The sequence below is a fragment of the Pelobates fuscus genome, chromosome 2 (assembly GCF_036172605.1).
Source record: "Pelobates fuscus isolate aPelFus1 chromosome 2, aPelFus1.pri, whole genome shotgun sequence".
Classification (NCBI taxonomy): domain Eukaryota; kingdom Metazoa; phylum Chordata; class Amphibia; order Anura; family Pelobatidae; genus Pelobates; species Pelobates fuscus.
Window position 1 is genome coordinate 129707901 of NC_086318.1, and position 144179 is coordinate 129852079.

Genomic DNA, 144179 nt, shown 5'->3' on the forward strand with positions numbered 1-144179 from the left:
GAATATAATGTTCTACCTCTAATGATGCAAATTAATAAACAACTAAAGGACTTGAGAACAGCAGAGATATCATGGACAGGTAGAATTAACATTGTAAAGTCTTATTTGGTTCCTAGATGGAGTTATATATTCCGTATGTTACCATTGAAAATGCCTAAACCATGGCTCATGATGATTCAAGCTGCTTTAGACAAATATATATGGCTGGGGAAAAAACCCAGAGTTAATAAAAAAATTCTGAATTTAAAGCCTAAATTGGGAGGGATGGGAATCCCTGATATTATGGACATATATGAAGCTTGTTCATTTGCGCATGTTATTTCCTCTATGAAAGAGAGTTCTTGTGGTGAAACATGGGAAAAAATTGAGGCTAGGAAAGCGGCAGTTCCGGACTTAACGACTTTATTCTGGAGTATAGATAAGTTTGAGAAAGATGATATGGGTATAATCCTAGCTAACCTATTGGGCCAATGGAGAATCTGGAAAAAAAGACTCAAGATTGAAGATAAAATTATCATTGATTTACCACTGCATGTATTGGCCAGTAATATGGAGGATTTAAATCTAGAGCCATGGTTAAGCAAAGGTATTAATAGAATAGATCAGCTATTCCAACAGCAACAAATTAGACCTTTTGAGGAGATTAAACAAATTTTTTTGCTTTCTTATAGAGAAAGTTTTGCGTATTTAAGGATAAAACATTTTCTAATGAGACACAGAATAACTGAGATTTCCGAGGGATTACAACTTTTTGTAGACTTGATAAACATCAGACATAATAAAAATTTAGTTTCTAAAAGCTCAAAACTTTTTAGTAAGTATAAGGCAATCCCTGAATTTCCAGCCCTAAAAGCATGGGAAAGAGACTTACAAATTACAATTACGAGAAAGGAATGGCTTAAGGCCAATAAAGCGGTACTGAAAGCTTCACATTGCCTAAACCTAACGGAAAGTCATTATAAAGTCATCAATAGATGGCATTATGTTCCAACTAAATTAACAAAAATATATCCAGGATCTCAATATCTCTGCTGGCGTTGCGCTTCATTGAGAGCAGACTACGTCCATATATGGTGGTCATGCCCGATTATATCTTCATTGTGGCAAAAGGTAGCGAAATTCTGCAGGGAAGTAATAGAGGTAGATCTTGATTACACCTGTAGTTCAATGATATTACTCTTGGGCTGGCCTATAATTCCAAAGGATAAAAAAGAGTTAATAATCCACATTCTCATTGAAACTAAAGCTACTCTTGCAAGATTCTGGAAAAACCCAGACTCCCCGACTTGGGAGCTGATAAAACAGCAGGTCTTGAATAACTGTAAAATGGAAATAGGGATATTAAGACAAGAACACTACTTTAATCCGAGAATTGAACAATGGCAGAAATGGATTATAAAATTAGGTAGAAGAAATGATTCTTAATTTACACTAAGATGTATATGCTATGGATCTGTGGCTGGGGGTGAACCCTGTGCATTCACCTTTAAGATACTCGTGGTTATGAGAAACCTGATTAGTAGTTAGAAGGATGTGTGTTGCCCTTCGGGTTCTTAAGACTGACTCGGGATTGACCCTCGGCGGGAGTGTGATTTTTTTTTTTTTTTTTTTTTTTTCTCCCCCTAGGTTTTGTTAACAGAGGGCCAGGGCAATAGGGAAATCTAGGGCAAGGTAGAAACATCTAAGAAAGGGACTTATAACCAAGAGGAAGGAGGAAAGGGGAATTAGAAAAGGAAAGGGCCTTAACAAATTATTACACATACTTAATACCATCTTCTTCAGAATGAAAATTGCCAAATTATGACTGAAACGTAATACGTTTCAGAGAGTCTTCCCCAGTCCTCCTCTCCATGACTCTTGCAACAACACATGATGTGGGTCTTAAGGTTATGGGAAAATAAGAACGATAGACCGATAGGTATACAAATATAAGGCTCTGTAGTATAAAAGGACGGTTGGAGACAAGCATCTCTTGAACCCTGGTTATTGTGCTTTATAGCGCCTGAAAAAGTTTGTTCCCCCTAACCCTCTCCCCCTCGAATCTTGGTATAGCGAAAGGTGTGTGTGTGTGTATTGTTGTTTTATTGGGAAAAATTGACATAGAGAGCTTGGTGCTTCTTAGTACAGGCAGATGGAGTCTGACCACCTCATTAAGATAGGCTGTGCAAGTTTACAGAAAATAATTTTTATTCTTATAAACTGGACATTTGGGGATGGGGAATGATGGTAGAAAACGGAACCGAATACCCAAAAATCCATATGTAATGTCAACATCGGAGAATAAATGTATTGATTTTCTGTATTTGTTTGTTGCATGATATGGAATTAGTGTTAGAAAAGAAGGGGAAAACACAAAAAGACTGGTTCTGAATAATAGAATTTGTACTGCAATTGAAAGAACTTTAATATGCAATTTTTGTACCATATCTCTTTGTAAAATGACAATGTCTTTGTATGAATGATTATATATATCTATGTTAAAAACTTAATAAAATATTATAAATGGAAAAAAATAAATATACAGACAATTTGGGTTACCTGTGTAAAACTTCGGTGTCCTCTCCTGTGACCTGCTCTGTAGTTACTTTTTCTGCTGACTTCCAACATAATGCGTTTCACCCCTACTCCTAGGGATTTCTGATAGGCTTACAGCAGACATATAAGAAACTTTCTTTCTGTATTCCCCTTTTTTTTCTTCTATCCTGAGCTGTTGTCAGATAGATATTTTATTTCTAATCTCCAAAAATTAGCATTTGGTGTTCAGCCCCTCCCTGTCTGAAAAACCTGTCGACAGCATATTATTTCTTGTTTACAGAATTTCCAAGGTGAAGGAAGCAGCAAAAATGCAATCCATAGACAAATTACAGACAGGTCATCGTGGAAGTACCAAAAGAAAAAGAGCAGTCAGTAATTTATTCCACTGTATTCATGTCTCCAAAACCAAACAAATGATATTTAGTTTTAGAACTAAAAAGAAAAAAGAAATAAATAAATACTGGAAAGTAAGATCCTTCAAGGTGGAATACATGAATTTTTTTTAGCCTAGGCTACTAGATCCATAGACCTCAGGGATGCAAATTATTATATCCCAATTTATTTGTCTCACCAGACATTTTGGAGGTTTTGTGCGATTAGGAAACACTATCAGTTCAGAGAGATACCATTCAGGCTCTGTGTAGCTTTAAGAACATTCTCCAAAATCATTATCTCTAGTGTAATGCATCCCTGTTTGGAAGCTTCTGGTAAAAATACTTGATTTGTGTGTATCGGAATGTTTGCATGCTTGATGGCGGGTTGCCTTCGATCAGCTCCAGCAGAGGTGTCAAGGATGTCCCATGACAATGGTGGTAATCCACCCCCTGTGTGGGGATTGTATGGTATCCGGATCAACGGGCTCGGTGTTGGAGATAAATGATGCTGTCCCAGGTCTTCAGGCTTTTGGGCCACTGTAGAGGTGGGGTCAAGATCCGCTTGTGCTGGCCTTTTTGAATTCCACATTACCATGAGGAGGGAAGGGCGCAGGTGACCTTTATCTAGTTCAACCCATTGTTTGTGTGTCGGGTGGGTATGCCATTCCAATATCCACTGTAGGACGGTCGCCTAGTGATATTTGCTTAGTTCAGTTCAGTATAACTATAAGATAAGGCCAGGGACTAATGAAAGTATTTAGAAAATTGGGCAGACTAGATGGCCCGAATGGTTCTTGTATGCCGTCACATTCTAAGTTTCTAGAATTCACCATTTTTTTCTGGGTCTTTCTTTGGTTTAAGAATAGGAATAATATCGACCCTTAGGAACTTTTCCGGAGAGTGTCCCCTGTCGCCCATCTCGTTGAATGCCAATGCCAGATATCCACTGATATTCTCCTTCATAATTTATAAAACATTCCACTATACCCATCAGGGCCAGGTGCTTTTTGTTTTGTTTTTTTATTTTCAATAGCCCATTCTACCTCCTCCTGTCTTATAGGGTTATTTACTTCTTTATTTAGTATGTTAGACATTTTGGGTGTCTTTTGGTTGTCTTGATATTTCTTTATTTCCACAGGGACTGTGTTTATAGAACCGTTCTATAGTTGATTATAGTATTTATTAAACACTGCACCTATGTCTTTTGGTGACATATAGATACGGCCTTCTTCATCAGTTATTTTATATATGCATTATTTGCCTTTTTTTGTTTGTTTTTTAATTGATTGGTTCATATTTTATCTGCTTTATTGTTTTTATGGTACCACGTTGGTTTTAAGTTTTCTAATTTCCAACTCATCATCTTAATTTCAAGTTCTTTAATCTGTTAATAATTTTGTTGGATCTGATTGCAGTTGGGGTCATCTTGTTTTATTTTTGTAAATTATAAAGTTGGGTATATAACATGTTATCACTTCTTCTTTGTTTATTCTCTATTGCACCCATTATTTTTTTTTGCAATTTTCAAGGATTTTCAAAACAGACACGGTACATACATCAATCGCTTTTTGGTACAGTCCACTGTTGCATTGCACACTATAATCCAATAAACAATATAATTATACAATATAATATATGTTACATTACATTGGGGTGCTTAGCATCGGGGTCTGCATTAGTCATGTGGATAGTGGGTGTTGGCCCTATCTTACAGTATAATACATTGCTCTACCATATAGTAAAGTGGAGTGGAATATAGCAAGCATAAGGTATCGCTCTTCTCAGTCCACGATGGCTTGCGTGGTGTTTATCTGTCTCTTGCATGTAGCGATTTGTTATCGTGCATATGTCCTACATGCTCTATATGCATAAGCCCTTCTTTAGTTTTAAATGCTCACTGTACTCTGTTCCCCGAGGGTCTCCTATGCCAGAATTATTGTGGACTATTCAGCATGTTCATACCTACGTGGTTATTGGTGATGTACCTGTGGGGGGGGGGGGGGGTTAAGAACTGGGTTGTATCAATTAGTGGGGTTTACCCAGAAGTGGAGTGGGGGGGGAGGGGGTCCCAAGTGTCTTACCTGGCTCCCTGGCCTATGCGGAAAGCTTGCTGACCCGCTGTTTTCTTACAATAATCTGCTGAGGATGTGTAATGTTAGTTTTTTGCCTGTAGTGTTGCATCTCAGATTGAGGTTGAGGTACTCGGAGTCCTCGAGTTCAAATTGTGATATGAGTCCCATTTCTCCCATGCAGCCTTCCAAAATCTTAGTGGAGGCTGGTTTGATCTGGCCATTATTTCGTATTTTTTAGTGTTGTCTATTTTTTGTATACAGTCACGTGGGGAAGGCTGTTTCAGACAGTGTTTGCTTATTTCAAGGAGTACCGATGAGGTAATGTGATATATTAAGTATCTTTCTGTTTTTGTGAGGTGAGTTGGCACATATTGTAGGAGGTAATTTTCGGGAAATAGTAGTAGGACCTTCCCCATTACTTTTTGAATTAGTGTTTGTGTTTCTGTCCATAGTGGTTTTAGGGCTGGGCATGCCCACCACATATGGAGCATAGTGCCTTGCAAGTTTTTGCACCTCCAACAGTTTCCAGATTGTGCATGTTTGATGTGTTTCATGCGAGCTGGGACCAGGTACCAACGATACAATATTTTTCTCGCTGTCTCTAGGTGGGTCGTGTTCAGTGTGAGTGTTTTGTTGGCCCATAGTATTTGTGCCCATTGCTCGTTCGTCAGGGGCCTGCCTATTTCAGCTTCCCATGTGCGGACATATGTGAGGTCATGTGGGTCTGGAGTGATGTAGTGGTTGTTGTACAGTGTTGATAGGATTACGGTGTTGATTAGGTTACGGTGTCCTTCTATTATGTGCTAACTGTGGTGTCAGCTCATTTATACTTCCAGTCTTTATCGGGTCTGTTTCGCAGCAGGGCTTTTGCTCCATTCTAGTTGAATGCGGCCAGGTGGTAAAGCGCCGGATCCAGGTTGGTGGTCAGTGAATCCCCAAGATTGCAGTCTGCAAAGGCCCTCCTCTGGCGATGTGATGACTTGGATGGCTCATCCCCATCTGAATCTGAGGCCAGTAGTGCATCGGCAACTTGCAAGAAATCTTTTCTCTGCTTCAAGGTGGAGTCAGATTAGTCCGCAAATAATTTTATAGTGGGGTAGTCATCTGGTGGTTTGCTTCTAGTCATCTGGTGGTCTGCTTGTTCGCAGGATGAGCTACTTGATGTGATAATAGTGGGCTCGCATCAGCACATCTCGTGGGGCTGTATCAGGTCAGAACCATGATGGTGGCAGCCGGTGCACCCGATTGATGAGGAGCATATCTGCTGGTATTTCAGGGGCATGTGCCTGAAGGAGGCCTCTAACATAAGCCTGCAGGTTTTTGGGCACTACAGTCTCCGGAATCCCTCTGATGCGCAGTTTGTTTCTGCGTGCCCTGTCCTCAAGGTCCGCCAGCTTCATCTCCATTTCGGTAAGTTTCTGCTCAATGTGTTCCACAGGTGTGGCTAGGTCATTGTGCGCAGAGGAAAAATCCTCAATTTTTGACTCCACATGGGAGGTCCTTTTACTGAGTTCTTGTACATCTTTACGTAGCGAGTCCATCAAATGCTGCCATGAAGTAATCAGTTTCTGTGATAAGGTGTCCAGTGCTTGTTGTAGATGGCTCTTGGTAAGCCTTTCAGGGTCTGGATCCCCTTCTGTTGTTCCGGCAAAATCAACACATTTCTTTGGACACATTCTTTTATCCTCTCTGTTGTGCCATGTTGCGTTAGATGGCGTTGTAGGTGCCCAGTTAGGCGAGCTGGAGGCAGATTGTTGACCCGTGGCGCCGGAGCTGGGAATCAAGCGTCCATTCCTCTTGGCGGTTAGTCAAGCCCCCGCCTTCTCTGGAATTTAGACCACTGACTCTATTGCACCCATTTTTATCAGATAGCCTCTACAGACACTCTTGTAGGCAAACCATAGAGCTGCTTTCGATTTAACTAAATTTGCATTTTCAATAAAATATAAGTCAGTCATTTTTTTTTTTTTTAATATACATTAAATTATCTTCTTTGGTAAGAAGTTTCTCGTTTAACCTCCATTGTCTTTGTTATATATACTATCATCTTTAATCACCCAAAATAGTGCGTTATGGTCTCACCACATAATTACTTTAATAAATAAAACTTATTTATTCTGCTTGTCAGCGTGTGGTCAGTCCACACAATATCTATCCTGACGTAAGAAAAATGTACAGAAGAGAAATATTTATAGTCTCTTGCCTGTGGATTTTTAATCATCCGTATATCGTAGAATATTTTTTTTTTGCAATCATTTCTGAGGCATGTGACGACTTTTTAAGTTTTGTTTTATCTTGAGATATCCTTTTTATTCAACTCGCTATCCATAATAGAATTACATTCTCCTGCTATAATAACAGATCCTTTACATATTTATTTTTTTTTAAATAAAACAGACCGTATTTTTTTTTTGGTGCATATATATTTTTAAAAGTATATAATTTCATCTCTACCCTATATATCAGTATTATAAACCTGTCCTCTGGATCACACTCTTGATATATTACATCTGGATGTAATTTGTTTGAAATTAGATTAGCTACCCCTTTATTTTATTTTCTTCAGAGGAGGCAACTATAACCCTATAGAAGTGGCATCCTATCTGGCAGTGGCATCCTATTTTCTTTTTCTTTTTTTTAACCAATTGGTCTCCTGCAGGAAACATATATTTACTTTTTCGTTTTTAAACATTTTGATCAGAGAGGGTCTGTTATATGGTGAATTTATACCTTGGGCGTTAATTGACATGAACCGAACCATAAAAAATATATCTCATGCATTGGTCCCTGAGCAAGAAGTTCACAAAAAATATACATAAAAACACATTTGAAGAACATAATTCATTCTTCTGTAATCTCAAACACCTCTTGTTGCCCGTTTCCCCCTCCCATAACAACCCTAAATGTTAGAGATAAATTGTCAGAGTAATAAATCAGATTCTATCTTGAACTTTGACATTTGGAGCGTATTCTTTTTAATTTCCGATTACTTCCAAAAAACATACATAATCATCTTTAATTATTTAATTCCCATTTCCTTATGTATCTTATATTATTCCTCCTAATTTAATATCGTATTTCCCTTTTGTGTCTGTATTTCCAGAAGTATTTTGGTTTTTTTTTTACCTCCCTTTTTCCTTCCCCTTTCCGGTTCTTGCCCTTCCCTTTTTTCTTATTTAAATAACTTAAGTGGAATAGTACTCTTCGTGACCCTAATAATAAGTGTGATTATGTGAATCATTTTAATATTTTATCACCTTATCTTTTATAATTTGTGAATAAGTTTTGTATAAATTTCCTCCATTTACGATCTGAACCTCATTAAAGTTAAGTTTGAAATTTATTATGTTTAATCTTACCATAACCTTATTTATACATCTAAAGATTACAGTATTAGAGGAAATAAAGTGAATAATTATTTTCCCCATGTAATTTATGTATACTTTTTAATGTAAAATTAGTATCTTTAAGCTTTTACTTAATATCTAGTCTTAAATAGGAGGCCAATAAATATATATATATATTAGACTATATCTAAACCATAATATATACAGAAGCAAATATATATATATATATATATATATATATATATATATATATGAGATTTATTATTAATTTTTATTAAGCCATTCATCTAGCGTAACTGGATTCTTAAAAAGACTAATCTCTGCCCATCATTTATCATTAGCACACTTATCCCTTTTTCTCTTAGTTTGATTGCACCATTTCTATATTTCGGTCTTGCCCTTCTTGTATAGATAGATCTTGAAATACAATAAATTTTTGATAATTTTCTGGGTTCACATTTTGTCCACTTTTTCTTCCATCTCTTGTACTTTCTTGCCTAGTTTGCTGATCTCTTCTCTTAAGTTTCGGGTATTAGTTTGTAGTTCTTCCTTGATTTGTTCTCGCTATTCCTTTAGGCATAATCTTAAGATATCTTATATTACGGATGTATCTAAATCGAATGATCCATCTTGCTGAGCTTCATCTTCTTTTTTGTTGTATCCAGATGCAGCTGACTTTTCTAGTTCTATTATCTGTGGTCTTTAATGTCCCTTCCTTAGTTTTCTGTGACACCGTTTAAAAAAAAAAAAAAAAAAAAAAAAAGATAATCTTGATTCTTTTTCCGCTTCTGCAATTTTTTTTTCGCTTTTCTTTTGCATAGGTTTTCCATCTTATTTATTAGCAGTCTCAGTTAGTAGGCACATTGTCCTGTTTGCTGTCTTCTTGTTGTTCAATTAGTAGCCAACAGGTTTGTTTTTGTTTTTTTTCCCTTTCCTTTCCCTTTTTCTTTCCCGTTAACTGATTTTCAAGGTTAGATTTGTCAATTTCCCAATTGTTGGCTAGCTGAAATTATAATGAATAGATGCTATAATTTTAAGCAAAGTTTTCCCTTTTATTTTGCAGTTGTTATGGTGTAATCTGCTTCCAATTTTCAGCACCCCTTTGTTACTTAGATAAGTGGTATGTACAAGAGGAGTCACGGGGTATATGAATTTTGTTTTTGAATCAAAGATCCATAATCTCGCTCTCTCTATTAATAAAAATTATATATATATATATTTTTTTTTAATTATTTTTTTTTTTTTACCTGCAAATTACTTCACAATTGTTCTAGTTCTAAGCAATGTTCATCGCTTTCTTTTTACAGTTGCTTAGTGCTTTATAGTATGTTAAATATTTTTCTTACAGTTTCAGCCAGAGTTTTATTACTTGGGTAATTGAACTATTTACAAAGGGAAACACAGGGTATCTGACCTCTTATTTTGCATTAAAGAGTTATAATACAAATCTGGTATTTCATTAGCAATTGTACAATATGAAATACTATTATCAGCTATATATAGCTATTGTTTAGTTGTTATGCAAACTTGCTTGCTTCTGAAGAACAGCTCCGACCTTCGTATATTCCAGCTGGTCTTTGGCTTATGAGGTTTTCACAGTTTCTCTTCGGTGGCATTTCGCCTTCGGTAAACCTCGTCACGCAGTTTCTTCACCCTTTTCTAGCATGTCCGTTATAAAATACACCGCCCGAGTATGTTAATCCGATTTCCCGGCTCCCCTTCTTGTATCTCATTTCTCCCCTCTATGGAAATGTGGCACAAGCTCTAGAAGTTAAACTCTGAGTAGTTGAATATCCAATACTGATAGACTCCGTATCTAGCAGCTTAGTTTTTTCAGCCGCATACTCTGCACGTAGCATCCTCACGTCATCGCACCCGCCCCCCTCCAAAAATTATTTCAATTTTTAATACAATGGACAATGGATCCAAAGGATGACAGGTGTAAGCAAAGAAGAATATAGTGCATACCTAGGGAAGATCCAAGCATAAAGATTATAATAAAGGGAAGAAAAGTATCCCCTCAAAAGTATTAGAGTATATCACGGTATTCAGAGACCTTCTTCACTTCTAACATATGATAGAGAAAAAGTGGGTACTCATTTACACGGACAGAGCAGTGGCATCCTACATCTCATCTAAATGTTATGCTTGGTTAGAAAAAGCACCAATATTCAGGAGAAACGTGAGAGCAGCATAAGAGATCTACAATCAGTATAACAGTAGTTTAGCAGAACAGCATTTACAAAAAGAAAGGGCACAATACCCTCAATTTAAAAGGTATCATTTTTAGAAAATCCACTAAAAAGAACAATATCAGATGGAGAAAAGATAGAATACTCTAGAATCATCTGACATTATTTAGAAGAAAATGAATAGCAAAAAAAAACAAAATTGCAAAATAAATATTTTAAATATAACCAGATAGATATTTAATGGATTTATATTGTGGCTAACCAAGATCATTATGAATACTCAAAAATAATCTTAAACAAAAGAAGAAATGTAAAAAAATAAAAATCAAAACAAAAATCCAGACAATATAATATCAAAATATATTTTATTCTGGACCTCTTTCAGATCTGATTCAAATTACAGTTGTCAGAGAAATAACAATGCAATGGGTAAATGCAACAAAAAAAAAAGTAAAAAACTGGAAAATATGGTTTGGGGAAACCAGGGTAAATTATGATGTAGAACCAAAATACATCATAAAGTGTAATTAGCATTGTCCAGGACAGTACAGAACACCAAAAAAGTAATCTGTTAGACAAGTTATCATGAAAACCAAACAATAATAGTATTTAACATGTACAAAAACGGCTGAGGGCTGGTTCAGATCTTTACAACATTGGTTATATAGAATTGAATAATAGAAGAAACGATGCAGACAAGTGAATCCAGTGCTGTTGATGGGCTCACAGAATTAGACTTAAAGGGATTTGTAGATTCAGAAAGAAAAATAGAAAGATCAATAATATATTGTGAAACTAAAGTTATTTCACAGATATTCTGCAGTGTCACAATGGAAACTCATGTATAACTTATGTCATATCCAATGGCGGTTGTACAGAAAACATTACATTGTGAAGTGTGGGTAATTATTAGCCGATAATACAGAACACCATTGCCTGAATTCTTAATTGCCTTGATTTGTATGTTGGCAAATTAAAAGCACCATTACCGGATGAAGAAATTCAGAAAATGCATTTCTTACATTGAATAAAAGATGGAAAAAAAGAAAAAGAAAAGGAAAAACAAAAACTATTTTTGGGTGATATCTGGAATAACTCAAGTATAAAAGTAAGGGAAGAGGGGGGGGGGAAGCAACATTTTTGGGGTGTAGCAGAAGTAATTAGCAGACTGTGTTTCATAGATTTGTGTATTTTTTTTTTTTTTTTAAATTTTACACTTTTATATATATATATTTTTTTTTACATTAGATAGAATTAAACCGTTTTATATCCGGTGCCTAAATATATAAAAACAGTCTCTCTTTTATTATATATAAAAAAAAAAAAATTTTAAAAAAAAATCTCCTTATTCAGAATAAGGGGCTACTAAATATGACCTACTCAACCTCTTAATTTCAGCACACAATCAAAACATTTGTGTCTATTCCTGGGAGCACATTTTTCTTGGTGGTTATTGCACAGATTTATTTTCCATTTACATCAGCCACATACATGGTTAACAAGGTCAAATGCTAGGTATTCTGAACAATTAACTTTTTTTAATATCTATTTTTTATTTTAAAACGGGGGGGGGGGGGGGGGGGGGAATCCTAGACTGGTAACAAAACATTAAAAAGAAAACATTAGAAAGGTGTCAAAGTCATGATGAAGAGTGAATGAAGTACACAAAAGGGGAGGTGGTAGATTCATATGTAATTTGGAAACTATGGACTTTGTGACCAGGAATTAGGCAAAAATCTTTATATCATGACAGTTCTGGCAAATAAAATGCCATGAAGGGGAGGATAGCCAAAGCCACAAAAGAATGCTAGAGAAAAGAAAGAAGGAAAAAAAAAAAAAAGTTGCCTGTGTTGCATAACAGGAAATAAAATATACATGGTAAGCCATGGATGCACTGTGGCTTAAGCTAGATTTTCTATAAAAAATAAAAATAAAAGGTGCTTGCTTGTAGTAGGGATACTAGAACTAAGTAACAATAAAGCTTTTTGTTAAAGCTGACCTGTATTGTAGCTTGAAGTGCAGATCTTGCGAATTCAATCAATTATAAAACCCCAAGTTATACTTTAAATCCTTGCCCAGCTCAATGTAAATTTCTCTCAGTGTAAATGATTTAATGTTAAAAAGGGAATTAGAACTAAAATGTGTCAATGCTTTTCCACATTCCTGGAAGTGATCAGAAACTATGCCTACGCTTCCTGTATGTCAGAAAGGAAGCACCACCATGTCCTTTTCACTTCAACAAATGTGAAGAAATCAATATAGTACAGGCAGGCTTGGATGCTAACCTATTGGTAGATGTTATTTTTGGTGAACTAAACCTCACACATACAACCAGCTGTAAAATGCAAGTTATGTTTATTCATTGAAAAGAAAAGAAAAATATGCACAATGTTACTGAATTAAGAATTATTTTAGATTTCTTCACAGAGCATCTCTCTCAATGGTGGCATTTGTAATATTCACAAAATCGAGGGGGGAATTTCAGTTTTGTTAAAACTCATTGTTGCAGAATTCCATTTGGCTTATTTCACAGTCAAACATCAGCGACTCCTAATCCAATAGTAACTCCTATTTCAAGTTAGAAGCTCATCACTCATTTCCTGAATGAGGTATCTGCAGTTTTCTGTTTCACTATTTAAAATAAAGGGAGAAAACAAACACACTATTATGGTATGAGGGATTACTTATGCCTTTTTGTTTTACTCTAAAACCATTCTTGTTACCACAAATACTGTTAGACATCTGTTCTAAGGCATAATTAATGGACCTGGCAAGTATAGTCAAAAATAAAACTTAAAGAGACACTGTAAGGACCAGATTGAAGTGCTTATGATGCATGGAATCCACAGGTTCCAGGTACCACTTCACTACTTAACATAGTTGTTCATAGTTTAGTAGAGATTCTCAGTCCCAAGCAGTCTGAAGGTAGGTTTTCAATGACAATGTGTTGCCATTTAGTGGCTATGTTTCCACTTCAATCCATACCAATTCATGCCAGGGATTTAGGAATCGAGTTGCAGAGAACAATTACCCCTGGTATTGCATGAAATGGAGCACTACCTCGGCTATATTATCATCAGGCTCCAAGATGGAGTGGAACAACAATTTCTACTAAAAGGTGAGTAATCAGTTTTGAGGCAATGTGGGACACAGTGCACCATAACATCTTCAATAAGTGGTTAAAGTAGTTGTGGTGCCTACAGTGTTCCTTTAAGCACAACAACAGTTTGAATGTTTTTTGTGTATATATCATTTCACACCAGGGTTAATGTGAATAGTCTGTGTGCTTGATTTCCTCTCTTAAAACCAACCTTAAAACAAGTCCACCCGCAGACAATATAACAAAGGGCAACACAAGTAAGCGCTATGGAGCTTGAATCACAATGGTGGGAAGGATTTTTTTTTTTTTTTATTTCCAAAAATATTTATAAAACTTTAAGGAAAAAAGGCATTGATACAAATCTGAATAGCAGCATAGAACGTTTACAGTTTAAAAGAAAGACAAAGACAAAAAGAAAAAGTATTGCTGAAAACTCAACAAACTTTACAAATGATTTGTGCTGCCTGCAGGAGTATACATAGTAGAAGGCTAAAAGAACTGATTAAAATGAAAGTTTGAGGTCTTAAAATTGCTACAAAGACGGGTTCAATCTAGATTGGTGAACAGCATGGTATATCATCTACATTAATCAATAGGGGCAAATACTGGGATGTTCTTCTGCGATAGGAGACCATGTTAAAAGATACTTTTGAACACTGTAATTTGGTTACACTCAGTTTCCAAGAGAAAGTGGACTTGCTCCATATTTAAATGATATGGATAATAAGTATTTCACCAGTAATCCTTTAAAAGGATCACTCCAATGGCAAAGATTAAAAAGTCTCTTCTAAGTATTGAGGAAAAAAAACAAACAAAAAAAAGCCCCCCTGCCCCTCCCCCAAAAATATATTAAAAATTGTATTTTGCTCCTATTACAGTAGTGCACAAGTAAACCATAATAGGTTTATGGTCTAAGTGAAACAAAGACACTAGTGTCTGCTGTCTGATCTTCCTTTGTGTGCCCTTCAGGTTTGACAGAATTATGTCCCAAATAAACATTCAGCTATAAAACAGCAGTTTATCTAGAACGTTTTTTGTTGCTTTTTTTCCTTTTTGAATGTGCCCTTAAACTACTACAAGCAACTTAAGCGACACACAACTGTGTACCAAATCAATGCCATTTCTCTTTTTCTGTTCAAAGACTGAATTACGGTTTTCTTAAGAAAATAAAGTTACAAATGAGAAGGGTAAAGGGGTAATTCTATGCAGTCATCAGATAATTCTCTCCACACCCACAAAACATGTTTTAAAGCCAAGAACATACTATTGCTCAAGTAAAATAGCCCATGTTCTCTGTACAGGCGAAATGGTTGATAAAAAGGGAAAAAAATAAAATAAAATCTATAAAAACACCACCATGAAGACTGGAATTCAGGATGGAAATAAAAATGTTGATTGTGTTTTTGACCACCATCTTCCAATTTGGTACATTTAAGTTCTCTGCCTGTGCGTGTCCAATCCTTTATTTCTGTCTTTTCAGATATCCGTCAGAAGAAAGGATTCCAAGTGCACAGATATTTACCAGTCGTGACATAAAACCTTTGTCCTCTTTGAGGTGCAACATTTTGCAGGGATTTCTTTCCAATTTTAAATATGAATGTATAATGGTTAATTTCGGTTTGGCTGTAGTGGACTGGCCATGGTTAAGTGGGACTATAGCAGTACATGGGTCAGGGACAGTCATTTTGGCTATGTACACATTCATAGTCGGTCCATGGCTTCCAACCAGTAGCGCTATTTTCGTAGGTCTAATACACAAACCTGTATAAAACAGGGAAAAAAAATTGAAAAGAAGTTACTTTGATGGTAGCATCTTAATACATTCAGTGCTCTAGAACAAATAGTTTTGTTTTTTATTTACACAACAGCAATTTTTTAACCACAAAAAATACATTTCACATACCATAGTCTTCAAATATAATATACGATTACATATCAATTCAATTATATATTAGTATCAACATTCAAAGGATGAAAAGATGTGCTGATCTTGGAAATTGCAAAGCTCACAAGAGAAACTGTGCTGAGCTACAGAGAGTGCAACGAGTAGAATTTTATAAAACAAAGTCTGCTTTTTATTTGCTAATAAATATCCCTATTAAAAAATTGCATGTGCATGTGGTTTCTTACGCAGCCATATTTCTCAAAATCTGGGGGGGAAATTGGGTCACTCATTATCAGAGGATTTTAAATATATATATTTATTGTGCTTGTTAGCACAGCCACAGAAAAACAAACGTGCAAGAATTGGAAAAACACACTTTATTCATGAGGATAAACAGGAAGTTTAAAAGGCAGGTTACTATATGCTTGACAACCATTGGCGTTATTTAAAATTTCCCTTCAGGATGCATTTAAAAATCTGCAAAGCAGCCAGAGTCAAACGTGGTGCTTGGGATTTTTTACTAGACACTAGTTTGCATGACAAATTATTTATGGAATTGAAACAAATCTGGCTTCCCACAATTATGTTTGGCTCAACAAAACAAGGCTCAACAAAACAAGAAATTAAGAGCCTTTCAATATAGAATTTAAATATATGACGTGCAAATTAATAATCAGAATGTATAATATGGCACCAGCAGTCTCCAGGCCAAGAATTTTTTAAATTTATACAGTTCATAAAAACTCCAACCTCTGAGTGTCATATATAATATAATACAGAAATATACTAGGGAAGAGTACGAGATAGCTAAACCCTAAAACGAAAAAGCACAAAACTCAGAGAAGAGGTTAAAAACCACTAGTAACACTTTGCTTACACAAGCCAAATTATTTTTATTTGTTTTTTACTTAAAGGGACACTATAGTCACCTGAACAACTTTAGCTTAATGAAGCAGTTTTGGTGTATAGAACATGCCCCTGCCGCCTCACTGCTCAATCCTCTGCCATTTAGGAGTTAAATCCCTTTGTTTATGAACCCTAGTCACACCTCCCTGCATGTGACTTGCACAGCCTTCCATAAACACTTCCTGTAAAGAGAGACCTATTTAGGCTTTTTTTATTGCAAGTTCTGTTTAATTTAGGTTTTCTTATCCCCTGCTATGTTAATAGCTTGCTAGACCCTGCAATAGCCTCCTGTATGTGATTAAAGTTCAATTTAGAGATTGAGAGACAATAATTTAAGTTAAATTACATCTGTTTGAAAGTGAAACCAGTTTTTTTTCCATGCATGCTCTGTCAATTATAGCCAGGGGAGGTGTGGCTAGGGCTGCATAAACAGAAACAATGTGATTTAACTCCTAAATGACAGTGAATTGAGCAGTGAAATTGCAGGGGAATGATTTATACACTAAAACTGCTTTATTTAGCTAAAGTAATTTAGGTGACTATAGTGTTCCTTTAAATGTGCTGTAAACACATTTATTTAAAATAAAAGGTTTTACTTACTGAACCATCTGACGCACTTGCTCCAACTTTGTCACCCGCTGCATTCCAACAAACCTCAAATATTCCACCTGTACCTCGATAGCTGTGAACTAATGCACCCGTCTAGGAAAGGAGAAATAAACGAAACCGCAAAAAAATGACTCCACAAGTGAAAGTTCAATTTGAAAACTTTGATATATTTTTTTAATATTAAACACAGCAGAGACTAATCTAAACACAACTACTAGTAGAAAAATGACACAGAAAATGTGCAAAAGTATGTTTAGATATTCCCTCAGCCAAGTTCACGCGTCCACCCTAGCTGGAAGAATTCAATAAGGATGCAGCCTACTTTTAACATGTGTGACTTATTTCTTACTGCGCCTCAGTGGGGACAATAATCAAGAGGCCTTTTCAAACATTTTCAGTTATTCACTTAACATTGAATTAAATCTGAATTTTAGAAGTAGTCAATCAGTAACTTTAACCAAGTTTGAATGTTATTCCCAAATCTGCTAATTCTAGCCTGAATTTTGCCACTCTGACTTAATTCACAAAATGTAATGTTTAGTGAAAAAAAACTGTATGAGGGACGTAAAGTCCTGCTCTCTAGCCACTAAGGAACACTATGGAAAATACTGCACATGGTCTGTTAATGTTTTTAGGTCATCTGCAACATAACCTACACCTAAGACTGCAGGTGGCATGGCAAAACTTATTACTGTAGTTAGGTCAGAGGTGACTGGGAGAAGCCCAACACATATCACGCAAGTCATCATTATAACCACCAAAACAAATAGGTGCCCAACACGACAATTTATGGTGCTCCTATACATAATACCAATGTATAACTAAATAAACAGCAATATTTGCCCATGACAATAAACTAGCCTAACGTGGGTATAGAATACCAGTGTTCAAATGTCACACAAGTGTCAGGACCCACTGCTAGGAGTACCACTGCTAGTAAGACTGTACCCTTATTGGAAATTAACTAAATCATACCTGTGTATTCCAGATGTGTACACATTTGTCAAATGAACCACTGGCGAGGTATCGGCCATCAGGGCTAAAGGCTACACTGTACACAGGCTCCTGATGTTTAGTCAGCGTGTGAATGCAGATTCCTCTGTCTACATCCCACAATCTAACAGTAGAATCAAATGACGCACTGCAATATAAAAACAGAACCCAGATTATTACAGGGGAAAAAAGGTTACTGTGACTTTACCGTTCAGCAGTGGGGAACAGGTTAAACTTAATAAAGAGATATTTTGGCATGAAGCACCAACATATGTTAAGTAGTACCAAATATAAACTGCTGCTAGAGTATAGTCGTCCCTAACAAAACAGACTACATAATATAAAGGAGGAAAGCATATTTAAAATAGTGAGATGAAAGAACTGTACTTACAAAACAAACATACAGTGCTTCACTAAAAGGGTGGAGATAATAAGGAAGGTTAATACAGTGAAGAACATCATACAAGGGCCAGATTAAAGCTTAAAAAAAAAACTGGACATAACTGGACAAGTCCAAGTGTAAAATAAAAGTAGATGTTGAAAGAGGTAAGGGAATTGAAGGCCTAAATGATTGCACTTCTGTCTAATTCTATGTTTTTACAGCACACAGTAAAACTTGTTTGTAAATATGCTGAAAAAGGCACAGCTTCAATAAGCTTCACTCAAGAATACAAGACTAAAAGTAGATGCCTACTCAGACACTGTGAGCAAACTGAGCGATAATGAAATTAATTTTGAGTAAATCAACACTGGTAATACATAAACTGAAACTAGTTACCTTGCTAACATGAGATTAGCATTTGGATTATTTGTTCCCGGCCCAGTGGGGCTCCATTTAATGGTGTAAATTTCTTTGTTGTGTGCTTGCAAATCGTGAACACAACTGTCTTGCTTCATACTCCAGATCTATAGTGGAATATATTACATTTATACATATAGTTTTATACAGATCATCTAAAAACTTACAATAACAAAAAGTTCATAACCAAAACATATGAAATTGTTATCGGACACATCTGTACTAAAGCACAACAGAATAATGTAATTTAAATTTGACAACTCATCTGAATACAATTTCCATGCTTTTATCCATCTGCATTAGTTGGTTCTCAAATAGTCTGAATGTGGAACTTGGTATTACAAACTCAATGTTTTTTATAATGATTTACTCATTGCCATGAACACAATGACACTATATTACATTTAAAATGTATTCAGAAGACAAACAATTTCAATGGGATCTAAATGCAATAGTAAAATTTTGTTTTAGAATCTTTGTTACATAAGGAGACCTATAAAATGTGTTGTGAAATCCGACTCAATATTATCAGACCCCTTCTCATAACCCACATCTTTTCCTTTGTTTTCCCCATTAATGCATATTCTCAATTTAAACATACTACTCAAGCAATGAATTTCTTATCATATGAAATCAGCCACCTTCCTAAGACCAACCATCGCCAATGAATCTGTCCTTTTTCTCTCTCTCTCTCTTCAACCTATCACTAATTTATAAGAATTCCGCAGTTCTTTTGCAAACTAAATAGTTAATAAATAAATCAGCAAATAAACAGTGGTTTGGTTTTATCATAGGTGGGAATTTCAGTAGCATTATTGAAGGGAAGCTAATGACATTCCTCCAAAAATGAAGTACTGATAATTTTTGTTTTAATAAAAGTCTTGAACATTTGTCGGAACTGGAACATGTACCTTTAATGTCATATCATCAGAACAGGATGCAAGAAGGTTGCCAGTAGGATCCCATTTTATTGCATTCACTTCATTCTAAAAAGGCATAAGAAAATTACACCAATGAGTCAAATTGTGTATATTGCTTTTAAACAGAAATCATTTCTTAATATACTTGCTATATGGCACTTTAAGAGGGGAAGATTGTCTGGGTTTAAGCAAGCACATTCATCTTTGGATTTACAAATACAAGGCAGGTCTAGGAGTTTTATATACAAAAAAATATAAACACAATACAGAATTTAGATCACATTGCACTATACTGTTCTATATTATCTATTATACATATACATAAGTACTTACAGTGTGTCCCTGGAATGTCTTTATCGGCCTATCCTGCCCCAATTTACAGACATGGATGCACATATCTGTACTGCATGATGCAAATGTATTGTTACTTTGCCAGTCCACATCTAATGCAGGTGCTAGAGGGAAAAAAAATAATATATAACTTTAGACACAAAGACAGAACATCAACACAAATAAATAAATATATCCAGGATGAATTTCCGTAATTCAATAAAGAATAAATAATTTGCCGAAAACAGCTCTCCAAAATTAACTCCAAGCAGCTGCAGTATGAATGATTAAGAATATCAAGATACACATCACCAAAACAATAAAATCTGAATGCTGATAAATCACTGAAATATGTTATTATGCATAATGAACATTGCCATTATCTGGGTCTTAAACGTGATTATATTTCATATTAAATATCATACTCACATAGCACCAGCACTACTGCTCATGCTAAATCAAGTTTTCTTCGGTCTATGTGTATTTAACACATAATCCTTAAGGTGTTTAATCAATGCTCAACAATTCTAGAAGAAAACATTGCACTTGTATTTTTTTTATTTGGGGGGGGGGGGGGCAGTTGGTATCTAAGCAATTTTGCAAATCATGAAATCACCAATACAGATCAAACTACACCAGTGTTTGATACATCCATTTGAAACAAAAAACATGTTTCTTTTTTCAAATGAAATCTAAACATTTACCAGAATGAAAGGGAAACTGCTGCTTTGCCTCCCCAGTGTGTGCATCCCAGATAATTGTGGTCTGCAATGAAAGCACATAAAAACAAATACTCATTACAAAACATGAAATCATTTATTCTCTAATGGTCACTTTATTCCATCCCTACAGTTATGCGTTTCACGAGCAAGTTGCAAAAACTAACATTGTTAATTAAGGCTATTCACAATAAAGTTGCATACTAAAATGTTTAGGAAGGCCATTCAAATTTTTTGCTTGCACAGGCTACCAAAAGTTAAAAGAAAGATGAACTAAGCTGCACAGAAAACGCTAAATTGCCCATATTAATTTATTTCAACTTGAAAAAACAGAACAGTCTCTAAAATTTGATTCATTTACTAAATCAATCCAAATTGTAACCCTTTAAGTGATCAATAAATTTGGGTACGCTAATGTTCTGGGATTAGTAGTTATATTTTAAATGTCTCTTGAGTTACTTTGATATTCTTTGGGTACAAATTCTTGTTATCAGCTTGTCCAAATAGTAGGAAATCACAGAGCTAGATCACAAATTCAGTTTTTGTTTATGCTTAAATGTAGAAGTTGTCAGTGCAAAGTATGCATAACTCTAAATGTCAATGACTGATTTACAGCAATAGACTGATATACAGAAATAGAAGGAACTACATTTGCTATAGACGAGGTTTTAACACATTTCAATATTTTTTTTTAGCCATCTATAAAGAGTTTGATGGACAAAAAAACTATATTAGTAAGTACATTTGCTTTACTAATGTAACAAAAATAGTAAACATGAAAAAGTATTAAATATTAAAAGACTTTCCGAGATCTTCTATTAAACTTCCATGATGTCAGTCTGTGTGACATTAAAAGTGGAAAAAGAGTTTACCTTGTCTACTCCTGCACTTAGAATGAAATTTCCTTTCTTGTTCCATTTCAAGGCAAATATGGGTCCCTTGTGTTGCCCCAAGGTGCTTGCGAGATTTCCTGGATAATTTGGTAAAGTTATACATGATGCATTAATATCAATGTCAACATATCAAAAATGAAATGCGTAGGATATTCAATCAGAATAAAGTACCGGTAATTATCCACACACCAACTGAAAAACATCTGGTAGGTACAAGATTTAATCTAGATGCTGTGCTAGCCAAATAGTTTATTTTATAGATTAAAATTGTTACCAAGACGGGGTTTTCTTAAAATGGACAACGGTTGTACATACAACTATCCCAAACAGTATGCCATAATTTCTAGTACATAGTAGCATATACTAAAGCATTACTTTGGGATGAGGAGACAGAGTATGCAAACTACATGTGGATTAAAATATTGATCACGTAGCTGGTAGAAACAATGGGACCACAATGGTTAAACTCGACAACCAATTATCTCATGAGCAAATGCATATTATACAGGTAGTTGATACGTTAGACTACTGGTTTACTTAATACCTGTATGTAAACTCCTCTATTTCACTATCATATATGTACTACGTCTTGTCAACTAAACTGAAAACCTAAAATAAAGATGGTCAAAAACAAAACAAAAGGACAAAAAAATAACTAGTTTTAATCTGATCATCTTAATCATTTAATAGCATTTAGCTTTAATTATATATAAAGAAATTGAGAGCCATGTTTTGTACAACAGATATACATTAACGTTATTACAAAAATCAAATAAACTTCACTGCAGAATTAATCACATCAGTTATGTATTACAGCTTTGTATTTGTTTCTTTCAGACATATTTTTTGCATCATGGCATAACACTTAACACTGGCAAGTGCCCTTGGTCAGTCACAGATTATTATTGTTCTTATTTAATCTATATTGGTCTCTGGTCTCTAATGGTTTGGAATGCAATTCCGAAATTGATTTCTAAACTATCATTTGGAAATGGTAAGTCTATTAAAAACCTGGTTACATTAAAGTATTTACTTTGTGGAAAGTTTTTTATATATATATTTCAGTTAACAGAGACATTTGAAAGGAACACTACAACTTTAAGAATACAAATGTGTATTCCTAATGCTATAGTGTGCTGTTGGCTGTTCCCATCCCTCATGTGTAGGGAGTGCTCCCTCGCAGCACTGGCCTCTGCAATACCAACCCGCAGCATTGGGCATGCATGTATGTAGCATAATATCTTTGCACTGCGTTAATCAAATTTTAAGCTGCATTTTACTCTGCTATTTCGGTGGAAGCGCCTCTAGTGGCATTTTAACCCTGTAATAAAAACATTCCTGAGGGAGGTTTAAAAGCACCCAAACTACTTCATTGAGATGAAGTGGTCCTGGTGCCTATAGTGTCCCTTTAATAGCTTTGAAAAGTAATGCACTAATGAAGCTTCTATAAATGTGTAGCAGATTGGAAATTATAATAAGCTCAAAAATTTCAGTTTGGACAATTTGCTCACATCTGAGGGTGTTTCTATTACAGGTACATACTGAAATTGTCAGACGCGTGTTTCTTTTAAAAAGATACTCACCTACATTAATGAAGGAAGTATAAATGATTAAAAATAAAGTGGCTTAAAGGACCACTCTAGTGCCAGGAAAACATACTCGTTTTCCTGGCACTAGAGTACCCTGAGGGTGCCCCCACCCTCAGGGACCCCCTCCCGCCGGGCTCTGGAGAGAGGAAGGGGTTAAACTTACCTCTTTTTCCAGCGCCGGGCGGGGAGCTTTCCTCCTCCTCTCCATCTTGATCGCGACGTCATCGGCTGAATGCGCATGCGCGGCAGGAGCCGCGCTCGCATTCAGCCGGTCGCATAGGAAAGCATTTATACAATGCTTTCCTATGGACGCTTGCGTGCTCTCACTGTGATTTTCACAGTGAGAAGCACGCAAGCGCCTCTAGCGGCTGTCAATGAGACAGCCACTAGAGGATTTGGAGGCTGGATTAACCCTCATTATAAACATAGCAATTTCTCTGAAACTGCTATGTTTATAAAAAAAAAAAAGGGTTAATCCTAGAGGTACCTGGCACCCAGACCACTTCATTAAGCTGAAGTCGTCTGGGTGCCTAGAGTGGTCCTTTAACAAAAGTGAAATTATATGCACTTTGTGATTATAATTATGTTAATGAAATATATATATAGCATATCCAAATATCAAGAAAATTATAAGGATTAGACAACCGACTACTCCAATCATAATTGGAAAAGGTTTGTAGAATAAAAAGAAAGCTTTGATAAGGTGCAGTAATATAAACTGTAGATTTGAGCTAGATTACGATTTGATGCATTCTGTGTTTGTACGGGTCATTTGAAACCACATGAGGAGTACATCTCTGCTCTGTTATCAAACAAAAGGAAGGACCCATGAACAGTAAAATTTGCTGTGATTTGAAGTTGCTGCATTTGCAATACATTTAAAGGTTTTACACTTCAATCAGTGAGAACTTCCCTGTTATGAAATCAGCCAATCAAAATGCCCCAATATTTTTTTTATAAATAAACAAAAACAAGCCCTGCGCTCAAACTCCCACTACTCTCGAACAACAGCAACGACCACAGTACACATAAGCCCCAATACATACAGTAAAAAGGTTACCTGCGCTCTTCCCAAATCCCTATGCACATTTAAACAAATGGAGGTTATTTAGTTACTTCAATGGCAATTAGAGGGCTGCCCACCGGTCACATCAAGGCAAACCTCTTAGTTGGGTCATACACCGACTATTCACCTTGCTTCCTTGAGCTTCTGGCAAAGATATCTCTAATGAGACAGAAAGGGGTATTTTTATAAACCCCTACATGCTTATTAACCCTTAATAGGGAACACATGGGATGGGCGGCAGAATTGTAACATAGCTGTGTGATACAAAAGTGAATACAAATACACAAAAACAATTCCTGCGCTCAAACTCCCATTACTCCTGGGCGGCAGCAACGACCATAGTACACATCAGCCCAAATACACACAGTAAAACCAAAGAGAAAAAAATCCTTCTAATGGCCATTGGAGTAACAAAATAACCTCCATTTTTTTAAAAAAAATTTCCAATATCTTTTTATGACATTTTTCAAAAAGTTGGTTTTAACTCAGAGTTTTAGAGGCAGAGCAGAAATGTTTGGGAGTTGCATCTCACTTAACCGCTTTTTACTCTAAAAGTTGTTAGATGAACTCCCAACTACCATAATCATTTAATCATTTGTTGTGATTCTTAATGACAACTGTTATTTGAGAAATATTGCATTACATTGCATTGTAAATGAGAGGGGGCAGGAAGAGAACAATTATACTTTAAATGGGGAAGGTGGTACAGATGAGGCAGGAATTAGGCTGCAGAAAGTACTGCAAAATTGTACAAAAAAAAAAAATTGTAGAAATAAATACAAAAGTTGGTTAATGCCTAGAGTGTCCCCGTAAAGGAGCTGGTTTTCAATTTCAATATTTAGTGTGCCTATACTTTCTTTGCACCACTAACATATAAGGAAACTATAATGTGTCCGATCTCAGTTTACTTACATTTTTTCAACTTGCATGAACTCACAAGTCAGATTTCTACACTACCGTATGTGCCACTGCCGAGATTACTTCTCAAATCTAGGCTCTGAGTAACTAGCTAAGTCCACACATGTGAACAGTGCTTTGAGACAAGAAATATGGGAACAGTTCGGTGCACCTGTACCCATTAAATACACTGCTACCAGCAGCAAAGAAAGCCCCACTATAAAAATGTTCCTACATTCATTCTTAATAAAACAATATTACAACTGTGATTTGTTGATAAGTTTGGCAAGAAAGGGAATGTGACAAGTAAAGTAATTCGAACATACAGCATCACTTGTGCACAAAGAGAATGGAACTTAAAACAGACAAACTTATTAATGTGTTTTATGTGTAGAGAGATGTGAGCAGAAACCAATCTGAAATAGGCTGCAGTGCAAGCATAGAGCTGTTCAAAAGTAAAGAAAATTGAATATAGCCTATATTCAGTATGTTAAAACTGGTTTGAAAAATCACCTAAAAGCAATAAATGACCCAACAGCAGGTAATCAAGGAAGTAGCTATCAAATGATGCACTGCTATAGCAATATAGTACAACAATTACTACAACAGAGCAGCACACCACAATTGTTAAATATATAATTACCATCTTTAGTCCATATTCTGGCAAAACCATCATACGATCCCGTTGCTAGAAGTGTTCCTTCACTCTGATTGTAAAATAAAAATAAAATGCTTTAATAAATTAAATCCAAATCTAGTATACACAAACATGTAATATACAAAAATAAAAACATGAATGGCGCAAATAGGAAGCCATCCAACAACAAATCCATAACTCCAAGTGGGGACTTGCAGGCACAAACAATACAACTATGTGTACAGGGAAAATACCCCTTCCTTCTCTGAAGTGCATGAGGGATGGTGTGGGCTCACAGCTGTCACTTCTCCAAAACACTGCACGCATAAGCAGCGCCTAAATCTGCATGCATGGACAGTGTAACGGTTTCTTGTAATCTAACATGTATGAAAGCAGCCTAGATCAATGGATTGATATTATTCAGAGCACCTTCAGACTTTTTACATTCACATTAATGAAAATAAAACATTTTATATTTTTCAACTAATTACTTTTAAAAAAAACAAAAAAAAACCACAGTCCCTTTTTGTGTATTTTTACATTATCCCAATGTCTAACACTACACAAGGCAAGGCCTACATGGGTTTTGAGAACAATGCTCAGATTACCTTAGCAGACCTGTTAAATATCCTAAAGTGAAATACAATGGGGGGGGGGGAAAGTATTAGGCTCTATTAACAGTCACCATACTATATTCTATGAGCACACAAATGGTACCAAAGTATATTTTAATAAGGAGCAGTTACCATGGAAACCGATGGGATATGATTGCTGACTGCTTCACAATTGTTCTTAAAGTAAATTTGCAGTGTTAACGGTATTTGTTTGCTGCACAATAAAAATAATTTGGCAAAATCTAGCTAGGCTATTTTTTTTAATTTATTTTTTAACAAACTTTTTGAATTTGCACAACAATAAATACATTATTTCACTATATATTTCACGTTCCTTCATATGATTTTACAATATGATTCTTAACAGAAGTCAGCTTATCGTTACAGAAAATGTGATGTGTTAAACAGTGAGCTTAAAGTAACACACAAAGCACCCTGACCACTAAAGTGTGCTGTAGGGTTTATGGTGCCATGCGGGCCATTGGCATCTTCCAAGGGTAAGCAGTAGACAACATAACTGATACACAGGGTCGGCCACATTCCGGTGGTGCAGGGTTTAGCTCAATGGAGCCAACAGAAGCTCCACAGGAGGCTGCAACTGGTGCACCTCAGGTAATGTCAAACTGTTTGCCAATTGTGGCTGTAATGGTTATGGTGCATAAAACAAATATTTGATTTTGACTGAAAAAAAGGTGAAGTGAGAGAATAGAAGTAGTTTTCGTTTTGTTGATTTTAATTTTTTTGCACTCAGGGTCAAAATGCTTGAGTAGTTTGTCTAAAAATTGGAAGTCCCTGAGGTAACAGTTGCCCACTTCCTCGCCCACCCTAATGCATACGTTTACATTTAAATTTGCAATATTAGGGGGGCGGGGCCGGGCCGCCGAGCAGAGCGGTCGCAGGGAAGACCAGCTCCCGCAAACAACGACCCTGTAAGCCTGCCAAACTAGAATTTGCCCACCTAACTTACCCATCACTGCGACCCTCGATGGCAGAAGGCTTCCGGAACCGGGGAGAGGCTTGCTCCCCGAGTTTTAGTCCCCCGGAGGGGAGATCTCAGCTACAACTGGCGGGAACTCTCTTGGCGGTGAGTGGAGTGGACGGCCGCCGCTCCGCTATCCCGCTTTCCGATGCCTGAACGACACGCTACACCAGTGCGGACCCGGCCTCGGTCCCCCCCCCTGTGGGCCGGGGGGGTGATCCCGGCCCTCACCCCAAGGCCGCACTCTGAGACCACGCTGTACCCAGAAGGCCCGAAGCCTGAATCCAAGATGGCGGAGGCAGTGTGTTAAGGAGTCAACTCACTGAGACCGCTGATCCCCGCCGGACAGGCATGCTTAGGGAAAATTCATTGCTTGGGAACGAGGCCTAGTGGGCGTTGTGACGGGGAGAGGCGACCGATCTACAGGACTGACGTGCACTGACCCGAACTAACATGGAGTTCCAGCCTCGCTGCACACCCCTCATCTCCCCATGCCCCTCCAGCAGTCCCAAGAATGCCACGCATGGCCACAGACCCCAAGATGACCTGCCTCAAGAGATGTGGACGGCACCGGCAGTAACCAAAGCAGCGCATAAGTCTATACACCAGTGCCAACCAAGACAGGGGTCTCCTGGGAGGTCTACAGCTGGAAAACCACAAGCGGCAAAGGGCCTAACAAACCACCAAGGTACTACCTCACTGCCTCGTCTGACTACCGGTCCACCGAATTGCGCCATAGTAAGGGGCTGCATTTTGCCCATGGCAGGCATATGCCGAAAATAGTACAAGAGACTTTGCTTTGTCCCCCCCGGGCCTAATTTCCAGCTGAAGCGACATGTTTCTCATTTGATTTACAATTTTATGTGCAAATCCTGTTTTACTTGTATTTTGTAGTGCTCTGGACTCTCCTATCTCTCTCTCTCTCCTAGTGCCCTTTCGGGTGGAGCATGTTTTCTCTTATTATATATATCTTTTCAAAAAAAAAATGTGCAAAGTAATTTAGATGCCATACAAATGTCTCTATGCGTTTACTACAAAGCTTGCTCTAGCTGTTGTGGCACTGCAAACCTGTTTGTACCTTCCATGCACAACTAAAATAAAGAATTATAAAAAAAATTTGCAATATTAATTTCATTTATATTTGGCTGCATTAATAGGCTGTACGCCTTAAATGACCCATTCACCCAATCAATTCAGTCTAAATAAGGATGAAGAGGACATTGCCAATGTAGACGTTTAATTTAAATATTAGCAATAGTGGAGCAGGTGGTTGGGCTGTGGGAGCCTCAAGGGCTGCTAATTTGGGTGAAACTTCTTATTAATAGTTTGATGTTGTCACCATCTCCCAATTCTGAGTCAAAGTAGTAAAACGCCACACAGTAGTTACAGTGCTTACTGCTTAGCTTTAGACATTCCTCTTATATAGTTTTAACAGTACACAGACAGAGTAGTTTAAATTATCTACTTACATTCCAATCTAATGAGGTTACATCTTTGTTGCTTGGAACGTCTTGTCCCCCTTCTCGTATACAGTGTCGAAGAACAAGTTGTGTTGAACCACTAGTGCTATTTTCACTAAGATTCCATATTCTGGCCGTAGAATCTCCTGACCTACATGATACAGCAATTAAGATGGTAATGAACATGATTGCATTACACAGCACACGTGACTAGTACAGTTTGAAGATGCTTTTGTCTAAATGCTTCCAACCCAATTTTCAAGGAACAGCACTATAACCAGTAGGAAACAAATAGTTGGATGGGAACCATCAACTTTATACATGCATTTCTGGCAGTCCCAAAAAGAAAGTGCATGGAAACAAAAGGGAACATTAACAAAGTGTTAATAGGGCAGAATGGGGTTTGTGCATATTATCGCTATTCGGCAACAACATATTCTGAAGTGCTTTGTAAATTTAGAGAGAAATATTTAGAGGTGAAGAAGACCCTGCTCAATCAAGCTTGCAAACAGTGAATGTATATGGAAAACATTCATTTACCTCTACTATTCCAATTAACTTAAATGCAAAAATGAAGATTTAAAAGTACAAATCTGTCAATGCACCGGCAGCTAATAGATCCAGTATAAAGCAGAGGGAACAGCTAGCAATATACTTTATGTTTAACAGAGTAAAATAATTATTTTTGGTCTTAGACAGGCAATTATATTTGCTATATAGGGGTAGCAAGATCCAATATTAAAGGATCACTATAGGGTCAGGATACAAACATGTTTAAATGTTGTTTAACCCCTTAGGGACCAAACTTCTTGAATAAAAGGGAATCATGACATGTCACACGTCATGTGTCCTTAAGGGGTTAAAGGGACATTATAGGTACGTACACCACATACAATGTCTTTGTCAAAGTCAGCTCAGGTTGAGAAAGACACTATGTTAAAACATTGCAGGGTCCACTTTATGGGGGAATAAATATTCATTTGATTAACTTAGTATTACATTTTTTATTTTGTGAAGGTGCTTGTCAAGTAGCCTTGGAAGCCTGCACTTATACTATACAGGAAGAGTGTGTACACACACACAGATTTCTAGCGCTTCCGATCAGAAGACCCTCAGAAGGTGCAGCGACCCTCTTTCTTCATCTTACACACAAATGATATGGCATAATTCAGTTCAAGTCCACCCAGCCTCCCTACCTTAGGGAGAGCTGGAATGGATCGGCTTTCACAGGGTCCAGTTGGCACAGGGCTGGAGTCCAGTGGAGTCAGGCAGAAGGCTGGCTGGCCATACTGTAAGCAGGCCACTAGGGAGCGGTGATCTCCCTACTCTTCGCTCTTGGTCCGCTTAGTGATGCTGGGGTCGGAGTAACATCATATTCTGTCCCCATCAACACTAAGTAACAAACAAGGGAGCAAAACAGGGATATCATAATTCCCTTGTTGCTTGCCTACAGAATGCAGTACAGTCAGCCTCAGAGGAAACAGGCTCAAAAATCTCAGGCACCAGGACAAAATTCCTAGTCGCCATGGTGACCTTGTGCCTGGGATTTGTTGAGCCTGTTCAAAGAGTATCCACGTGTTAGCAGGAATCGCTTTGACTTAACCCCTTAAGGACACATGACATGTGTGACATGTCATGATTCCCTTTTATTCCAGAAGTTTGGTCCTTAAGGGGTTAAAGGAACACTATAGTCACCAGAACAACTACAGTTTATTGAATTTGTTCTGGTGAGTAGAATCATTCCCTTCAGGCTTTTTGCTGTAAACACTGTCTTTTCAGAGAAAATGCAGTGTTTACATTACAGCCTAGTGATAACTTCACTGGCCACTCCTCAGATAGCTGTTAGAGATCCTTCTTGGGTCATGGCTGCCTAAAATGCATCCAAACATTCAGTATCTCCTTCCTCTGCATGCAGACAATGAACTTTCCTCATAGAGATTCATTGATTCAATTCATCTCTATGAAGAGATGCTGATTGGCCAGGGCTGTGTTTGAATCATGCTGGCTCTGCCCCTGATCTGCCTCCTTGTCAGTCTCAGCCAATCCTGTGGGGTAGCATTGTGATTGGATCAGGCTACCACTTCTGATGATGTCAGCACACTGCTTGTTTTTCTGAGTTACAGCTTCAAGCTTGAATACAGTAAGATTTTTACTATATTTATGGAGGTATTATGGGCCCCAGAGGAGCTAGATGGTGGTTCTAAAACTATAAGGACAGGAATACATGTTTGTGTTCCTGACCCTATAGTGATCCTTTAATTTCAATGTGTTTCAAAAGTGATATAAAGATAAATAGATATAAATGAACAACAAATAATTGAACATACCCTGAGGCCAACAGATCACTAACTGGGTTCCATGCACAAATAAATACTTCTGATTCATGCCCACGTAATACCACCGCTTTGCTTGATGGAATTTCAACATCTCCATCAACTTCCATCATATCAGTGTGATTATCTATGTAGGAAAGAAGAATAGAGAGCTTAGATTACATTTTTTTTCTTGTTTAATTATGATAATTATTAATATTTTTTTTAAACAAATGTCTTAAAGGGACACTATAGTCACCTGAACTTTAGCTTAATGAAGCAGTTTTGGTGTATAGAACATGACCCTGCCGCCTCACTGCTCAATCCTCTGCCATTTAGGAGTTAAATCCCTTTGTTTATGAACCCTAGTCACACCTCCCTGCATGTGACTTGCACAGCCTTCCATAAACACTTCCTGTAAAGAGAGCCCTATTTAGGCTTTCTTTATTGCAAGTTCTGTTTAATTAAGATTTTCGTATCCCCTGCTATGTTAATAGCTAGCTAGACCCTGCAAGAGCCTCCTGTATGTGATTTAAAGTTCAATTTAGAGATTGAGATACAATTATTTAAGGTAAATTACATCTGTTTGAAAGTGAAACCAGTTTTTTTTTTCATGCAGGCTCTGTCAATCATAGCCAGGGGAGGTGTGGCTAGGGCTGCATAAACAGAAACAATGTGATTTAACTCCTAAATGACAGTGAATTGAGCAGTGAAATTGCAGGGGAATGATCTATACACTAAAACTGCTTTACTTAGCTAAAGTAATTTAGGTGACTATAGTGTTCCTTTAAAAAAAAAAAAAAGGCATTTCCCAAGCTGTTATAGCTTGTATTCCAGCTTAGAACAGTAGACTGATTTAAAGTTGTTAAGATGCTGCACTAGAAACTAAAAGTATTCATCATCTTCTTACGGTTTAACATGTCATTTTGCAAAGTTTTCAATGCATTATCTTTGTAATGCATTCTAATGTGTTTCAAATACATCACGGAGTGTCTAACTCTCCATTGTGTTTTGCTAAATTAACAATGCATTGCTTAGGATGAAGCAACGCTAAAAAAAATACATAATAGGCAAAGTAGATGGCACATTGGTTCTTATATCACAGCACTTTGTAGCTTTTATTCTAGAATGTACTGCTCTACTACAAGTCAACCAGCAGGGGACACTGCCGTATTATATTATTACACACAAAGTCCTTTGTTTTAATAGCTATCGTGATTATGCTTTTAGCAAGCTACCCCATCCCCCCCATACACATTCCTTGCTGGGAAACACCAAAAGCTGAAATATTATTCTGAGTGAATAGTTGGGTAAGGAAATTCTTTAAGACACTGAGAGCACAAGCATTTAAGTTCGCACAGCTCGTGCATATTACACACATTCCACCATCTACTTCAGCACGTTTCTACTTTAATTTTCAAAGAGATTTTGTTTCAGTTTTTCGATTAAATATTGGTGTACAGTGTAATCATGTTGTTGATAACATTTAACTAAATTTGGGGAATATATATATATATATATTATTTGTATTTTTTTTTTTAAAATGTGTTTAGTGTTGGTAGAGATAGGCCATGTTGTAAAAAAATAAAATAAACCTGGTAGACTTCCATAATTCATTTTATGTGGAATCACTAAAAATAGGTTTTTAAAGTGAGTCTGTCCTTAAATTCACACACACTACAGACTCTTCTCCATTTTACCAGTGGTTATGGGTGCTTGACGTGCTAAATATTAAGAGTTTAGATAACCTTTTAAATTCAGCCAATTCACTTGATGGAACAAAAAACACTTTCAATATTTTATTTAATAAAAGCTAGGATTAGACCCATCTCATTGAACTCAAGAGTTTAGATTAATAATTGGAACTAACAAACAGTTACGGCTAAGACCGTACATTTTATCCATTGTTTTCTAGGAATACACCTACTTGCTAGTGCATGTCCTCCATTCTCCTCCCCGTTAGCTGCATTTTCGCCATTCTTTGTGGATGGCTGTTGGTTGTTTGCTGTAGCAGCTGCGGCAGCAGCGGCGGCGGCAGCAGCAGCAGCCGCAGCTTGTTGCTGTGCAAGTTTGTCTCTGTATGCCTGCTGCCTTGTTTGCACCACATCAGGCATAACCGCATCAATCAGTGACAGAGACTCAATAGGCCTGCCATCAAACAGAGTGCCATCCTAAACAATGAAAGCAGAAATAAAAAATAAATCATACTATATTACAATACTTTTAAGATAGATTCATATATTTCTCCTAGAAGAAGAAAAAACAACAACATAGTTTAAAGTAATTAGATTCAATAGCAAGGAAAGATAGGGTTGGCAGTATTACTATTTTTTTCCCCACTATGCAAGTTGCATTAGCATAATTAATTTATAATAATTTGCAGAGACCTTGTCAAAAATACATTTTTCCCTTATGTACAAATTGTTTCCATGGGAAAATATAAAATAAATACATTATAGGAAATTCTATGGGCACCCGGACCACTTCATCTAACTGTAGTCTTCCAGACAGGCCCTAGAGGCGTTTCCTGTTCTATCACTGACTTTAACTGCGAGAAACAAAGCTGGACGTCCTCAAGCATTGTCTGCAGACGTCCAGGGTCTTGAAAATACCCATAGGAAAGCATTGAGTCAATGCTTTTCTATGGGGCAGGACTAATGCGCACAAAGCACTTGCTGCGCATAAGCATTATGCTCCCGAGTCAGTGTGATGGAAGACCTCGGCGGACACAGGGGCAGAGGGACACTGTAGTGTTAGGAAGACAGCTTTTTTGGCCTCAATTCTTTTCTTTTTCTTTGAATACAACATTTAGAACAACGTGCGATTTCACGTCATATTGTTTAACATGTATGGTATTTTAGTGCCACCAGACTGATAATTAAGATTCGTGCAGCGCTTTAAATCCTTTGAAATACCACCGATCACCTGTTGTATTTCTGAGTTTGGTCACAGACTGCAAAATTAAATCATGTCGGGAACAAACAAATTCCTGACACTATAGTGGTAAAATAATGTGTTTCAAGTCGCCACTTGCCTCGCTTTGAAAAGGTGCCTTACAAGGACCAGTCCCGCCTACATGTCTAAAATCAAATTTGAGTTATCTTGCTCAATCTCTACTCAGATTCAAATCCCTGGGTAGGAATCAATAGCCAATTGGGAGGCTGTTGCGCATACACAGCAAAATGCAGCGCCAATCAGCATCGCCTCGTAGAGATGCATTGGATCAATGCATCTCTATAGGGGATATTCAGTGACTACATGCAGAGCGTGGAGACGCTCAATGTCAGTGCTACACTGGATTAGGAAACACTAGAGCTGCTAACAGCCAGCAATTTTAACAATCTTTTCTCTGAAAATGAAGTGTTTACAGCGCTAACACAGCAGGGACATGCTATAGACACCAGAACCACTACATTAAAGCTGTACTGGGGCTGGTGACTAGTGTGTTAATTTAAGGTGTTAAATGCATCTATGTAAACACAACCAAATAAAAAATACATTTAGAGAAAGAAAATAAAAGAAAAAGAGAGAGAGAGAGAGAGAGAATGAGAGAGAGAAATAAAAATCCACCACATATTAGTATGCACTCTGTAATGATGAAAGAGATGCTCCGAAGGCACGCCAGGAATTAAGCTCTACATGCTTAGAGTACTCTGAGGATCCAAACTCTTCATTTAAAATTGTATGGGGGACTTTAATTCCTACATCTGACATTTGTAACATTAGTGAGCCTCTTGTTTTGCCTATTTATTACTTTTAGCAGAGGCAAATTTATGCCTGGTCTTTCTTTAGTTTATTGGCATAATAAAGCCTGCCCCACAGACCAAATTTAGCAAACTGGTAGGGGCAGAAGCCAATGAAGACGGTATTCACCAACTCCTGTAGCATCGACCATATTACTCTCATAAAAAAGGTCTAGACATGGATTTTATGCTCCTAATCAACATACCCATACAAACAGATTCTACGGTGCAAATATTTTTAAAATGGATTGGAACTTGTTTTTTTGGGGTGGCAACATTTCTCAACGCCTTCCTTAGCTGCCTTAAAAGAACATACCAATATTGCAACGTTAAAAACACCCCCCCCTGCACATGTAAGATTTACTTGCCTTACATCCCATGGTGCACCAGTCTTGTGCTCTTCCTGGTGGTTAACATCAGTCTCAATCTCAGCCATTCAAATGCTCTCCCATAGGAAAGCATTCTTAATACTGTGCCAATCAAACGCTCTCTAGGAGGGACATTTGATCTATAACCGTTTCCTGGCACCCAGGTGGTCTTTATTGAGATGAAGTGGTCTGGGTGCCTGTAAAGTCTCTTTAATTGTATCACTCATTTCAGTAGCATAGTAAGAATGTCTGTGAACCCTCATTTGAATGTGCACTTAAGAACATATCACACCTGCTAAGATCACTTCGCAAATAGTATTAACATTTGAAATTCGCAATAAAGCACAGTAAACTGCTGTAATTGTGGCAATTCAATAGAAGCACAGACCCAGCCACAAAAAAAAAAAAAAAAAAAAAAATATATATATATATATATATATATATATATATATATATATATATATATATATATATAAAAAATCCCTTACCTCATTAATGCTAACTTCTGCCTCCACGTACTGCAATCCTTTCTGAATGATGGAGATTAAAGCAGCTGGTGGCACTAGGGCACCATTGATATTAGATTGGCTGATATGGCTCTCTATACCAAACGTAAATGCTGAATGGGAAAATCCTGCAGAAAAAAGAATTTTGTCAAAATAAACAAAAACACATTACGCAACACTCCTCATAACATTGCAAGTTAACCTTGTAAGCATATTTGGCTATAGAAACAATCATGCTATAGCTGCAAATAAACAATGGAAAAATACCTTGAGAAATGTGGCACTTGTTTGACAGATTATTTAAAAACACGCACTATATATATCTGGGTGCGGATGTCAACAATCGAGTCAACAATCTAACGTAACCTGGAGCTTAGATCCACCCGGGAGAATATATGGAACATTAGATATATTTGGATCATATTGGATAGATTAAGGTCACAAACTAAAATGCCTCAACTTCATGTTGTTAAAGCTCAACAGGAAGTTTTTACCCATAACCAGGGGGGTGGGATGAGGTTGTACTGCCATATGTGGCAGCCAAGGCTCGACAATAATTACAGCCACAAGGCTGAAAGGAAAACCTGTTTCATATAACAAGGGAGAAAATTAAAGATCATAAGGAAAACAGTAAATAATACTAATACAACTGTGCTCTTCTTGGAAGTCTAAGTTCTCTTGCTCAATCTCTACTCAAATTAAAATTTCTGGGTAGGAATCATCTCCACCTCTGGGTACGAAGGTGACTAATCCTGGCTGGGTATCAGGTGTGTTTAGATGTGGGGCTATAAGCTGCCAGTGCTGGCACTGTGAGTCCCAATGACGTAAAGCAGGAGCTTCTTTTATCAATGCAATCTTGAAGAAATTTCTGTTATAGGGACAGGGAGCATGATGCTATCCATATGTATTTAATGCTAGCTTCTTGTAGCCGCTGGGTGTAATGATCTTCTCCATTGAAGTGTGGTTCTGGTAAGATCGTTGAATTAAGAGAAATTGGATGATTCAAATGAATAGGGGGTTTTGCCTTGAATGCTGCGGTAATTTGACGTTTCTCCAAGAATAAGGGACATCTTGCAAATAAGTCACATGTGGCTGATGATGGTGCCAATGAAGATTTATGCGATAGGCCCCATAAAAAAAAAAAAAAAGGCTCGGAGAGAAGATAGATGTCATTAGGTGACGTAGGTAATGAATCAGTTCTTCCATGGCAATGGAATCAGGTATTCCTCTAATTTTGAGATTGTTGTGCCTACTACAGTCATTTAGCAATGCTACTTGCATTGAAAGGGTATGCTGGGTGGATTGTAAATGTTGCATATTTTCAGTTAGTGAGGATATAATATTGCTGAAGATCCAAGAAGTCCGCCTCAGTGACTAACAGCGATAACTTTTGAACATCCTGCAGGAGATTTTTTTATTTACGGATTATTAGCAAGAGCTGTATCTTCATAGGCCCCATAGTGAGCGGAGAGGGTTGTTTGTGAAGAGAGTGGGTTATTAGGTCTATTTGCATAGGTGTGAGGTATGAGGTGCTGGCTTCCTGACTGTCATGGTTGGCTATCTTGTTTTGTACACAGCGCTGAAAAAGAGTGCCTATGTCTCTGGTATCTCCCTGTGCACCGACGTGGAGTTTTTGAGATCTTTGCCCCAGGCTCTCCTCTGCATAGGTGGTCACATTCAAGACCTATAGAACTGGCAAAGTGTGAAGAAGAGTAAGCCTCAGACCTGCCAATGTCGCATAGGGGAAAAAAACATAAAAAAAAAAAAGCATAGATTGGTAGGATCCCCTCAGCTAAGTGATGGCTGAGTCTCTGCAAAAACTGGCTAGAGTAATGAATTATTTGATTCTACAAAAGTCAGATTGTGGGGCCTGCGCAGTATGGCGTGCCCTCGGCTTTGTGGTTAAGCTCTGCCCCCTTAAAGCTGACATTTATACGATCGTGTGATTGCCCCATAAAAAAAAAAAAAAAAAAAAAATGGTGACACTCACCAGGAGTGAATTTCTACTCGGCAGGATTACATTTTCACTCACCAATTACTATGGGGCGATTGGACATTTTGATGCCCTGGTTCAAGCATTAGTGAGCAGATGTGATGAGGTCAGATTACTGAACATGTAGGAGGGATAAGCCAAATGGCAAATGATTTAGGTAAACTAGAAAAATTGTCAGAGTTGTGGCAACTGACATTTAATGTGGATAAGTGCAAGATAATGCATATTTTACGTAAAAACCCAAGGGCAGAGTACAGAATATTTGATAGAAACCTAACCTCAACATCTGAGGAAAGGGATTTAGGGGTGATTATTTATGATGACTTAAAGGTAGGCAGACAATGTAATAGAGCAGCAGGAAACCACAACAAGAGGACAGTCTTAAATTAGAGGGACAGGGGGGCGGGGCCTGCCCGCCATGCAGACCGGCCGCAAGAAACCACAGCTCCTGCAATCGAGTGAAATTTTATTAAGTAAAAGTTAAACTGGTACCTTTTTAACGACCAGAGAACGTGGTCAGATACACGAGGGGGCACTGGACCTGGGGAGAGGCTTGCACTCCGTGTTTTAGTCCCCCAGAATGACTCATGTCGTCCGCACAGGATGAGGCCTACTTAAGCGGTGAGCGGGGTAGACGGCCGCTGCCCCGTCCGACTGAATCACACCATACCCCCTCAGGGTCATGGAGCAGGCCCCGTCTCCCCCCCCTGGGGCCGGTGGGGGTTATCCTGGCCCAAGCCTCAAGATCCATGCAACAATGGTGAACCTACGGCAAAGAAATCCCACCATACTGCAGATGAGATCCTGAACAGCGTGTAAAATGGCAGCAAACGTACTCAACAAAAATGGCGTCTAAAAAAGCGTGTACCTTACCCGTACAGACCGACCCCTCGAAAGAGCCTGCAGATCCTAAGCAAGGGCCCGCTCCGGGCACCTGCGGCCACAGAGAAGACCCCCCCCCCAAGGTACCAACCGTCCCCACCCACTCCCGATTACCTACCGCATCCAAGGGGAGATCCACGGGCATTTAAAGCAGGATATAACTCTCCACCAACGAGGCATCAGGTGAACCAACTAGGAGGCACTGTAAGCCAAGTTCCATGACCGGGAGACCGAATAGGTCACATGGCACCGCACTGAGGGAAATGATCATTGCAAACCGGACCCGGCCAAAGAGGGACTCTTTGTATCAGTGTAATCTCAGGGGACTTAATAGCAATACCATGTCCCACATTAGACACACGCAAGTTTAGCCTGCTTACTTAATTATAATTTTTTGTTTTAATCATTTCACAGCGCAAGCAACGTGGCATAGTGCTGCACAAATAATATATTTCAAACCTGTAATCTTGCTCAAATATGCATCCACTAGATAACATGTATAGCCTGCCAGTTCCGTATATTTTATCAGTCTACTCGCAGTATGTTATGCCAACATCTTGTACCTCACTTATTGACCTTGGTAATTCTCAAACCACTTTAAAATGCACAGTTACAAATCTTAACAGGTCTCAGGGACCCATTGTTTGCCACTGTTTGAATCTCTTGATGCATAACTTTACATGACTTTACTTAACTCTCCCTTGTCTCAAGCGTTGAACACTCCTCTAAGCTACTGACCATAACGCTGACCTCTCATAATGATAAAAAAAAATGTGCAAGTTTACCTATGTACCCCAATGTTATAAATGTCATAAATGAAAAGTGTGTGGAATGCCGTCGGGGTACCACATATACATTGTTATACCTTCAAGCATTACAAAATAAAGAATTAAAAAAAAAAAAAAAAAAATTAGAGGGACAAAGGTTTAAGAATAATATCAGGAAGTATTACTTTACTGAGAGGGTAGTGGATGCATGAAACAGCCTTCCAGCTGAAGTGGTAGAGGTTAATACAGTGAAGGAGTTTAAGCATGAGTGGGATAGACATAAGGCTATCCTAACTATAAGATAATGCCAGGGACTAATGAAAGTATTTTAGAAAATTGAGCAGACTAGATGGGCCAAAGTGTTCTTATCTGCCGTCACATTCTATGTTTCTATGTAATAATACAGTGGTTTGAGCTGTACAGGAATTAGTGTTGTGTGTGGGCATGCCTGTTCACAACATGGCTCCTACAAGTATTAAAGACTGAATAGCACAATGACGGTATTTAGAACATTCTCAAGTTATACGTGTACTTGGTCAGATTAATGGGGAAATAATGCTTCCATAAATCACACGTGTAGGGAGGAGTGGAGTCTCTTTGCCATACATTGAAATAAATTCCACAAAAGCCAAGGGATTTCAAAGTTTGCAGCCACAAATTCCAACTACAATGAATTGTAGCACTTATTGTGCTGGGAGAGTCCTTTCTAACATGTAATGTATTAGCTGCTGCAACATAACTTCTGATACATAGCTCTGATCTGTTTTTTTTTTTTTTTTTGCCCAACACAACAGTCAACTAATCAATTTACACTGAATTCACAATCTACTCACCCGATTCTTGTAAATATCTGTACACCAGGAAATTAACCTCATCACTGCTTATACTCATCTTTATGCCCACTTAAACCATGAGTTCAGGGCAAAGATGGGTTTTCCCTAAAAAAGTAAAAAATTGAAATGTATTATTCATTGTAAAGGTTTTAAATGTTTAATAAATGTAATACCTACAAGGCAATTTCACAATTTAAGGGACTGAAACAATAGGCACATAGCATTTAGGACTTGATTTAATATTTTGAGATAGGCATTTTTGAAATAATTTATTATAGGATAAACACTAAAAAAAAATGTGTGTATATATATATTTTTTTTGTTTTTGTTTAATACATTGCTAAACACAAATATACACACACCAGTCAAGCCATAAGACTTGCTTTCCCCACAGAAATCTCACTTTAACCGTGCTCTCACTACTGCAAGGGATTCTGGGTAGGCGTATGCAAATTAGCTCAACAAAGAGCTAAAATTTTGCCTCATAATTCCACTTTATACATAAATTCCTTGGAGTATGTGTCTGCTGTATACAACAGCTTTGAAACAACTCAGGAAGAGGAGCAAAGCCAGTGAACCACTCATGAACAGATGTTTCATTGTTAATGGCTTGCAATGGAGGCTTGGCGTTACTTGTAAAGTACAGAGTGGTGGTGAGGAAAAAAGTGTGGATGAAAACCCCTTCCACTTACCTCAGGTAAATATTAAATATAGAAATAAATATTAAATCATTTTTCACTTTAACCAAAAATACTAAACAATTTGACAAGCTTATCCAGAAATTTTAAATCAAGGCCTTTATGTTTATTGCACATAAACAGTAAAACATAGAGCACCGAGGGAATGGAATTACCTCTAAAAGGTACATCTTTAATTTAAGTTGCATTTTCATGGCTGAAGATGTTTGTTAATTGAGAGAAATAGTGCTATTTATTTTCACAATGAGTGTCCAGTTCTGTTACTGGACACTCAGCAAAACCTTCCCTATACTGTAGCACCAGAGTTTAGGTATAGAGTGACTGATGCCACTCCATTTAGATACAAGCATGCTGCCAATGAAATCAGCATTTCAGTACCACATAGGTGTGCCTTGCTTGATGAAGCATCCCGAAGCAGGGCATATCAAAGAATATTGCAGGAGGAGAGAATGTGGACGTCAACACCCACCTCTATGAGGACATAGAAGGAGCAGAAGCTGTGGGGAGTCATGGCATATATTCAATTTAAACAGTTAAACCCTTGAAGGTAATAGGGCATCCAGACAACTATACATCAATAACTTAATAGAAGCAAATTAGAGATAACACATGAAAAGGACTTGGGAATTGTTATAGACAACAAATTATGCAACAGTGTGCAATGTCAATCAGCAGTGGCTAAGGTCAGTAAGGTATTGTCACGCATGAAAAAGGGCATTCATTCTCGGGGTGAGAATATAATTTTGCCTCTTTATAAATCACTGGTAAGAGCACATATTGAATATGCTGTACAATTTTGGGCACCTGTTCTAAAGAAGAATATTTTGGCACTAGAAAAAGTGCATCGGTGTGCTACAAAACTAATAAAAGGAATGGAACATATCAGCTATGAAGAGAGGTTAACAAATTTAAACTTCTATAGTTTAGAAAAATGTCGCCTGAGAGGGGATATGATAACATTATACAAATTTATTCGGGGGCCAATACAAACCATTTTGTGCAAATCTATTCATAAACCGGACTTTACATAGGACACGAGGTCATGCGTTTAGACTGGAAGAAAGAAGATTTCATCTAAGGCAAAGAATTTTTTATTTTTTATTTTTTTTACTGTAAAAACAATAAGGATGTGGAATTCTCTGCCTGAAAAAGTGGTTTTATAAGAGTCCATACAGATGTTCATCAGCAACCAGATGCATACTTGCAAAAACAGAATATTCAAGGTGATTATTTTTCAATGTAGGGTAATAACTGCTTGATCCAAGAATAAATCTGACTGCCATTCTGGGGTCAAGAAGGAATTTTCCTAGTTTGTTGCAAAATGGGCGGACATTGCTATGGGAGTAGGAGCATTCCTAGTTCAACAAGAGAATTTACCTTTGCTTAACACAATGTTGAAAAACGCAGGGTCATTCTTCAATTACAAAAAATTATACACAAAATAATTCTACAAAACACCCTTAGATTTTTCCTTGTGTCAGAGGTCTCCGTTGCACTGAGGAAAGCAGTACAGCTACCATAAACTATTTAATTGTTGGCAATGGACTTAGGACCCATGAATATGATGCTTTGGTTTCAAAATGATAGGGAGCCCTGTTTTGGATCTGACGCCTACGGCTTAAAACTGCTGGTCTATAAGGTGAAACTAGAGACCAAATGCTGCAATCATGCATACTGGTACAGAAAATCATTCACAATAACTACTTGACGATATGACCAGGAAATTATCAGATGGGTACAAAATTCTTACCAGAGAAAACAGGCCGTTTCACAAACTTGACATACGATAATACAGCATCCAAACAGCACCTACACAAAATAAATTTAAACATAATCAGCATGAGAAAAGTCAATATACATAGCATAATCACAGTACATACAAGATGAGACTGTAAATGCCAAATTAACTCTCCAGCATGAAGCTGTATCAGACAATTACCACAAACCTTAAATTTATCTTGCAAAAATATAAACATAGCGCAGATATATGTTTGAGATACAAAATACAGAAAGGAACGTTTCTACATATTTGTTGGTCTTGTACACTGCATTTATGTTTTTTATGTACCATGGAGTGCTCTCACTAAATAGCAGTCCCAAATCTGCTTTATTACATTTAGTTGATTGAAAACAAAACAAAAAAAAAAAGTTCTCTAAGGAGTTTTTGCCAATAATTATTCATGTCCTTACTGTTACAACAGCTACATATGGCAGGCTGATGACTATGCCCATTACTACAAATGTTACAGGTCAAAAAATACAAAAAAGGCTCTATTTCGCTTTATATTGGCTAAAACTACTAGATAAGATTTTACTTTTTTCTTTGAGAATTAGTTTAAATTCTTTGAATATGTTCACTATTCAACATCGTAAAATATTTATAGTGCTATAAAAATCTACTGTGTAAGTAATCCATGGCCAAAAAGGGTAATTGCGTATTTGTTTCAAACAGGTCTGTTCTGTCTTATTGTGTATTATGTATGTATGTTAATTGATATATTCCAATTAAAAAAAAAAAAAATTAAGAAAAAAAAATTGGGCAGTGATGGTAGCATAGTTTAACAGTACAGTACTGTATCTTATCAAAAGGTCAAAATAGTATTACACTCATAAGTAGCTTAAATTTTTAAATACAATAAAGATGCATTTCTCAAGACTTACAATATTTAGAAAAGTTCAGACTACATTTTCAATATGCTAAAGAGAGAAATAGACAAAAAGAAAAAAAAAACTCGCACCTCCAACAGACCTGTGAGATTCTTGGATTCATTTTGCGTAATTTCATAGGGGTTAGATAGCCTATAGTTTTGTTAAGAAAATTTACAATTGGTCTCTCCACCAAGTAAAAAACTAGCCAAAAAAATCATTTCTGATGTAAGACAAGTATTATGTGAAGTCGAACAGTAAAAACAAATAAGAATGACAGACAAAAACACTGGTACTCTTGACTCAGTACTTTGTAGCAGTCTCTGGAGACATCTGCAATCCAGTGCTTTCTGTAGCTCTGAATAAGATTTCTACACTTTCAACTGGCATTTCGGCCCGCTATTCTTGAGCCAACTGCATCAGTTCTGAGTTTTCTTGGGTGTCCAATGCAAATTTCAGCCACTTTGGAATGTTCCAATATTTTCTTCTTATCCATTTTATGGGTCTTTATGGAGGTATATTTCGGGTCATTTTACTGCTGGATGACCTATGACCTGTGACAGACTTCTGTGCAGTAGGTTTTGCTTTTACAGTAACGTACAGTATGTGTTCTTTACTGTAAAAGCTTCTCGTCTCCCTTCAGTAAACATGGAGTTATTAATTTTACAAAAGCTCAATTTTTTTTTTGTCTGTACTAAAGCTTGTCAACATTGTCAGCATTTTAAAAACCTACGGTCAGATTTCAGATTCAGTATTAATGGTGCACTACAGTATTTTAATTAAATGCAAAGGTACATTATACTTTAAGCCATATTTGTATCTGAATAAAATAGTTAGTTACATTACTGTTAATTAAGTTCTACAATTCCACTGTAAAAATAACATTAAGTGGTGTTCACTGTGGTTTTTGGGGTGTAAAGGGTCTTTGCAAGGCTCAAAAGTTCCACTCACCACTCTCAAGGGAAGATTTAGCCCTGGCAAATAGAAATTCACTCCTAGCGAGGAAAAAGAAAAAAAGAGAGGGTAACATCCCCAGAATATTGACACTTGCATTATCGGTTTAACCTTGCATTGCAATATAGGTAGTAAGTGCTGAGCTAGCTGGACTAGTGCGCTCTCAAGTTATTATTGCAATCTAAGGTTGCACACCTTTGAAAGGAATGCTTTTGGTTGCAAGGGAATGCAGTGATAATCACGATGAGAAGCCAGCACATGGAAGTCCGTTCTAAGCTGGGTAGAAATATATTTGCTAAAAACTAAGCTACAGTTCTACCATATTATTATTATTGGTATTTATATAGCGCCAACTAATTCTGCAGTGCTTTACAATATTATGAAAGGAGGAAATTTACAATAAATGAGACAATTACACAGTGAAACAGGAACAATAGGTAGGTGAGGACCCTGCTCAAACGAGCTTATAGCCTAGAGGAGGTGGGGTACAAATACCCAACAGGGTAGCAAGGGTGACAGTCACCAAACAAGGTGAAAAAGTATCAGAGCTGGAGGTGAGAAATGGAGTATGGCTCTTTTAGGAGAGCGAGAGACAGATTTGGATAAGTATAGATATGTTACTCTGAACAGATGTGTTTTGAGGGACTTCTTAAATAATTGAAGACTAGGGGAGAGTCTCATTGGCGTAGGCAGGCTGTTCCAAAAGAAGGAAGTTACCCACAAGAAGTCCTGCAAGCGCGAGTTAGCAGTAAAGGTGCAAGCAGCGGACAGGAGGTGGTCACCGGCAAAGCGGAGAGAGCAAGAAGGGGCATATCTATGAATAAGGGAAGAAATGTAAGAGGGGCTAGAACTTTATAGGCACCTTTAGCTAAATATCGTCATTTATGGGACGTGGGCCATGCATTCAACCGTTTTGAATGTTGGCTTGATAATATGGAACTTTCCTTACATTTATTTTTGGCAAATCTCATTTTCTGTTAAATATTTTCATTGTGTGGATGCTCGTTCCCAATTCCTTCACGGTGCTTCTATCAATATTTCTAGAGGAACAAAGACTGCAATTTCTTCAGGATGCTATCCATTTTTTCTTAACTGTCCCTTACTTTGTCCCATATGCTTAAAAAGAATAGGAGTCCAGAACTGCTCCAGTTTGTTGAGACTGGTAACTTTTTTTTACCTATAGAAATACATTCTATCCTATTTCTCCAGTTACTCTTGCTAGGTGGGTCAAAGACTATAAATTTTGCAGACATACACACTCCAGTCTTTGGAGCTTATTCTTCTAAAGCCTTTTCTAAAAGCAGTCTTTTAGAAAATTGGACTAGAATGGACTAGATAGTCTACTTTTAGAAAATGTGATTTTAAACCGATCATGTATCGACTTTGGTTGTTAAGCTGCTTTTAAAAACCTGCATAACAAGAAGCCTCGCAATAAAATTATAGGAATTTGCAAAGTCTTGATGGAACGTCATGATTTTATTAAACACACCGAGGTGAGTATTATCCCTCCCCTCTAATCTAATTTTGTATCCCTGCCCTTTTGTATTTTCTGGTTTATAAATGTACTTTATTTCAGATATTCTTTATGAAATTGTAATTATTTTGGTGTTACCTATGCAGACATGTACTAACTGCATAAAGGAATTCTTGTTGCTACAATATTAGTGTTTCCTCTTCTTCTGTATTACTTTCATGGCTTCCACACTCTAGATTTACGGGTTCTGTTGACCTGTCCTGACTTCAGCATTCTATTTCACTTCCTCTAACTGTTCATCTCCGGACTAAGTGGTTTTCTACAAAATTGAATATCATTAAAATGTCCTTTTCTTAGTTCTGGTTTTATCACAGTTATGATGGCAAAGAAAGACTTTGAATGGTGATTTGGAACTAATAAAGCCTTCTATGATTTGTGACTGGTTGATATATGCAGTTTTATTAAATTTACAAAATGTTGCTATTTAAATGTAAAACGAAATACACAGGGTGGACAAAAATAATTTTGTGTTACATAATGTGAGGATTTTTTTTGGCATATAAACAAAACATTACAACTCATAAAATGTATATCAGAAAGTATAGATGTATTCATACATTAAAAAAATAAACAAGTGCACGACCTGTATCCTTAAACACAATATCCATAATCATATGGTAATACTAGAAGAAAGATGGCAAAATATCTGATGAAATAGGGTATTAAACTCCTGTGCAGAAGAGAATCAGGAGTCCATAGGGTGACAATGTTCAAGTCTTTCTACAATTCGCTATACAACAATATGATCATGTACGCAATTGGTCAATTAAGCATTTAAGAAGGGGAGAAAAAAAATGACAAACAAAAATCATACTGAACATACATGTTCCATAGTTGGAGTTAACAGTAACAATAACCTGAGTGCAGGGTGAGCAGTTCTATCAGTACATTACTTCCCCCCCATTTTGAGTGTTTGCATTTTCTGTTGACCTTTGTGCCCTGGGTGATACACACAACATAGACCCACCCTGGTACAATGTATTATTTAGGCCAGTGAAGTTGTTGTGAGTAAGCTGCACCATGGCTAGCAATACCAGAGATATTTTAGCAAGGGATATAAGTTCATAAGCATGGTTAACGGCACCCAGACCACTTCAGCTCATTGAAGTGGTCTGAGTGCAGTGTACCAGTCCCACTTAGACCTGCAATGTAAATCATTGCAGTTTTTGCAAAAGACAAGACTAAGACTGCCTCTAGTGGCTGTCAGACCAATTAATAAGTTAAATCACTTGTTTTGGTTTATGCAGTCCTAGCCACACCTCCCCTGGCTGTGACTGGCACAGCCACATGAAAACCAAATGGTTTTATTTTCAGATGTAACTTACTTTAACCCCTTAACGCAGTTACAGCATTCTATGCCGTCCCCATTATAATGGGCTTTAAAGCCGTTGCGGCAAGATAGAGCACCGTAACTGCCTTCTACCCCAGGAGCTCCGGTGGACTCACATCCGCCGCGATCCTCTTCGAGAGGACTGCCTGGCAGCCCTCCCACGGCAAATCAGGCCCCTGGGAGCCATGTGATCGCTCTCAAAGAGCGATCACATGGTCCCCTATAGCTGGCTGTGGACCTGCCTGCAGGGGGACTGTCTGTGCTGTCTGACTGTCTCCCTGCTGGTGGGAAGTATGGAAAAAAAAATTAAACATGTTTAAAATGAATAAAATAAGTAGTGTAACGATAGCACTCCAAGGACTTCAGTTTTATATTGAGGTATGTTCCCGTATTAGGAGTTATTTATTTATCAGTACTGCAATTTATTTGCAGCATTGTACTTGTCCATATGTGGGTTGTTATATTGTATATGTTCATGAATAGTTTGTGGTAGTGTGTATGATACCCATGAATGTGGGCTGCATATGATGGATGCTTGTGAATTTTTTTGTTTGTGTCTTATTGTGGTATGGCAATAAATGCTCAGCTTGAATTAGCAGATATCTATAGTTCCACTGGAACTCGATAGGTCACAGCCTGTTTGGCTCTGGCAGCCTTGAGTGCTGTGCAAAGGCACTGAGTGCCATGCATGGCACAAGTGCCATAGGTTGCTGAACCCTGGTGTGGCACATAAGGCCTTTTATTAGAGGGGTACTGGTTAATCATGCAAGTCAAGCTAAGGCGAAACATCTCAAGGATTACCAAGACCTCACGAAACGCCCTACAAGTGCCATAGGTTGCTGAACCCTGGTGTGGCACATAAGGCCTTTTATTAGAGGGGTACTGGTTAATCATGCAAGTCAAGCTAAGGCGAAACATCTCAAAGATTACCAAGACCTCGCGAAACGCCCTACAAGTGCCATAGGTTGCTGAACCCTGGTGTGGCACATAAGGCCTTTTATTAGAGGGGTACTGGTTAATCATGCAAGTCAAGCTAAGGCGAAACATCTCAAGGATTACCAAGACCTCACGAAACGCCTTACCAGGAGGTATTTATAAAAAAAACGACGCCAGGAAACTTAAAGCTAAAAAGAAAAAAAAAATCAACGCTTAGAGATAGAACTGGCCAAAAACATAAAAAAATTAAATTCATGCCTAAAAAAAATTAATAAAACAAAAAGAAACACACACACTACACTTATAGGATAATTTAGCTAATTTTCTCGCAAACATTGTCAATATCCGCTACCATCATCAAACCTCAAGTTAGTCATGACACGGCCATCCCGCAATCAACCATCTCTATTGTCAATTATAATAAACTTCAGTGCAAAGGGGGAAGGGACCATTCAAGAAATATATGTTTCCTGAGGATATTTTAAAAGAAGGTTACAACAGTGAACTGGTGCAAGTCTCTTAAGCACTTGGATTCAGAAATTGTTGCTGTAATGATTTCACTTTTAACAGCAGTGGCCTCTTCTGTTGGAGCCAAAAGTATATTCTCTTCCTTTGAACTGTTCATTCTAAATTGGGTAAATAGGTTGGGGCAGAATAAACATTGATTTTTAAGTATTGGTGTTTAAGCAAACAAGAATATGTAATGCTATGGTTTAGGTAAAATAAAAATTCAAGTAGTACTTCAAATATGAGTAATTAACCCCTTAAGGACGGAGCCAAATGTACACGTTGTGAACAGAACAAAACGTAAACAAAACCTGGCATTTGCGCTATATGTCTGTCCAACCGTAATTCACCTCTTTCATATTAAATGCACCCCCCCTTATTATATATCATTTTATTCAGGGGAAACAGGGCTTTTTATTTAATATCAAATATTTAGCTATGAAACATAATTTAATATGAAAAAAATGGGAGAAAATAAGAAATTGTTATTTTTTTTAGTTCTACATGTCATTTTAACTGTCAATGTCCTAATACTGTTTGCATTTACTGCAATAAAATACACATTTGTATTCAGCAAAGTCTCACGTGTAAAACAGTACCCCCATGTACAGGTTTTATGGTGTTTTGGGAAGTTACAGGGTCAAATATAGCACGTTACATTTGAAATTGAAATTCGCCAGATTGGTTACGTTGCCTTTGAGACTGTATAGTAGCCCATGAATTAAATGTACACCCATAATGGCATACCATTTGCAATAGTAGACAACCCAAGGTATTGCAAATGGGGTATGTCTAGTCTTTTTTAGTAGCCATTTGGTCACAAACACTGGCCAAAGTTAGTGTTAGTATTTGTTTGTGTGTGAAAAATGCGAAAACGCCAATTTTGGCCAGTGTTTGTCACTAAGTGGCTACTAAAAAAGACTGGACATACCCCATTTGCAATACCTTGGGTTGTCTACTATTGCAAATGGTATGCCATCATAGGGGTAATTTTCATTCTTGGGCTACCATAGGGTCACAAAGGCAACGTAAGCAATCTGGCAAATTTTAATGTGAAAAAAATGAAACACAAGCCTTATATCTGACGCTGTAACTTTTGAAAACACCATAAAACCTGTACATGAGGGGTACTGTTGTACTCGGGAGACTGCGCTGAACACAAATATTTGTGTTTCAAAACAGTAAAAAGTATCACAGCAATAATATCGTCCGTGTAAGTGCCGTTTTTGCGTGAAAAATGCAAAATAACTTTTACTGGCAATATCATCGTTGTAATACATTTTACGGTTTTGAAACACTAATATTTGTGATCAGCGAAGTCCCCTGAGTAAAACAATACCCCCCATGTACAGGTTTTATAGTGTCTTGGAAAGTTATAGGGTTAAATATATAGTGGTAGCAAATTAAATTCCCCATACTTTCGGCATGGGTTGACAGGCAGGTCCCGCTAATTGTAATTAATTAAGATACCTAATTACGTAAAAATATTACATACATACATACATACAATTTTTTTTAAGTATTTTTATGTATAGGTATATATTTATGTATATAGATATATATATTTCGTTCTACGTGTATTTTGGTATAAATATATATTAATATCACAATACAGTTAGAACGAAATAACACATCTATATATTTATTAGTTTTTTTTATTTTATTTAACGTATTTACATATGTTTTTTTATATTATATATAAATATATATAACATTATATATATATTTAAATCAGTATCAGTCTACGTGTAATTTTATATTAATATATATAAATATATATATATATATATATATATATATATATATATATATATATTAATAGTAAAATACACCTAGTGTGTGTGTGTATATATACACACACACACACACTTATATCATATAATATATTTATGATCTAAGTATATTATTATTATTTTTTTTTACACTTATTTAATTTTTTTTTTTTTTTTTTTTTAAATTTGATTTCCAGACAGCAGGGGGACTAACTCATTACAATTAGTCCCCCTGCTGGCAATGCCTGAGCCAGCTAACCCGGCCATGTGATTGTGAGGTCCTCGCAAGGACCTCACTCTCACATGGCCGGCAGGGCTCCCAGGAGGAAGGACGTGCCGCGGGGGGCTCCCTGGGAGTCCCCCTAACCGCGATCGCCGGCGACCGGGTAAGTAAGAAAAAAAACCGGAGGGCGTACTATTACGCCCGGCAGCGTTTAGAGCCGCTTAAAATAGGGCGTAATAGTACGCCCTCCGGTCTTAAAGGGTTAACCTACTAATCTTAAATCCGTTCTGATATAGCCATTTTATTAATCTAAATTGAAATATTCATCTGGTTGCAAATATTAAGGATTATAACTAATCTTTAACAAGAGTTCTACAAATCCCAGGCACCTGGTGTTGTCAGTGGGTTCAGAATGTAGGCGGCAACGAGGGAGTTGTAAGATTCCTGCTCTCCTACTTCGCCCGCTCTGCGGTGATGCTGGGAGCCATAATTTTATTTCACTCCGGCCCTGGTATCACTAAACCACGCGAGAGAGAGCAGACCAAGAAGAGATTGAAGACAGCATTACAGCAGCTCCACTGGATCCCAGGGAAAGGTAGGTTTGTCTGGATGGACATTAATTAAAATAACTTGTGAGTGTATGAAAAAAAATGTCTTCCCATGCACGTCTGCCAGTGAGCGACTGTTCAGGTTACTGGCCCCCTTCCGATCGCATGGGAAAGGTGTTTTTATTGCAAAAAACACAGCACTGCTACAATCAGCATCTCCTCGTAGAGATGCACTGATTCAATGCATCTCTATGGGTAACATTCAGTGCCTCAATGTCTGAGTGACTGTCACTAAAGGTGTTACTAAGCAGCGCCTTTTATCTTAATAGCAGGTGAACACAGCGCCTTTTATCTTAATAGGCAGTGTTGGCATACAAAAGCTTGCAGGGGCAAGCTATAGAGAGCAGAACCACTACATTAAACTGTAGTGGTTCTAAGGATTAGTGTGCCTTTAAGAATTGTATTTTTGGTTGCTGAAAATAAAGCTTTGTTAGTTTACAAAAAGCTGGCTCCTAACTTCTTTAGCTGGATCCCAGATTCTAAGTAAATTTGTCAAGTCCTGCTTTATTATTTGAATCAATCGTAACATTTAAAAGTCTTTATTTATATTGAGTGTTCTGGACTACGGATTTGAATTGATTATTTAAATCAAATCTTCTCTGGAATACAAAGTGTTCACCTCCATGTCTAATAAAATCATGGCTTTCCGTCATTTCTTAATATTAACCCCTTAAGGACTGAGCCAAATAAACACGTGATCAAAACAAAACCTGGAATTTGACTATATGTCTGTTCAACCGTAATTCATCTCTCTTATATTAAGTGTGCTTGCACACTTATTATATATAATTTTATTCAGGGTAAATAGGGCTTTCATTTAACATCAAATATTTAGCTATGAAACAGTTTAATATGAATAAACTAAAATAAAAATGAAAAAAAATAAGAGTAATTTTTTTAGTTATACATGATATTGTAACTGTGAATGTCATAATATTGTTTGCTTTTACTGCAATAAAATACACATTTGTCACACGATGTCACACGTGTATGTCCAGTCTTTTTTAGTAGCCACTTGGTCACAAACACTGTCCAAAGTTAGTGTTAATATTTGTTTGTGTGTGAAAAATGCAAAGAACCTAATTTGAATGCCAATTTTGGCCAGTGTTTGTGACTAAGCGGCTTCTAAAAAAGACTGGACATACCCCATTTGCAATACCTTGGGTTGTCTACTATTGCAAATGGTATGCCATCAAGGGGGTAATTTTAATTCATGGGCTACCATACGGACTCAAATGCAACGTAACAAATCTGGCAAATTTCAATGTGAAAAAACAAACGCAAGCCTTATATTTGACCAACTTTTGAAAACACCATAAAACATGTACATGAGGGGTACTGTTATACTCGGGAGACATCGCTGAACACAAATATTAGTGTTTCAAAACAGTAAAACGTATCACAACAATTATATTGTCGGTGTAAGTGCAGTTTGTGTATGAAAAATTCGCTTTCACTGACGATATTATCGTTGTAATACATTTTACTGTTTTGAAACACTAATATTTGTGTTCAGCAAAGTCTCCTGAGTATAACAGTACCCCCATGTACAGGTTTTATGGCATCTTGTAACGTTAAAGGGTTAAATATAGTGCTAGCAAATTAAATCCCTGGTGTTTCGGCCTGGGTTGTTAGGCAGGTCACGCAAATTGTAAAAATTATATATGTAATATTTTTACATAATTAGGTAATTTTATTAATACATACATATACACACACACACACACACACACGATACCAGTAGAGAGCACTCAGGAGTCTTTCAAGGTAAATTTCATCTGTTGCTTTATTGAGCAATTACAAATTCACACTATATATATATATATATATATTTACATATATATATATATTTAAAAATACAAAAGTTCCTTGCACTCACGCTTAATGTGTAAAGATGTGCCTTATGAGGCCTGCCGGGTGCCAGTCTTCCAGGGAGGTAAATTGTAGTTAGTGAAGTAAAGCAGGCTGCACTCTCGGACTTGTAAATGTAAATGGTGTTTATTCCATCGAAAATAGAAAAAAGAAGATCGACGTTTCGGTCCGCACAGGGACCTTCCTCAGGATCAAGTGATACAAACATTACATAAAAACATCTCAAATATATAGGACATTACATTAATTAGAATGACTTACCCCAGGCGATGTGCTTACTCTCCGGCGTTCACCGCTGAACACCACGCATGCGCGCACTGCCGTGTGACCCCACGTTAACCCGCGGTCCATGCGTAGTGACGCAACAACCACGCCGCTGCCATAGCAACGTTTGCAGCGGTTGCCATGGAACCGCTGTGAAAACAAAATCGGAGACTACAGTGCCCGATCGTAAAAAAAACCTTTATGTCAAACGAGAAATGAACTAAATTAAATAATCAATAGTAAAAATAATGCCAAAAATTGATTAGTGACAGGTCTTAGGCCCTAGGTACTATTAGAATCGGGAGATGGAATACTATAACTTTATCGTTTTAATTTATAAGTTAGGGGAATACATCCATCCCTAACCCTCATTAGACATATAAAGTGTAGGACCATTATTGTCCTGTCACACTTCAGCTTGGAGGTTTACTCCTTTAGCTTCAAGTCAGACCATTTTTATAAAAAGAAAAGCACTCACTACTCCTGAATAAACTTGTCCAGAGTTTCCCAAATCTAAAGTACTTCCCTATTTTGTAGCCCCAAGTCACCTGACTGAACCACAATTGTACCCGGATATCCTCATATACGTGGGATGAATCTCTATATGGTACTGGATTGGTTTTCATGTTAACCCCAATAATTATCTTCAATTATGAATTACTGTTGTGATTCTACTCCTTAACCAGCCTGTATGTCTACAGCTCCCATATTACATGAATATCCATTATATCTAAACCAAATCAATATTCACAAGCATTATTTACAAAAGAACTATTTACATAATTTACACTACTATTGCAAGCATTAAATCAAATAATGAATGATAAGATATCATTTCATTGAGGCCTCTTGGTGAGACAGTGTCCAGTCTGAAGATCCAGAATGTTTCTTTATTAAGTAATAACATCCCTCTATCGCCACCTCTCCGTGGTTCAGGGATGTGATCAATGGCAGTGAACTTTAATGAAGTGAGCGGGTGCTGAAAATCCAAAAAATGTCTTGCGACTGGTTTATCGCTTTTTCCATCCCCGTAAGCTGTTCGAATATTGGAGCGGTGTCCACGTATACGTTCACATAACATAACGTTCACAAATGTGTTTCTGTTTTGCCTATATAAGATAGGCCGCAAGGGCATGAAATTTTGTAGATCACAAACATCGTTTTACATGTAATTGTAAAATGAATAAGAAATTTTTTGTTGGTGTGTGGATGGTGAAAGGAGCGTGTGGGAACCATATGGCTTCAGGTAACGCAGCCTAGGCATCTTACGCTGCCCCGTTTCTGAATATTTTCCATTTTCATGTAGCTTTGTGTGGGGTCCGTTTTTACCAACATATCTCGCAAATTTCTGTTTCGTTTATAACATATTAATGGTTGTTGTTTAAAGATCAAGGGGAGCGTGTTATCTTGTGCCAGCATATTCCAGTTCCTTTTAATAATGTTCGATAAATTAGCTGCCTTGTTGTTGTATGTCATTGGACATAATATTCGACTTTGGGATATAGTCTCCCTTCTTGGAGTATGTTCTCTAGCTTGTCGCAACGATTCTTCCAAGTCCATATTTTTGTATCCCCTAGATAGGAATTTGTCTTTCATTTCCACTAATTGTTCTTCCCTTTTTGCATGGGTGGAATTATTACGTATTGTCCTTAGAAATTGTGCTTTAGGCAATGATGCCTTTAGATGTTCCGGATGAGCACTCCTTGCATGGAGGAGTGTGTTGCGATCCGTTAATTTGGTATATAACGAATATTGAAGTTCATTTCCATCTGGCCATATTTGTAAATCAAGAAAATGTACCCTCTCAGCACTGATTTCTGACGTAAATCGAATAGGGGTATCCAATTTATTCAAATTATCCACCATCTGTTGCACTTCCTGTACTGTACCTGTCCAGATTATTAACAGGTCATCGATGAATCTGAAAAAGTTCATGATTTTGTCACCGTAGACTGGAAGTATGTCATTTCAAAGATATACATGTAAACATTCGCGTACATGGGGGCCATAGCCGCCCCCATGGACGTACCGGCGATCTGCATAAACCAATCTTCTTCAAATCTAAAATAATTGTTAGATAGTGCAAGTTCCAACATGTGGAGAATGTATTCTATGCTTGGTCCCTTATAAGATTTTGAGTGTGTCAGAACTTGTCGCATTGCTTCTATCCCCTGTGTATGGGGGATTACTGTGTAGAGGCTTCTGACATCCATGGTCATTAATATCACCTTTTTGTCTTGCAACTGAGTTGATGTTAATATCTTGATCAGTGTAGGAGTGTCCTTAATACATGTTTTCAGCGGTGGGGGGTGTCTTGGAACCTATAGCAAAGTGGTTGGATAATCTATTCAAAAAAACAGTCGCTGATTTGGAAACATGTATTAAGGACACTCCTACACTGATCAAGATATTAACATCAACTCAGTTGCAAGACAAAAAGGTGATATTAATGACCATGGATGTCAGAAGCCTCTACACAGTAATCCCCCATACACAGGGGATAGAAGCAATGCGACAAGTTCTCACACACTCAAAATCTTATAAGGGACCAAGCATAGAATGCATTCTCCACATGTTGGAACTTGCCCTATCTAACAATTATTTTAGATTTTAAGAAGATTGGTTTATGCAGATCGCCGGTACGTCCATGGGGGCGGCTATGGCCCCCATGTACGCGAATGTTTACATGTATATCTTTGAAATGACATATATACTTCCAGTCTACGATGACAAAATCATGAACTTTTTCAGATTCATCGATGACCTGTTAATAATCTGGACAGGTACAGTACAGGAAGCGCAACAGATGGTGGATAATTTGAATAAATTGGATACCCCTATTCGATTTACGTCCGAAATCAGTGCTGAGAGGGTACATTTTCTTGATTTACAAATATGGCCAGATGGAAATGAACTTCAATATTCGTTATATACCAAATTAACGGATCGCAACACACTCCTCCATGCAAGGAGTGCTCATCCGGAACATCTAAAGGCATCATTGCCTAAAGCACAATTTCTAAGGACAATACGTAATAATTCCACCCATGCAAAAAGGGAAGAACAATTAGTGGAAATGAAAGACAAATTCCTATCTAGGGGATACAAAAAAATGGACTTAGAAGAATCGTTGCGACAAGCTAGAGAACATACTCCAAGAAGGGAGGCTATATCCCAAAGTCGAATATTATGTCCAATGACATACAACAACAAGGCAGCTAATTTATCGAACATTATTAAAAGGAACTGGAATATGCTGGCACAAGATAACACGCTCCCCTTGATCTTTAAACAACAACCATTATGTTATAAACGAAAGAGAAATTTGCGAGATATGTTGGTAAAAACGGACCCCACACAAAGCTACATGAAAATGGAAAATATTCAGAAACGGGGCAGCGTAAGATGCCTAGGCTGCGTTACCTGAAGCCATATGGTTCCCACACGCTCCTTTCACCATCCACACACCAACAAAAAATTTCTTATTCATTTTACAATTACATGTAAAACGATGTTTGTGATCTACAAAATTTCATGCCCTTGCGGCCTATCTTATATAGGCAAAACGGAAACCCAGTTATGTGAACGTATACGTGGACACCGCTCCAATATTCGAACAGCTTACAGGGATGGAAAAAGCGATAAACCAGTCGCAAGACATTTTTTGGATTTTCAGCACCCGCTCACTTCATTAAAGTTCACTGCCATTGATCACATCCCTGAACCACGGAGAGGTGGCGATAGAGGGATGTTATTACTTAATAAAGAAACATTCTGGATCTTCAGACTGGACACTGTCTCACCAAGAGGCCTCAATGAAATGATATCTTATCATTCATTATTTGATTTAATGCTTGCAATAGTAGTGTAAATTATGTAAATAGTTCTTTTGTAAATAATGCTTGTGAATATTGATTTGGTTTAGATATAATGGATATTCATGTAATATGGGAGCTGTAGACATACAGGCTGGTTAAGGAGTAGAATCACAACAGTAATTCATAATTGAAGATAATTATTGGGGTTAACATGAAAACCAATCCAGTACCATATAGAGATTCATCCCACGTATATGAGGATATCCGGGTACAATTGTGGTTCAGTCAGGTGACTTGGGGCTACAAAATAGGGAAGTACTTTAGATTTGGGAAACTCTGGACAAGTTTATTCAGGAGTAGTGAGTGCTTTTCTTTTTATAAAAATGGTCTGACTTGAAGCTAAAGGAGTAAACCTCCAAGCTGAAGTGTGACAGGACAATAATGGTCCTACACTTTATATGTCTAATGAGGGTTAGGGATGGATGTATTCCCCTAACTTATAAATTAAAACGATAAAGTTATAGTATTCCATCTCCCGATTCTAATAGTACCTAGGGCCTAAGACCTGTCACTAATCAATTTTTGGCATTATTTTTACTATTGATTATTTAATTTAATTTAGTTCATTTCTCGTTTGACATAAAGGTTTTTTTTACGATCGGGCACTGTAGTCTCCGATTTTGTTTTCACAGCGGTTCCATGGCAACCGCTGCAAACGTTGCTATGGCAGCGGCGTGGTTGTTGCGTCACTACGCATGGACCGCGGGTTAACGTGGGGTCACACGGCAGTGCGCGCATGCGTGGTGTTCAGCGGTGAACGCCGGAGAGTAAGCACATCGCCTGGGGTAAGTCATTCTAATTAATGTAATGTCCTATATATTTGAGATGTTTTTATGTAATGTTTGTATCACTTGATCCTGAGGAAGGTCCCTGTGCGGACCGAAACGTCGATCTTTTTTCTATTTTCGATGGAATAAACACCATTTACATTTACAAGTCCGAGAGTGCAGCCTGCTTTACTTCACCAACTATATATATATATATATATTTATATATATCTTAAAATACACGTAGAATGGTATTAAATATATTTAAATATATATATTTTATATAGAATATATAAATAAATATGTAAATACGTTAATTAAAAAGAATTAAGAATATACATATATCAATATTAAAATAGAACGAAATTGCACATTTTTAAGACTGCCTCTAGTGACTGTCAGCTATCAGACAGCTTCCTTGATGTTAATAGAGGACATCCAGCATCAGCAAAATCCCCATAGTAATCATGGGATTTAAGGCCACTCTCCCTCTTTTAAATGCACTAATGTCAGGAATACAACTTTGTATATCTAACACTATAGAATCACTATTGGTTTTCCACCATGGTTAGGCCAAGGTTATACAGGAAAAAAGGGAAATCCTTTACCCAACAAAATTTGTTTTGGTTCTTGCAGAGTATTGGTTTCTTAAAATTAGTAAAATCTCTAAGGGAGCAGTTCAACAGTGGCATTCAAATAGTTTAGCAAGTTTGGTATATTGTGTGCATCAGATTCACAGCTTCAGTAAAATAAGTTGTAATGTTATAACATGGAAAAAAAAACATCCACCCAGGATTTACTTTTTTCTCCATGGAAAGTAAAAATATTATAGAATCTCCTGTTGGTTCAATAACCAGCTGGCAATCTCCCTCAACACACGAATGTGTAAACAAGTTGTAATGGATAGGTCTATGGGCTAAATATAAAAATATATATATATATTTTTTTACTTGTAAATGGAAGTTGTCACTATAGGATATACAGAAATATATAAAGAAAAAAATATTTAAATGTAAAATAGAAAACGAATACTTTATCGTGCACCAAGGTTAGGTTGATTATTGTTAAAGTAAAAAAAGCTATGAGACCTAACTAAAAAGATTGCTTTTAAATGATAGGACATTCATAAAATTAATATATACACACACACACACAGTAATTTTATGAATGTCATGTGTTAAAAGCAATTTTTAGTATATATATTCTAATCCAAGTGATTACACTTATACAATGTAAGATAAAGCCATATATAGAATATATTTTTAAAAATTACTAAGATGATATTTCCATCAAGTAGGCATATTTAAAATTTTATTTTAAAGTAGCGCTTGAAGCACCAGAACTTTTAGAGCCGTTGTAGTTATGGTGCCAAGAGTCATAGAAACATAGAATGTGACGGCAGATAAGAACCATTCGGCCCATCTAGTCTGCCCAGTTTTCTAAATACTTTCATTAGTCCCTGGCCTTATCTTATAGTTAGGATAGCCTTATGCCTATCCCACGCATGCTTAAACTCCTTTACTGTGTTAACCTCTACCACTTCAGCTGGAAGGCTATTCCATGCATCCACTACCCTCTCAGTAAAGTAATACTTCCTGATATTATTTTTAAACCTTTGTCCCTCTAATTTAAGACTATGTCCTCTTGTTGTGGTAGTTTTTCTTCTTTTAAATATAGTCTCCTCCTTTACTGTGTTGATTCCCTTTATGTATTTAAATGTTTCTATCATATCCCCCCTGTCTCGTCTTTCCTCCAAGCTATACATGTTAAGATCCTTTAACCTTTCCTGGTAAGTTTTATCCTGCAATCCATGAACCAGTTTAGTAGCCCTTCTTTGAACTCTCTCTAAGGTATCAATATCCTTCTGAAGATAGGGTCTCCAGTACTGTGTACAGTACTCCAAGTGGGGTCTCACCAGTGTTCTGTACAATGGCATAAGCACTTCCCTCTTTCTACTGCTAATACCTCTCCCTATACAACCAAGCATTCTGCTACTCTATTACATTGTCTGCCTACCTTTAAGTCATCAGAAATAATCACCCCTAAATCCCTTTCCTCAGATGTTGAGGTTAGGACTCTATCAAATATTTTGTACTCTACCCTTGGGTTTTTACGTCCAAGATGCATTATCTTGCACTTATCCACATTAAATGTCAGTTGCCACAACTCTGACCATTTTTTCTAGTTTACCTAAATCATTTTCCATTTGGCTTATCCCTCCTGGAACATCAACCCTGTTACATATCTTAGTATCATCCGCAAAAAGACACACCTTACCATCAAGACCTTCTGCAATATCACTAATAAAAATATTAAAGAGAATGGGTCCAAGTACAGATCCCTGAGGTACCCCACTGGTGACAAGCCCAAGCTTCGAATATACTCCATTGACTACAACCCTCTGTTGCCTGTCACTCAGCACTTGCCTTACCCATTCAACAATATTGGAATCCAAACTCAAAGATTGTAGTTTATTGATAAGCCTTCTATGTGCAACAGTGTCAAAAGCCTTACTGAAATCTAGGTAAGCAATGTCTACTGCACCACCCTGATCTATAATTTTAGTTACCCAATCAAAAAAATCAATAAGATTAGTTTGGCATGATCTCCCTGAAGTAAACCCATGTTGTCTCTGGTCTTGAAATCCATGTGTTTTTAGATGTTCAACAATCCTATCCTTTAACATGGTTTCCATCACTTTCCCCACTACTGAAGTAAGGCTTACTGGCCTATAGTTGCCCGACTCCTCCCTATTACCTTTCTTGTGAATGGGCACAACATTCGCTAACTTCCAATCTTCTGGGACTACTCCTGTTATCAATGATTGGTTAAATAAATCTGTTAATGGTTTTGCTAGTACACCACTAAGCTCTTTTAATAGCTTTGGGTGTATTCCATCAGGTCCCATTGACTTATTTGTCTTTACTTTTGACAGTTGAAATAGAACCTCTTCCTCTGTAAACTCACGTGTAATAAATGACTCATTTATCCTTTTTCTTAACTGAGGTCCCTTTCCTTCATTTTCATCTGTAAATACCGAACAAAAATATTCATTGAGGCAGTCAGCTAGACCTTTATCCTCATCTACATACCTTCCTTCTTTTGTTTTTAATCCAACTAATCCTTGTTTTACTTTTCTTTTCTCATTTATGTATCTAGAAAAAAAAAGTTTTGTCCCCCTTTTTCACTGACTGTGCTATTTTCTCTTCTGTGTGGGATTTGGAAGCTCTTATAACTTGCTTAGCCTCTTTCTGCCTAATCTTATAGGTCATTCTGTCTTCCTCACTCTGGTTTTTTTTTATAATTACTAAATGCTAACTTTTTGTTTTTTACTATTTTGGCCACATCTGCGGAGTACCACAGTGGTTTCTTGAATTTTTTGCTTTTACTGACAAGCCTAATGCAATTTTCTGTTGCCTTCAGTAGTGCAGCTTTTAAATAATCCCATTTCTTTTGGACTCCATATAAATTGCTCCAGTCTGATAATGACTCCTTTACACATATTCTAATTTTAGAAAAGTCTGTTTTTCTAAAGTCTAAAACTTTTGTTTTTGTGTGGTGTGACTCAGTCACTGTTCTTATATTAAACCACACTGACTGATGATCACTGGATCCTAAACTTTCACCTACAGTAATATCTGATACCAAATCTCCATTTGTTAACACTAAATCTAGTATGGCCTCTTTACGAGTTGGCTCCTCAACGACTTGTTTTAGAGACAATCCCAGTAGGGAGTTTAGAATATGTGTGCTCCTGGCACAAGTAGCTATTTTTGTTTTCCAATTCACATCAGGAAGATTAAAGTCACCCATGATGATAACTTCCCCCTTCATTGTCATTTTAGCTATTTCTTCAACTAGTAGATTATCTAACTCTTCAATTTGTCCTGGGGGCCTATAAATCACACCTACACGAGTTACTGTGTGATTACCAAATTCTAACGTAACCCAAACGGACTCTATGTTCGCCTCACTTACCTTTATTAGGCTAGATTTTATGCTATCCTTTACATACAGGGCCACCACTCCCCCTTTCTTGCCTTCCCTGTCTTTTCTATATAAAGAGTACCCTGGTATTGCTATGTCCCAGTCATTTTTCTCATTATACCATGTCTCAGTAACAGCGACTAAATCTACACTATCAGTTGCCATTATTGCCACAAGTTCATGGATCTTATTCCCTAAACTGCGAGCATTTGTAGACATGACTCTAAGCTTATCATTTTTTAACACACTTGCTACAGGCACCTTCTGTCCTTGTTTTGGGGGACAATTGGATTGATGTTTTATCACCCTTTTGCCCCCCCTCCTAGTTTAAAAACATCCTAGCAAAACCTCTGAACTGCTCACTGAGAACATTTGTTCCCTTTTGAGAAAGATGCAACCCATCTTTTTTGTACAGTTTATTTCCATTCCAAACAGAGCTACCATGAGCAATAAAGCCAAATCCTTGCTCCCGACACCATTCACCAAGCCACAAGTTAAAGTCCCTAATACGCATCCGCCTGTCGTTCTGAGTGTTATGCACAGGCAGAACTTCAGAGAATGACAGTGTGGAAGCAACCTGCCATATATCATTGGCAAAAACACTAAAAACTTCCTTAACCTCTGAAACCTCATTGCAAGCCAAGTCATTTGTCCCTAAATGGACAAGTACATCCAATTCCCCTTCCTGCTTTGCTTGCTTAACAATATTACAGATACGTCTCCTGTCTCTGTGAGCAGTAGCTCCAGGAAGACACCTCACAAGACCACCATTGTCCATCTCCACACCTCTTATGATGGAATCCCCCAACAACAACTGCTTTCTATTAGGCCTCACCATAGTCTTCAAGCCTCTCTGCACACCACCACTAGCCTCAGTGCCTCTCTGCACAACACCACTAGCCTCAGTGCCTCTCTGCACAACACCACTAGCCTCAGTGCCTCTCTGCACAACACCACTAGCCTCAGTGCCTCTCTGCACAACACCACTACACTCTGAAAGTGCAGAAAATGAATTATGTAGAACAACAGACTGTGCAATATGCCTTTTATCCACAACTCCAAGTCTACCAGATCCTACAGTAATCCATCTGCCATTCCTAGTATGTCTCTGCGGCAATGGCTTTGCAGCAGTTCCAGCCTGAATTTGTTTACCAGATAATTTACAAATCTCAGACTTCAAAAATACAATCTCCTGCCGCAAGATAGAGAACTGTCTACAGATTAAACAACAACCAAACCTCCAAAAAGTGGAACGTGAAACAAATGCAAAGCAACTATTACACTGAACTAAGTCTGCCATTCCAATGAGGCGAATAATTTAAATCAAACAAATGTTACCTTTTTTTTTTATTTATCCTCCTGAATACCTCAGATTACCTCCAGGTTATCTCCAGAATATCTCCAACCACACACACACTTAGAAGCAGCACTCTCCAGAATATCTCCAACCACACACACACTTAGAAGCAACACTTAGATGAAGCAACCAAGCTCTATTAGCCAAGCTAATGACAACAGCCCTTATATACTCCTCAAATCACCTCCCACTAGGAATGTTTAACACCTGGGCAGGCCTCTGATGCCACACCAAGTCCTCTGATGCCACACCAAGATTAATGATACACAATAGGCATCAAAACAATTTTAGTTTAACCCTTAGTGACCAGACCACACTTCAATTTTCTTACTCATTTAGTGAACCCACACATTATATACCTTTTTTCTCGCCATTAAATGGTCTTTCTAAAGGTACCATTATATTCATCATATCATAAAATTTACTATAAAAACAAAGTTATAAAATAATGAAAAAATGTCAAAAACACTTTTTGAACTTTCACGCCCAAAATCTGTTACGCATCTACAACCGCCAAAAAACACCCATGCTAAATCGTTTCTAAATTTTTGTCCTGAGTTTAGAAATGCCCAATGTTAACATGTTCTTAGCGTCTTTTTTTGTTGTTGCAAGTTATAGGGCAATAAGTACAAGTAGCACCATTTCCAAACCATTTTTTTATTTCCAAAATTAACGCGTTACATTGTAATACTGATATTTGTCAGGAATCCCTGAATAACCATTCACATGTATATATTTTTTAAAACAAGACAACCTAAGGAATTAAATTTGGGATATTTTGACTATTTTTATGCAACCATTTTACCACCAATTTATGCCAAAAAAAATTGTAATTGGTGATGTTTTGGACACACATAGCAATTTAAGAATACATGTACGGAGAACTTTAAGGGTTACAGCCATAGAACACCCCAATATGTGTTCAGCAACATCTCCTAAATACAGTGATACCCCCCATGTATTGGTATGTCTGGCTCTCTGGGGGCTAAAATACCTTATTTGGACGGTGCGCATTCTAATTTTCCAACTTGGAATTTTCACAGCTGGTCATCATGCACCCATGTCCTATTTAGGACATTTTTGAAGCTGGCCAATGTAATTTACCCTCAAACCATATGTTTTTCAAAAGTAGACACCCTAGGGTATTTCAAATGGTAGGATTTTAACACTTTCCATGCACTAATTCTACCACCAGTCTTTGTCACACTTTTGGGTAGTCATTTTTCTCTCACATTGTACTTTAGGCATGGGTTCTCAGTTCCTGTTATGTGTTACTGACAAAGAACACCCCAATATGTGTTAAGCAACATCTCCAGAGTACAACAGTGCACCCAATGTACAGGTTTTATGGGTTTTACAAATGTAGATATTTCCCCTTTTTCATGTTTGCACATTGAAATTTGCCAGATTGGTTTGCTGGGCCTATGTTGCCTTTGAGGCCGTATAACAGCCCAGGAATGGAAATTAACCCCATCATGGCCTACCCTTTGTAAAAGAAGACAACCCACAGTATTCAAAATGGGGTATGCCCAGTCTTTTTTTAGTAGCCACTTAGTCACAAACCCTGGCCAAAATTTGCATTTATATTTGTGTTTTTGCATTTTTCACACAAACTGCCATTTCACCGATGAGATTATTAGTATAATACATTTAACTGCTCTAAAACACTCATATTTGTGCAGAGTAATGTCTCACGCGTACAAAGTACCCCTTCAGTACATGTTTTATGGGGATTTGGAAAGTTATATGTTCAAACATAAGATAGGCCAATTTTTGTGTTTGCATATTGCTATTTGCCAGATTGGCTATGTTGCCTTGGAGATGGTTTGGCAGCGCAGAAATGAAAATGAACCCCACCATGACAAACCATTTGAAAAAGTAGACAACCCAGGGTATTCAAAATGGGGTAGGTGCAGTCTTTTGTAGTAGTCACAAACACTGGCCAAAATTAGCATTATTTGTTTTTTCGCATTTTTACTGGTGATTTCATCGTCGTGATAAGTTTACTGTTTTAAACACTCATACCTGAGCTCAGCAAAGTCTCGAGTATAACAATACCCCCCCCCCCCCCCCATGTAAATTTTTTATGGTGTTTTGGAAAGGTACATGGTCAATATAGGACTTGCTCAATTCAGTTTGCCAGATTGGTTTGCTGGGTCTGTGTTGCCTTTTGAGACCATTTGCAAAGGTAGACAACACAGGGTATTTAAAATGGGGTAATGTCCAGTCTTTTTTAGTAGCCACTTTGTTACAAACCTTAAGCAAAGTTAGCGTGCGTACACACACTTTAACGCCCTGCGGCGTTTAGAGCCACCACCTTAAGGACGGCATAGTACGCGCGCCGTCCTTAAGGGGTTAATAAGGTCAAGTGAAGTAAAGCAAAATTTAAAGGATAAATTGTCACCTCAAAACTATTTTTTGTTAATAAAACAATCTTTTCTTAAAAGAAGATTCTACAGCCATATACATACACCTTGGGTCAAACAATGTTTAAAAACAAACAGTCTCCATGCACAGAAGACTAGGAGACCGTCAGTCGCTAAACACAGTCTTAAGTACATGATATGCACCTTGGTTTAGATAACTAAATAAATATTTAGTTAATAACTCTAGTTTTAATTCTAGTATTCCAACATAGTCCCCATGAACAAAATTCACAGTCAAATTACGATATGTGCAAAAGAAGTGGAAACATTAAAGCAACATTCAAAGAACTAGTGCCAGAACTACCTGGCTTTGACACAGTAAGCTGTAGTTTTTATGATGCCTGGAGAGTTCCTTTAAAGAACTACTGTAGATAAGCAAAGGGACACTATAGTGCCAGGAATACAAAGCTGTATTCCTGGCACTTGAGCTCCCTCTGACTCTCCCAGGTAAATAAAGGGTTAAAAACCCTTTAAGTACTTGATCCCAGCACCAATGTCCCTCGGCACTGGGTCGATGCTCCGCTATCTCCGGGATGAGTAGGTGCTAATGCACATGCATGGCAAATGCCACACACAAATTAGACCTCACCATAGGAAAGCATTGAATCAATGCTTATCTATGGGGTGAGAGGGAAATCTGACGCTGGATGTCCTAATGCAGAGCGTGAAGATGTCCAGTGTCAGATACCGGACCAAAGGTCCATATCGATTCAGGAAGCCCACTAGTGGCTGTTAAACAACCACTGTGGGCAAACGTAGAGCTGCAATGTATACATTGCAGCTTCTCTGGAACTGCAATGTTTAACACTGCAGCACTAAGTGCAATAGGGACACTGTACCACACCACTTTTCAGTATCTTTACACAATATTTCTAATAATCCAACTATTGTAATTGAGTTATTTAAATATTACAGACCATTAAATACCAAGGATAGAGACATACCAGATAGTCAAGTAGGCATATCCATCTTTAAAAAAAATCTGCAAAGTACTGAGAATATATGCCTGCAGCAATCATGAAAGATCTCTTTAAAAACAATACTCTGATTTGGCCGGTGATGTCTGCTGCTCTGTATTTAAGGGTGTTACAATGATATTGGAAGACCCTTTAAGTCAACCATGACTGGAGAAGTTGCAGCAGGCAGGGAGGGTTAGTATTTATGATAATTTGGAGAATGCCTGCGTGTCTTTTGTTAACATGCTGCTGTAAGAACCTGTTATTTTGTGAGGTTTTCTTTTTTGTTTTTATTGCTCTCTATAGATATGACTCAAGAAACATTAGAAAAACAAGATGGCTAAAAGTTGATACATTTCTCCATATCTGTTTAGCTCACTAAAAAGGCATTACTTAGTTTCAATGTGATTTTTCAACTAGATCATGGTTTGTATATGACACAGCAGTACATAAAACAAAATCTTTTAAAGTACAAAAATGTTTTGAATCTATGCTTCAGACAAAGTCTACAGGTAAGCAGAAACTAAAGTCAGCTGAATTCCTCAGAGACATAAATGTTCAATGTCAGAAGCCAACAAACCACATATTGAAGCAGAAGTCGCTGAAGTGTTCCAATTTCCTTCAGGGAAACATCTAATTGCAATTTCGTGTTCTGTTGAGTGCGCTTAGCTGCAGTGGCAGGTGCACATGGATGACACAAAAAGTAAATATATATAAAAGTAGATATATACCGGTACTTCAATGATACAAAACACATATTATAAGCTATACATATATATGGAATATAACAAGAAAGAAAAAAGTCATTAAGCACTTTACAGGGTTTACAAACCGTCCGCCCAAAATTTTGTATCCCTGAGTGCCCATCCAAAATGCCTCCTATCCCCTCACCATGGCAGACACACTGACCAGGAAGGATTAACATGGGCTCCGATGACAGGCTATGAACAATAGTCGATGCCTATCACTGGCTGTTTTTTGCGTGCAACAACACTGTGAAGCTCTAAGTGACAAATCTCTTGGTTTAAACCAATGAAAAACTGTTCAACCCCTTTAGGTAGGAAAGCACCCAGGGACTCCAGCCCCTATAACTAATTGATAAATTATGTAGGAGTCCAATTGAATGTGAATGTTAAGCCTAAATGAACTGTCAGATTATAATACCATCCATTATCGGTTGTTCCAATCCAACACAGGAAGACACTCAGATGACATTATAGAATATAGTAAATATATATTATTTTTATACAGGTTAAATTTTACTTAGTTTAGAGACATGTAGAAGACACACCAGCCTTTGATACAGTTAGCCCCTTAAGGAAAAATGATAGCTCATGCTGGTATCACAATCAGGTCCCTAAACCCTATACCATTATGACATTTCCAACAGCACGGTATAGTACAGTAACTGATAAAGGAGGGGGACAGTGAACTTTAATATATGTTTATTAAACTTTTCTTTTATGTATAAAAAGGTTATAAAACAGAGGTTAAAGCACTACTATAGTACCAGGAAAACAAATTTATGCCTTACCTCCCCCTGCCGACATCAGATCCGAATGCACATGCGCTGCTGGAGCCGCACGCGCATTCAAACTGCCCATAAGAAAGCATTACTCAATGCTTTTCTATGGATGTCCAGCGTCTTCACACTGGATTAACCTTCAGTGAAACATAGCAGTGATGTAGAATTATTAAAAACCTGTATTGAACCTGTGTTGAATTTTTGCACTAACTCCATTTTAAACCACATTACCTGACAGATCCTCCATTTTAAACTACATTACATGACAGAATTTCCTAACAGCATTTAGTGTAATGAATAGAGACTGTATTTTCTATAAAGACATGACTAACCCCGGAATTATTGAATCTCCTGTAACATGCAACAAAGTATAGCCAAGGCCATGGGAAGCTGGCCTAATGAAATGTTCTATTCATAAAAAGAACCCTGAACCTGACCACGAGTCTGACATCACTAAATACGCAAAATGACGCCCAAGCCCCCCTTCCCACCGAGTAAGCCTCGTGCTGGGTAAGATGACGCTTGAGCCATCTGTCCACACCCGTGTCCAGAACAATACCACCTCCCGGTGGGAGGACACCTAGCTAACCACTTAGTTCTTGAGCCAATTAATAATATTGATGGGTGGACATTGACATAGCCACTTAACATTTAATCCAATTAATGATGTTTATTTACTGATATCTTGATATTCAATGATGATGTAATTTTGTTCTTATAAGGGTCTGCGAGCCCGCTTTTAATCAGATGCCATTAAATTTTCTCGAAGTTATTTTAACCTGAACTCCGTGTGTCAGTGTGAATTTACTTCTGCGTATACGCAATTTAATCATCTCAGATTTGGACAGGAACAGATAGATATTTAAACATATTTGTTTATTTCTAAATTAATCTACATCAGCAGTATTGGATTCCAATATTGTTGAATGGGTAAGGCAGTGGCAGAGTGACAGGCAACAGAGGGTTGTAGTCAATGGAGTATATTCGAAGCTTGGGCTTGTCACCAGTGGGGTACCTCAGGGATCTGTACTTGGACCCATTCTCTTTAATATTTGTATTAGTGCTATTGCAGAAGGTCTTGATGGCAAGGTATGTCTTCTGCTGATGATACTAAGTAACAGGGTTGATGTTCCAGGAGGGATAAGCCAAACGGCAAATGATTTAGGTAAACTAGAAAAATGGTCAGAGTTGTGGCAGCTGACATTTAATGTGGATAAGTGCAAGATAATGCATCTTGGATGTAAAAACCCAAGGGCAGAGTACAGAATATTTGATAGAGTCCTAACTTCAACATCTGAGGAAAGGGATTTAGGGGTAATTATTTCAGATGACTTAAAGGTAGGCAGACAATGTAATAGAGCAGCAGGAAATGCTAGCAGATAGCTTGGTTGTATAGGGAGAGCTATTAGCAGTAGAAAGAGGGAAGTGCTCATGCCATTGTACAGAACACTGGTGAGACCTCACTTGGAGTATTGTACACAGACCGTATCTTCAGAAGGACATTGATACCTTAGAGAGAGTTCAGAGAAGGGCTACTAAACTGGTTCATGGATTGCAGGATAAAACTTACAAGGAAAGGTTAAAGGATCTTAACATGTATAGCTTGGAGGAAAGACGAGACAGGGGGGATATGATAGAAACATTTAAATTCATAAAGGGAATAAACACAGTAAATGCTTTCACTTCTGCTACTTGGGCCTAACATTTTAAATTCACTTTGAATTCTTTATTTGGTGAATAACCGTTTATCAATGTAAAATTACCTACCTAACTTAGAAAAACAAACACAAAGTGACAGTTCCAGGCAACTACAAGAACACGCACATACAAATATTTCCAACAACTTATCTCTTTTAATTAAAAAGTTCCTCGGAACTCTACTGACCATGGATGCACCACTACAATAAAGTCATCGACATGACAGCCCACTCAGAAATCTACCCAGCAAAAATTGCCTTAGAACAGAAGTAGGCACCCTTTGACACTCCAGATGGTCTACATTTCCTACAGAGCTCTTACAGCAATAATGTAAAGCGTTAAGGAATCTGTTGACACTATATAAAAGGCAATATTATTAATATGAGCACCAAAAATTATAGAACACCACCTTTTGAGTGTAAGCACATGAGATGCCCCAGATTTCTTCTAGACTACACAGTACTATTAGCAGCTGGTTTCCACTGTACGTCTGGTACAACAAGGTAATTGAGTATGGTATTGCATAATGAATAGAGTAGTTTAATTTGCTCTAATTACAGAGAAGAACAAAAAATAAATAAAACAATGCAAAGCTAAAACTTTCTCTCTCAGGGTTGCTCATCAGAGAAAGAATGGTTGTGAATTCAATGTGAATTGCAATTTTTATTTGTCATTCTTTATTTTTGTAGTGCATAGATTAACAGGCATGTTGGCACAAACATTTCACACGACTATACACGTTGTGGCAAACTCCCCCTTTTAGCTGAATTTGCCACGAGTTTTTGGAGGGGACTATTGCCAGCCTTTTACCCTGGGACTACGGGCCCTCTGATAACCCATGTTCAAAAGTACTGTTTCTGCCCCTTGGACTTTTAACTGGAACAGATTCAAACATGTGGCGGCAGCCATCTTAACCCCTTAACACCGCAGCCAAATGTACAAGTTGTGAACGAAACAAAACGTAAACAAAACCTGGCATTTGCGCTATATGTCTGTCCAACCGTAATTCACCTCTTTCATATTAAATGCACCCCCCTTATTATATATCATTTTATTCAGGGGAAACGGGGCTTTCATTTAATATCAAATATTTAGCTATGAAACATAATTTAATATGAAAAAAATGGGAGAAAATAAGATTTTTTTTTATTTTTTTCGTTCTTCATGACATTTTAACTGTCAATGTCATAATACTGTTTGCTTTTACTGCAATAAAATACACATATTTGTATTCAGCAAAGTCTCACGTGTAAAACAGTACCCCCTATGTACAGGTTTTATGGTGTTTTGGGAAGTTACAGGGTCAAATATAGCGTGTTACATTTGAAATTGAAATTCGCCAGATTGGTTACGTTGCCTTTGAGACTGTATAGTAGCCCAGGAAATAAATTTACACCCATAATGGCATACCATTTGCAATAGTAGACGACCCAAGGTATTGCAAATAAGCGATGTCCAGTCTTTTTTAGTAGCCATTTGGTCACAAACACTGGCCAAAGTTAGCGTTTGTATTTGTTTGTGTGTGAAAAATGCAAAAAACGCCAATTTTGGCCAGTGTTTGTGACTAAGTGGCTACTAAAAAAGACTGGACATACCCCATTTGCAATACCTTTGGTTGTCTACTATTGCAAATGGTATGCCATCATAGGGGTAATTTTCATTCTTGGGCTACCATAGGGTCATAAAGGCAACGTAAGCAATCTGGCGAATTTTAATGTGAAAAAAATTAAACACAAGCCTTATATTTGACGCTGTAATTTTTGAAAACACCATAAAACCTGTACATGAGGGGTACTGTTGTACTCGGGAGACTTCGCTGAACACAAATATTTGTGTTTCAAAACAGTAAAAAGTATTGCAGCAATAATATCGTCCGTGTAAGTGCTGTTTGTGCGTGAAAAATGCAAAAAACGTCACTTTTACTGGCGATATCATGGTTGTAATACATTTTACTGTTTTGAAACACTAATATTTGTGTTCAGCGAAGTCTCCCGAGTAAAACAGTACCCCCCATGTACAGGTTTTATGGTGTCTTGGAAAGTTATAGGGTTAAATATAGTGCTAGCAAATTATACTTTCGGCATGGGTGGTCAGGCAGGTCCCGCTAATTGTAATTAATTAGGATACCTAATTATGTAAAATTATTACATAAATATATGTGTAGAATTAATATATGTATATATATACATATACGTATATATATATATATATTTTTTTTAATATTTTTATTTATATATAGGTATATATATATATATAGTGATATATACGTATATATTTATGTATATAGATATATATATTATTTCGTTATAAGTGTATTTTGATATAAATATATATATATTAATATCAGAATACAGTTAGAACGAAATAAAACACATCTATATATTTTTTAATATTTTATTTTTAATTATTTTTTTTATTTAATTTTTTTACGTATTTACATATTAATTTTTTTTATATTATTTATAAATATATATATATAACAATAATTATATATATATTTAATCAGTATCAGTCTACGTGTAATTTGATATTAATATATATATATATAATTATATATATATTAATATTAAAATACACCTAGACAGTGTATGTGTGTGTATGTATATGTGTATATATATACTTAGATCATATATATATAATATATATATATGATCTAAGTATATAATTTATTTATTTTTACACTGTTTTAAAAAAATTTTATTTGATTTTCAGCCAGCAGGGGGACCAACTGTCATTACAGTTGGTCCCCCTGCTGGCAATGCAGCAGGCAGCTATACCGGCCATGTGATTGTGAGGTCCTCGCAAGGACCTCACTCTCACATGGCCGGGAGGGCTCCTGGAGGGCGGACGTGCCGCGGGGGGCTCCCTGGGAGTCCCCCGAACCGCGATCGCCGGCGTGGGACCGCCAGCGACCGGGTAAGTTACTAAAAACCGGAGGGCGTACTATTACGTCCGGCGGCGTTTAGAGCCGCTTTTAAAAGGACGTAATAGTACGCCCTCCGGTCTTAAGGGGTTAAATTGTCCAGCGGTGTTTTGTTGTCGAGTGTATGGAACTGTTTTGGGCATGGAACCATGTGCACGGTGGGGCAAAAATAAGACTTCCAGGAAATTCCTGAACCCCTTAACCGATCTCGGTGATTTTTAGATATGTTGTTCACACAGATCGGGGCTATCAGGGGATGTGACTGTGGGGTACTTATTTGTGGGGATATGTTGTATTTTCTGGTTTGTAAAAATTATTTTTTTTTCTGTTAAGAGTTAATTGAGTTAGCCCATGTCTATGTTAATTTTATCACAGGCAGAGGGGAGGGATTGTGTACACCATGGGTTGTCATCCTGGTCCCTACCGCCCACTAGTGGGCGTTTCAGGATTCCAGGTGGGCGGTAGGGATTTCGGCGGCACAAAAAGCTAAATTGCTAAATACTCCTTTTGAGAGAGTGGGCGGGTGCGAGTGCACACATGAAAGTACGAACTTGCGCGAGAATGCGTGCATGCGAACAAGGGAATGTGTGCATGCGCGCGCAAAAAGGTGGGATGGGGAATTGAGGGGGGAGAGGAGGGGAGCTGATGCACAGATGAGAAATCATATTATGAGCAAACAGAGAAGTCGTCTGAATATCACCTAAAGAGGAGACCTTCGTTCGTTCTTTACGAAAATCGAACCAGATATCAAATATTTAGTCTTGCAGCATCAACCTCAAGGATCTCATTAATCACTAATTAAAGGTAATTTCAATTTACTTTATTGTTTTCTCATTAAACTTTATAAAGTTAAAAACATTATAAACATTCATAAAGTAGAAATAAAAAGATAAATGTACGTCTGTTTTTTTTTTGTTTTGTTTTTTTAACACCCTCCTTTCTAAAAAAAATATTCTGCACTTGCACGAAAACTGGTTGGCAGTAAGGACATTTTTCCATCAAGAAAAATGCATTAGTGGGCGGTAGGTAGAAAAAGGTTGACTACCCCTGGTGTACACTGTAGGGGAGTGTCAGACACTGTATATTGTTTTTAATGGATTATACATTTTGTAATTTTGTAATTCAGTGTTCCATCAGGTCCAGGGGGTGTTCCCCTAGCCCAGGGATAGGCAACCTTCGGCTCTCCAGATGTTTTGGACTACACCTCCCATGATGCTTTGCCAGCATTATGTGTGTAAGAGCATTATGGGGGATGTAGTCCACAACATCTAGAGAGCCGAAGGTTGCCTACCCTGCCCTAGCCTAAGGAATTGTACAAAAGCCAACCTTAACCATTAAAGCTGAGATTCCTGCTTACACTCCAAAACTGTGTGTCATCCTGTTATAGGAGGGAAAGATGACTTGCGCCAGTGTCTGCTGTTCCAGCTTGCAGGAGATTCAATGGGGAAAGTCCTTGTAAGGACAGAGCTAATTCCCCATTTGGCTCCAGGAAGGAGCGGTTCCAGGGACCCAGTCCAGCCACGGCGACTATGGGCAGAAGTGCTGCAGTTTGTCCCCTGTTCCAGCTAGGAAGCGGTATTTTGGTGGAGGTACCCACCTGGGGTACAGGGAGCTCCGTTACACACGTCAATGTAAAAAACAAGCAGGCACTAAAATAGCCATTGCCGACTGGGAGAATTTGGCCATGAATTTTAAGTTTAGTTTGAATTCCTCATTTTAGTGAATAACCCAATAAGTCTGCAACTCTGTTTTATTATGTATTTAAATTCTATATTTAAAATTCAAAAAATGCTAAAATATTACCTTGAATATCAAAACGCACGGACTCTACACACAAGTGATGAAAGTTCAAGGGAGAAATCTGTAAAAACAGAAAAAGAAACCTAGTTAAAATATAATCACACATGTCTGCTTGGCTACCACAAATCAGGAATACAGTCTTGTAGCCTACCAGAAAGGCTTAAGTTGCTTCCCACAAAAAGTGATTTTAAAAAAGCCTTTTGCCGGTTAAAAAAAAAATGTTTGCCCAAAATGGGGGGCGGGGCAGGGCGGTATAATCTAAAAGGTAAGTAACAGACAAAAATAAAATGTATATCACTTTAAAAAAAATGTACAGCTAAAATTAAAAAAAAATAAGGTTAGCATCATCATAGACAGTAAGCAAGTTTGAGCAGGGTTCTCTTCAACCTAGAGTTCCTGTAAGTTTTTGTAATGGTCTCATTTATTGTTAAATCTCCCCCTCTTATAATAATTAAAAATGCTACAGAATGTGTTGGTGCTATATAAATGCTGATAATAAAATAATAACTATGGGAGGCTGCTTGTATACGATAAATCAGATTTGAAGCCTAGCCTGGTATATCTTTTTGATTATTCTATAAAGCAGATCAGCCACCAACTGTTTTTTAATAAACTTTAATTCTTTATAAAAGAAAAGAAAGAAAGTTCTACTATCTGCATTTTAATTAGCTCTCATGAGCCAAACAGTTGAGGGCTAGCTCATTGGCTGAGAACATCAGTTGACCACACTCAGCCAATGGCTGCACGTGCTTAGTTCAGACTGTGTTTCCGTCTCTAGTGCAGGCAGGGAGCAGCACCCATCAAACCCAAGTAGGGTGCAGCATCCAGCAAGTAAGTAGTCAAAACATTCTAAAAAAGGTTTGACTACTTATATTTGGGGGTGCTAGGGCACTCATGGCACCATAACCACTACAGCACTCAGTAAGGGTTATAGTGCCTGGAGTGTTACATTAAAGACTAGTCATTGCAAAAAGTAGTGCTTACATGCCCCTGGCTTTTACTTAAAGGACCACTCCTCATTAAAATTACTTAAGGGGGAAAAATATTTAGCAGATATACCCACAAGAATACATGCATGTAGTCTTTATGAATAAATCTTAAGAGTTTGCAAAGGTTGTAGCCCTTTTTCACTGCAGCCTTTGCAAGTCCTTCCCTTTTTCCTCTGGAAGAGATCTCAAGCCTTTTCATGCGCACGCATCTGGTCTGGGGATACACTGGGGGAGCAGTCTGCCAGTTCTTTGAGGCTCGGTTTTTTTCCCCATTTGTTTTGCAAATTATGGCAGTGATTTTAAATTTGGCATAGTAATTATAGCTGTTTCCTGTAATTTTCACTTTTTTTTTTTTTTTTACAGGTGGATCTTTGTTTCATAGTTTGAATAGCACTTCATTTAGTGCAGGTAATTTTAAATTTAGCAGTTTTGTAGTTTCCACAGGGGCCCTGGAAGGCACGTTAGGGTTGGCTAGATTTTGTTACTACTCTTGCTATATCTTAGTGAACTTTTCCTTAATTTCTCATATCCTTTTTGTATTTTATCACTTCTATGTTATCACAATCAGCAGATGTTATTCCTTCCTTTTGTTTTGTGCTCCTTGTACTATTTAGGCCGTAATGCTTAGCTGTGTGCATTTGAAACCTTTCCACAGTACACTGTTAGGGTTGTTTAAAGGATCACTATAGTGTCAGGAAAACAAACTCGTTTTCCTGACACTATAGCATCCTTAGGAGCCCTCACCCTCAGGGCTCCCTCCCTTGGCGCTGGTGACTTACTTTAATCCAGCGCCGGGCTTCCTCGGTGATGTATACGGTGGTGATCTCTCCTCCCCCGCCGACGTCAACTCCCGAGTGGAGCAGAATGCGCATGTGAGGCAAGAGCCATGCGCGCGCATTCAAACAGTCCATAGAAAAGCATTTCTCAATGCTTTCCTATGGACGTCCTGCACGCTGGATGCAAATTACACATCCAGCGTTGTAGAAGCGCCTCTAGCGGCTGTCAGGAACACAGCCACTAGAGGTTGGATTAACCCTGCAATGTAAACATAGCCGTTTTTCAGAAACTGCTATGCTTACATCTGAAGGGTTAAAACCTGGGGGACCTGGCACCCTGACCACTTCATTGAGCTGTTGTGGTCTGGGTGACTATAATGGTCCTTTAATCGTTTCACAGCTCTGTATAGAAACTTACAATAATGGATACAGTTGTGATTATTTTCTATTGATCTTTAACTTGTTATAGTTTTTAGATACATTTATAAAGCAAGTATTTATTTTGCTTCATCAGCCTAAAAGAGCTTGCTATGAACAGAGCATATAATATTTAAACTATCCATGTAACTCTTGTTATTTGGACATTTTATCATAGTTTGGTGGCATGTGGTATTTTAAATATTATCAACAAAAAAAATTATATTTTATAATACATTTCTAGGATAATATTCTTGAATTTTTTTTTCTAGAAATTACTAGGATTAACTCCAATTTTCTTTGCTATTGGAAGAAGGTAGGGTTAGTCAAGTGGAGAGCATCTGTCACTTCTTTTAGCTCAGAGGAGCTAATGGAAGGAGGATGCAAACCTCCCTGACTGTCTAAAAACCAGGAAGATGTTTAATTACAAAGGTGCAGATTTATCATAGAAATTGGCACTTTTATAAAGGGTTATTAAAAATAGAATAGTTCTCACCCATGAAGAACTTCATCAAGCTGAAGTGCATTATGGGTGTGGAATACGAATAAAAGTAATCCAAAAAGATAAATATATATATATATATTTAATCTTTTAATTGACACTGCTATACATTCCCAGACTGCAAATTCATATTTACATGAGATGTTCCTAAACGCCACAGGCATCATGTTATGCAATAAACTCTGAATCTTGTAAATTTGCTGAGGATGCACAAGAAGAACCTAGTAATCCAATACACTTGTATAGAAGATTCAGTAAGATTCAGTGTGGGCATAAAATCAAGACTACTGGCAAGCAGGGCTGCAGAGAGGGTACAGAAACCAGTAATGAACCAGATGGCTCTAGTATTAGGAGTTATCCAGTTGCTTTCTTCTGGTATTGCATTATTTATCCTGTTACAACGTTTAAACTGTTTGCAGTCAAGTCACCTATTTGTATCTGTAACCAATGACAGCTTGTTTTTGTTGTATTCGGATGACACGCTGTTAGTAACATTAATACTAATAAATACTCCAAGTTGTTGAGGTGTATGTGTAGTCAGGTTTAGTCAACACAGCAGAAAACAAGATTGTCATTGACAGATGCTACAAAATAATTTCTTATGTTAAAAACAGCTCCTGGCGCAGTGCTTCCCCTTTGGCTTGCCTCGGGAGGCCTATCATACATATTGTTTAGCATGTTGAGGGAATAACTGTCTAGGGGATGCAATAATGTTAAGTTACCTGAGAAGCAAAGAAAGTCTCGAATATGTACATTGTCAAATGTCACCAGATGTTTCTTGTAGACATTTTTTCTTTACGAACAATAATACTTACAAATTAAAACAAATTTTGCTAGTTGCAGTAAAGATTGTGAAGCTGGGAGAGCGAGATGATTGAATGCAAATTAAGATAAACTAAGTGACAGTGATGCGCACGGTTTTAAGAATTTTAGTATTGAGAATCATAGCATGGGGGCTAAAAAAAAAGGTGCATAGAAATATCAGAAACCTGCTTTTGTTAAAAATTATTACAAATTTGTGTTGGAGGATGCACAAAGCAGCATTACAAATTGTGAAGCAGGCAATGGAGCACTACATGCTGTTTTTTGTTTTTAAAAATGTTGTTAGAGTCCATTTGCCACTATTTTCTGAATCTTATAATAAAGATTTAATAATTTCAATGGTATTACACTATTAGCAGTATCGGGTTTTCCCCTCGCTGTTATTTATATATATTTTTTTTTTTACCAGTGTACACCGGCAGATTCATTTGAGGCTGCTTTGCCTTGATTACATTTTGGATAGAAATTATTTAATTTAAATATGTATGTTACATAATTTCCTTGTTTGCTGTGTACTACTGGCACAGTTCTTAGACTTATGTATTAACAGTATCTGCTTAATCTATTTTAACTGGTTATAGTGTGTAGAGTTGAATAGTGCCCCAATTCAGGGCTTGACAAATTTGTTTGAAATCTAGGTGTAAAAAAAAAAAAAAGTTAGGAGCCAGTCATTTTCAACTAGAAAATGCAATTCTTAAAAGGGACACTATAGTCAGCAGAACCACTACAGCTTGATGTAGTTGTTCTTGTGTCTATAGCCTGTCCCTGCGGGTGTTTCAAAGTAAACACTGCCTTTTCTGAGAAAAGGCAGAGTTTACATTTCTGCTTAGTAACACCTCTAGTGACAGTCACTCAGACTCAGAGTCCTGCTGCGCCACATGCAGCACCCAGGTTTAGTGTCTCCAAGCTCTGCATGGAGGCGCTGAATGTTCCTCATGGAGATTCATTACTTTAATGTATCTTTAGGAGGAGATGCGGATTGGTACATTTGCTATGCATGCATAAAATCCTCCCAATGCTTTCCTAAGGGAAAGCATTGGCTTAGCTGAGATCATAAAGATTGATAATCTCAGCCATGGCAAAACTGGCACGGCGTGGGAAAATGGGTAAAAAGTTGAGTAAAAACACCTTCCTCATGAGATCGGAGGGGCAGGTACCTAAACGCACGCGCGCGCACACACACACACTCATGCTGACAACAGGCTTATACGCACGCTCACACACTCCGACAGGCTCGCTCACCCCCCCCCCCCCCCAGACAGGCTCGCTCACACCCCCCGCCCCAGACAGGCTCGCTCACACACACCCCCCAGACAGGCTCGCTCACACACACCCCCCAGACAGGCTCGCTCACACACACCCCCCAGACAGGCTCGCTCACACACCCCCCAGACAGGCTCGCTCACACCCCCCCCCCCCCCCAGACAGGCTCGCTCACACCCCCCCCCAGACAGGCTCGCTCACACCCCCCCCCCCAGACAGGCTCGCTCACACCCCCCCCCCCAGACAGGCTCGCTCACACCCCCCCCCCCCAGACAGGCTCGCTCACACCCCCCCCCCCCAGACAGGCTCGCTCACACACCCCCCCCCACAGACAGGCTCGCTCACCCCCCCCCCCCCAAGACAGGCTCGCTCACCCACCCCCCCCAGACAGGCTCGCTCACACACACACACACACACACACCCTCCCGGCTCGCTCACACACACACCCTCCCGGCACACACACACACACACCCTCCCGGCACACACACACACACACCCTCCCGGCACACACACACACACACCCTCCCGGCACACACACACACACACCCTCCCGGCACACACACACACACACCCTCCCGGCACACACACACACACACCCTCCCGGCACACACACACACACACACACACAACTTGTGCTCACAGGCTCACTCACACACACCCCCTCCCCGACAGGCTCACTCACACACACCCCCTCCCCGACAGGCTCACTCACACACACCCCCTCCCCGACAGGCTCACTCACACACACCCCCTCCCCGACAGGCTCACTCACACACACCCCCTCCCCGACAGGCTCACTCACACACACCCCCTCCCCGACAGGCTCACTCACACACACCCCCTCCCCGACAGGCTCACTCACACACACCCCCTCCCCGACAGGCTCACTCACACACACCCCCTCCCCGACAGGCTCACTCACACACACCCCCTCCCCGACAGGCTCACTCACACACACACCCTCCCCGACAGGCTCACTCACACACACACCCTCCCCGACAGGCTCACTCACACACACACCCTCCCCGACAGGCTCACTCACACACACACACACACACACACATTTTTGTTTTAATTGAAACCCACTCAGTCTCCCTATCTTTGAGAGAGCTGAGTGGGTCTTTCCTGAGGTCCAGTGGGGCTGCTCTCTTCCTGTGTGCAAAGGAGCAGTACTCTGCCTGTAGCTCCTCTCTGCAATGATGACGGAGCCGGAAAGACGTTATAATCCGGCTCGCAGCCTCATTAGACAACGCGAGGGAGCAGAGAACAGCTGCATGCAGAGTACTGCTCCCGAGGGCTGGCGGCCGCCTCCATACTAACTCGGCGGCCACACTAGAGTGCTGGCAAATCCCAGATGTCAGGGCAAAATTCCGATCTGGCGCCTGGGATTTGTCGAGCCCTGCCATAATTTCATTCAACATTAAAGAGTATTTAGTGTTTTTATGTTCCAATGCTAAACAGCAGCCCATTCCCCTCTGTGTTGCTTTAGCTGGTGAGGAAGTATTAGCCTGAACAGAACTGGGCAGCTGTGATTGGCTGAGAGTATCAGCTGACTGCTTTTAATCTCTCCGAGCTCCCTAACTGGCGGCATGAAGGGTATGACTAGAAGTGTACAATATGCATGTTGACTTCTCTAAAATGGTTTAACACTGAATGGAGGGACAGTGCCTATGGACTCCAGGCACTATAGCCGATTCAAAGAGATGAAATGGTTATAGTGTCCCTATAACATCCAATCACACTCCCATTATATAACTGATCAGCCATCCTTACCAAACCAGGGTAGACCTCTCCCATGGCATGAACACGTTCGCTTAATTGCCATCACATCAGTGTTAAAGTGCTGCAGTTAACATCCCTCCTCTCGTACCTGTCATTATATTATATGCATCGCTACTGTGCTATCAGAAAACAAGGGAAAGGACCATAACTTTGTTTTAAAATGATTCAAAACAGCTATTATTAACTTCTTCTCCGGACTCCACCAGGCCCTGATCCATGTTCTCCACTAACATCTCAATCAGTAAACACTCTCACCCAATGAACCAAGTAAGCTTTGTATTGCAGGGCTTAGCTCTGGAAAGCCAATTAAATGTCCTGCTGAGGAAATTCCTCCTCTTGTGTGATTGTAGAGGAAGCATTCCTCACACATCTTAAATTGATCCATTGAAGATGTCAAACCACTTAAAGAAAAATTGATACCCGTATAATAGGGGTGTTATAATAGTGGGGTTGCCACCACACTCATGGCACCAAAACCACTACAGCAAACAGATGATAGAAATTGTTTTTTAATTTAAAATTGATACAATATCTAGCAATTCTAAAAGTATAATTTTAATCCTTTTCATTTAATGAAATGAGTTTTCAGCCTTTTCAGAATTAAGGAGGCGGCACATTGGAAGAAATTAAACGATTTTGTTCCAGTTTTAGGACTAGAAGGAAGATGATATTTTAACAAAGTTAATAAAATGAAAAGGTTTTAAAACTCAAGGATGTTTGGTAAAGGTGCAGAATAGATGTGTAGTTTCAGCTGATACAAAATAATCTGATGCCTTCTAATTTATGCTCAACTAATCAATCTGTCCAAGATTCCCCTGTGGAGTCTTATTCAAATAGTAAGTTGGATTGATTCATTCGAGCACAGATCTAAAAAGCATGATTCAATTGTAGCCAGTAAAACCTTTGTGCACAAGTATATTGTAGAATGAGATAATTGAGGAGTGACAGGGAAGTGAACTGGCATACAAATAACTTTCAAGGAGAAAATAAAGGAATAAACAGCCTTAGAAAGTCAAAGGCCAGTGATACATTTGGCCCAAAGGGGCAATATTATGAAACATGATAATGCAAGTGGATGAGAATGTATGTGAAACCGAGTCAAAGGGGAATGCAACACATATGGTTTAGCACAGGGGGGAAAGAGTAGCAAAAGTAGAAGTGTGAAATAGTTTATTTCAAAGACAATTACAAATTTGGATACAATCAGAGCATAGGTTGGTATGGGTGAAAAAATAAAATATGGTTATTAGAGTTCAGACGTCTGTGTGGATTAGGAAAAGTAAGAATCAAGCACCATAAAACTAATGCACACTAAAAAAATGCTGCAACAACATATGCCAAGGTGTCATGACATAGAACACTTAATGCAAATGTGTTTGAACTTACTTACTACAGAAGGAATGCCTATACATGTAAAAGGTTACTAAAAGCTGTCCAGAATATTGTGGGAAGATGCTAGCACCTGGACATGCTGCAGGGGTAAATGTTCTACTCTATCACTGCATCACATCTGTAAATTTTTCATTGGACATTACTGAAAGTCTAAAAATTAAAGGATCCAGTTCACTGAAAGGTTTAATCAATGTCAGGCCCAGAGCTTGGGGGTAACAAGCAAATGAGAATACAATGCATCAACCCGTATCTGCCATCATATGCCCTCTGTTGGCTGAGTGACAGGCTACAGAGGGTTGTAGTCAATGGAGTATATTCGAAACTTGGGCTTGTCACCAGTGGGGTACCTCAGGGATCTGTACTTGGACCCATTCTCTTTAATATTTGTATTAGTGATATTGCAGAAGGTCTTGATGGTAAGGTGTGTCTTTTTGCAGATGATACTAAGATATGTAACAGGGTTGATGTTCCAGGAGGGATAAGCCAAATGGCAAGTGATTTAGGTAAACTAGAAAAATGGACAGAGTTGTGGCAACTGACAATTAATGTGGATAAGTGCAAGATAATGCATCTTGGACGGAAAAACCCAAGGGCAGAGTACAGAATATTTGATAGAGTCCTAACTTCAACATCTGAGGAAAGGGATTTAGGGGTGATTATTTATGATTACTTAAAGGTAGGCAGACAATGTAATAGAGCAGCAGGAAATGCTAGCAGAATGCTTGGTTGTATAGGGAGGGAGAGGTATTAGCAGTAGAAAGAGGGAAGTGCTCATGCCATTGTACAGAACACTGGTGAGACCTCACTTGGAGTATTGTACGCAGTACTGGAGACCATATCTTCAGAAGGATATTGATACCTTAGAGAGAGTTCAAAGAAGGGCTACTAAACTGGTTCATGGATTGCAGGATAAAACTTACCAGGAAAGGTTAAAGGATCTTAACATGTATAGCTTGGAGGAAAGACGAGACAGGGGGGATATGATAGAAACATTTAAATACATAAAGGGAATCAACACAGTAAAGGAGGAGACTATATTTAAAATTAGAAAAACTACCACAACAAGCGGACAGTCTTAAATTAGAGGGACAAAGGTTTAAAAATAATATTAGGAAGTATTACTTTACTGAGAGGGTAGTGGATGCATGGAATAGCCTTCCAGCTGAAGTGGTAGAGGTTAACACAGTAAATGAGTTTAAGCATGTGTGGGATAGGCATAAGGCTATCCTAATTATAAGATAAGGCCATGGACTAATGAAAGTATTTAGAAAACTGGGCAGACTAGATGGGCCGAATGGTTCTTATCTGCGGTCACATTCTATGTTTCTATTAAATATCCTGCATCAGATGTCAGATTAAAATGAATTCATGGCACACTTCACATTCAGATGTGAAATAATATATATATATAAAATTAAGTGGGGGGGGGGGGGGGGAGGAGAGAGAGAGGGAGGGATTAAAGCTGTATTTGGCTACATTTTCTAAGCATATTATATGGTCTGTCCACTGTTAGCGTAAGCATTTCTGACTGCAAACTGACTTTAGCACTAGTACTTAATGTAATTATCCATTTTCTATGATTGCTTTAATTAAAACCCAACTATACATACCCTCCCATCTTTTCAAGTCTTTTAAATAAACTAATTGTATTCTCGCTTAGCTTGCACTCTTTTTTTTTGGGGGGGGGGGGTTGTTTTCTTTCAGTGCACATAGCCTTTATAAATTAGGACACAAACTAGTAAAACTTACTGGTGAATACGTTCTAATGACCTATGGTTGCAAGGTTGAACGAACGCTCAGTGTACTCTCAGCACAATGAGATCAGCTGACAGAGGAGAGCCACACAGTTGCAGTCTGACGCTATTGTATTAAAACGAGAGAATACAAAGTGCCGCGTGGTAACATTACACATACTGCATTCAGCGCCATTCAATGGGAAGTTACAGCCTGAGACACGCTTCCCTCCCGCTCACACCCCGCGGACATACTTGGCGCTGTGATGGAGTAACCACGTGTGCACCCGGACTCGGCTCCCCAGGTCACACGGCCGTCCTGATGCTCCCGACGCAGACACGCATGGGCAGCCTCGTCACACGCATGGAGGACAAGGTGGCGCGGGCCGGAGAGGAGAATTACAGTACAACTCCCCCCCCTCCAACCGTAAAGGGAGTTCAACAACAACCGTCCCCCGGAACGCGTCGCACTTCCGGGTTAGGTCGCGTCGCTCGACAAAGTGACGTAAGAGAGCGACTTCCGGTAGCTGGGAGAATGCATGGAGCGTGGAGACAGAGTGCCGGAAGTGGAAACACCCCCAGGACCACGTGGTGAGCGGGACTCGTTCGAGAGGCCGTCTGGCGCCTTGAACTCCAGACAATGAAAGCAGCCAGCAGCCTTGCAGTGCTCGGCACACAGGGCAGGGATGGCGCGTGAAATTACCCCATGATCCTTAGCCGGGGTCACCAAATAATAAGCCATCCTAGTGGAAGGTCGACATGCGGTCTGTCATGTGACCAAAGTAAGGCAATACTGTAAGACCAAAAATCTTAAACATGTTCCACGCTGGCTGCTTTCTAGGACTTTTTAAAGGGACAGCCCAAGGACCATAAGCACTACAGCGTGCTGCTGCAGTGATTATGGTGTCACGTGGTTCTGATGTAAGCAAACTGGTTTTTGAAATGATTTTAAGGAGGTACCTCATGCACCATTCCATACCTCCACTACAACCTACGGTCTGCCTTAAAGCTCTCAGTATAAACCAGGGGTTTTCAAACTCTGGCCCCCCAGATTTTGCTGAACTACAACTACCATGATTCTCTGGCTATCGATGTAATTCAAAGAATCATGGGAGTTGTAGTTAAGCAACATGGGGGGGAGGGGAGGCAGAGTTTGAGGACCCATGGTCTAAACCGAGCATGGTGGCGCAGGTCAGAGCTAGTTGGCTGTGAACAATCAGCTAGCAAATGAGTTGGCCCTGAACTAAAGAAAGCTCCATAGCAGGACATTTTGGCTCTGATGGATGAGAAGAGGTAGGGAGTGCTGTCTGGCAGCCCTCGGACAAAGCGTAGTGAGTGTTACTTTAACCCCTTAAGGACCAAGCTTCTGGAATAAAAGGGAATCATGACATGTCATGTGTCCTTAAGGGGTTAAACTCTAGTAACAATGCCTTTTCCCATAATTCCAACAGCAAAACAACCTGAATCCATCAATAGGTATCTCAAACACATGGGAGCCTGTTGGAGTTGCTCACCAGAGTATGAACTGTTAGGAATTCAACTTGAAATTTAAAAATTTAGGCCAAAATAACCAAATTGTGAACGGCTGACATTATTACCAATTAAAACATTTTGAGTGAAATGCCCAGTCTTTAACTGGGTTAAAAGATTATGCCGCCCTGGAAAATGTGGGATTTAACATCATGGGAGGTACAGTAGGCCCTGTGAATCGCAGCACCCCCACCAGATTAGTCTTATCTACAGTATCCATCTACAATATATTAAAATTCTACATGTATATTTAAGTAATCTTTTAACATAATTATGTGATTAATTAAAATTTGATTGACATGCCTGAAAACACAGGGAGAAAGTGCAGAGAATTTAATTGGCAAGCACTATATTTGACCCTGTAACTCTCCAAGACACCATAAAACTTGTACATAAGGGGTACTGTTTTACTCAGGAGAATTCGCTGAACTCAAATATTAGTGTTTCAAACAGGTAAATTGTATTACAACAATGATATTTTAAGTAAAAGTGACTTTTTTTTGCATTTTTTTTACAAACGAACGGCACTTTTATGGACTATATTATTGTTGTAATATGTTTTACTGTTTTAAAACACTAATGTGTTTAGTGAAGTCTCCCAAGAATAACAGTAACCCCCATGTACAGGTTTTATGGTGTTTTGGAAAGTTAGTGTCACATATAAGGCTTGCATTTCATTTTTTTGACATTGAAATTTGCCAGATTGGTTATGTTGCATTTTGAGAGCGTATGATCAAGGCCGGTGCTACCATTAAGGCGAGTAAGGCATTCGCCTGGGGCACCGGCCTCTGGGGGGGGCACCCATCGGGAGGTTTCCTGGTGGGCTGCCCTGCTGCTGCCTGGGGCTGGTGTGCTGGGCGAGCGGCTTCTTAGCCAACCCCCAGCGCAGCCATTCAGCTGCTTGCCTGCTCGGAAGCGGGGTATGCTATAACCCCAGCACCCGAGCAGAGCTCTGTGCTTCCTGTAGGCAAGGGAAGCCGGGACATGACTTAGTATCCCGGCTGCCCCCTGCCTGTGAACACCGGAAGCACTCTAGGGGAACAGGAAGCAGCCTGTGCTCACAGTGCACGGCTCTACTGCTCCCCCCCCCCACCAGGAACAGCACCAGCTACCTGCAGGCTGGACCCCTCTGCTCCATTCACAGCACTTATAATCAGTTCCCCTTACCCTCAGATGGATCATTCATGAGTATATGATGGTAAATTGGTCTGTGTGTATTGAATTGCTGTGTTTGTGTGTTTAACCCCTTAAGGACACACGACATGTGTGACATGTCATGATTCCCTTTTATTCCAGAAGTTTGGTCCTTAAGGGGTTAAATAAAGTGTGACTATATGTAAAGTGGTGTGAGTTTGTGCTTGAGTGACAGTGTGTGTAAGTGGCACTATGAATGAGTGTGTGTGTGTAAGTGAAATTGTGTGCATGTCAGTGACTGTGTGTGTGTGTGTGTGATACTGTATGTTAGTGACTGTGTAAATGACATGGTGTATGTCAGTGAGTGGTAAGCGAAACTGTATGTATGTCAGTGTGTGAGTGACAGTGTGTGCTAGTGTGTGTGACCATGTAATTAGATACGTATATATTAAATTATATTTAAAATATATATTAATAGAATTCTATATTAAACCGAAAAAATGTTTGTAGTAACAAATTAAATCTCAATATTATTACAAATTAAACAGCAGCAAATGCATTCATAAAGAGTGTGTGGATATATTTATTAGGCAGTATGTGTCTATTGATGTATGTATTAGGCAGTACGTGTGTATTGATTTATGCATTCAGAAGTAGGAGTATATGAATGTATTTATTAGGCGGTGTGTGTGTGTGAGGATTTATGTAATGTGCATATGGTTGATTGTATGTAAGAGGCAGTCTGTGTGGATCGATGTATTAGGCAGTGTGTTTATATGGATGCATATACTGGATGAGTATTTATATTAGGCAGTGTGTTCATTGCAATTCAGAATTTCGTGAATAAACCTGTGAGAGAATGTAGTTGCCTTCATGAGGGGGCGGCAAAATGGATTGCTGCCTAGGCCGGCAAGAATCCTTGCACCGGCCCTGGCGTATGGTAGCCCAGGAATGAGAATTACCCCCATGATGGCATACCATTTGCAAAAGTAGACAACCCAAGGTATTGAAAGTGGGGTATGTCCAGTCTTTTTTAGTAGCCACTTAGTCACAAACACTGGGCAAATTAGTTTTTTGCTTTTTTTCCACACAAAACCAAATATGAACGCTAACTTTGCCCAGTGTTTGTGACTAAGCGTCTACTGAAAAAAAGACTGGACATACCCCACTTGCAATACCTTGGGTTGTCTACTTTTTTAAATGGTATGCCATTATGGGGGTAATTCTCATTCCTGGGCTACCACACCGTCTCAAAGGTAACAGGCAAATTTCAGTTTGAAAATGGAACGTTCTATATTTGACCCTGTAACATTCCAAAACACCATAAAACCTGTTAATATGGGGGGGGTACTGTTGTACTCCTGAGACATCGCTGATTACAAATATGTGCATTTTTTTTGCAGTAAAACCTAACAGTATTATGACATTCACAGTTAAAATGTCAGACGGAAATGCAAATGTAAAAAAAATCTTATTTTCTCACATTTAAAAATGTTATTCATAATAAATTATGTTCCATATATGACTAGTTAATGATAAATTAAAGCCCTGTTTCTTCTGAACAAAATGATATATAATAAGTGTGGGTGCACTTAATGTGACAGCGGTGAATTACGGTTGAACAGACATATAGTGCAAATTCCAGTTTTTGTTTACGTTTTGTTTTGATCAGAACGTGCACTATTGACTCCGTCCTGAAGGGGTTAATTTTCTATCAAACCTGTGTCTTATCTGCACACCTGTCGCTTTAACCCTTATATTGATTCAATGCATTTCTATGAGGAGATGCAGATTGGCTTATTTAAGAGGGGTGCACCTAGCATGTGTATTTTTTTTTTTTTTTTTTTTAATCACCATAGGGGCAGAAATACAGGTTTTGTATTCCTAACCCTATAATGTTCCTTTAATATTATAGGGACATTATATTCATCAGAACAACTATAGCATGTGTGTATATACCTTTTCCAAGCCAGTTTAAGGATTGTGGAGTTACTGATTGGCACTCCACGCTTCCTGTTTAAAGAGTGCCTTTCAGGGGTCTCCTGGCACCATAATAATTTAGATGAAGTTGTTTTGGTGCCTGGAGTGTCCCTTTTAATGCAGGCGCTCTGGGGTTCAGTAATAAGGTTAGCCAATAAAGTCACATACGGAATGGGGCAAAACCACCAGGTTGCGTAATGTTGAGTCTGTAAAATCTGGATGGTGATCGCAGAATGCGGCCAGACCACTGAAATAGTTCAGACAGTGAAAATTCTACACAACCTGTCCAAATTAAGTATTCAAATAATTTGCCTGCTACCAGCTAGACTTGTGTAGGAATGTGCTTTAACTGGTGCAAACAAATCAAATTCCTTTTAATCTATGCCCAAACTAATCAACCTGTCCGGTATTTATCGATGTAGTCTTAATAATTCTTGGCAGCAGGCCAGGCTCAAAATAAATGCATGGTGCAGTATTAGATCTCCTCGTAGTTAGAAGGCGATCATATTGACCCTTATACGAGTTTTGTATTCCTCTTCTGTTGCTCTTTTTTTTTTTTTTTTTTTTTTTTTTAAATAATCTCAAAGTGATTAAGCAACACAGAGACAATACCAATAAAATGGGAACTTCCAAAAACTGGTTTGACGAGTAGAGCAGTTCCTAACTGGTAGTGTCCCTGAGAAGACCTGCTTTATCTGCAAATGAGAAAGTATCTAAAATAAAAAAAAAAAAACTAACTAAACAGGCCATACTCGAACAGCACGCACACAAATTATACACTACACAGTCAAAAGCATGTAATTGCTCATCTCTCTCCAAAACCTATGGGCATTATTATAGACTTCATCCACCTTTGCTGCTATAATAGCCTTGAGTCTTATAGGATATATTTCCAAGTGTTTTTTTTAAATATTACTGCAGCAATTTTCTGAGAATCAGTGAGGTCAGTTTAGTTGGGCAATTAGGCCAGGGCTTTAGTTGGCATTACAATTCATTTCAAAAGGTACTTGTGGGTCAGTATTTTTTTTACATGGATCTTGATAAGTCATTCCTGCATAGTCCAAAAAAGAAAGGCCTTTCTCAAAAATTCCAAGTTAAAGTACCTTGCCCAGAAAGTTATATATGTGTTAAGATGTAATTGCACTAGAAGTAGGGGGCATGGAGCCAACCATAAAAACCACTCCAGCTATTATTCCTTAGTCTTAGTGCCAACTCTATACAAAAAGGCTTATAGCCGGTGGCCAGGGGGGATGTGTGCCGGCACCATGTATGAGACCGGAAGAGGGTAAGGCAAGACGGGGCTGGAGTTCCAGGGAGGCCCTACCGGAGCTGGGGAGGTGCAGGAGGCTGGGGCCCTGGCGGACTCAACGGGGGGGGGGGGGGGAGGTGGGAAGGGACGCTGGAGGACAGCTGCAGTCTCTGAGTGCCCACAGCACGGTGGACCTTACTGCGGGCACGGATGAAAGCATTGGGGGGGAAAGGAAGGGGGCCTGCTGTGACTGGGGATGCCTGGGGGACTGGAAAGGGAACCACTGGCTCACCAAGCGCATTCCTACCCAGTGAAAACACGTGGCAAAGCAAAACTGGAGAGAGGTCCTGGGAGGTTCAGAACTCCGAGCTGGCTCCCTCGCCCCGGGCACCATCTAGCCCCCCTCCAGCGAAGTGACTCACATTTTTGTATTAAGGGTGCTTTGTTTGAGCTAACTATGTCACCTCTCCTTCTTGGGGGAGCCCATATGCACTCTACATAATTTGTTAGTTAATATATATATACAGACGCATAATGTTACAGTTCTTGTAATTGTTTTTTACTCCCATGGCTTTCCTAATTATTGCAAGCCCATGTCATAATTCATGAGACGCTGATAAGAGACAAACAGCTCTGACCTATCACAGTCATATGATGCATACGTAAGATATCGTATTAGCTATGTATACGCCGCTTATGCTGCAACACATCTAGACTGGTTGACAGATACGGTAAGGCACTGGCGATTAAGCACCCAAAAATATTATACCACTGCATAGATAAAAGCCCATAAATTATGATTAAGACGTAGCGTTACACTTGCGCATAAACACAGGCTAGGCAATTCACAGCTACATACTGCCTGCCATTGACAATATCAGAATGGCTGAATGCAATATAAAAAGCCTGCCTTTTCATTTATTTATTCATTTTGCTAGTGTTAAATACCTTTTTTAAACCTAATAAGAATACAGCTGCCCTACCTGCTAAGGCTAAATTAGGCGCTGTTACATAACTCTCATTTCTAATTACATGAATGTCTGGTTGCTCTGTTACCTTTGTCATTTATACTTAGCATAAATGTGTCATGTTTATGCTTTCTTTACTTAATGCAACATATAATTATATGGCCCTAACTTTTGTAGCAAGCACACACGGAATACATACCCAGAAGTTGAGCATAGCATGCCATTGCCCAGGCAGAAGTCGATGTATTTATGGTTTATAGTGACATGACTATGCTTTCTTTACTTAACGCATTATATAAATAAAAGGCTTTAACCCACGCAGCATGCACACACGGAATAGATATTCAGCTGTTAAGAATGGCAAACCATACCCCATGCCGAAATTGATGAATTTACGTTAATTAATTCAGTATAAAAATGACCATGTTGTTCGGTCACATTGCCCCAATGGGATTAAGGTTAATGTTATGTATTTGTCAGGATCCCGCGGGCAGCTGCGAGGGGAGGCTGCAGTCCGCTCGCGGCGCTCACCCTTCAGCCGTCCGCGGTCCCCTTCCTGGTGTGCGCTCGGCGGGCGGCATCCTCCCAGCCACGGATGCCGCCCGCGTCTTCCTCTACGTCCCCCAGCGGCAGCATGCATGACGCTGCACGCTGGGAGACCGCCCATTTTAACAAACGCCGGGGTCAGCCACCTGACCCGGCGTTAAAGGCACAGTGCCTCAATCACAGTGGGAGGTCTAGATATCTCCCACGTGTGATTGTTAATTCTGATTGGAAATTATCCAATCAGAATTAACCTATGGATTTAAATACTTACCTTTCCTGTTCCTCTCTGCCCTGTTGTGGTCTTTGCTTGCTAGTATTGCTACTGAACGTGTTTCTGGTTACGTACTCTCTGGCTTGTTTATCCGACTTTGTGACTTTCTCCTACCCTTTGACCTCGGCTTATTTCTCGTTATTCTGTCTTCTGGTTCCCCTTACTCGGCTTGTCTCCTGACTATTCTTTGTGTGCTTAGCCCGGCCACTCTAAGGTCCGGTACTGCACCTTTTCTGTGTGTGTGTTAGCGTGTTTGGTTCCCGGAATCGTGACAGTATTACTGCTTCCTTAACAGAATTATATGGTTAAGACCTGTTAACATACACAGATATGGGCCGCAATGCCTGCCTCTTAACATGCCACTTCGTTGACGCATGCCGCCATCAGATTATCTGCAGGCTTCAGTTAATGATGGTGGATTTATATAATTATAGGATCTACCCGGATGCAGTCATATATATTATTGCAGTATATAGGTTTTACTGCCTGATGGCACCATTTTGTTATTCTGTTATGATAACACTACTGACATAATAGGCCTCTGCGTAGGCAAACGTAGGCTTATAACTGAGCACGATAAGTTTATATTTTACGAAACGCACGTAACCAAATAGAAGACAGTTTATTATTATGCACATGATCTGATATACACGCCTCTGCGCAGGCGAATATCTGCATATATTTCCATGTACCGATATACACGCCTTTGCGTAGGCGACTACTTGATTTAATAATGATATGTTTGATATCCGCGTTTATGTTGTGATAACAATAAAAATATTCAAAACAAAAAGGCTTATAGTTTTTTTTCCTTCCACCAAAACCAAGAGTTTGTCAAACTGAGATTTTGAATCATTAATGATTACGCAAGATTCCCAGCTAAGTGATCTTTGTGCTACTCGAGCCACTACTTGACTGTCCATTATTACCTTTAGCTTGTAAAACATGGGAATATTTTAAGTCTGGACAGATCATTTTTTGTGATGCCGAGAGGCTTACCATTTTGTAGTTCAGCAATATTGCTCCTAGATGTTTCACTGTACAATATGAACACTTAAAGGTACACCATAATGACTACAGCTTATAGTAGTGGTTCTACTGCAAGGAGTCTGAGGGCAGTCTTTTTTTTTTTTTAAAGAAACCTTTTGAAGGAGTTAAAGGAACATTCTAGAGCAGTGTTTCCCAATTGGTGTTTCGTGGAACCGAGAACAAAATTGGGGTTCCGCAGCGATTTGCCCATCGGGTGACCCAAGTATTTCAAGCCAACTGATCGGTATCGCTGAACAGGGGCCCTCAACCGCGCCCCTGTAGTGTGGGGTGCTGGGAGGAGCTGGCAGCCTGTCACGGGAAGAGTGAGCAGCACACCAGCCTACACTCCAAGCAAGTCATACTCCTACATGAAAAAAGGTAATTTAACAGGAGGATGACTGCTAATACTGGTGTATGTATCTGTGTCAGTATGGGTAGCATTGTTTGTATCTGTGTTTAAGTGGGTATCTTTGTGCTGGGGGGAGGGGGTGGTGTCAGTGTGTGTATAACTGTGTTTCTGTTTAATATATATATGTATGTCTGTGTATGTGCAGACATCCCAACAATCAAACACCAACACAACATGCAAATACACCCCTGTAAACACAAACATGACATACAAAGACACCCCTGAAATCCAACTCTAAAATTATATACAAACACACTCTTCACTCAAACCAATAATACACAGAAATGTACATCCACATTTAAAATCCCACACTACATCCAAACACACCATTGCATGTAAATGCAAGCATAACATACAAACACACCCCTGTATGAAAATGCTAAAATTATATACAAACACCAACTCTACACACAGAAGCACACCTGCTACCAAGTAGTACAGTCTGTTTACGATCTGTAGAAATTTGCCAAAAAAGAAAACCGTACGCTCTGTTAATTAAAAGGTTTGTGCTACAGCGCAGATTGTTTTTCTCTGGGATTCCACGATGTTGGTACACTATGTCAAAGGGTTCCATGGGAAAAATTAATAGGGAACCCCTGCTCTAGCATTAGGAATACAAATATGTATTCCTAACACAGTGTTTCCTCCACGATTTAGATTACCAGGTTTTAAACTCATAAATAGCAGTGAGACTGCTTTATTAAGGTAAAGTTGTTTTGGTGCCTGTAGTGTCCCTTTAAGTCTGGAAAAAAGCAAACTTCGCCTTTTAATTTCTCACTATACATTCCTTTCAAAAATCGCCAAAGTATTGTAGAAAGGCAGATGTGGTTCTTATATCCAAAAAGTGTTCAACATCTCTGTATGGAAATTACAGATGTGAGCTCAAAGGTACCCTCTCCCTCCCACTACCTAATCCCTAGTTACTGAAGGGGTGAAAATCCCTTCAGTCACTTACCTGAGGCAGCGACGATGTCCCTCGTCGCTGTCTCCTCCTCCTCCGCGCCGCTCCTCCTACTGTCTCCGTCTGCCGGTGGGCGAGACTGATCCCTCCACCCGGCCGAGGAGACCTAATGCGCATGCACGGCAATGCCGCGCATGCGCGTTAAAGCTCCCCGTAGGAAAGCATTGAAAATGCTTTTCAATGCTTTCCTATGGGGAAATGAGTGACGCTGGAGATCATCACACAGTGTGAGGACGTCCAGCGACGCTCTAGCCCAGGTTTTCTGTGCTATGATGCAGGAAGTGCCCTCTAGTGACTGTTTTTATAAGAGGTGGAGTTAACCCTGCAAGGTAATTATTGCAGTTTATAAAAAAAAAAACTGCAATAATTACACTTGCAGGGTTAAGAGTAGTGGGAGTTGGCACCCAGAGTGCCTGGAGTGTCCCTTTAACGTCTATGGCTGGGAAAATATTTAAATTATTATTAAGAGCTAATATTCAAGCATTCATTGGGAACAACAATGTCATTAGCAGAAATCAACATGGTTTTATTTAACATAGATCATGTCTAACTTGATTACATTCTACAAAGACGTGAGTAGATGTATAGATCAGAGTGTTGCAATGAATGTGATCTATTTGGATTTTGACATTGTGTTCGATACAGTTATCCTCAAAAGGTTTGTGTTCAAATTAAAAGACATTGGTTTAGATGAAAATTTTGTTGGATACGTTTACTTAAAGGGACTCTCCAGTGCCAGGAAAACAATCAGTTTCCTGGCACTGCAGGTCCCCTCTCCCTCCAACCTTCCATCCCCGGTTGCTGAAGGGGTGAAAACCCCTTCAGTCACTTACCAGAGGCAGCAACATGTCCCACGTCGCTGCTTCTAACTTCACCGACGCTCCTCCCCTTCATCACGTCAGCCAGTGGGGGAGACTGATCACGCCCCCCTGGCTGGAGAGACCTAATGCGCATGCACAGCAATGCCGCGCACACGCATTAGACCTCTCCATAGGAAAGCATTGAAAATGCTTTTCAATGCATTCCTATGGGGATTTTAGAGACGCTGGAGGTCCTCACACAGCGTGAGGACGTCCAGCGACGCTATAGCACAGATAATCTGTGCTATGATCCCGGAAGAGCCCTCTAGTGGCTGTCTAGTAGCCACTAAAGGAGGAGTTAACCCTGCAAGGTAATTATTGCAGTTTAAAAAAACTGCAATAATTACAGTTGCAGGATTAAGGGTAGTGGGAGTTGGCACCCAGACCACTCCAATGGGCAGAAGTGGTCTGGGTGACTGGAGTGTCCCTTAAAAGATAGAATACAGAGAGATGTCATTAATGGTAATTATTTAAACTGGGAAAAAGTAGAAAGTGTCATCAAGGATCTGTTCTGGGAACGCTTCTATTTAATATATTTATAAACGCTGTTTTCGTCAGGCTTAAAATCTATATAACGGAAAATGTGCAAATAACCAAGCCACTGTCTCTTGCAAAACCTGACTTACGCTGTTGTGGCGTTTATCTATAATTTTATACTATTGAATTCTACTTAGTCTTGCTCTGACGATATAGCTGTTTAGTTGAGCTTGCTAAAAATTTGCGAATTCCCATGCCACAACTTTTGTGAATCTTGAAATACGCTGTTGTGGCGTCTGTTGATACCCTGTAACCACCTGCACAACAAAAATAAAGAATAAAAAAATATTATATATATATATATATATATATATATATTTATTTATTTATTTTATACTAATGCGGCTACAATCAATCTATCTATATATCTATATATCGATAGATAGAAGCCGCATTAGTCCAATAAAAAAGGTATTAGAAGATACGAATTTTTGCTGTTATATATATATATATATATATATATATATTTTATAAATCATCTTAAAATAAGCATCGAAAGTCATGTTTCAGTGTTTGCAGATGACCCAAAACTAGGTAAGGTATTGCAATATGAGCAGGATACTTCTACAGTGTGAAGGGATCTAGATACTTTATTAGAGAACAGGGCACTCGAGGCAGATTGCATTTAATGTAGATACACAATTTACACCCTAAATGGTAATAAAAACAGATAAGTCACTGTAAGAGGAGTAAAGCATATACCAGGAGCTTCTATGGTGAACCTTACAACACCACTAAAACTAAATCAAGCAAACACTTATACAAAGTATAAGTAAACAAGCTCCAAAACGAAAGCTGAGTAATATGAACATATACCAATCTAATACCACAGATCTAAAAGAAAAAAAAAAAAAAAAAAAACCTGCATATAGTGTAATACAGTAAATACAGGGGGGAGGGTAAGAGAGAGCACTCATGAGACGTAGAAGTATGCAGGCTTTTCTCCCCAAATGGGGTAAAAATCCATGTGACTGTGCTTTAATTCATAGATTGGAATAAAGTACTTCCTGCTTATCTGTGATATTAGATTGGTATATGTTATACCAAGTGGTATCTACTCATGTTACTCACATATTGTTTTGGAGCTTGTTTTTTTTACACTTTGTGTAAGTGTTTGCAAAATAGTAATAAGTTAGGGAAATCAACACATGAAAAGGATATGGTAATAATTATAGATATCAAACTAGGTAACAATCTCAACCAGCAGTTGCTAAGGCAAGGAAGATATTGTTATGCATAAAATAATAATTAGTTCTATGGGAGAAACATAATTTTACCTCTTTAGAAATCAATGTTAAGACCATACATTGAATATGTCATGTAATTTTAGGCACCCGTTCTAAAATATATTATTGCAGTAAAACAAGTACAGAAGCAGGCTACATAATCAATACAGGAAATGGAAGATTTTACTTCTGAAGAAAAGCAAACAAACTTAAATATGTTTAGAAAAACAATGCCTCAGAGGGGATATGGTAACTTTATATCAATATATTCAGGCCAATACAAACCATTGTTTGAATATCTATTCATAAACAGGGCTATACATAGGACACGGTCACTCATTTAGACTGGAAGAAAGGAGATTTAGTCTAAGGCAGAGTAAATGGTTCTTTACAAATAGAACAATAAAGATGTGGGATTATCTGCCTGAAGAGGTGGTTTTATCAGAGTCTGTACATATGTTTAAACAGTTCTGGATTAATTCTTAAAAATAATATTTAGGGATATAATATTTAACAGTTGGGTAACAGCTTATTGATTAAAGGAAAGAGCCAACTGCCATTCTGAGGCTGAGCACGACTTATTTTTTCCTAGTTTGTTGCAAAATTAAAAAGTGCTTCAAACTGCGTATTTGCCTTCTTTATGATCAACAGCAGAAATGGATGTGTAAAAGGCTAAACTGGATGGATGCAAGTCTTTTTCACAATATGTGTAAATGGATTCTAAGCTGTTCTGAGTTTATAAGAAGTGCCTGAGTAGTATTTGTAAAAATAAAAATAAAAAATTACACAAGTGACAATGTGTATAGTGGTTGCACTCAAATAATTCTACATCTGGCAGTTTGTGTTAATGAAAATATGTACCTAATAAAGTGTCCACTGAATTCATATACATAATGGTAAATAAAAAATGCATAACAGAGATAGATAGAAGATACTCTATACGTTGCCCAAGTTTTATAGGCCCTGCCTATAAACATGTAATTTTCAATAACATGAAATAGAACAATGTTGAACTTTATTGGAACCGAGTATGTGTTAAAAGGTTTTGCTTTTTAACCCTTTTCACAGTGGGGGCAGTGGGACAAAATAGTGTTAGAAATAGTTTTAGGAACACAAACTCCAACCTAAAAGTTTTAATAAACTGCTATGTTTACATTTGCAGGGTTAATTCACCGAAAATCGCATTCAGCGTGCAGAACGTCTATAGGAAAGCATTGAGAAATGCTTTCCTATGCACGCGCGCGGCTCTTGCCGCTCCACTCGGGAGTGGATGTCGGCGGGGGAGGAGAAGTCACCAGTGCCGAGGGAGCCTGGCGCTGGATTAAAGTAACTGAAGGGTTTTAACCCCTTCAGCACCAAGGGAGGGGGGCCCTGAGAGGTTATATAGTGTCAGGAAAACGAGTTTGTTTTCCTGACACTATAGTCATCCTTTAAAGATTATGATTACCCTTTGTCATTCCACAAGGGACTCATTATCAAGACCAATCATCTTCCATACTAGGTAGAAAAACCTCTGGAACTCTTTCCATTAATAAATATGAGATGCAGAACCATCCACTTTCTGATATAAACTAAAAAAAAAAAAAAAAATTCCAAGGCATTTCTTCCCATCACAAGATAACCCATTCACTACCAAGCGCTCTTCAAAAATAAAAGCATAACAAGGATTTCAAACATGATTCATCATTAACACAGTGTATAAAATTATAATTGCGCTAATCAACACTTTTAATTCTTCATTTATTAATTTTTACTTGAACACCCCAAACACCATAACCACTGACAGTCCTATCCTTCCAAGCTATTCTCTTTTCATTTCATTTTTACTGGCTTATCCAAGTGGCTGGTGGCCATGCCACGGTCAATAGTGATAAGGGCCAGTATCAAGACTGTCTGGCGTGAACATTAAGCTCTGAGGTGCACAGGTCTGCAGATAATCTCTGCACAACTAACCAACCAGGATTATCAACCTGCAAAAATGTTTAGGCTGGAACATTAAAATATAAGCCTTGCTGCAGTACAGGTAATGTAAGAACACTGCCATTATGAGGAAAACCTGGCTCACAGGATGCAAACATTTTGCACATTTTACAAAAGCAAATAAAATAGCTTAATCTGACAAATTAGGCAAGGTGTGGCCATCTTGAAAAAAAAAAAGTTATGATGTACTGTGAAGCATAAAACTTCATATTAGATATTCCATAAAATTCCCTGCTATAAAATGCTTTTTTTTCTACATCGTAATTGTCAATAAAACATTTCAAGGTCTCTAATGCAATATAATCAAAATAAATTTGAGGTACAGTTTTACTTCCTGATAACACAAAGTAATGAATTTGAAAGAAAGATTAAAGTACAATTTTCATAGTTTCCATATCATAAGCACCGCTTCTAATTATGTCATACAGAATGTACAGTAAAAATGCACTAGTCATGAACTTGTGAAAAACTACATTACATGAACTGTAAGAAAGGATCAATAAAGAAGCAATAGATCACAGTTTCTCATAGAACAAAGATCACTGAAGCAAATCAGGATTCCATTCAACTTTTAAGCTGAATCAATATGAAGGGGTGTCAGAAATGCAATCTCCTGCTATCCAAGGTTAACAAAATGAACTTGGTTAGGTATTAAGTCTTGTGAATGTGCAAATGAACACTAGTAGAGCCAAAATAATGGTTAATAATAAAAATTGGTATTGAACAATCCATTGTAAAATTGTACATTTGTTGAACAATAATAATTTTTTTTATAAACCTTTTAAAATGATTTAATATAATTTAAAAATATTCAAAGTTTGTATTTTGATATTTTTATATTAAAATATTTTGAGATTTTAATATTTGAAAAGAATAATAATTTTAAAGAGTTTATCCTAAAATATTAAATAGAGCCTAAATAAACTTTAGACTAAATTCCGTTTGTCTTTTTTTACTTAGCCCGAGAAATAGCGATAATGTGGGGTAGTTCCTCTACGTATTTTAGATGACGCGAATACATTTACAAACGATTCAATTGGTTAGGTTTGTTTTAGATACTTTTGTAATTATCTGTATATGCTTATAGTAGTTTAAATGCCAAAATATCAGAGTGTTGCAATAAGCAATGATACCCTTATTATTGGACTAACATAATACTTAAAAGATAAGCTTTCAAGAGTTTTCCTCTCTTCCTCTGGTCTAAAGAACTATTGATCAATATGATAGTTTAAAGGGACACTCCAGGCACCCAGACCACTTCTACCCATTGGAGTGGTCTGGGTGCCAACTCCCACCACCCTTAACCCTGCAAGTGTAATTATTACAGTTTAGGTCCCCACGCCGGCTGGCAGGGGAGGAGCATGGGCGAAGCCTGACCCAGAGCCGAGGGACATCGGCGCTGGATTCAGGTAAGTCACTAAAGGGGTTTTAACACCTTCAGCAACATGGGATGGGGGGATGGGAGGGAGAGGGGGTTCTGCAGTGTCGGGAAAACTGATATTGTCCTGGCACTGGAGAGTCTCTTTAAATCAAATGTTGACTCTCCTCTGTTTATTTACTTCTTCTGGCTATTCTCAACTAATCTGCACCTTTGCCTCTCAGGCACATCGTCTGCTATTTATGATACCCCACTCACTCCCCTACTCTAACATCAGTGTTGTTCCTACTATCATATTGATTAGTATTTCTTCAGACATTAACAGAGCACACTCACAAGATTTGGAATTCTAAATTGCTTTTATTCGAGCAAATTCATTGAACAAGAGATCATATTGGCTGTGATGTATGCAAGTTTCCTGCATACCATGATTCGCCATCAAACAGGTATACAGGTGATGTAAACTCTGCTGCAAAACTACAAGGAATAGACAAGCCCACCTCAGGGCTTTATCTTAGAGATGTTCAGGCTATGCCTCACCTTGAACTACTTCCGATTTGATGGTGTCTTCTATATTCAAAAAACTGGCATTTTAATGGGGGCACCAATGGTCTCCCTGTAGGCTAATCCATACTTTAAGCTTATGAACAGGAATACATACTGTCAAAATATGGGTCATATTTTTTTAAAATACCTGCGCTACATCGACAATGTTTTTGTGATCTGGACTGGACGTGAGTGCCATCACCAGTGAGATTCACCTATCGTTATAGGCATGATCAAACTGAATTTCTGGATTTACTGATTTTCATTGAGGGCAGCATTGGCTACACGCTGTTCTCTAAACACTCTGATCATAATTCCCGGTTACATGCATCCATTTTTCACCTGAAGAAATTGAAGGAGTCTCTACCTAAACAGTAATTCCTAATTGTATTGCGCAACAATTCTGATGAAACTTGTTCAGATGCACAGGTAGCGGTAATGTATGAGAAGTTTCTAGAATGGGACTCTACAAAACAACATTTTGAAACGTGCTTATCAGCAGCCATAGCAAAGTTCCAATGAACCTTTAAAGCATTCTGAGAAAACAGGAGGAGATCGGCTAGTATTTCCACAAACCTTCCACACAAATTCTCCTGCGTTGGCAGGCATTATTGCAAAAGATTGGGAGATACTCCGGAAAGATTTTTTCCTCCAATATTTAAACTTCCCCATATGATTAGTCATCGTAAAGGGTCCAACCTAAGGGACAGACTGCTGCATACAGACAAATATTCACTTATTAAGAATAAAACCTGCCAACGCAAACACTGGGTGCTATCAGTGTCTGAACTGTACTGCCTACAATTCTATGACAATTGGCAAGTCAATTTCCCATCCCAGATCTGGCAAGGAATTTAAGATCAGACATCGCATTACATGCATGACTACACGTTATATACAAAATCACCTGTCCTTGCAGATTGGTCTATATTGGGTTAAGTTCGAACGGCTTAAGAGAAAGGATTATGGCAGCCAGTTTTCAAGGGACATATTTGTGGAAGTCGGTCATCCACTTCCCTCTCTCAGGTTTATAGGTAGAGATTATATACCTATATCACCACATAGAGAAGACTGTGAAATTCAACTCCTTAGGCGAGAACTTGGATTTATACCCTGGACACTGTCCTGAAATGGACTGAATGAGAAAAAAAACAATTTAATTGTTTTTTGCCCCGTACATAGACTTACTCTAAGGGCTTGCTTGTTTCAACTGCCAGCATTTTCTGCTGTGTTATGATATTTTTTTCTGAACCACATATGAGGGGGGGATCACCAGTTAGTGTTAAACTGGCACCTACCCCTGCTTCTGTGTCATATGGTTTTTAGGCATAGAGCTCCTGGAACCATAACACCTGCAGCAGGTTGCTGTGGTTATGGTGATTAAAGTGCCCCTTTAATCTACTTTATTGTAATTTTCTTTTCATGTACTTTCTAGGTACAAAAACAAAATCATATAAAGAAATAGATCTTTTTAAAATTGTGCACAATTTGTTTTAACAGTTTGAAACAATATTTGAATCAGACGTACAAATCATGTACAAACGACTTGTAACTATCTTGCAATTTCATAAAAATAAAGGTTTTGATTATTGTATGTTTTGATGATAACATCAGCCCGTTGTAGGTTGTGATCAGTGGGAAAACCCAACATCACATAATATCCCTGCTATATTTTCCTTCTGTTCTTTTTCTTATTACAAAAAAGTTTTTCAGGCCTCATCATGAGCTCTGTCTCACAAGCAGATATAATATTTTGTGGCTAATTGCATCATCTATCCAACAGGCTGGTCATGTACCTTCAGGGTGCAATGCATAAAAAAATTAAAAGGAGACTTCTTAAGTTTCTTGTATGTTGTAGGGCATTGGTTCCAAAACCCATTTCTCAAGGCACAACAACAATCCTGGATTTAAGCACTTCCTAATTCTGTTCCTATAAAAAAATACAAACAAAATCTGGATAGTCTGTGTGCCTTTTTAACAAGGCTAGGAAACACTGTTCCTCAAATGATCTAAATGAGTCTCCATGTTTAGCCGCTGCAGTGGCTCCTTTAATTAAAAAAGGGTTACTCCAACTAAAAACAGTGATTTAATAAAATGGTTTTGGATGGAGTAAACTTTCCTAGCTTGGTGCTACCCCCTCCCCATCCCATAAAACAGAAAAAAAATTATTCCCTAGGATCCACAGCAAGGCCAAGTTCTCCAGGCTGCCTGATCCTCCTCCTGTGATGTCACTTTGCTTTACTGGAGAACGAAGGATGGATTAAGGAGTCAATCGTGCCGTCACAGGTAAACTATCTCCAGCATTCTATGCGAATGATAGTTGCTCACTATGGAAAGGGGTGCTATATCAATGAGGGCAGAGTTTCAAACTGAAATGTTGCACATAGAAACATAGAATGTGACGGCAGATAAGAACCATTCAGCCCATGAAGTCTGCCCAATTTTCTAAATACTTTCATTAGTCCCTTGCCTTATCTTATCTCATTTACCAGTCCAGTCCGTGACTGGACTGGTAAATGTCTTGGAGTCGTATAGAGGGAGAGACAGAGTGATGCGAACATTATGCTATAGCTGCCAACTGTTCGGTGGAGTCATGACGCAGAAGAATGGAGAGAAGAAGAATTGGGAAAGAAGCCTCCTTATTGTGGCTTCTCAGCTTAGCCTCTGCCGAACAGTACTGCGTTTATTTGATGATCTGGCCATGCTAGCTTACTCAATGAAGTATGGTCTGGGGAAAAGGGAAGAGGACTGTCTTGTCCGCTGGATATCGGTCATTGGTAACATTGCTGACCAGCTCTACTACCCTTGTGAGCACATGGCATGGGCTGCAGATGCTGGTGTTATCCGCATGAAATCTGATAAGTGGTGGACAGCCAGTACTGCACTTTGTGGCCTCTCTCTTTTTTTAGGAATTCTACGATCTTTCAGAATTTTACTCAAGCTCACAAGACACAGAGAAAAGCACCATAAAGCTCCAAAAAGAGGTACCCAGTATCCTGCATTTCGGTAACAGGAAGAATCTTCCAAAAACCAGAGGAGAAATAAAATCCCAGATAAGCTGCTTATCCGCTGCACATACAGACTACAAGTGAAGTGTTGCACATACATGACCAATTTAAAACACTCAAGTGGTCGTGTTGCTTGGAGTAATAATTTAACCGCTAGATTGAAACAAGCATTTTAGTGTAGTGGGAACTCCTTCGTATTTATGCAGATAGCACATTTTCCACATTTCTTTCTGTGAAGGAGCCCTGATAATAGCAATAAAGCTCTGCATTATTCTTTTGCCTGTGCAGCTTTTAAATCCCAAGAACTGTGTTTCTCCCTTCACACAAGGCATACATCCACTGGCGGAACTGCAGGGGTCGCAGCTGCCCTGTGGACCCCCTGTGACCGCAAGCATTTTGGTGCAACTCGGAAAAACTGCCGGGCCGCATTGAAGGAGCTCATCGGTTGGCAATGGATTTCCTGGGGCCCAGTCATCACTGCTCAGTTTTAAGAGCGCGACCGGGCCCCAGTGATGTCAGAGCTGGGAGGAAGCTGTCAATTCCTCCCAGCCAACAGAGCGCCGGGCAGGAGGAGAGGAGGGAGTCAGAGTGGGAGCTCTGACTCCCATCAGCATGAGGCAGCCACTGGACCCCAGGGAAGTCACTAAATATGTTTAAGTTTGTGTGTGTGTGTGAGATAGAGAATGTCTGTATCAGTATTTATGGGTGTGTGTGTGTTTCTGTATGTGTATCTGTTTGCCTACATGTGTGCCTGTATGTGTATCTGAATGTTTGTCATTAAGTGTGTATGTGTATCTGCATGCATGTCTTTATGTGTATCTGTCTGTATGTGTATCTGCTTTTCTGCATATGTGTATCTGTACGTCTATGCGTATGTGTCTGCATGTGTATTTGCCCCTATGTATGTGTGTCGCTGTTTATATCTGTATGAGTGCCATTCTGTGTATGTGCAACTGCATGTGTGTCTGTGTCTATGTCTGTCTGTCTGTGTATCCGCATGTGTGTCAGTGTTTGTATCTGTAGAAGTGTCATTCTGTGTGTCGGTGTATTAGCATGTGTGTCCGTGTATGTATCTGTATGTGTTATACAAATGGAGGGGGGGGGGGCGAGGAGGTGCATGTGGAGGCCCTAGGCCACTTTTCGCACCGGGACCCTGTGGTTTCTACTTACGGGGAAATGTGTATAACACTATATGACTGGATTTTAAAAATTGTTAGTGTTTGGGCCATTAACCTACACCACTACCTTCTGTTCTATCCACAGCACCGTGGTAGGGGTTCTATCTTGTAAAATAGAGTCAGCTATGGGACTATAATTAAAAAAGTCATGCATGTTGTCATAGTTTTGGCACAGGATCAACGGGGTTTACCTGAATTGCTTTTGTAACCTGAATTCTCTGTCTTTTTTGTTGTGTTTGGCATTTTTTTCTGTTCTGGCAGGAAGGAAAACCCCTTTGATTACAGAGCATTGCTGTGTCTGCATGACAACACCTTCACAGAGACCCCCCATGCTGTGCCTAAAGACAATAATAAAACATTCAGGGCCTTATAATATAAGAATCATGTTCTTAGATCAAATAGGAGTCCACATCACTAATCTACACACCCAGCACACGTGACTTAAAACACTATACTGTCAGGGGTACTGGCGATTCGGATCACCCTAACCTAATCCTAAAAGAGCTTGATCACTACCCGGGCTAGTGGCTGCCCAGAGAGCGCTCTCTCTGGTGCTACCTGAGTGGAGATATCCACCAGAGAGAGAGACACGAGCCAGCAAAGAATCCCTGGAACTGTGAGTGGGCCTCACCGCCACAGAGTCCCGCTGGCTGCCTGGAAGTCCGTACCGGCCAATGGGAGAAGGGCTACCATTCAAAATCGGTTTGCATCTTTTCTCCCGATTGGCCGGCAAAACACCTCCCGTCCCTGAGCGCTGATTGGCGCAAATTGTTTTCGCACCCTTTCTCCCGATTGGGCGGCAAAACTCCTCTCTCCTCCCTGAGCACTGATTGGCGCAAACGTGTTTCGCTTCGTGTTTCGTTTGGAGACCCCTTGTTGTACCAATAAAGCATTGTCAGTTGTACCCCAGAGCTGTGTATCGTCCAGTTACTGGGGGAATGGGTGTCTAGGTCCTTTAAGTGGTTCCTGAGCGGGCTGAAGGAAGATATTAGCGGAAGTAATCGGTCGGGTTACCCGTGGTCCGGTACAGCCACTGCACAGCAAAACACAGCTCTGTACCAATCAGTATCTCCTCATAGAGATGCATTGAATCACTGCATCTCTATGGGGAGTGTTCAGCGTCTACCACGCCCCTTTTGACATCACAGGGGTTGCATTCGGTCCAATCACAGGGCCTGTTTAAGTTTCTTAAAGAAATGTTTCAGTCTTCAATGTACATCAACAGTTTGTGGTTCATGAAGAGAGAATGTGTCACACTGCTTTTCACTTAGGTTATCAAATCCCCCTCACGTGCAAGACGTACCTCTAAAACTTACTACAACATTCCTGCACAATTTACACACTGTGTTTTCACATTTTCCCTATTTAAAGATGTTTGTTTATTAAACACTCATTTCAATAATATCTAAACCCTGCGAATTATATTTCTCCTGTTCTTACATATGGTGCTCATTTTCTAAAAAAACAGGATTTATCTCTTGCATTTCACATGTTCAATTACCTACTAAATTGCAGATTTAGTGCTCCAATAATACACTCTATTGTTGTTGTTTTTTTGTCTATCAAAATGAGTTTTTAATTCCCTGTATTTACTTAATGTAATCAGAGACCGAGAATTTGTTGGCACTATAGAAATGCTAAGAACACTTATTCCATCAGTGTTCCCCACAGTTACCAAAATGTTAATGACTCCTAGCTATAGTATCTCAGAGCTCACATTAGCTTTGGACTTTGCAGATCCAGCAAAAGTATACCGCACACTCATGTGCCAATCATTTTAGCAGTTAAAGAATTACTCAGTAAAATTCATTCACACTGTGAAGCAGAGAGTAGCAAGTTCCTATGAATTATGACCTTTTTCAATTTACATTTTTATCATGCAACCGAAGCAAGAATGTACAAATTAAAGCATATTCAAAATAATCTTAACTAAAAATGCCTTTGCGCAATTTTTAAAGGGTAAAGAAAAAAAAATAGATGGGCAAGATAAAATGACGAGATGGGTAGGGGATACAGCTGGGATATGAGCGAGAAAAGAAGACAGATAGGATGTAAAGATTCTAAAGATAGCAGAAAGGAATAAAAGATTTATAAACAAAAAAAACACATGTAAAAGAACAGTTTGCAAAACTGTACAGCCAGGCAACAGTGTTTCATCCAGATGGCCCCGCACATCAGGATACATATACTATACATCCCCCTTCATTCATACAAACACATCCATAATAAGACACATATATATATATATATATATATATATATATATATATATATATATATATATATATATATATATATATATATATATACATACATACATAAAGATTATTTTCACACACATATTGTTCACATTTCTGCAGCCTTTGGGCCTCCCCTCACTCATCACTCTAACATACTAGACACATCACTTTGATATTTTACACAAGTTCTATGTTTGCTGTTCCGAGGATTTATATGCACTCTTTACTGTTTATTAACATTGTCCATTTTTTCACCACTATTCATACACATTTTTTACATATGTATATACATTTATATGCTGATAGGTGTCTTGTAGGTTTTTCATTTAGATTCTATGCCTTTTGGCACGCTCGCCGGAAACGCGTCCTGGTCGCCATGACAACATTAAGTGTCATAAAGAAATTTGGTCCTCGCCGGCGCTGGTACTTTGGGAGCAACCACCTGAGATTGTTCATTGGTGTTGCCCCAGTAACGCACACAGCCTGGTTAATTGACACGTCCTAGGGGATCACATGACCATAAACCCGGAAGTAAGGTTGTCTGTGAAGGCGGTCTCGGCGGTTCCGGCGGCGAGCGCAAATGCAGTGCACCTGGTGGTAAGTACCCATTAGTAGTAATTGTTTGTCCTATATAAGAGTGTTTTCAGTGTTTTGATATTTTGTGTCCTGATGAAAGCTCCTGTCAGGAGCTGAAACGTCGATTTTTGTCTTCGAAATAAATAAAGATTTGAAGTACTGTCAATCCTTGAGTGCCGGTAATTTTGTATCTTATACTATTTAGCCACCAGAGCACCAGGTAATTTTTTCTATTATTTAAGTTGGAGTGCAGGGGTTCTCTGGATTTATATATACATATACACACACACACACACACACACACACACACACACACACATAAACCTTTAAAATTAGACACAGAGTTGTCGACTTCCATACATGATAGTTGGGAGTCATGTAATTAGGTTGTGTGTCAAGTTCTGTATGAGTCACACACACACTGGTGCATACATAACTTCACACACAACCTAATTACATGCCTCCCAACTATCCCGATTTCAAAGAAACAGTCCAGATATTAAGGTCCTTTCTCGCCGTCCCGACTTTGTTTCCTGGTGTCCCTCTTTTGGGGATACCATGGAACTGTTCCAAAAAAGTGTAGCGCAAGTGCATCGTTCTGATAAGTATACATACCAGGTTATTTAGTAAAGTAAGAATTATTGGAAACGTAAAGTAAACTTCAAATTTAAGGTCAAAGCATCCAAACTGAAAAAATCTCCAAGTTAACTTTGTTTCCAATTTGTACAGTTTAAATTTGAAATTTACTTTTAATTCCATACAATTCTCACTTTCGTTAACCCTGATAGACACAGACTAATCCACAGCATAGACAGAAACACCTTAACATGCAAGCATAGATTCACACTGATATGCATACACAGATGCACATTATTAACATGCATACACACACATTGACACAGATACAATTTAATCCACAAACACAGTTGCACCCACACAATTTCATACTAGCACCCACACACAAAGAATAGCAAAATAAAATATTAAAGTGTAAATCCACTTTTTCTAGGACTACAATACCCATTTGGTAGCATATATTAACAATCCTTTATCTGGCAGGACAATCCTGATCGGGGACCTCTTTTCCACCATTCTGATTTGCTCTCTGAGGTCCCACCTCTGAAGTGACACTAAAAATGTCAGCTGCCACATGTCTGCCCATGCAAGTGTACTTCAACAGTGCTTGGCATAACTGGTTGACGGGAAGACTATTAATTTATTTTAGGCAGAGGCAAAGGTGGTCACCATCCTGTGTCCTGTTCTTTCAGGAGCCGTGCGCTTAAGTGTAAATTGCATAGTTCATCTCGACAAACTCCTCGCACCATGGCAATGCAGAGATTTCTACTAGCAACAGATTATGTGAAGCCTACGTAGCAGCTACAGAGATAGTTTGTTGCTTTACCCTGATGTATTCACCTCCTTCAAACCACTGCTGTGCACCTAGGCGCCTCTTTGCCTATCATATTGGGTAACATGGAAGCAATTAGAGGAGATGTGTGCACCAGGGAATAGCATAAGTTTCCCTCTAAAGCTGCGGGCATGCTCGCTCTCTTCAGAGAGTATTATTTCACCTTATACAATATTCTGAATCCTTTCCAGCTGGCAGACACATTAGCACCTCAAGACCTCATTGACAAGTACCTCTCAACGCAGAGCACTGCCTCCATAGCCCCAGCTGACAGAGAGAGATTAGAAGCCGCTGTCACTCAGGACAAGCTACAGGCTGCTCTGGAGTTCACTTTACAACGCAGAGCTCTGGGTCCTGATGGCCTGACTATTAGAAGTTACAAGTTTCTTACTACACCATTCCTAGCATTCTGCAAAGCAGTCGTGCAGGGAGCCTCGTTCCACCTCCATGACCTTATTGTAGCCATTACAGCTCTAAAACCATACAGATTTTAGCTGTCTTAAACAGTTTATGCCACGCTTAATCGGTCCGGACCAGATGGGTTTTGTCCTAGGAAGCGTGGATACGGATGGAACCACCAGAGTAATCAATTCAATACATAGGGCAACATTCCTGCCCAATACAGCACTCCTCCTCTACACAAACATGGAGAAGGCCTTTGATAGGGTCCACCTTCATTCCCTTTCTCTACTTTAAAACATACCGGCTGAGGAGGCGGAGCTTAACCAGCGACCAGAGAAGACGTGCACTGCACGAGCTCCGGCATAATAGGCACAAAAACGGCGGTCAAAACGAGCCAAAATGCCGGTAACCTCCTGCAAGGGGGCCCATCGGTCTGGGAAGACCGGTCCGAACCGAGTGACACCAAACCCGACACCCGGGATTACCGGACACCGCAACGGCAACATGGGGCCTACAGCGGGAGGCGACGGAGAACGGCGTCCGCCTTCCCGCAAGTCGCACACAGCCACCGGTGGGCATGGAATACTCCCTCCCCCCCCTATGGACCGGTGGGGGTTATCCCGGTCCCCGCCACCAGTGGAGCCCTACGCCCGACACCCCCCGACTATGCCCGCGACTAATGCAAGCAAGGCGGGCGATGGGGCCTCCAAAATGGCGGGAGCGTATGGCGCAGCACCACAAGCCACATACAAGCCTGCTGGGTCGGACGCTACATCCTGGTTTCCACTGGGAGAGCTAACTCGCACGAGCCCAAAGGGACAAACCGCAAGCACAGGCCAGCAACAAAACGGCCCGGTCCACGTGACGGAAGAAGCATGGCTCCCACACTCAGGAGACATACTCACCCGGCTGGACGGGCATTTTAAAGAATTCTGGCGGCAATTACGACGTAAGTTCTATCCACCCGCATCACCACTGTGGCGGACGGGCTGTCCCGCCCCACAATCAGCAAATACCCACCGTGTGATAAGGAGAGCACCTCCCAAGCACCCAGACCCGAAAACGGGGAAAACCCGACCAAAGCAGCGGTCCAAGCCTCTTGCCTCACACGGCAACAAAGCAACACCACAGAAACCACTCAGGGGACTACACACACGGTCGCAACCGCAGCCTAAGCCAAAGCCTGGGACCCTGAAAGTCAAGAGACTCAGAAGGCATCCCCCAAACCTCCTCAGCCTACTCCACATAGTCTCTACTCCTCTCTCAACCATGCTGCTGGACTCCCCTGTAACACAAATTACTAAGCAGCTGCACACTCTACGAAACACCGCTGAAACCGATCCCCGAACCGGAGATAGCAAACCCAGGGACTACAATAGGATGACGAGCTGTGACAAAGCCCAAGACCTGCAGCACACCCACAGACTGGGAATAGGGTAAGCGGGTTAGAAGACCCGGACTGCCTGATGGTCAGCTCCGGTGATGATCCCGGCACAGACAACCCCTGAATCCTGATACACATAGAGGATTCATGTAAACAAATCTATACCCTTGGACATAGACTTTTGCTTAATAACGTTAGCCCTACCAATAACTACGACCAGGCTCAGCCAGCCAAACGTATACTACATGACCACGGAACTCTGCACACCACCAGGAGGGCCACCCACTATATCTAAGGGACTGGGCATGTAACTATGCAGAAACTAACGCTACCCTGCCTCTACCCACATGCTATTTTTATTGCTTATATGTTATAGTTGCACGATTTCCTTTTGCCTGTTTTTTAGAGAACCAGGTCAACTACTTAGCCAGATTACCTATATACTGCATACTCACTGTTTGCATGCCTAAACTTGCCAACCTATTTAAGCAAACGTTTAGTAACACTAGCGACACCGCCACGGCTCACTTTAAAGGTTTTCTCCACAACACACACCATGAAGTTACAAACGCCACTTTATTACATTAAAATATACTAACCGTGTTGTAGACTTGCCCACGTTAGTAACTTAGGGTAACACAGTCGACAATAGTTTATGCTCACTCTATAGCAACACGGTAATTTACCAATTCTGTGTACACATCTTGAATTATCAGTCGCAAGATGTCAGCTGGCATGTACTGCTGTTATTGTTTCTTCACTTACTGGCAAAAGGGTGACACGTCTAACCTAGCTGTTTTAAGTCCTCTGTCTATTACCGCTATATTAACGTAAACTACATTGATGATCTTGGATAATAAGGCTACACCACTGTCTCAACACCATGTTTATGTCTAACCGTGAAAATGCTTATACTAACCGACGTCTTTAGCAATGTTTAATCGACTCTAATCACTTCCACATATGTTAAAATCATAGCACGTTTATTGTCTTCAGCTGGATATATCCGCCGTGGCCTAACACAATAGACGAGCAAAACTAGCTTGTACTTATGTTTGTACTTAATATGTTTGAATCGTAAAAATTTTTCCAAGCCTGTTCTATTCATACAAAAATGTGCAGAATATCCTTGCCATAACAATGTACTCCATCGAAACGCCTGTGACTGCTGTTGTGGCACCACAGGTTACTCTGTTAAGTATTCAAATGCACAAAGAAAAATAAAGAATTAAAAAAAAAAAAAAACATACCGGCTTAGGACCCCATATACTTAGATGGACACGCCCATTTATAAAAGATATGGCGCACTAAGCAATCTTAAAAATTAATATGTCAAAGTATGATACATTGAGACAGAGCACCCAAAATTAAACTGCATGGGCAATTATCACAGTCCTTTCTTTTTCAGTGGAAAACCACTAGCTTGATATATTTTGGTATACAGCTCATGGTGACTACCAAACATTTGTTCAATAACAATTCCCCCCCTCCCCACCATTGAAAACCCTAAAGGAAGACCTAGCATGATGGGCACTCCTACACATTATCTTTGGGTCGCATTCCCTTCCGTTTGCTTTACCTTTTTCAAACCCTACCTTTTAGCATCCCTGTCTCATACTTCACAGAGATGAAGTCAGTATTCAGGTTGTCTTTTGCTTGAGACATCCAGCAACAGCCCAGTACATGCTACAACCAGCATGTACAGGGAGCTCCTACTTGCCACCAACTGAGCCCTTAGGGGAAAAAGGGCTTCCCATTGTTGTGGAATGGTGCCACAGCGATCAGTGGTGGCTGTTGAAGTTTAAAAATGGCGGGGTGCTGACTGACTTGTTGGACTCTATTTAACCAAGTTTTGTTTTGTTGTTTACATTTCTGCTTAGACATTTTTTTTGCTACTGGTATTTACATTCTATTTTATTGATTAAAACAATTACATTGCAGATGAAAGCTACACTATGTTCATGCCTTACCTACCCAAAAAAGCAGCCCAGAACCCAAATGCTAGCCATGCAACTTGGGACATTCATTTTGGCCTTCCAAGGCTTTTTGAGTGAGGTATGGCTCACACCCTTCTCTTTAAGAGGTCTACATCAACATCTACACTAAGAATTAACAAAAACATAACAACTCTCCCTACAGTTAGCTGCCATATTATAAAACTTGTATCTATTTATTACAGATCCCTGTTATTTAGCCGTAGGTAGCTGAAAAATATGGGCATTGTGGCCTGGTTACGCTTAATCTTTTCTATAAGAGAGCACTGGTTACGCCATCTCAAACATACACCTACACACAATGTTTTAAAACAAATGCAAAATAACCTTTGGGAATAGCCAAACAAGTTACACACACAATTAAATGAACAAAACTCTAAGTAAAACCAACTATGCAAACTATGTGTTTTTTTTTTTTTTTTTTGCATTTCTGGTCTGGTCAGACATTCTATTTTATTGATTAAAACATTTACATTTCCTTCTCTTCATTCCATCTTGGTAATACTAATCAATGTCAGTTAGATTATATGCATCTACTAATAATATAAATATTTTATGCTACCAAGTATAGAGAACTTTGTATGTTGCGTTTAGTAGAACATGACATAGTATTAGACAGGATGACACATGACTATACAAGAAAAATAATAAATGTTTAATAATATAACAAAAATTGCCAGTTGCCTCTAAAACTAGGCTGGATAAAAACATTTTTTAAAACTCAGCAATTTGAAGAATCTTACATAATTGTTAAGAGCAATTAGTTTGGGGGGACAGTCACAGATTGATCGTCATTTATATTTTGCAATTCCCTTGTTAATTTGCAACAATTTCAAGATTAGTTAATACATTGTTTAAAAGTAGAGTTACCCTGTGTAATGGTGCGAAAATTGCTACATTGTCACCAAGAATCACGGATGTGGATTGTCAAAGAGTAATAATAATGTACCAGTAGAGCAATAAAACTAACCAAATATGTTTCTGCTGTTTATCGTAAAGGGTTTGGCACCGGAAATTAGAGGAAGAGTCAGTGGGGGCGCCAATATGTATTCTACATTGTTTCAGCAGATAATCTCCATACTTACCTGCTGGTTTTTCAATTATTTATCATACTGTATTTTTTATTACCATTGTACATCTCTGTTATTATTTAAACATGGATGTAAATTGGGGTATTAATTGGCAGGGAAAAGCCAAACTAAAAATATAAGATTTAATTGGTTGGACAATGTGAGGGTGTAAACTGGTGACAGGTTAATTGTGAATGTAGGATAGGGATATCCTGACATTAAGTAAGGCTGTTGAAGTGGTGCTTATTGCTTAAAAAGGGACACTATAGCCATCCAGACCACTTCATCTCACTCCTGCAGTTGTAAAACATTGCAGTTTTTGAGAAACTGCAATGTTTACATTGCAGCTTTAAGACAGACTCTAGTGTCTGTCCACGAGACAGTCACTACAGATGCTTCTAGGAGTTTTCCAGACTAAATGACGTTGGACGTCTTCACTCTCTATATGTGGACATCCAACATTAGTGAAAATCCCATTAAGTCCTCCTACCGGAAGATGATGTCAGAGAATGTGGAGCGTCGAGGGACATTAGCGCTGGAATCGGGTGAGTACAGGGGTTGGGTCATGAGGGAAAATAGAACCATAGGGCTCTATAGTGTTTGTATTCCTAACACTATAGAATCCCTTTAAAGGGGAATTACCCAGGAAACAACTCAGGAAACAACTCATTTATAAAATAAAGTGAATAGAAGGAGGAACCATTGTTGATGTGTAGTTAGGGACAAATCAAGCGCAGAACCTTGAGAAGTGGTAAGCAAGTTTTACTTTAGTTTAAGCAAATGTATATGTTTAACTCTCTATTCATGTTTTGTAAGTGGCTTCCTAAAATGACAGTTTCTCTAGGACAACTATTGAGTATTTATATATATATATATATATATATATATATATATATATATATATATATATATATATATATATATATATATATATATATATATATATATATATATATATATATATATATATATATATGTTACTGAAATGAACCATATCACCCACGTGTTAGGTGTATGAGAGAGCTCTATTACGGTCTTGCGCAATGTATTGTCACATGTTTAAACAACAGCAGAACTCTCATTGTATTCCCTAATAGTTTTAAACTTAAGACAGCATAATTCCAAACATAAAATTGTGTCACATGGCTACAGGCTAGAATTTCTGACTGGGAGAAAATATTTAAGGGGCAAGAATTGATATGATACAATAAAAAATTCTAAGCCAAGTTGTGGGCATTCAAATCTGATAGAGACAATCTACCTAATGCTATAATTAGTTAATAATCTTATTTTCAGGCAGGTAAGTGAAACCTTAAAGCATAACGCCATTTCAATTTCTAAGAGCATCATGTTTCTGTGTTTTTTTTTGTTTTTTTTAATTCTATGTTTAGATTGAGTGTGATCTAGGAAATTAGAATTAAGGGAACACACCATGCACCAAAACAACTTCATCTAAAGGACGTTGTTATTTTGCCAGGAGGCCCCCAGGCACATTTATACCTTCAGGGATTAGAGCATTTTAGAATGGTTGAACCAGGGCCAATTTCAGCTTCCCCCCAGCGGCATCTTTTCCAAGCCTGCTTTGTGAATGGGGAGTCACGGATTGGCTGAGAGCATCAGTTGAAAGCTCTGAACCAATCACTGGAGCCCCTGCCTTGCTGCACTCCATGCTTCCTGAAACTGAAATTACAGAAGCCGGATAACGTCGGGTAGTGGGGGGGGGGGGGAGCGGAGATTGGCGCTGGAGGTAACTTCGGGGTTAAACTGTTTGAAAAAGGTTTAACGTTTAACCCCTGAAGGTAAGAATGCACCCAGGGGCCTCCTGGCACCATATCAATTTCCTTAAGAAGAAGTTGTTATGGTGCCTTATTATAGCTAAACTGCCCCTTTAAACTGAAGTTCCTTACTACAACAGTTTGGTTCTGTCAAAATGATTTTGTTAGGCAATTACCTGAATAGTTATTTCCATTTTTAATATTGTAGAGTGCTGCAGAATATGTTAGAACCTTACTTATAGGAATTTACATGTTATACAAACACCAAAAATAAAAACCGGATTCAACTTCAATAAAAATGTCATACACTTTAATGTGGATACTTCCTAAAATAAATTTAGGACTTGTTCAATAAAAACATAGGCCGCATGTACAATCTGTGTTCTGTGGCACTCACTAACCACTGAAACACACACGACTTGAACATTTAGACTCCGACCAAACACTACTATTCATTGGTCCAGTTAGATGAGAGTATTTGTGTATAGATTTAGAACCACTTTTTTTTCCTACAACCATCAGAGTACGTCACATCCATTACTGAAAGCATGCAATGACCACAAGCAGCCCATATAAGGAGCATCCTTCTTATGTTCAACTATGACACAGTCACCCACTGGTAACAGAGATCAGACAGTTCACATCCCTGAATGAGAGTAAGATGAATCTCAACACTGCAAAATACTTATGATGTGAAAATAAAAAAGCATATACTGCCCACTGTATTGGTTCTTGAAGGTTCCAGGCCTTGAGCTCTCGTCAGGCACTAAACTACACAGATCTTTGCATTAGGTTAAGCCAGTTGTGGCCCATTGAAGCATAGTTTGACAACTCCCATCACTTTCATTTGGTTTTTAGAATTCAAACAAAAGTAAGGTTTGCATCACAATAGGCTTTAGGCCTCACTAGTGGCAGAAGGGTTAATCTTTCTTTCCATACCTGAATTTTTCCATCACCGTGAAATACGTTTGCATAAATGTGCAACACTGCCATAGACTTGTATGTTGACAAATACACGCACACACATATATATATATACACACACACACACGTTTGTTTGTGGATACATTGATCAATAATATAACAGATCTATGTTCCGAAGAATTGCTGAAAGAATTTGTATTTATCTTCCGGTCTATAAATCAATAGATACATTTTATAGTTTATAACCCACAATAATTAAGTAATAACTGCGTAACCACTGTTATAAATAAAAGCATACACTGGTGGAAAATAAGTTGTATTTTTACATCACAATGTAAAAGATATTGCCCCCTGCCTTGTACAGTAGCCTCTAGCCCCACAACCATATTGTAGATTGGCTTGTTAGAAGACCCCATGTGCTTCCTGGGACTGATATTACATACATTTATTACAGGATATGTACTTGTATATTTCACATATTTAGAATATGTACATGCTGTACACACTTCACAAATGTGCACTCCTTGTATTGGGTGGGGGAGGGGTAATATATAATTCTACACAACACGTCTACATTAGCCATGGTATTAACATTATCACACACACACACGTTATTGTAGACATGTGTTGCATACAAATAGTCATTAAAGGTAATTGTTTATATAAATAGAGCATTGCAAACCAGCAGAAAGGGTTAAATGAAAGCAACAGGGAGGGGGGAGGGGTTGCCAGTCCACCTCTTCGTTGCTGGAAGGGCCTTGTAAACAAAAGGGCTTAGCAGGACCTTTCCAGCACTCCACTAGTTAACATGCCATTAGGACTACACCCCTCCCCCACTCATCGTATGCCTGTGAGCCCCTATGTCAGGGATTCCCCATCATAAAATGTCTAGATTTGGGGGCAACCCCCTCCCTTACCTATGCAGTGTGTGCCCCGACCAAGCCTTGGGGCCACTGCCAGCCTAGCAGGGCGATAAACAGATCGCAATAATAATAATAATCCTCCTCATCATCATTCCCCATAAGTAGGAAGAGGAGATCATATACATTACACTACCCATCCCCCACCCAGCATATACCCCCTCTCACTGCCCTGCATGCACTACCCCTCCCCACTAACCCCCCTGCCTGGCACGGTCACACACACCTCCCTGTGCTCCCCTTCCAAGAAATTAGAGACTTACCTTGATATTGTTGCGAATAAAGCAGCAGCTCCCTCCCAAAGCTGATACACAGCCCAAAGCCTGGTAATATGCTGTTATTACCCTGGTGTGAGCGGGGGGGGAGGGGTAAGGGGTACACAGCAAGGAGAGAAGGGGGGTAAATCCAGGAGATATATGATGGGGGGAGGGGGCAGTTTCTAGTGATTAGGTTGGAGAGGAATTGAGGCAGAATGTAAAAAGCTGTTACTAAGAGAAAGAGCCAAACGTTCCAGTGCAGCCAACGGCTCTTAGACACTCAACACTCGGGAGGTGACCAGCTAGGCAAAAGTGGGGTAGGCCGGCACTTCCTAATGCTTCATACAGCAATACACAGCCAGCCAGGAGCTTAGAGCCACAGCAGTCTCATATTCCAAAGGGGGGAAAAAACACCAGCTCATAGGATTTAATATGTGCTGCTTAGAAAGGGATGGAGCAGGGCACACAGCTCCCTCTCTGTCACTGTTCTCCAATGCACAAAGTAAAGTAAAGCCTAAACTCACCTGACAACATGTGGGGGATGGGAGACTGTGTGGGTTTTGAATTATTTTTTTTCTCATCTTCAGAGGGTTGTGTTTTTTTTTCCCCAGTTGTTTTGTTTTATTTATTAGATGTTTATAACCAGTGGTTACAGATATATTTACAATAAAACATTTGTGGTAAAAAAAAAAAAAAAAAAAAAAAAAAAAAGAAGACAATGTTATATGGCATTTTTATTATTTATTGTGCAGGGCATTACAGTTTTTTTCCTTTTTTTTTTTTTAAATTATTATTATTCGGTGCTGTATGTTTCTATATTCAATTACGCTAGCAAGCAGAAAAATGGGGGGGGAATGTCTATTGTGAAGAATTTGCAATGTTTACAAGACTAACAAGGAAGTGTGCAGTGGTTTGTGTGTGATTTTTATATTTTATCTGAAATGCGACGTGGCAGGACGTTTGTGGGATCGTGTATCTCAGCACAAATACGTGTGTTCACTAATCATTGAATTGTAATAGATTGAAAATTGAATAGTGAAAGATAGTCCAAGATATCTAAATTCTGCAACTGAGATATAATAAGAACTTGAATATTTTAGCTTAAAGAGATTCTATAATGTTAGAAATAAAAAAAATCTGTATTTCTAACACTATAGTGGCCTCTGGTCCCACTCTCACTCGCGCTCCTCTGGAATATAAAAGGGTTAAAACCCCTTCAGTCACTTACCTGATTCCAGCACCAGTGTCCCCCGGCTCTGGGTCAGGAATCTGCCTCCTCATCAGACTGGGAGGCTAATGTGCTTGATGTCCTCATGTAGAGCTTGGCGACATCCAGCGTGATTTAGGCGACCTAGAGTCCGGTAAAGTCCCAGAAACGCCTTTAGTGGCTGTCTAGTACACAGCCAGTAGAAGCTGTCTTAGTACTGCAATGAGTTTCTCAAGAACTGCAGTGTTTTAAAATGCAGGACTAAGGGGGACAGGGAACATGCCCCCACACCACTTCAATACGATGAAGCTGTTTGGGTGCCTATAGTGTCCCTTTAAATTATGCAATTCACTTTACTACAGCCTTGTGATACAATCACTCTGGGCTTATCATGGACTTTTATCTGGCCTTACAAAGCATTGCAAGTGAGCTGAAAAAGTAGTCAAATAAAAAAAAAGTACACGGTTCTTAGGAATTCACCCGAAATCATAATAAATGTGTATTTTAAGCACTTTGCAGCAAAACACACAATGGACCGTATGTGGGCAGAATCGGACATGATGCTGGTGGAGAAGGAACTTGACACATTTTGGAATTGCACCATGACATCATTGGATACAGGAGACTCAAGTTGGAAAATGAGTTAATGCCATTATGAACTAATGTTGCATTACATTTATACTGTATTACCCATGATTACACCAAATGTTAAGAGCACAATAATATTTCGGTTTAGCTGATTTACAATACTTTGGCTTCTATAACTAGTTTAACCAGTTTGTATGTTTTATATGGGCTGATGAAGAATATAAAATTGATCCTTGTTTTCCCCATATATTCATCACAGGCATGTGTGGAACTATTGTACACCGTAAATTGTGGAATGTCCTGTGTATAAGCTTAACATTTAAAATAAATGTGAAAATATTGATAACAAAACTGCAAATGCAGGCCATAATAATTTGGAAAATTATGCAACTTAGATATAGTCAGAACATATGCAATTTTCATTTTCATTTACTACAGTCTGGAAATAAAATCCCGTTTTGCTTATTGTGCACTTGTCTCTGATGGCATAAATCTTGTAGGTCTGATGTATTTCAAAGCAGGAAAAGTGAATAGACTTTCTATAATGGTGGGTTTTTTCGAAAGATGCCAGAATTCCTGTTTGTATCGTGGGCTCAGATCAGGTAATAAGAAGAGGGAAGGAAAAAATATGAAGGAAACATGTGATGTGAAAGTGGTGTATTAATAGATTTTGTTACAATAAACTGGCAGGCCGTTTCAAAACTATTGTTGGGAACCTCCTGGCTTCGGTTATTATGCAAGGAGGCTATTGGTACAGTCCCTGCAGTGTTTGTTACATTTTTGATGTCGTAATAACAGATATTGACAGACAAAAAAGAACACCCCATTTAATTAAAATGAAAAAAGTGAAGGTTGCCCATAAACTGTGTGTTTACCGTATATACTGTCTATAAGTCAATATCATGTATAAGTCAAGTGCAGTTTGTTTTGACCAACAATTGTGAAACATGCTATGACTCGTGGATAAGTCGAGGGTACAACTTTCGACTGGCATTGTTCCCCTTCTGTGTGGTCCCCCTTTGTTAACACCTCGTAATCACTGACCACCCCTGGCTGTTAACCACAAACAAGCATTCCCTGGGTGGCCGCCATTCGTATATACGAACACACGTGTTCGTCTCCCGAACGCAGCAATACATGGCTGTCGACGGCATGGATCTCTGAATTGGCTACACAAGCCCACGAACCCTGCTGAAACTTGTCCCCCTTCCCATTCGACTTTCCGACCAGCAAGGAGAACGGCGTTCGGGAGTTGACATTGCCCCACAATTAATGTACTAAATACTATCAGAACTAGCACTGACCCATGGATACGTCGACTTGTTTTAAAATTAAGTTTAGGACTAAAATTTCTCGACTTATACATGAGTATATACGGTATGTTAAAACCTAATCTTTGTATTTGTATCTGTTGTAACTTGTTTGATATATCTACTTAGTAAAAATATCAACAATAGGAATTGTAAGTCTTAATTGTATTATCTCAAGATACCATAGGCAAGCTGTAACATAAAATGAATGCACTGCATTCAGAATTGACTCTTTTATTTGTTTAGATTTATAATATAAAACTCTGGCACTGCTGTTATATCAACCACACTTCTAGCATTTGCTTCCTGTTTTTACTATGGTGTTTATTCAGTGATCAGTTGGTTGTAATGACCTAAGCACTAGAATAGATACATTTCCAATCCAGATACATCAGACATTTGACTTGCAAATTTAGACCACACTGCACTGTTTAATAGATAAATTCCTGTGCATTTTTCTTTGTTAGAATGGACTATTAAATGTATAACATTTTATTTATGCTTACACTGTCAAACAAAACAAAGATTTGTGGCGCTGCTAGAAATAAAAGAGGTGCCTTGTAACTCTGATACAGTGTTTTGCTGCAGAAAACGATGGTTTGTATTTATTTTAGAATAAAGTAAACAGGATCATCTTTGTGAAACTTACAAAGCAGAACAATTTTTCACAACATTTCCAATGTCCCTTCCTCTTGTCCTTTTCCTGTTCACATCAGTTTTCCCCTTGCTAGCCCAACAAATTATTTGAGAAAAACCTTCAAGTGAAAAGGAAACATCTCAAGTTGTAATGTCCACAAATAAATTACAGAAGTAATAACAGTCTTAACCCATTCTTTTCATATTGATTTCCTGCATACAGAAATTTGCCTAGCCCTTTGCCATAATGGCTTTAAAGTCTTTTTGTTGAATTGTCAGTGCTGTGACTCTTTAGCCAAATTGTTAGATACTAGACGCAAGTGACACATATAACCTCTAAATCTATATAACAGCACATTGAGAATAGCTTAATGATCGTATTCATCATGGAAGGAATTGTTAGTTGCTATTATAGCTATTTATTATGAACGCTGAGCACTGAATTGGGCCTCACCATATTACCTTGCTAAAACCAGCTTTCTAATTATATTTAAAGTGACATTGTAGGCACCCATACCACTTCAGCTAATTGAAGTGGTCTGGGTGCAGAGTCCCTTTTGCACCTAGTGCTGCAATGTTAAACATTGCAGTTCCAGAGAAACTCCAATGTTTACATTGCAGCACTAAGTCAGCCTCTTGTGGATGTCTACCAGACAGCCACTAGAGGACTTCCTGGATTAAAACGACCTTTGATCCGGTATCTGACGCTGGAAGTCCTAACGCTCTGCGTTAGGACACCCAGCATCAGATTTTTACCCATAGAAAAGCATTGATTCAATGATTTTCTATTGGGAGGTCTTATGTGCGCATAAGCGGGCGCTCTGTGCCAGCCTTAGGAGTGGGGGGGGGGGGGACACACACGATCCATTGCTGGGTTCAGGTAAGTAAATAAAAGGTTTTTAAATCTTTATTTAGCCGACTGGGTGGGCGCGATGGAGAGGGAATGCAGCTTTGCATTCCTGGTACTATAGTATTCCTTTAAGCCCGTACTATATAATAGGTTTTCTGATATGCCTTTCTTGTTTTCTGCAAATTAGGGTCTTTATTCCAATAGAAACTCTGTTTATTGTGTAATATTCATTTTATTTATCAAGATTACTCAGCAAACAGACTGCGCAGAAGAAAATCTTTGCATGGCTTAAAGATTCAGACTCTGTTTCCCATTACTTCATTGCTGCCAATGGCAACAGGCATCTTCTATGAATGCCATGAGCATAGCTGTATCAACCCATTCTGGGACCACCATACGTTACTATCGCCTGGCAGATACTACACTCCACTGGAAATATCCCAGTTGGCCAATCCAGGGCTTTAGAGTACTGATAGCAAATGCACAAACTCACACATTGCTGGACTAGCAAAGGGCCTGCACATTGCCTGCTTGCTGTCTCACTCCTGGGGTACTGTAGAAACATACTATCCAACACAACTTGCTATTTTCATCTTCAGAAGAATGCTTAAAGCCTTTGCCATCCCTCTCCTGCTTGTGGTCTGGTGCCCGTGTCAGCCATTCTATTTGTTGTAGAAACACTTAAATTAAATACATAAAATGTTCATGTTTGAGCATGTAGGGGAAAAGAGAAAAAAATATATATCATGGATTTATGTAGAAAAATAGTTTTTAAATATTATAGAATATAAATAGCACTTATGAACCCCAACTTGGGTGCTCACTTTAGTTATGTTTGACTTCAAAAATGTTTTGTAGTAATCTTGAAAATTTGACCAGGTCTACCAGACAACTTTATATCATGAGAGACTGGGAGATGTGAGAATTCGAAGTCAAGGAGTACATGTATACTGTACATGTATACTGTCCAAATGCAAAATAAATTATTTTTTAAAATCACTGTTTAGAATAGGTACCCCAAATGAAAACATGTATGCATTAAATTGTAAAATGGAAAAAAAGGACATATTCTTTACACATTAAGCACTACATCCAGGAGCTTGAGTGTCCCTTTAAGTGTTCATATATATTGGTAAAAAATTGCTCAATCTTTCAAATCATGCTACATGCCTTGCCATTAAAAATATTCAAATAATAAAAAATAAAAAAACACACATTTTATCACTGGGCCTTTATTGTAATTCATAATAACCAAACATGCCAAAACAACCGAATTGTAGAACAAATGAAAAGGTGATTGCTAGTGCTACAACTGACTGAATATCTAAACGTCATTGATACTGCAAAATATCAAGACTTTACTGATTCAATATACTTTCATGTTTTGTTTCAGTCACTGTAATCAAAGTTTGCCATTCTGAGTGTTAACCAGTGGGCAATGACCCAAAACATAGCCATCCTTTGTCTGGATATAAAGTGTCAATTATGTTTTTATTTTACTTGATAGGAATGTTCCAGGAGTTATTCTAAGATTATTTTTTATTGTTAATGACGCAGCGAAAATGACTACTAAATCTGTAAGCCTGCCAAATACATGCCATGACATAATCCTAGTGGTATTATAACTGTCTCTTGGACACTACAGGAAGACTAACCTTGAGTCTTCAATCCATGCATGACAGATAAAATTTGCAGCATTGCCGATTCTGTCCAAGATTTACAGGTTATTTAAAGGTACAGCTGTTCAATCTAGCCAAATAGGGATTTAGGTTTCCAGCTGTTTATTAAAAAATAGTTGAAGGCATTTGTCAAATTATTCTGAACGTAACATATCTGGAAATATCACAGAAACCACTGTTTTGCTGTTTTTTTTTGTTTTGTTTTGCTGCCTGCAGTTTATTACTGCTTTCACATAGAGCTAGAACTAAAGTAGATTCACAAAAATGTGATAACATCAAAATATACCTGTCCTGCTCTGACTTTGTTTCAGCTTGTTCCTTATTTGTGAAAATATTTTATTAAATAACAACTACTTATTTTTGACTAGTTGTAGGCCACATAGAGACTTGTTTCAATAAATTCCCAATGATAAACATAAACCATAATGGACCCATGTTAAAGGGACACTAGGCACCATAACCACTATAACGTGCGATAGAGGTCATGGTGCCAGGAGTCTACAGGCACTATTTGATATTAATCTGTCAAACCATTTAGGAATGGTTTCAGTGTTTTTGAAGTGGTGCTGGTGCTTGGTGTCTGTATGTGCAACATACAGAGGTATTTAAGTAAGCTGCCTTAGGTGTAACTCCACTTCCAGCAGCGTCATCAGCCAGCCCAGAACATGAGTTCCAGGCATGCTAATGTCAATTCTGTGCATATTTCTTTGCCCAGACATTCATTCATTGGCTGGGAACACTCAGCTGATGCTCTCACCCAATGAATGAGCTGCAGGATTGTCTGCCAGACTTGCAATGATTTGCCTCTTTTGATTTCTCCTAAGCAAAAAGGGTGATAAAATCTTAGGGTTTAATTATGCAGACTAGCTCTTTATGAGTTGCTACATAACAATGTTCAGGAAATATCCTGTTGAGCAATTTTCCCAAACACCACTATCACATTGTATCCAAGCATACATAGAAATGGGTGTCAGTCTGTTCTTTTACAATGCTGAGTGTCAAGTGTTTACCACATGCATTCTGAATTAGATATTATTTGTAATAGATTGCCATCAATTTATTTAAAGCATGTGGATATAACAGTTATCTCCAATGAGTGTATTCATAAACCAGTGAATAGTGTTGATTTTACTACCGAACTTGCTAAATTAAGGCCAAATATTAAAAAGCTGGAAACACATCTGTGTTGGAGAAATTGTTAAACGTAATATTAATTTTGCAAATTGGATCTTTCCAGGCAACACAATTCACTGTTTAGTGAACAAAACATGTTCATAGGCCTGCTTTTTATTTTATTTTTACATTTTATTATTTATGAATGGTTGACTAAACAATACATGACAAGACACATTGTGCTTGAATTTGGTACGGAGGCAGGGCGTGGTGTAGCTGTAACTTGCATACCGTTGGCAATACATCAAGTTCTCTAGGGAAGGACGTCCAAAAAGAATGCAATTAAAACAATAACGTCGAACACAAAAATTCAAATCTATTTTATTTTTCTTTCCAGACATTTACAATCATCAAATATCGCGAGTCCACACCCCATAGAAATAACATTTTTTTTTAAAATCTAAATGTGCACAAGTTAACCATGCCTCATTTAGAGACACTTGACAAGTTTATTGAATGAATAAACATATAGATAGATAGATAGATAGATAGATAGATAGATAGATAGATAGATAGATAGATAGATAGATAGATAGATAGATAGAAATAAATAAATATGTGTTTACTTGGACTCTGCACTTGAAGTCTGATATACTGGCCTTAGTGTCTGATCTTGGCCTGATCTATATTCTTTGTGAAGGTGTGAAGGAGAGCTCTCGGAGGACTTATGGAGGATACAATTTCACTGCTTTCTAACTTGATGTCAGCAGCATACGGAAATGCAATGTATCAACATTTGCTTTCAGTAAATCAATCAGATTTTTTTCAAGACAAAAAATGTAAATGTTAATACAAAGTAATGTTGATATGAAGTAATAAAACAGTGAACTTTTTTCCATAATAAGTTTGAGTGCTTTCCTTCACAAAATATATTTATATGTATGAGTTGTACTAGTCTTTAGCCTAAAATGTATTACATGGCATATAATACATGGCTATGATTTAATAGGAATCAATGTTTTAAATTGTCTGTTCTATTGTTAAGCAGGTCGGGTGAGGCTTCAGCCATTTTGTTTTATATTTATTATATTTTTTTATATTCTAGCACATGCTGTTTCAGACTGCTGTTAAACGGACTTAACAATGGATACATGATATTTATCCATCTAGGTTTAAGAAAAGTGTAAAATAAAATCCAAATATGATGGAATTTTCTTTTCTTTTCCAAAATGGCACATATCTTTTCCAAAATGGCTCTTTCTGAGCTAAAGCTCATTTTATATGATATCACCTTGCTTATGGTTTAAATAGATACCAGAGAATATGGAGGAAGGGTGGTAAACTCCTAAAAAAAATGAGTCTTAAACAACAGGGATATGCATTACAACCAAAAAAAACTAATTAATCATTGGCTGTTTTGGTCTTACACTCCCTGTTAAATGTTTACCTGCTCTAACTAGAGACATTAACAGCGCTCGGAAAACCCCCCTAAAAAACCCTGAAGTGGCATTACAGTACAGGAAGCAGATTTCTCTGCTGATTTCCTGCATTTTGTCAAAAAGGAGAACCCTCTATAAAATGTCTAGGTAGAGGTTAGTATGTGGGGGAAAGAATGTGTTTGTGTATATCTGTGTGTGTGTCTGTGTTCATATGTTTCCACATGTGTGTACACTGTACATATTATTCCTCTTTATATAAGTGTCTATTGGAATTTATATGTATGGATGAGAGACTAGAAAAGTAGCTAAAATATCTGTCTGGATAATATTGCCCCTTGGTCAACATGCCACATAATACAGTTCAGGATAATGACTATGACACCTCATTCATTCATTTCTTACAGAATAGCCAGAGTCTGTAAATATGCAATTTTAGGACATTTTAAGTTATTATTTTCGCCACTTACTGAGAGGGTAGTGGATGCATGGAATAGCCTTCCAGCTGAAGTGGTAGAGGAGTAAAGGAGTTTAGGCATGCGTGGGATAGACATAAAGCTATCCTAACTATAAGATAAGGCCAGGGACTAGTGTCAAAGTATTTGGAAAATTGGGCAGACTAGATAGGCCGAATGGTTCTTATCTGCCGTCACATTCTATGTTTCTATGTTTCTATGGAAAACCTCTTGCTTACTCTATTCACTATCGGATCTCTGTTTTTCAGTTTTTAGGTTGTTGTTTTTTTACAGCAATTTTGCTTTTTAACCCCTTAAGGACACATGACATGTGTGACATGTCCTGATTCCCTTTTATTCCAGAAGTTTGGTCCTTAAGGGGTTAAAAAATAATAATTTCTGACTTATCCAAAGTAAACATTAAAATACCCTCTGGACTAAAAAAATAATGTTCCATTACTTGAAAACTGGTCAAGTGTTTTCAAATGATTCAATAACAAATAAATAAACACATGCACGGGATACTGTGCAAACACAAATGTTTGCATAGTTATAAAACTTTCAATTAACTCATTTAAATTAGATTCTAACAATTTAATCACCGAAGTGAGAAATGCAACAGAATTGATATCATGACCACTTCAAATCACTGAAGTGGTCATGGTGCTTCGAGAACCCTTTAGTTATGAATTTGTTTTATTAAGTGAAATAGTCTGTTTTTCAATCGCTCTATATTTCTGTCTCATTGTCTGTCTGTCTGTCTGTCTGTCTGTCTGTCGATCTCTCTATCACAATTATATATGTTTAGCTGAGCTTTTAGTTGTCTAAAGATATGAGAAATTGTAAACTTCCACCTATAAATGCGTTTGTGGATAGAATAGCTGACTAACGTAATGTTACTGAGCGAAAGGGAGTTGTATGTTCATTAAACTCCTTAAACTGGATGGATCAGATAACCTGACAAGTCAAGAGAAGGTGAAAAAAGGTTAAGAGAAGCAATATTAAGCCTCCATGTGACATAGATCTCCAGGTGATATATAATCAACTCACATTTGTCTGAAAGTAAACAATCATTTGAGGGTTTGTTCTTCCATACCTACTTCAGACGAATGTCACGGTATGAATGAATCATTCACACAACATCAAAGGAAAAACGTGTCTACAGTTTAAACGGCAATAAATATGGCTATGCATTTAAACAGTAAATGGAAACAGTGTGTTTTAAATGCTGATCATCATTTGAGCAATTAGATAAAGTGATGCATTTGTAAGATCACGCTATCATGCAGCATTAATAATGTGCTACTATAATTAATCAGGTTTAAGGTGATTAGATTTGGGGACTTGGATTTTAGGGAATGATATGGATTAGGTTATGCTTTGAGTTAAAGGGTTTTGAGTCAGGAGGTGTTTTGGGTTGGAGACTAAGATTAAGGGGCATAATTTAGTAAGACTTGAGTTATATTTCATAGCAATGCAAAGGTAGGTGAAGACCCGTTAACCACAAGTAGTGATGTCGCGAACATAAAATTTTCGGTTCGTGAACGGCAAATGCGAATTTCGGCAAATGTTTGCGAACCCGCGAACCGGGCGAACCGCCATAGACTTCAATAGGCAGGCAAATTTTAAAACCCACAAATTGTTTCAAGGGGACTAACACCTGGACTGTGGCATGCAAACTCCGATCCGCGGCTGCATCTTGCAGCCGCTTAGTAGATAACTCCCTAATTCCCACGGTATTAGGGAGCTATCTACTAAAAGGCTGAAAGACCTAAATTGGTCTTTCAGACAAATTTACTAATACTAAGTAAAGATTACTTAGTATTAGTAAATTCTGCCCCTACTCGCTATACCGCGAGTAGGGGCATGTCTAGTAAGCAGTGAGCAGCCAGTGGTTGCTCACTGTAAAAAAAAACTAAAAAAACAAACAAACCTATTGGCTCCCACCCCTGTGCGACGGGTGGGGGCCATAAATTACAATGGGGGAGGGGACCTACTGCCCTCCCCCCGGCTCCCACCCTTGAGCGGTGGGTGGGGGCCATAAAGATAATGAGGGTGGGGACCTACTGTCCTCCCCCCCGGCCCCACCCCTGCGCGGTGGGTGGGGGCCATAAAAATAATAAATAATGAGGGGGGGAGACCTACTGTCCTCCCCCCGGCCCCCACCCCTGCGCGGTGGGTGGGGGCCATAAATCACAATGGGGGGGACCTAATGTCCTCCCCCCTGGCCCCCACGCTGTGTAATTTTACTCATAACACTCTGATTGGTGGATTAAGTAACCAATCAGAGAGTTATGAGTCAAATTACACAGCGTGGGAAAATTCCAAAGAACTTTCCCACGCTGCGTAAAATGACACAGAGCACTCTGATTGGTGGATTTCAAACCAACCAATCAGAGTGCTGTGACAGGTAAATGTAGAGACTTACCTTTCAGTCTCTTCATTTACCTGTCAGAGCACTCTGATTGGATGGCTTAAACCCACCAATCAGAGTGCTCTGAGCCTAATTGCAGGACGGGGCAAGGCTTTATAAGCCTTCCCCCGCCCTGCAGAGCTCAGTCTGCGCGGAGCCCTCGCCGGGTGAACATGGATTATTTTTTTTGCGCTGTTTTTTTTTCATTTATTTTTTTTTGAATTGCGTCGGTTATTATGTTTTTTTTTTATTTGGCCTTTTTTGGGGCTGAAAAAAGAAGATTTAGAAGAAAGAAAACATCGAATGGTAAGTTTTTTTTTTTTTTTTACAGGTACTTAGTTAAAGGTCCACCCCTCATTATTTTTAGGGTGAGGGGGGTAGGTAGGGGATTAATTTTTTTGGGGGGGGGAGGGGGTGACTATGGGTTTGGGGACCCCTAGTCACCTGGGGGGGGCACTTTTTTTTAGGGCCCCCACCCGCCGCTCAGGGGTGGGGGCCAGGGGAGAGGACCTTAGGTCCCCCCCTTTTTTTTATTTAAGGCCCCCACCCGCCGCTCAGGGGTGGGGGCCAGGGTGGAGGACATTAGGTTTCCCCCCCTTATTAGTATTTAGGGCCCCCACCCACCGCTCAGGGCTGGGGGCCAGGGGGTAGGACCATAGTTCCCCCCCCTTTTTAGTATTTAGGGCCCCCATCCGTCGCTCAGGGGTGGGGGCCGAGAGGGAGGACATTAGGTCCCCCCCTTTTTAGTATTTAGGGCCCCCACCCGCTGCTCAGGGGTGGGGGCCAGGGGGGAGGACATTAGGTCCCCCCCTTCTTAGTATTTAGGGCCCCCACCCACCACTCAGGGGTGAGGGCCGGGGGGGGACAGAAGTTCAGGGGACAGTAGGCCCCCCCCATATCATTGAGTAAACTTTGACAACTCTCCCCCCCACCCCCACCCCCGAGCGGCGGGTGGGGGGGTTGTCAAAGTTTACTCAATGATATGGAATAGGGGGCGGACCGAACATCGCATATGTTCGCCCGCCGTGGCGAACGCGAACAAGCAATGTTCGCCGGGAACTATTCGCCAGCGAACTGTTCGGGACATCTCTAACCACAAGCCTTCATACATTCAACGCCCCTAAAGCTACTGCTCAACCCTTCATCATAGGAACTGTGGGTACAACAGTGTGATAATTTAGCCTCAATATTTAAATATACAGTTGACACATTTATAAAACTGTATGTCATCTAGTACTTTGACAGAGCTTTGCCAAAGGTGCCATGCTAACAATATTTACTACTGTTTTTGTTAACTTCATAGCACATCATATTTTTAAGCTAATCTCCACCTATGGAAATTCTTCTTACTGTTTTTTAAAACACAGTTTGTAAGATATCGCAATAGCAATACACACTCAGGAGCGCTCAAGTGAAGAACTATTTATTTCTTGATCATGATAGGTAATTAGTCAAAAACTAAAGGTAAGCCAACCTCTTTCTTTTCTAACTCACAACATGAAACTAAACTGCTGACTGACCTCAGCCTGACCTCTGTCCATCAGGTTTCACAGCAGGGGTGGGCAATTAACATTATTTGAGCAAACACTGAGGCACTAGTGAGTTATTTCCCCCAGTAAAATAAACCCTATTTGTTCTTAACCTAAAGTTTTCTGAAATGTTCTCTTCTTGTACATTATAAACGTTTCAGCTCTAGAGATACAATATGCCTGTAAAAAGTAAAGTCATAAGTATAGTATATAATTGACTTGATAGCAAAGCCTGGATGGAAAGCCTTTATATTTTAAAAAAGGGAATGTATCCATTTAACAATACAAAAATGAAATGTCGGCTTTTAGATTGGAAATGGTCATATCAAATGAACAGATCAGCTTTAAAGGACCACTATAGTGCCAGGAAAAAAACCTTGTTTTCCTGGCACTATAGTGTTAATAGGTCCCCCCCACCTTCAGGGTCCCACTCCCGCCGGGCTGAAGGGGGAGGAAGGGGTTAATCACTAACCTTTCTCCTGCGCCGGGCTCCATCGGCGCTGGGGAAATCTCCTCCCTCTTCCGCAAGAGCCGCGCGCGCATTCAATCAGTCCATAGGAAAGCATTTCTCAATGCTTTCCTATGAACGTCAGCATGTTCTCACTGTGATTTTAAAAGCGAGAAGCGCGGAAGCGCCTCTAGCGGCTGTCAATGAGACAGCCACAAGAGGCTGGATTAACCCATTGGTGCCTATAGTGGTCCTTTAATTAATGTTGCCGTGCTAAAGATACAAAAACCAAAAAAGGATAAAATGAAACAATGAGTTTGAAAAGAATGGAAAAGCAGACAAACCAATTTCCGCCTGAGATCAGTAGAGTAGAGTAGGCAACCGTCAGCACTCCAGACATTGTGGATTACACCTCCCTTGATGCTCCCCTGAAGCATTATGGGAGAGGTAGTCCACAACATACCTAACTCTGGTTTATAAAACAAGGCTTAATTCTGCAACACTTATCATATGACTCTATATACATGTCAATGCATTTTCTATGACACTTTTTTCTAAAACTATTTTACTAAATGAATCTGTCGGAAAGCACACATACAGGATGAATACAACAAAGCATGAGATTCAACATTTTGAGGTTCAACTAATGAACTAAAAAGTAAACATTTTGGCTTGCAAGTTTCTATGACACTTTAAACGGAAACAGTCACTTTGGAAATTACCTCACTGAATAAACATTGCAAATTACCTATATCTTGTATTAACCTTTTTCATGCGATGCTCAATGTTTTGACGTTTAGATTACAGATATAGCAAATGACATCATTTTTAAATTCAATTTAACCAGGGCATAAATTGCAAGCCAGGAGGAGAAGCAGAAACATTGTTTAATTTGCCCTCGTCCCTGTATGATTTGACTATGCGCACTGCAAGGCACAAAGGACAGAGCTTAGAACAGCGATTAACAGAGAGATAAGGTGGAACTGCCCAGTTGCAGTATAAAGAGGTGTAGATTTTTATATTTCCTTTTTACCCCACAAATACATATTTGTTAAATATAGTAAACTAAGTAAAAATTATATTAAAAAAAAATGAATACACGACATAGTATTATATTAATATTATACAGGGCCGTCTTTAATATGATTAGGACCCTGGGCAATGCATTTTCTTGGGCCCCCTGGGCCCTGCCCGTCCTATCCCTCCCCCCAATTACGCCCTATGTGCAATCACACTGACAGATGTACTGGCACATACAGACACAGACAGACATTAAAACATTCACAGATACACACTGACACACAAATATATACTGGCAGACATACTGACACACACACACAGGCATACTGACACACACACAGGCATACTGACATACACATAGGCAGACGTACTGGCACATACACACAGACACACATTAAAACATTCACAGATACATACTGACACACACATACACTGACACACAAATATATACTGGCAGACATACTGACACACAGACATACATACATACACACACAGGCACATACACTGACCGATATACTGACACACACAGGCACATACACTGACAGATGTATTGACACACACACACACACAGACATACATACACACACAGACACATACACTGACAGATATACTGACACACACAGACACATACACTGACAGACGTATTGACACACACACACACAGACATACACACACAGACACATACACTGACAGATATACTGACACACAGACACATACACTGACAGACGTATTGACACACACAGACATACATACACACACACAGACACATACACTGACAGATATACTGACACACAGACAAACACATACACTGACAGATACACTGACACACACAGACACATACACTGACAGAAGTATTGACACACAGGCATACTGACATACACACAGACAGACATACTGACACACACAAACATACTTACACACAAGCATACATTTAGCCACCCTCCAGGTTCTTACCTTTTCCTGGAGGGTGGTTTCCCTGGGGTCCAGTGGCAGGCTGAGGCAGATGGGAGTTTTCCTCTGGAACTCCCCTCCCTGCCATTCTCCACCCGCGCGGCTGTGTTCTCCGTCGGGAGGAAGTGACGTCCCTTCCTCCCAGCCGGTACAGGAAGGGGCCTGGTCACACTGTTTAAGCGTCACAGCGCCAGACCGGGCCCCTGCTCACACATGCTCTCCGGGTGGCCCTTAGTGCATGAGCCATCCGGGGAGCCTCCTCAGCGTGCGGGCCGGTGCGGCACCGCCGGGTCCAAGGGGGGCTGCGCAAATCGCGGGGCCCACGGGGCAGCTGCTCTGGGCCCCCCAGGAGCAACTGGGCCCGGGGCAACTGCCCCGTTTGCCCCGCGTTAAAGACGGCCCTGATATTATATTATGATATATCTATTGTCTACCATTAAGGGTGGTTTATTCAACCTTACTCTTAAAGGGGGCCTGTGGTGCCTGAAACAACATATGTTCATTAGATTAAGCAGAAGAGTTTATTTATACATAGCCAGTCAATGCCTCGGCGTGCCTGACACTGGAGAGCAGAAAAGACCTCGCACAGTAAGTCATTTGATCTTCATCCATAGCAAGCACTGAGCATATGTGGTGGTTGCTATGGAAACTCCCTAGCCAGCGCTACTAGCACTCTCTAGAGCAGGCATAGGCAACCTTTGGCACTCCAGATGTTTTGGACTACACCTCCCATGATGCTTTGCCATCATTATGGGTGTAACAGCATTATGGGGGGTGTAGTCCACAACATCTGGAGTGCCAAAGGTTGCCTACCCCTGGTCTAGAGAGTATAGGAATGGAGTGACGTCACTCTGTTCCGACGCAGGCAACCTGGCAACAAAGTCAGCTTGCCGACATCACTGACGAGATTTGCCTGCTTGAAGATGCGCCCCAAGCAGGGCAAATCAAAGATGACTGCAGGAGGAGTGAATATAGTGCGGAGGATGGCTAGGAGGCAGGTGCTATTCAAAAAGTAAAACCCACAAATCGGCTCTGAAATGGAGGAAAAGTGAGTAAATCTTTATATCTTACATTGAATACACTATTTATTTTTGTGATATATGGTGTATTCAATGTATATGGGAGTGATTTCAGGTAAGTACATTTTTCCATAACAGGTTACCACTTTAAATGATAAATATAATAACCCCTTAAGGACACATGATGGAAATATTCCGTCACAATTCCCATTTATTCCAGAAACTGTGTCCTTAAGGGGTTAAGGTGTAGGACCATTAACCTTACCTGAAACCCACTGTAATTATATTTTCAGTTATCTCCCTTTAAATGATAAATGTAATCTGTCAATTGGGCATAACCAACAAAGGTATTTTAAAAAGCCATATCTTGTCAGTACCATTAACTCTGTAACAGCTGTTTTCCTTTTTGAGCAAAACATATGCTCGCTACACTTGCTATATTATAGAAACCACAACTAACCTCAAAGTAAGAATAATGAAGACTCCGGTAATATATTTTCATATTTAATCATTTTTCCTCCATTCATTGCAAGAATATGATTAGTTTGCCTCAGTATATTAGTTCACAGGAGAAAAATATAACTTGTTTCGTTTCAGGGAAATAGCATATTTTACAGCTGCACTAGTGGTTAAGCTTTCATGTCCTCCCACGTTTAACTTCCTCCAACAGGAGATTGCATTGGTATTATATGCTAAATCTAATCATTTTCCTTTACTGGTATAGTGTTTATCAAAAAAAATCTATATATTAGTTGTAAGTCATCAGACTATAGAAAGTACAGATTAAGCAAACACAATCTGTTACCAAAGATGATGATCAAGGCTGACGATTTTGATTAAAGTAACACTCCAAGTACTATAACCATTTCAGCATACTGTAGTGGTTATGTTGCCTCGGATATTCCTTTAATTAATATTTCATTAGCAGAATTTGAGTTGGTTCAGCAAAGTGGGTTACAAAATGGGAAATCCTTTAACCCCTTAAGGACTGGACTGTTTTTGCGATGTTGTACATTTGCGACCAGGCTTCTTTTTACACTTTTGTGGTGTTTGTGTTTAGCTGTAATTTTCCGCTCTCTCATTTACTGTTCCTATACAAATTATATGTTGTTTTTTTCAGGACAAAAAAGGCTTTCTTTACATACCATTATTTATATAATCTCATGTAATTTAATTTAAAAAATAAATAAAAAAATATGATGAAAAAAAAGAAAAAAATACATGTTTTTTGACTTTTACTTGAAAAATCTTTTACTCATCTACAAAAGCGAATAAAAAAAACTGCTAAATAGATTCGAAATTTTGTCCTGAGTTTTAAAATACCCAGTGTTTACATGCTTTTTTGCTTTTTTTTGCAAGTTATAGGGCTATAGGTACAAGTAGGATATTGTGGTTTCAAAACATACATTTTTTCAAATTTATCAATAGTGACATTGTAACACTATTATCTGTAAAAATTCTCTGAATAACACATGTACATATTTTTTTTAAAGTAGACAACCCAGGGTATTCAATATGGGGTATGTCCAGTCTTTTTTAGTAGCCACCTAGTCGCAAACACTGGCCAAAGTTAGCGTTCATATTTGTTTGTGTGTGAAAAAGTAAAAAACTAAATTGAATGCTAATTTTGGCCAGTGTTTGTGACTAAGTGGCTACTAAAAAAGACTGGACATACCCCATTTGCAATACCTTGGGTTGTCTTCTTTTGCAAATGGTATGCCATCATTGGGGTAATTCTCATTCCTGGGCTACCATACGCTCTCGAAGGCAACGTAACCAACCTGGCCATTTTCAATGTAAAAATATTTGACCCATATATTTGACCCTGTAACTTTCAAAAACGCTATAAAATCTGTATATGGGGGTACTGTTAAACGCCGGAGACTTTGCTAAACACAAATATTAGTGTTTAAAAACAGGAAAACGTATTACAATAATTATATCATCGGGGCGTGGTTCCGGCTCCGTCCAAGATGGCCGCTTGAAGACAGAGCTCCGCTCCACCGTCCCCCGATTACAGCTATTAAGAGCGGCTAAGCATACTTAATGGGGCGCACTAAACGCCCGGAGCATCCCCAGACCCCGGGGAATCCCCAGCAGGGTCCCCTGGACAATTACCTGCAGCAACAGCCCAGCGCGAGCGGCGACCCGGCTACTCCCAAGATGGCGCCTGCGCCGGAGCAGGGCCCAGCGCTCACCGCTCTGGAACGAATTGAAAACACCCTCAGGGACCTGACTGCTGCCATGGCCACTAAAACTGATCTACAGGTCATGGAGGCTAATATTCAGGAAGCTATGAGGAATGAAGTGGCAGGACTTCGCGCCGAGATCACAGCGCATACAGGCCGCATCACTACGCTTGAAGAAGCAGGCGCGGCCCTGTCCACCCGCATGGCGTCCACGGACACCGCAGTTTCGAGACAGGGTGAACTGATCCTGGCTATGCGCCGTCATCTGGAGGATGTGGATAATAGGGGTAGACGATGCAACATACGTGTACGCGGGGTCCCAGAAACTGAGGGCCCCGAGGTGGCGGCGGACACCCTCTTGGAGCTCTTCCAACTTATTATGCAATCATCCCCGCCTCCACAGATCCACTTTGAGAGGGCACATAGGGCACTACGGCCCAGGAATGCGGATGATGGTCCAAGAGATCTTGTTTGCTGCCTCAGCTCATTCCCGGTGAAGAATGCCATCATGACGAAAGCCCGGGAGCGGCAATCTTGGCCCTTCAGAGGAGCCCAAGTAACACTCTTTAATGATTTGTCCCCCATCACTCTGGAAGCCAGACGAGCTCTCCGCCCTGTCACGACTGCGCTACGGGATCATAATGTGGTCTACAAATGGGGTTTTCCATTTGCCCTGATGGCAAGACATCAGAATCGCTGGATCACTATGCGATGGCCGGAGGAAGTCCCACGTTTCATGGGAGAGTTGGGTCTCCCGTCGCAGCCTATTACTAATTGGATTCTAGGCCCGCTGGGTCCACCGCCGAGAGCTCAGAGGGAACCCAGGCAGCGACAATCCAGAGCTCCCTCTGCCCCCCGTACGGGAAGATATCGGGATCCGACCTCACCAGAGGAATAACCACCCCATCTCTCATGATTGATGCTGCGCCTCCGCAGGATCTGGGCCACGGAACTCCGCTTCAGATGGCTGACTCACCCCGACCACTATGTGAGACGCACGTACTACACTGCATACTCTAAGGTACTGTGGGGCTGTTTTTGGCTCTTGGGAGGGGGATATTGGGCCCAGTCGGGTTTCCTTGGGGACTCCTACGCTTAAATTCACCATACCTGCTTTATGTACTACTATAATTTCCTCGATGTCTCAGCTGAGAACAGGCTGCATATGCAAGTTTTTGGGGTTTGGGCGGGGGGGTTGGGGGGGGGGGCGAATGTCTACGCTTCAGTTGGGTTGTCCTCTGGCAACGGAACTCTCCATGTTCTGGGACATTTGATTGAGCATTGGACCCTCTGTTGGGGCTTTGGGTGGGGGGATCGGGATTGGGGGGGGGGGGGGGATCTTGGGGAAGTACACCTACACATTGTTATTGCTATTTACGGATGTTGATGCCCGGTATACTGTATAGTATTGTGTGTTTCATTGCCACCCTCCGAGGGCCTTGCTTGGTTACTTGCACGTGCGGCACGTTGCGCCGTGTAAACCTCTCCACTGTACTATGCAATCACTTTTTGACAAGCGATTATATGCCGGGTTACGACCATTCTAACCCTTTTCGTTGCAACCCGCCGCCCAGTTCGCTGTGTTCACATATTTCATTCAAAGGTGGGGTCCTCGAGGATGGCAATCATCTGTGCATTTTTAGATAGAGAACATATGCTTTTATGTAGACAATCTCAACGAGCTCACTATTGATATAGGTACTGCTCTACATGAGGTCCACCCTTCCCCCCCCCCCCCCCCCCCCCTCCCCCCCCTCCCTCCCCCATCGTGCCGCCTCCTCTCCTCTCCCCTTCCCCTCCCTCGCCCGTGCTTGCCCATCCCAAGAGGAGTGTGCCTCCTAACTATGATGCAAGTATGACTGCAGGATTCGATGGTAGAAAATGTTTGGGCCGTTATTAGTGTTCACCTATCTGTTTGAATTTATGTGGAGGTATAGGTATTGATAAATGTAACCCTTTAGGGGAGATGGGGCTTAGGGGTTCCACGGGCCTTCCGGTACTGGGGGGCAGGATAAGTACACATCACCCGCTGTTACGCCACGAGATAGGATGCTGTCCGTACGAGACTCTAAGGGAGGGGCGGGTATGGGATTCCGATAGAGTGCCCTGCTGTGGGATAATGCCCGGGGTCTGCCAGTTGTCTCTGGTAGTTACGTACTGGTACGACTCCTCTGTATTTACTTTCCCTTTTGTTTTGCTATTACCATTCATAAGCCTTGACCCCGCTGTCATTCTCCGGGGAATTTCCATAGCCCTTTTACAGTAGCCCGGGGGAACGGTTGGGAGCGGTTGCCGATTGTCTTTCGGAGAGATAGTTTCCAGGCGGAGCTCGAGCTGTGCCTCCACTTTCTTACACTCGTGCTGTAGTCGTGGCCACATAGAGAGTGCTTGGGTTTCCTGGGCTGGTACCGGAACGAAGCACCTCTAGTGTCGGTCACTGCACGGGAATACCCCCCTCCATTCGGGCGGGGGGCGTAGATTTGGGTTACCCCCAAATTCTGTGAGGGTATCGACGATAAGGATACATACCTCCTTTTAACTTCTTAACAGACACCTGGCCCTGGTCCCCGGTCTCCTGTGGCTGACCCACCTTACACCCACTACTCTTATCTCTAACTTCTCTCTCATCTTCCCCTCCCCCCCTCCCCACCACTCGCTATCCCCCCCTCCCCTTTTCTTCACCTAGCTTTGGACTGACTGTCGCGTTCCCTGAGGGTTCTACACGGCACCAAGGCAGCCCTTGTTCGTAGTGACACTACGCATCATGGCTTACCGCAAAGCACCCCTAAAGGTTATCTCGCAGAACTGCAGAGGACTCAACATTCCTGAACGTAGATCGCACCTATTAAGGGAATTGAAAAGAAAACAAGTTGCGATCGCACTGCTACAGGAAACTCATTTTAGGGGAGAGTCTCACCCCAAGTTACGCGATCGACACTTCCCTACTAACTACTTCTGCAACCACCCTTCCGCTCACAAAACTGGTGTGGCTATCCTACTGTCAGCTCACTTGGGATTCGAAGAACTAGATAGAGCACAGGACTCACTGGGGAGATACCTCTTCCTTAAAGGAGTCATTGCTGATAAGATCTACACGATAGCCTCTATATATGTTCCTAATAAGAGACAGGCACCGTTTCTCCGCAATGCACTTCAACAATTGGAGGACTTCTCGGATGGGACCCTGATTGTTGGTGGCGACTTTAATACCCCGCTGGATCCTATGCTGGACTCCTCCACAGGTCATAGTTGTATCCCACAACGACACATCAGGTCCATCCGACAATCGCTGGACTCTCTGAGATTGGTGGACAGCTGGCGGGTGCTGAATCCTACGGTGAAAGATTACACCTATTTTTCTGCACTTCACAACCGATATTCGCGGATAGATTACCTTTTTGTCACCCAAGAAGGACTCTCTCGCCTGATGGGAGCCAACATTCTTCCGGCCACCTGGTCGGACCATGGATTAGTTGAGATGGAACTGGCCTCCCCTCTCTACAAGCCGACTGGTTGGACCTGGAGACTTAATGAAGCCTTACTACTGGATCGGGATGTCCAAGATCAGCTGCACCGGGAGTTGGAGCAATACTTCAGGGAAAATGATACCCCGGACATATCCCCGATTTCTCTGTGGGAAGCGCATAAAAGCGTGATCCGCGGCATCTTTATTCGCATCGCCTCGCAAAAACGAAAAACGTTCATGGCAGAAATGACCGAACTACATCGCTCTATCTCCACACTTGAGCGCAGTCATAAACGTTCTCAGCTAAATGCTGTCTATGGAGAACTGATGGAGCATCGGAGACGGCTTAAAGCACTCCTCCTGAAACGACACCTCAGGGCGGTGCAGCGAACCAAAGGCTTCTATTATGCCCACGCCAATAAAGGTGGTAAATACCTCGCCCGGCTACTAAAAGGCCCCATGCCGCCCAGACAAATTCGCCAGCTAAAACTGACCTCAGGGGAAGTGTCTCCCTTCCCGGAGCTGATAGCAGAAGAATTCCGACTCTACTATGAGAAACTTTATAATCTACAAGCACCGATCGGGGAGAGCGAAGCCATGAGACACCGCGAGAAAATCCGCACCTATCTGTCAGACGTGGACGTGGATAAGCTGGACCGAGACTCCACGGGGCTCCTAAATACCCCAATTAGTGTGGATGAAATAGCCATGGCCTTGAAATCGTCCAAGACTGGGAAGGCCCCAGGCCCGGATGGCTTCTCTGTAGGATATTATAAAAAGTTTTCGGGATTGCTTGTACCTCGGCTCACCAACGCCATCAACGCGATAGGAGACAGGGGTCCTCTGGGCCGGGAGTCAGTTGCCGCTACCATCACTGTACTCCTGAAGCCCGGGAAGGACCCGCTACATTGCGGCAGTTACCGCCCGATATCCCTGATTAATGTGGATTCCAAGCTATTCACAAAGGTGCTGGCGAATCGCCTCAAACACCTTCTACCCGGACTGGTTCATGCTGATCAGACGGGATTCATCCCGGGTAGGGAAGCCAGGGACAGCACCCTAAGACTATTTGCCATTCAACACCATGCTCGGAGACAGGGGACCCGGCTGATGCTTCTTTCCACGGATGCGGAGAAGGCATTTGACCGGGTCAACTGGTCATACCTGCTTGAGATGCTACAATGGCAGGGGTGCGGAGAGAGGTTCCTCGCGTGGATCTCTGCCTTGTACGCTGATCCTCGAGCAACGGTACGGGTCAATGGGGCCACGACTACCGACTTCGCTATCCGAAACGGTACCAGACAGGGATGCCCGCTCTCACCTCTGTTATTCGCACTCCACCTAGAGCCACTTCTCCGAGCGATCAGACGGAATCCAGACATCCAGGGTTATGAATGGCATGGCACTCACCACAAAGTAGCGGCCTATGCTGATGACCTTCTCTTTTTTGTCCGCAATCCCAGGATTACGCTACCTTGCCTCCTTTCGGAACTTGATAAATTCGGACAATTGTCCGGATTTAAACTTAACATCTCCAAATGTGAGGCGCTAAACATCACGCTCCCCCCGGAGGAATACCGATCTCTGGAACCACAGTTTGCGTTCAATTGGCTATCTAGTAAAATGAAATACTTAGGGGTATGGGTGACCACGAATCCGGAAGAAGTTTACGACTGCAATTTTTCACCCCTCCTTAAAAATATCCTAACGGACCTTTCCAAATGGTCCTATCCACACGTTACGTGGCACGGTAGAGTGGCAGTGCTTAAGATGAACATCCTTCCGAGGGTTCTCTACCTCCTACAGACTATACCCCTGGCCATTCCGGTGAGCTTCTTTGCGGCCCTAAAAACAGGAGTGCTCAAATATATTTGGCATGGAGGCCGCCCTCGGCTTCGCCATGACCTCTTATGCCGGCCGAGGACACAAGGTGGCCTAGCGCTCCCCGATTTCAAAAGGTATTATCAAGCTGCTATTCTACAGCGCGTTCTGGACTGGCACTCAACGTCGACACCTAAACAATGGGTGGCCCTCGATAGAGGTCTCATAGGCCCGACGCTGGAGGCGAGGGTATGGGGATCCCCCAGGAGACGGCCCACCCTGACGCCTAGCGAGGGGTTGGTCTCGCAGACCCTGCTTGGATGGCAATCCCTGAGGGAACAAGAACAGGTGTCACCAACACCTAGCCCACTGCTACCGATTACTCACAATGAAGAAGTTGGAGGGGGGCTCCCGACTGAGGCATGGCCTATCGAGAGTGAACGTACATTTGTACCCATATACACGGTTCTTAGTGGTGGACGATTGCGGGATCTCTCATCGCTCCTAGGGGATAGACCTCCTACCTTTCTTTCACACTTCCGCCACCTACAACTGAAACATTTTCTGGCCTCCATACCACACAATGCACGACTCCACAGGGAACTTACGTGGTTTGAGCAGCTTTGTGATCAAGGTACCACCCTAGACCACGCAATTTCATCTCTATACTTACACCTGCTCACCGGAGGCGCCTCCACACGGATGGCATTCAAACGGCAATGGGAAGGACAACTAGGGAAGGATCTCACCACCCAACAATGGGAATCCGCGCTACTTTGGCAACATAAGAGCTCTATGAGCTCTTATTATCAGGAGCTAAATTATAAACTGATCTCCCTATGGTATAGGACACCGGTGCTGCTCCACCGCATCTTCCCTTCTACTCCTCCGACGTGCTGGAGATGTCAGGAGGAGCTCGGTACAGTGATACATATCTGGTGGGAGTGCAGGCTTATCATTCCCTACTGGGATATGATTAGAGAGGCGGTTCGGCTCATCCTAAGAGATCTACCAACGTGGGGTGCAGAACTGGCTTTATTACACATCTCTGCTCTACCCATACCAGTGTACAAGAAATCAATACTACGACACCTACTTAACGCCGCAAAAGCTAACATTCCGGCACACTGGAAGACGGATATAGTACCGACCAGAAGTGAGTGGATTAAAAGAGTGGAAGATATTCAGGGGGCAGAAGAAGCCCATGCTACCATCATGGGCCGGGTAGCCAGACACACTGAAATGTGGGCACCATGGTTCTTCTATATCGCCAGCTGCCGACAGCACGGGGACTATCAGGGGCGCGCAGCGCAACCTCCAATGCCCCCCCCTCCCTAACCTCTTTTCCTACTCTCTTCTCTTTGATCTCTGGGCCACGGGGGATCTGGGCTCGGGACTGGCTAGACCATACACAGGACGGATAATTGACATCTCACGGTACATGACTGACCTGACTACCGACTGACGATTTTCCGGTGTTCAGACTTGATGGCGGATGGTAAACCATGATCTCCGGGGATGCCCTCGGAGACCCTGGAGACCTAGGTCACGCTGGACACTTACTAAATTTGGGCGACCACCGCTCTGGTCCACCCCCTCAATGCTCCGGGATGGTGCCCATACGTACTTACGCATTGAGAACTCGTGACCTT

At 39.6% G+C, this 144179-nt stretch overlaps 2 protein-coding genes across 4 annotated transcripts; one reads left to right on the forward strand and one right to left on the reverse strand.

Annotated features, from left to right (window-relative positions):
* Positions 1 to 12858: 12858 nt before the first annotated feature.
* TBL1XR1 (TBL1X/Y related 1) lies at positions 12859 to 118898 on the reverse strand. 3 transcript variants are annotated; one of them, XM_063442692.1, is made up of 17 exons: positions 118404 to 118898; positions 74985 to 75042; positions 42769 to 42827; positions 40321 to 40425; positions 35828 to 35973; positions 33156 to 33399; positions 31244 to 31376; positions 28926 to 29067; positions 25870 to 25933; positions 21654 to 21751; positions 20767 to 20827; positions 20066 to 20187; positions 19724 to 19798; positions 18792 to 18919; positions 17996 to 18161; positions 17012 to 17113; positions 12859 to 15381 (listed from the first exon to the last, which is right to left on the reverse strand). In XM_063442692.1, exons 4-17 carry the CDS (start codon positions 40376 to 40378, stop codon positions 15355 to 15357), a joined length of 1566 nt encoding a protein of 521 aa, XP_063298762.1. In that variant the 5' UTR covers positions 40379 to 40425; positions 42769 to 42827; positions 74985 to 75042; positions 118404 to 118898; the 3' UTR covers positions 12859 to 15354. The 3 variants fall into 3 exon arrangements, with proteins under 3 accessions (XP_063298762.1, XP_063298761.1, XP_063298763.1); XM_063442691.1 differs by lacking the exon at positions 118404 to 118898 and adding an exon at positions 84913 to 85009; XM_063442693.1 differs by lacking the exon at positions 74985 to 75042.
* Positions 56324 to 104271, forward strand: LOC134586193 (peroxisomal membrane protein 11C-like). The gene is made up of 2 exons (XM_063441691.1): positions 56324 to 56447; positions 103724 to 104271. The coding sequence occupies exons 1-2, from the start codon at positions 56324 to 56326 to the stop codon at positions 104269 to 104271; spliced, it is 672 nt and encodes a 223-aa protein (XP_063297761.1).
* Positions 118899 to 144179: the final 25281 nt, after the last annotated feature.

Coding starts and splice junctions, on each gene's coding strand:
- LOC134586193 (XM_063441691.1), top strand. CDS start 56,324: ATGGCCCCCATGTACGCGAATGTTTACATGTATATCTTTGAAATGACA. Junction 56,448..103,723: donor CCTGTTAATAATCTGGACAG/GTACAGTACAGG, acceptor TACTTTCATTAG/TCCCTTGCCTTATCTTATCT.
- TBL1XR1 (XM_063442693.1), bottom strand. CDS start 40,378: ATGAGTATAAGCAGTGATGAGGTTAATTTCCTGGTGTACAGATATTTA. Junction 20,828..21,653: donor TAAGTGCAGGAGTAGACAAG/GTAAACTCTTTT, acceptor CTTTCATTGCAG/ACCACAATTATCTGGGATGC. Junction 19,799..20,065: donor AGACATTCCAGGGACACACT/GTAAGTACTTAT, acceptor ATGCCTTTTTAG/AATGAAGTGAATGCAATAAA.